Below are 139,270 nucleotides of genomic sequence, written 5' to 3' on the forward strand. Positions count from 1 at the left end.
ACCCACCGCCAAACCAGCAAAAAAATGACAAAAAACAAGCATCTAAATAGGTCAATAAACAATCTCAAGTATAGCTCAATCAATCAATAAAACTTATTAAAGTTAGAGGGCAACAAGGTATAAACAACTTGGCCTTGGCATTAACAAATCATTTATTAAGTAAACAAAATCACAATAACATACTTAATGAGTTGTATAATATCTCCCACGACTTGTTTTGGTATCAGAGCCCTCCTAAAACTCACACTAGTTCAATCCATCCTCTCAAATGGTCGAATCCCCAAACCACTTCCATCTTCAAAAATTTGTCTTGTGTTTCCTCGAATCTAAGACCGTCCCACCGTTGTTAATCCATTTGATAACAACTCTTCTCTTATTTCCATCAACACGACTTTTCAAATCTTCATTAAGCTTGCCCCTCAAAGTATAATTCATGGCACATTTCATGTTGTTTTTGTAAGATATGACCTTATGAGATTCATCAACGGCTTCAAACCGTGCCCTTCTTGGTCCATCAATGGCAATGACCAGAATCATGGCTTGTCTTGGGAAGGACTACGGTGCTTTTTCATATCCAATCTCGTTTTTTTTCTGTCTCTTAATTTGTTGAGTTTTCTGAAACCTTTTATGGGTTTTGATTCTCGCCCGAAAATGTGTATGGGTTTTGATTTTCTTGAGAAATTAGGGGTGGTTCTGGTTGGGTTTGATGGGATCGGGTAGGGATGTGATCTGGGTTCAGTTGTTGGAGTATTGGTATTTTTTGTTTTGATGATTGTCAAGAATGTTTATAAAGGAGAGGAGAATTTGGGATCTGAAAATTCCTACGGGCCGGCCCGCTGGGCCGGGCCTAATTTGGGGCACATGGCCCGACCCATCCAGAAATGGGCTCGGGCCGGGTCGCAGGCTTTTTTGAGACCCTTAATGTTATTGCACGATAACATTCACTTATTTTATGTTATTCATCATTTGATAAAACATCGAACACACGATGGATAGAAATAGACTAAAAAAAAAAAAAAAGTGATACTTTTAACACACTTTTGTGGTACTTAAAAAAAAACCGTATTGTTTTCATAAAAGCGTAATGCCATTTTCATAAAAAAATTGTGTTTTTTTTTTTTTAATAAAAGAGTGGTGCCCTAGATTAACATGCAACTTTAGTGTGTAAAAATTTTAAAATTTTAATAAAATTAAAAGAAAACTAATATAAATGATTAAATACAGATTTTAAAATAAAAATACATTTTATTTTTTATTTTATATAAATAAAAATATATTAAATAGTGAAAAAACTAAAATTAAAATGATTTATGAAGGTGCTGCAATGAAAAAAACAAAATTATGGAGGCACGAGGCGTAGGAAAAAAAAGGATGAAATAGTGAAAAAAAAAAGAGGAAAGAAATATGATTGACAAGTGGTTAGAAAATAGGTTATTAGAACGACAACAATGATATTATTTGATTTTGTAGTATCAAAATGTTTTTTTTTTTTAAAAAAAGAGAGAAGAAAAAAATAGTTTGTGTAGAAAGTGGGATGAGTACAAATAGATATAATAATGGGCAGGTTTTTCGGGCATCCGTCCCTATCATGTTCCTAATGGGATAAATTTAAAATTAAATAAACGGGTTTAAGATGAGTTTGAATTTATTTATTTATTTTTAATTTGAGACAGATTTGAGTATTGTTTTATATTTTTTTGGCCTTATTGATTATATATAAAATTAATTTAATTTAAATTTTATTTCTCTATTTTTATAATAATAATAATAATAAATTGTTTTTTTAATAAAATAAGTTATTATAATATTTTAACTATGTATAAAATATATTTATTTTAATACAATTAGAAAAATTAAATAATAAAAAAAATCATCCCATTTAATTGGTGGGACAGGATAAGTATGAGAAATTTGCATACCTAATCCCACCCATCCATATTGCTTAATTTTTTTTATTATAACCAATATCATAATTATTTTTAATAAATGAGGTGGGGTTAGGATGAGGGCAATCGTCTCAAACTTGCCTCATTGCCATTTTCAAGTAGAAATGGTAATTTTAGAACTTTGATATATTTCACTATTAAAGTCGATGTTTAAAGAATTTTTTTTTTTCAAAATACATGTAATTTAAAAAGCAAGAAATCAAACTTCAAAAAAATATTATATTATTTTTTCTTAACGGTGCTTGATTGCATGATTCCCCTAAATTTTATAGTAGTGCACTCTCTTGGTAGAATTTTAATAATATTTTCGAGAGTAGGGTGAATTTAATTCACAATTAGAATGGTGTGGTAAAAAAAAAAAAAAAATCATTTGTAAAATGAAATATAAAGAGGGGGAAACAAGAAAGAAGGAAAATAGGGTGGTTCGAGTAAACGGGGCGGGTCGGTCTGGACGTGGTGACCCATAGGGTCAATATAAGACTGAAAAGCCTATAGGCAGAAGCCGCAGAACACTTGCAGACCGAGAATGGCAGAAGAAATGCAAGACAGCGAGCCCATCACCAAGGGAACGGAGGAGGAGGCGCAAGAAATCGAGTCCCAGATAAAGGCCGCCATGAGCTCCCGCGTTGGCCATTTCAAAGAACAAGCAGAGTATGCCCATTTTTTCTTCTCTTCTTTTATCTCTCCAAAACCCCATCCCCACATCTAGTATGTGTGTTTATATGTTGATCGAGATATCTGGGTAATATGTAACTGCAAATTTGAGTTTTCCTCCCCAATTGTCTATTCTCTTGTCCTGTTTGCGAGGGAGCGTCTGTAAAGTGCGGAAATAAGTATTTTTCAAGAGCAAGGCGTTGAGGTGTGAAAAAAGAAAGTCGTGGGGTAGGTTTTTGTATCCTCAGTACCATAATGAGTCCATCAAGTATGGAAATTGAAGTTTAGGGGTGGTTGGACTTGATGAAGTTGCTTATTGATAATTTGGTGGTCGATTGATCTTCCAATTTCCTCGTTTCAACAACTCATTTTTTATATTTCTTCTAGCTGCTTGGCATGTAGTAGGTATCTGGTTTACTGCATTTACATGGATGCAAATGCTGCAAAATTGAGTTTTAACTATTGGGAATATCATGGGTTTTGTAGGAGAAATGCAGACCATGGATCTTGAGCTGTAAAATTACATGTTTAACTGGGATATGCTTGGTGATAAATTTGAAAAGATTAATAAATATTTAGATCAATAAAGGGAATTGGGTTACCAGTGCTTGAGGTGTTGACAATGCCCATGTCGTGGGAGGAGTATTTTTAACACGAGTTAGAAGAAGGGAGGAGGGTTGCTTTTCATAGATGGGCAGCTTCAAACGTTTGAACACAGTAAATGTTGAAAAGGGAAGCCCGTCTGAAATGATGGGAGGTTTTAACCCAAGGAAATTGTCAAGAATATCAGGAATGATTTTTTTTTGTCCTTTTTAAGGGTCGGGTTGGTTGATAGAAAAATTCCTTTCCCTGTTCACTTCCTTCTGGTGCTTTGTTTCCATAAAGCATGTGCAATATCATAATTAAAGCTCTTGCCGTTTTATCGTTGGTGCTGCTTCGTAGCCTCAGCCTGCTTACACCTTACTATAGTTAGCAGATTTTTTCACTTGTTGAAGTGGGTGGCTGGCTGGTTGACATGTACACCACACTCACGCGATGTATACAACAGGATTGCAGTGCATATTTATTAAATGATATATCACAGATGTTACAGGACACCCTCAATCCACCTTCGTGCAACAAATAATTCTATGGACATACACTACGTACACACAAAAGATTACCTTTTTTTTTTTATAATAATTTTATTTATTTATTTATTTTTTATGGGAAAATATTTTTTTATAGGCAAAATAAACAGGAGAAATAGAGGAATCTTGATCAATATGCTTCCCACGCATAACAAAATCCTTTTAACAATTCTAAATTTATATGTTTAGAGTCCTAACTAGTAGACGGTTATTGGGGCCAAAGTTTGGTGTAAGCTTATCTAGGCCAGTTATTGTAGTGAATGTTGACAAAATAGTAAGGTTCTTTTTCTGTGCTTACTAATGATTTGTTGTGGGAACATATGATTTCAATTAAATCTGGAAATGGGAAAAAATGGTCATCAGATTAGAATGTTTATTTTAAAGTTTTATGTTTATCACATACATATTATTTATTTTCACTCTTTACATTGGAAAAGGAAAGTGGTGATATTATTAATGGGATTTTTTTGGTTAAAAAAAAAATATCATTAATGGGATCTATGAATTATGTTGCTTGTCTATTAATTCTTCTCTCATTTATTGCATAAACTCAACATCAATTGATTAGTCCAAATTGTTTAGTTGAGAATTGAAAATAATGCATCTGAGTGATCGGCAAAGTTGAATGATTATGTTGGTTGTTTCTGGTTGCAGTTCTTTGACATTTGAGGGGGTTAGGAGATTATTAGAGAAGGACTTGGGGTTGGAGACATATGCATTGGATGTGCACAAGAGATTTGTCAAGCAATTTTTGCTGGAGGTACCTCTTTGGATTTGCAAACTTGTGGTCTGCATGAAGCATGAAAGAATTATTTTGTAATTGGTTGAACATCCTTAAATTATGCTTTCAATCTGGGTGAGTGATTTCTATAGTTGCTTTGTTTGTACCTTTAGTTTGTTTTAGCATTGGTGCTGTTTACAGACATACAAGTAGTTGCGAGAACCATTGTCAACTTCCTATTTAAAGGTTGTATTCTGCTAATCTCTGCACCTGCACCACTCTGGAGCATTACCCTAGATGGTTAGAAGCAAGAAAACAAAGAATATGACCATCCATAGCTCGTGGTTCACCATATCTGAAGAAAAAAATAATCAACATCCAGCACCTAGGTTTAGAGCACTGACGTAGTACCAACCTAACATACCTTAACAACTGATGGTGTTACTCATAACCAGCATTAATAACTTTAGACCAAATTGACCTATTGTAATTTCACAATTTCACAGTTGGTCAGGTTGATTAAACTGAGAAGTTCCCCAAAAAATCAATCATTGTATGTACATAAATAAAATCCCCTTTGCTATTTTCCTGAAATCTAGGGAAGATTTTATTTATAGTTATTACAAACTTGTGATTACCACATAATGATGTGTTACATTTTCTTTAAAGCAACATTACATCTTAATTATTACTTGCAATACTAATCCAATACAGCACACAACACGTATTTTGGTCGCTCTAGACTTTTTTTTATAGCTTTTGAGAAAAATCTAAATTTAATTTAATTTCTTGAAAATGTGATCATATTATATTCTAAAAGGTGCTTTAACATTAAAATTGAACAGTAAAAAGGATAGGACAAGAGAAAAATCTAATGTGGAAACATTTGTTCACTTATTGTCAAAGGCATATGTGGAAGATAGAAGCTTAAATGTAATTATGGTTCCAAAATTTATTGGTGAGATGTTTAAAGTATGAAAGATATTAAGGTTTGATGTTGATTTAATGATGATGACTAATGAAGAATAAAAACTTTGTTTATTTCGTCTCTAACTTTTTTTTCCCTTTTATGGAGTAATGAGAATGAACCGGATAAGTTAGGACTTTGAACACTTGTAAACTCATCTATGTCAATAATCCATAGAAGTTGGGGACTTGTTAGAGCTCGTGAATTTTGATATATTTGTTACTTGTATCCTTTTTGGAATTTGGAAATCAAAATCATAGTTAAAATTTAGAAAGTTTATTTTGTAGATCTTATTAGGAAATTGTGCATTACCTTGTTATATTTTTCTGAGTTTTGATTTCTTAAAACTTTGGTGTTTAATGTGTAGGTATATAAGGTCTTAGAAAATGCTTGTATTTTCCTATTTTATCCTACTCTCTTTTTTGGAAATTAGTTATATATTTTTCTACTTCATCACCGCAATATACATGTGTTTTATACATGCATGTACTTATATTATTTTTATGTATTTTACTTTACCCCTCTTCCTTCTTTATGTTTTTTCTTTGTCATTTCTATTTTTTTATTTGTGTCGTACTCCAACAAGAGGAAGGGAATATAATTGACAATTGTAATAAGCAGCAAAGCTGTGCCATGGAATTCTTGTTACCTAGATTTAGTAGAGCTCATATCTGTGCACCCACATGTTAAAGAAGTTATGATATTCAAAGCAATGTGATATATAGTACAAAAAATGATACATGATACTTTATGGGTTGTAAATATCGATAATGCCTGTGGGAAATCTTAATGAACTGTTGAAGGCAACTTCTGGTTAGTTTGACAACGCTTCTTTTAAATTTAGCTAACATAAGTGAGGCTGCACTTTGCAATTGTTGCTGCTTCTTGAATGCTCTAAAAGTTTGGTAGAGAAAAATGTACATCACTCATTGTTGATGATTTCTAAATGATGAAAAGAACCTAGCCTAAATCGGCATTTTCAACACCCTTGTGTACTTTGGTGGGCCCTCCTTTGATTAGGGGCTGTTAAGAATATTATTTTTTGCCTATCAAAAAAAAAAAAAAAAAAAACAATAAAAGAACAGAAAAAAAGATGCCTAAATCAAGAGAGGTCCTTTTGAGTTGGCATGGGTCCTTTGTTGGTAAAAAGAGGAAAAAGGCTTGGAAGGTTGCTTCTTTGTGTCTGTTTTGGACTTTATGGTAGGAAAGGAATAGGAGGGCTTTTGACAACCATGAAAGCATGGACAAACAGTTAAAAATTCTTTCTTGTATCTTTTTTGGGATTGAGTTAGATTGTATATTGGGGATGGTTCTTTATCGTTGTTAGACTTTGTGGATTGGGTAGGCTCTTGGTTGGGTGCGGTAGTGGGTTTTTGTGTCTTCGCACCTTTTTTGTCTTTTGTCTATTTTGTATACGACATGTGTACTTTCTTTTAATACAAATTTTATTTTGACCTAGCAAAAAAAGAAAAAAAAAAAAGATGCCTAAATCAGTCAATGTAATCATTGATCAGAAACGAAGAAAAATACATTAATAGAAGAAAAGATACAGGAGAAAGAAAAGATACAAAAAAAAGAGAAGAAACCAAGGGAAGAATGAGAGGTCTTTCCTACACAAACTGAACAAAAGAGAAAACTCTCAACAATAGAAATCTAAAAACAAAGAGAAACCTAACATTCTTCAAACTTTTGAAGCGCAAACCGCAATCCAGTTGAGTTGTAAAACACTTAGAGAAACTCCTCTAAAAGCTTCAGTACAAGAAGCTCATAGAGAAGAATAGAACCAAATCAAATCCCATAACATCTCTTCCGTTCTCCCCTTATCCTCAAAGATCCTATTGTTTCTCTCTTGCCACACCAACCAAATCAAAGTAAGGCAAGCGATTTGCCAAAGTGTCTTGCCTCTTAATGAGTTCCCCAAGCCTTTAAAAGCAATAACCAACATGTTCTCAAAACTCCTTGGAGGGACCCAAACCAACCCTGTTAGATTGAACAACTTGTGCCAGAGTCCAATGGTAACAGGACAATGAAGAAAAAGGTGGTCAATCGACTCTCCATTTTGTTTGCAAAGAATGCACCATTGAGGACAGAGGGATTTGTAGGGTCTTCTCAATTGCAACTTATCATTGGTGTTTACCTTCTGATGTACTACTAACCAAGCGAGGGCCTTAACCTTTGAAGGGGCTTTTGAACTCCACAAAAACTTGGCCGGAAGGAACAAGATAGGATTTGAGACTTTTGACAAGGCCAAGAAAAAAGATTTCATTGAAAACAAGCCTGACGATGACAAAGACCACGCTCTTGAATATGCCAAAGAATGAGAGAAAAACACAGAACTAAGGGAGGATATTAATCTCTGAAGGAGATCAATTTCTGAATCAGTAAGATTGCGGCAAAAATTAAAATTCCAAGACAGTGGAAAGGAATTGCCAAGGACATTTGAGACGGTGAGGTTTTTCACAGAAATAACTCTATAAAGATCAGCAAATTGAGAGCACAAAGTTTGGTTAGCCCACCAAAGATCTTCCAAAAAACGAATTCTCTCCCCATTGCCCACCACTAGGCAGACAAAAGGGGAAAAAACCTGGAAAACTTGAGCAATAGCCTTCCAAGGACATTTGTGTGACCATCTAACCACCATGTTGGCGTCCCATCCATTAGGATGTGTCTCATATATACTCACAATAACCTTATGCCAAAGACCACTCCTTTCTCTAGGGAACCTCCAAAGCCATTTCCCTAAGAGAGCAATATTTCTCAGAGAAGTCTTCCCAAAACCCAAACCTCCCAACTCCTTTGGTCCACTAACAACATCCCATCTGATAAGATGATCTTTCTTTCCTTCCTCCGCCCCAGACCAAAGAAAATCCCTTTGCATCTTCTCAATCTTTGAAGCTATTGATGCTGGGATTTTAAAGAGGGAGAGGAAGTAGCTAGGGATGTGAGACAAACAAGACTGAATTAAAGTAATCCTCCCTCCCAAAGACAAAAAGACCTTTTTCCAACCATCCAGCCTTCTCGAAATTCTCTCAACCATCGGATCCCAAAAGCCTATTGTCTTTGGGTTCCCTCCCACTGGAAGGCCTAAATAAGACAAAGGCCACTCTGACACTTTGCAATCCAAAACCGAGGCCAAACTAGACAACAACTCTTGCCTAGTGTTAATATCTGAAATGATGTTTTTTTCTAAGTTGATTTTTAAACCAGATATTTCTCATCTGTAATCATGGGTAGTTATCTTTAATTAGCAGTTGTGAGATGTCAAATAAAAATAGGGGTATGTGGGGAAAGATAAGTGAAATCACTAAACACCTCTTCATTTAATGTAATGGCATATAAATATGGCATTCCCTACTTTTTTAGCTGCGTGTTATTTACCTAGTCTATATATGTCTATGTGTTTGTGAAACTGCCTTGTTATTTTTTCCTTTTTATAATTTTCTGTGTTTGGAAAGTAGTGCTGTTTGAAAATTACTCTTGAATTTGAAAAGATTTATAGAATTTCATTTTTAGAAATTGTTAAGTGTTTTTTGGCCAGAAAAAGATCTGCTTTAGAGATGACTGTTAGTGTTTTTGGTTTGTCTTATGTTGAATTTGTGATGGTTAATCATGTTTTAATATCAAAATGTAATGTGGATGTTAGCAGTTAGGTTGTGCACACTGCTTATGCAATTTAGCACTCGCAATTTTTGGGGGTGGTGATGGAATTGTATGGTGGTGGTGAATGGTGATAATACTAGACTGGTGATGATGTTGGTAGTCATACTGATTGTGCAGTTATGTCATGGCAGCAGTATGATCAGTGGTACTGGTAATTGTGCTGGGATGGTGGTGATTCTTTTCCTTGCATGGGAACTGGGTGGATGGGGAGAGTGGTGTTCTATTACTCAAAATTAATATATATATTTTTTTAAATTACCATTGGAATAATTAATGACATGTACCATTTTGGTTAATGACTAAATATTAGGAAACAAGGTTGTTTTCTGGAATTTGGAGGAGTGTTATTAGGACCAAATTAGAGTCAGTTTCAACAGCCTCTCACTTAGTAAGGACCAGTTTAGACAACTTAATAATGGGCTGTCTGAATTTTCTCTTAGTCCTGCCTTCAACTGTGCAACGAACAGCAAGTCTTTGTCAGTTTGGGCAAAACACTGTTTGTGTGCCTGTTTTTCTATGCGAACTGAACCTTCATGTATGGTTTTGATGATGGTCAGACACCATAGATTGGGTTTATATTTATCTATCAATTTCTATCATTACCAACTTATAGTTCTGATGCTTATGAGTCATGACCCATAACATTTTTTTTGATAGTTGAGCTCTTCTTCTTCTTCTTATCTTTTTTAAATCAGAAACAAAAAATTTGTGGTTAAAAATTAAAAGTCCATGTGAAGGATGAGGAATCCTTCCTAAATATACAAAATCTGATCAAAAGAAAAAATGAATAAACTCTTTCCAATATAAAGTGTCAATACGTCTCATACCAAAAAAGATCCCTCTTCTTCTTTATCTTCTTCTTCTTCCTTTTTATCCCCAGTTTATGTAGCTAGGAATCAAACATAAAACCTCCCTTTTCTCCCTTCAACCTTTTGCCACCTGAACCTACCCCGTAGGCCAAGTTGCACTGTGAACACAAAAGCTTAAGTTTGAGATCATTGGATAGGGTTGGTGAAATGATCAATTCCTTGACAATTATTTCTAGTGGCTTAGTTCTTCTTGACATATTTTATCTAAGTTCATTGACATCCATTAAGATCATGCCCTCCAAATAATTGATATTAGCCAATGAACAACTGGTTTTTACTTTATGGTTCATCTGTTTTGGAGGTTGCCTTTAGTTTTTTGGACTTCTGTATTTTGATGTTAGGGTTGAAGAAAATATTCTTCTTTTTTCTGTGTCAAAACTGAATACAAAGTGACCTATATATATACAAGTGGGATTCCTAATCTAAGCCATATAATATGCACAATCACTATCTCTAAGGAAACAATAACTAATTAGGAGAGATTCTCTCATCCATAAAAATAGAAAGTATCCTAACACAATCCTTCTAATCTTGACACTTAATTACAAATCATAATCCCATATTTCCACACTCCCCCTCAAGTTGGGTAGTAGATGTCTAGCATTCCCAACTTGCTTTTCATGTTTTCGTAGGTGGCCTTTGGAAGTGCCTTAGTCAGAATGTCTGCTGTTTGACGACTTGAAGGAATATACATAAGTCTGATTGTTCCCCCTTCAAGTTTCTCCTTGATGAAGTGACGGTCTATCTCCACGTGCTTGGTTCTGTCGTGTTGAACTGGATTCTTTGCAATACTTATGGTAGCGTTGTTATCACACATAACTGTCATAGTGGAGTTTGATATAATTCCAAGTTCCTTGAGTATTCTTTGGAGCCACATTCCTTCACATATCCCATTAGCCATTGCCCTGAATTTTGCCTCTGCACTGCTTCTCGCCACTACGGACTGCTTCTTGCTTCTCCAAGTCACCAAGTTTCCCCACACATAGGAACAATACCTAGTAGTTGACCTCCGATTTGTCAAGGATCCTGCCCAATCAGCATCTGTGAATACCTCAACTTCCCTACTTGAGGTTTTCTTGAAGTAGAGTCCTCTACCCGGGCTCTTTTTAAGGTACTGTAAAATTCTATATACGGCTTTCATGTGTCTTTCAGTGGGATTGTTCATGTAGCGGCTTACCATGCTCACAGCGAAACCAATATCGGGCCTTGTGTGAGTTAAGTAGATCAACTTTCCTACTAACCTCTGGTACCTGTCTTTGTCAGTTGGATGACTGTCATTATCTTTATCAATCTTACCAATAGGATCCATAGGCGTGTCCACTGGCTTACAACCTAGCATTCCAGTCTCCTGAAGTAGATCAAGGACATACTTCCTTTGCGTGACCACAATTCCCTCCTTAGTTCTGCCAATTTCCATGCCAAGAAAGTATCTGAGTTGTCCAAGATCTTTGATTTCAAATTCTCTTGCTAACAGCTTCTTGAGATTCCCTATCCCTTCTTCATCGTCTCCGGTAATTATAATATCATCAACATAGACAATGAACAAAGTCATTTCACCTTCCTTAGAGTGCTTCATAAACAGTGTGTGATCTGCTTGACATTGGATGAACCCATGTTTTTTCACAACTCTAGTCAGTCGATCAAACCAGGCCCTAGGTGACTGTTTTAGACCGTATAGGGACTTTCTCAGTTTACACACTTTTCCTGAATTTTCTGGAGTTTCCATACTAGGTGGAATCTTCATGTAGACTTCCTCTTCTAGTTCTCCGTTGAGAAATGCATTTTTGACATCAAGTTGGTGCAGATTCCAGTCCGAATTTACTGCAACTGACAATAACACTCTGATGGAGTTGAGCTTTGCTACTGGTGCAAATGTCTCTTCATAATCAATGCCATAGGATTGAGTAAATCCTTTAGCTACTAGTCGAGCCTTGAACCTGTTTATACTTCCATCTGGATTGTGCTTCACGGTAAATATCCACTTGCATCCAACAGGCCTCTTACCCTCTGGTAATTCTGAGATTTCCCATGTCCCATTTTTCTCCAATGCTTGTATTTCTTCCTGAACAACAGTCTTCCATTCAGGTTGTTGAAGTGCTTCTTGGATGTTGGATGGGATACGATCATCTTCAAGAGAAGTGATGAACGCTTGGAAATTCTGTGAAAGCTTTCCATAGGACACATGATTACTGATTGGATGCTGAGTGCAGGATCTTACACCTTTCCTTAAAGCAATGGGTTGATCAAGATCATCAAGGTCATTATTGGAATTTAGATCATAAATTGTGTTACCTGGTTGTGAGTTTGGGTTGCTTGGATCCTGGTCCAATTCTTGGTTCTGCTCAGGTGGAGTGCTGTCCTCGGGCTCCTTTTGAGGAGGTTTCTCGGGCTTTTCCTTTAAATTTTTTCTAGAATAAACTATTACCTCTTTACTGCCTATGTAGTTGACTCAGGTATGACAGAAGGGACATCCAAGGAATTGTTTTCGGGGACAGAAAGAGTAGTATCTGTTTGAGGAGGTAGTGATGAACTCAAAGGAGAAGTAGTGCTGATTTCGGTTTCCCGGAATTGGAATTCATCTGTGGACCAGTTCTCCCCCTGAATTGCAATTTTGGGGTAGAAGGGTTGATTTTCGAAGAAAGTGACATCCATGGAAGTGTAGAATTTCTTGGTTGTTGGAGAGTAGCACTTCTATCCTTTTTGGTTTGGTGAGTACCCGAGAAAGATGCATTTAGTGGCTGTTGGATCAAGTTTACTACGTAGGGACTTATGGATGTGAACGAAAGCAGTACAACCAAAGACTTTGATTGGGATAGACGAGATTATTCGAGCGGATGGATATGCAGCGAGGAGGATTTGACTCGGGGTTTTAAATTGAAGAATCCTAGAAGGCATTCGGTTGATCAAGTAGGTTGCTGTGAGTATAGCTTCACCCCATAATTGTTTAGGCACGTTTGAAGCTATCATGAGGGATCGTGCAACCTCCATCAAATGTCTATTTTTCCTTTCTGCAACTCCATTTTGCTGTGGAGTATCAATGCACGAGCTTTGATGTACAATGCCATTCTCCAGAAGATATGACCCAAGAGTGTTGTGATAGTATTCTCGAGCATTATCTGTCCAAAGGACTTGAATTTTTGCCTGAAACTACGTCTGAACCATGTTGTTGAAGTTTTCAAATATTCCCCTCACTTTTGATTTCTTCTTCATAAGGAATACCCAAGTCACTCGAGTGTGGTCATCAACAAAGGTGACAAACTATCTAGAACTTGTAATGTTGTTGATTCTAGAGGCCCCCCAAACATCACTGTGAATCAAGGAAAAAGGATGAGATGGTTTGTATGGTTGAATGGAATAGGAGTTGCGAGTGTGTTTGGACAATTGACATATTTCGCATTGAAAATTTTTGGAATTTTTATTGAATAATGATGGATATAGTTTTTCAAGATAGGAAAAATTTGGGTGACCTAATCGGTAGTGCCATAACATAACAACACTATCCGTCTTGGTACTAGGGTTGGAAACTACACAAGCAGTCTTCATTGGTAGCCTTCGAATTTCCTCAGCTCTTAGAAGGTAAAGTCCAGCACGCACCTCAGCATTGCCAATCCTCTTCCCAGAGTTCAAGGCCTGAAATTCACACATGTGAGGAAGAAATTTAGTAACACAATTAAGATCCCGTGTTAGTCTACTTATAGACAATAGGTTGCAATCCAATTTTGGAACATAGAGCACGGAGTGAAGAGTAATATCCTTGGAAATAATAACTGAACTTGTGCCGAATACCCTAGAAAGGGTTCCATCGGCAATTCGAACAGAGGAATTGTTATGGCAAGGAGTATATTCATGAAAAACCATGAGATTCCCAGTCATGTGATCTGAAGCTCCTGAGTCCACTATCCATGTAGTGTGATTTTCCTGTCTAACATTTAGGGCATGGGAAAAAATACCTTTCTGGGCTACAGATGCGGTACCAATAGTTGTTCCAGTTGATTGAAGAGTCTGTTGGAACATTTTCTGTAGTGCCTCCAATTGCTCTTTGCTAAACGGTCCAGGATTTGAGCTAGTGCCAAATGTGTCTTCTTCGGCTGTAGCGGTGTAACCCCGGCCTTCTCTGTTTTGCTGTGGCCGAGAAGGTTTCCAATCAGCAGGTTTACCGTGTAGATGCCAGCAAGTCTCTTTCGTGTGTCCAGGTTTTCTACAATGGTCGCACCATGGACGATTCTTCTTCGTTTGGTGGTTGTTGTTGTTGGATTGGGTTCCTCGTGCAACTAGGGCTGAGTTCTCAAGATTTTTGGAGGAATTTTGGGTTCCCAACATCACTTTTTGTCTGCTTTCCTCTCTGCGAATTTCAGAAAAAACTTCCCTAACACTAGGTAATGGCTTAATACTTAGAACTCTTCCACGTACCTCATCTAAATTCTTATTAAGGCCAAGTAAAAATTTGTAGATGCGTTCCTTTTCAATGACCTTCTTGTATAGGAGTCCATCTTCGGGACACTTCCAAACCAATTCTTCATAAATATCGAGTTGTTGCCAATACCGTGTAAGGATATTAAAATATTCGGTAACAGTTGAATCTCCTTGTCGAAGATCCTAGAGAATACTCTTGATTTCGAAAATCGCCGAGGTATTATCGATGTTGGAGTAGGTCTCTCTAGCTGCATCCCATATCTCATTTGCTGTGCCATAATACATGAAGTTTTCTCCTATGTCATTGGTCATAGAGTTAATTAACCAAGACATCACCATACTATTTTCCAACTTCCAGGTTCGGTATCCTGGATCATCTTCCTTCGGCTGAACAATAGCTCCCGTAAGGTATTCTTCCTTACCTTTCCCGCAGATGAAGATCAGAACAGACTGAGCCCATTGAATAAAATTTTGCCCATTGAGTTTATGACCTGTTATGGGAAGAATGATGCCGTCTGTGGTGCTGGCACTGCCGGGAGTGAACTGCTTCAGGTCTGGACGTCACCTCCGAGTTTGATCCTTCCGTTCTGCTCTCCATGGAAAAAGATGATTTTTTTTTTATACGTGGTTCAGATCTGAATGCTCTGATACCATGAAGAAAATATTCTTCTTTTTTCTGTGTCAAAACTGAATACAAAGTGACCTATATATATACAAGTGGGATTCCTAATCTAAGCCATATAATATGCACAATCACTATCTCTAAGGAAACAATAACTAATTAGGAGAGATTCTCTCATCCATAAAAATAGAAAGTATCCTAACACAAGGAGAGATTCTCTCATCCATAAAAATAGAAAGTATCCTAACACAATCCTTCTAATCTTGGCACTTAATTACAAATCATAATCCCATATTTCCATAGTTATTGTTTTCCAACCTGCATGTAAATGATTCCTTGTTATCTCTCAGTTGTAATTTAAAATTGGTTAAACTTGTAGGGAATTTTTTTCTCCTCCTTTTTATTGCAGGCAGAATTTGTATTGCTATATATCATTTATGAGATGTAAGACTTTCTTTACTTTTATTTATCAGAAACAGAAACATATTCGTTAAAAATAAGAGATTACAAGAGGAGGATGAAAAATCCTTCCCTAAGATACAAAATGTGATAAAAAATAAAGGAAAAAAGGTATGCTCCAAAATACATCATAACACTCAACATTGCTATTCTAACCCTTGTGATCTACATATCAAAATCTAATCAAGTTAAATAATGTTAAGAGGAATGCCCTTGAAAGCTTTAGTGGTAGAAGCACAACAAGATGAATAGAAATAGATTTCATGCCGTATATTCTCTGAAGTCCTCTACTTTTTCTCAAAGATCCGACATTTCTTTCCTTCCATACTATCCAAATCAAAGTAAGACAAGTGATTTGTCATAAAACTTTGCCTTTACTAGTGCTCCCTAAAGCCCTAAAAGAAATGGTCAACATGTTGTTGATGCTTCTAGGAGGAAGCCAATCCGATTTGTTTAGTTTAACATGAGACAATGTGACCGTCTAATTAAAATGTTGCCTCCTAATACTTTGGGTGTGTCTTGTAGATGCTCAAGATAACCTTATGCCAAAGAAGAGAACTATCCCTAGGATGCCTACAACACCACTTTCTTAAGAGGGTCCTATTCATTAAAGATATTCTCTTGAACGCTAAGCCTCCTTGCGCTTTTGTCTTCCTCACTTAGATCTAGCTAAAAGATGATCTCTCTCTCTCCCCAAACCATGACCAAAGAAAATCCCATTTCTAGAACTCCATCTTCCTTTGCTTTTATCAACATCCTACTTAAAGCGTTTGCTGTAATGGTGAATAAGAAATGAGAAAGAGGATCACCTTGCCTTAATCCTTTGGTTGCATTAAACCATCCCTTGACATTTCCATTCACTAAGATTGTGAAACATTTTTAAGGCAAGCATCCTTTCACCCATGAGCTCCATCTTGTACTAAATCCCTTCTTATCTCACGCATAGTCCAAAAATCTACAATCCATGTGGGCATAGGACTTTTCAAAATCAAATTTGAAGACCACTACTTCCTTCCCTAGTCTCATTTTCTCTTGCTCCATTTCATTGGCTATCAAAACCGCGTCTAAAACTTTTGTTTGATAAACAACAAGAACATGCAATAAAAAGCGCCAAAAAATGAAGGGGTGCACCCTACATATACAGGTTGTATACACAGAAACAACCCAATCACACCTCAAACAAAGAAAACCACACAAACAAAACAAAGCAAAGTTAACCACAAAAAAGAGTATCTAGGAAAATTAACATAGAAGGGAAATCTAGCTCCAAAGAAACCCTAGACCACTAAAAAAGAGTCCGAAAGAAGAGATCCTTTAAACCTTGGTCGGAGAGTTCTTCATCTTTGAAGGTTCTTCGATTACGCTCTTTCCAAACACACCAAAATAAGCAAATGGGAGTCAAATGTCAAACTGCTCAATCTTCTTTTGAAACCCCTTAACTTTCCATTGAAGGAGGGGATTTCTTATCGAATCTAGAAATACCCAAGTCACTCCAAAGAGGGCTAATAAAAAGATCCAAAGCTCTCTTGTCTTGGTGCAATGAATCAGAATGTGATTGGCTGATTCTTCACTCTCTTTACAAAGATTACATCTATTGACCATTTGCCATCCCTGCTTTATTAAGGTGTCTATAGTTAGGATCTTTCCCCAAACAACTTCCTAAGCAAAAAAGCAAGTTTTGAGAGGAGCACGGGATCCCCAAACCTCCTTCCCCGGAAAAACAAAATTATTCTCCCCACTTAGAGAACAATAATAAGACTTGACACTAAAAAATCCTCTACTATCTTCTTTCCAACATAAAGTGTCCTCACCTTCTTGCACTTTTAATGGGTTAAGAAAACCCAAAAAACGGGTTACCTCCTCTACCTCCCAATCTTGGAAGGGTCTTCTAAGATGAACCTCTCAACACCCCTTTCATCCCCTTCTCTTTTCCAAGAATCTGCAATTGTAGCATTTTTATGGGATGCTATCCTAAAGATAGTAGGGTAAACATCTTTTAGCTTGAAGTCCCCCGCCCAAATGTCCCACCAAAAGCTTGTACGACTACCATATCCTATACAGATAAAAGTTCTAACATTAAACTCTTCCCACCCTTTTCTAATGTCTTTCCAAAGGCTCATCCTAAAGGACTTCCTCCACACTCTAGTAGTCCAACCCCCTTCCACCTCCTTGAACTTTCCACAAATGATCTTCCTCCACAAACTTTCACGCTCAACAGAGAATCTCTAAAGCCATTTGTCTAGCAAAGCTTGATTGAGATTGTGCAGTCTTCTTATCCCTAAGCCTAAAATTTTTTAGCCTTACACACATCTGACCAATTTACCAAGTGGATCTTGCTTCTATCTCCCAAACCTCCCCATAAAAAGTCTTTTTGAATTATCTCTAATCTAATTCTCACTTTTTTAGGAATAACAAAGAGGGACATAAAATAAATAGGGAGATTTGAAAGATTGCTCTTTAAAAGGACAAGTCTTTCTCCTTTGGAAAGGCGGTGTTTTTTCCAAACAACTAATTTCCTTTTAAACCTCTCCTCAATTGAGTCCCAAACACCATAATGCTTATTAGGGGCCCCAAGTAGATTAGACGCAGGAAGCTTTCTTACTTTGCACCCAAGAAGAGAAGCTGCTCTATTCACATCCACTGTCTCCCCAACTGGAATAACTTCACTTTTTTGTAGATTTATTTTCAAGCTTGACACCAATTCAAAACACATGATAATCCATTTCCAAAAATTCAGTTGCTCTACATCATCCTCACAAAAAAAAAGGGTATCATCGACAAACAAAAGGTGTGAAACTTGATTCTCAATTTCCCCTCTGCCCTCAATCTTGAAACCCTTAATAAATCCTCCATGTTTAGCCTTAGCAATTAAATTGCTGAGAGCCTCCATAACCAACACAAAGAGATAGGGTGAAAGAAGGTCCCCTTGCCGCAACCCTTAGAGGTTGGGAAAAAAAATTTGTGGGGCTGCTAAACTAGAATCGCCATTCTCACAGTGGGAATGCAGAAATGAATCCATTGCTCCACTTGGGGCCAAAACCCATTTTTTCTAAGACTGAAAGAAGAAACTTCCAGCTAACTTGATCGTAGGCCTTTTCTATATCCAATTTGCAAACTAAGCCCGCATTAGAGCTACGCTTCCTAGAATCAACTGCCTCATTTGCAATCAAAATAGCATCCAAAATCTGTTTACTCCCCACAAAAGCGTTCTGATTATTTGACACCACCTTGCCCATTACCCTTTTCAATCTGTTAGTTAGGACTTTTGCAAGAAGTTTATAAAGGCTCCCCAGTAGGCTGATTGGTCTAAAGTCCTTCATGTCACCTGCCCCTCTTTTCTTAGGGATGAAAACTAAGAATGTTGCATTAAGGCTACAAGTCATGGAATTTTGCATATGAAACTCCTCAAAAGATTGCATCACTTCTCTACCCATTGTAGGCTAATAGAATTTCCAAAAAGCTAGAGAAAACCCATTTGGCCCAGGGGGGTTTGTCACCCCCCAAATTTGCCAGAGCTGAGGTCACCTCTTTCTCTGAAAAAGGGCCCTCTAAGATCTCTCTGTCCATTGAGTCAATGCTCTTGAAGAGTTCAGTTGCCATATAAGATCTTCTCACTTGAGGTTCTTTAAACATTTCTCTAAAGTGGGAAAAAATGCTTTTTTTTAAGCTCTTCTTATTTTTCCAAGCGGATTCCACTAATGGTGAGGCTACTAATGAAATTTCCATTTCTCCTAGCATTAGCCATGCGGTGAAAAAATTTCGTGTTGTTATCTCCTTCCTTCAGCCAGAGTGCCCTTGACTTCTGCCTCCAAGAAGTTTCTTCTAAAATAGCTAGGTGACTGTACTCATCTTTAGCATTTCTTTGGCTTATCTTATCTTCTTCAAACAGGGGTTTTAATCTTTCTATACTATCCCAATAGTTTATCAACTCTAGAGCCAAATCCTTCCTAGCTGAGACATTCCCGAACACCTCTTTATTCCATTTCTTTAGATCACATTTCAAAGCCTGTAATTTCTAGAGTGCACAAAGCTAGGGCTACCCCTGAAATTATAAGACTGCCACCACTTTTTTTATTTTCTCCATGAAACCTTCCACCTTTAACCACATGTTTTCAAATCTAAAAGGCCTTTTATCTCTTCTCTCCCTTCCACAGTCTAACAAAATAGGAAAATGTTTCGATAGGGGTCTTGGCAACAGAACTTGCAAGGCCCCTGAGACATGATCCTCCCAATCTCCAGAAAACAAAAAACAGTCTAGACGAGCTTTGAAGGAACCACCCTGCCCTCCACTCCAAGTAAAGCCACCTCCACTAAGAGGTGGGTTTACAAGTCCAAACTCATCAATAAAATTGGAAAAATCTCTCATGGTAGCTAACAACCGATTGCAATTGCTCTTTTCAATAGGGAAACGAACCATGTTAAAGTCTCCTGCTATACACCAAGGCACATCCTAAAGCCCCTTAATCGAAGCTAACTCTTCCCACAACTCCCTCCTCTCTCTTCCCTTCAATGACCCATAGAGCCCTAAAAAAGCCCATAGAAACCCATCCTCATAGTTTCTAAAAAGACAAGAATTGGAGAATGACCCCACTTTAAAAGCCACCCTCTCCAAAACTCGTGTCCCAAAAAAGCAACATCCCTCCTGTTGTGCCCCTTGCATCCAAAGACTCCCACCCCAAATGCCTACCCACACCTAGGCTTCTCACAATTGCGCCTAAAACTTTTCTCCCCTCTTCAAAAGTGCCCTAGAAAATGTGGGTTGTTTCATGGACTCTTTTGATGCGACTTGAAAAAAATAAATTTATCTGGGATAAGAAGAAATAAATTTATCTTTTAGTATTTTATGTTTAATACCAGTTTCCTTTTATTTATTTTTATTAAAGCTCAGTATGAAGAACCTTGCAAATGATTGGTTTTAGTATAATGATTTGTTCACCAATCATTGCATAACAAGAATTAAGTGTTCTAGACTTTGTTCATCAATATTATTTGTTTGTATTGTTATAGACGCAATATGCAATAACTTTATTTTTAATGTCATGTGAAGGTTAATAAGTTAAAGCTTTGAATTGATTTGGAATTTTGGCAGAGAGATGCATGATATTCTCTTTTATGAGTAAGAAGGAGATTTTAGAAGTACCCTTTGGGTTGAGTTGGATGACCCTTAGTACAAGAAGGGTTATAAATGGGAAACCTAAAGAGGGCCAAAAGGAAACATGGAAAAGGGACAAAGGAAGGGGAAAAGCTTTGAATTGACTTGGAATTTTAGCAGAGAGATGCATGATATTCTCTTTTATGAGTAAGAAGATTTTAGAAGCACCCTCTGGATTGAGTTGGATGATCCATATTACAAGGGGGTTATAAATGGGAAACCTAAAGATGCCCAAAAGGAACACAAAAGAAGGACAAAGGAAGAGGAAACCCTAGGAAAACCTGCTGTACTAAACCCTACGAACAAGCCTCCAGCAAAATTGACAAAAGGCATGCCTTTGGACTAGCCTTTGGATTATCACTAAGTGGAAGTCCAGAGGAATTGGGATTTAACCAGGATCCTTTTAGCTTCAGGAGTGTGTATTCTTCTGCTAGACAATCGTACTTTTGCATCTTGTGTGAACACCCATAAAATAAGCATAAAAAGGGTGCTCTATATTTCTTGTTTGTTTGTGCAGACTTCTATGCTAGCTAGCAAAGATTTCCTTAACCAAAGTAAGAGATGATTAAAGATTAGATCTCATTAGTTATTAAATATCAGAGAAGAATGTGATTGACTTATTCTCATTCTTTTCACTCAAAGTTGCCTTCCTACTAACCATCATCTGAGAAACGATCTAATGGAGAATCTCTATAAAGCGTCAATCTAATGGAGTCTTCATCCTTATCACAACCTCCTTTTAAGGAATGCCCAAAAACATATCCTCCTCCCATCACCTACTGAAAGGGAATGAAACTGAGGAAATCTTCCACCTCCTCCTCCTATGGTCTTCCATAAGCATCTTCTGTGAAAGCTTCTCATTTGCCCAGAGATCCAACCACCATTTCTATGCTGTACTTGCCTGCTGTAACCCTAATCTGTAAACTATTTCCCACAAAAATCTCCATATCCATTTTCTGAGCAAGGTCCTATTGAATATTCCAAACTCCTTACTCCCATAATCCCTAACTCCATGTTTAGGGCTTAGCGTAACAGATCATCTCACATTGGACTGCTAACTGCGTGTATTTTCTTGACCTCTCAGAGCTTGCATTTTTTTTTTGGTTGAAAATAGACCTTACTCTTTGTTGCCTATTCTTTGCACATCTAGCATATCTTTTTTTGTTTCTATATGCTCTTTTGTTACATTTTCTCTTGACACTATGATGCACTATAATTTGAGTGCAGATTAATTCTCCTTTAAGAGGTTTGGTTGGGGTCCTATTATTTATTCATTTATCATTTTTCATTGAAATTATAAGGAATTTAATTAGCCTTTATGTTCTGATCTAAACTAGTGCATAAATGCTGCTGCTGATGACAATCCTTCCAAGAAATCTGGGGAAACCAGGGGAAAAAATGTCTGTTCAACTAAAGGTGAAGCTGCAGAGCCACCTGAAACAGTTAAGTCAAAGAAAGAAGTGAAGGAACCTAGCTCTGGAGATGAGGAGAAAATAGAAGGTTCTCCAGTACTAGGTCTAATGACAGGCCAGAAAATAGCCAAATCTGAAACCGAGGAAACTCAAGGCAAGGAAAATAAAGAAGTTCCCAGTGAAAGCACAATAAAGAAGGCCATTAGAAAAAGAGCATCTTACTTCAAAGCTAAGTCTGAGTATGTCACATCGTAATTCTTTGAATTGGTGATCGCTCTACAGTTGATATTATTATTGTTTCTGCAGTTTATTTTTGAACTAATAAGTTATCCTTTCATCTTTATATGTTATGTAATTTTTAGTTCCTGCGCTTATGAAATAGACATACATTTGAAATGCTCCCTTGCTGTTCATCCCTTCTGGCTAAGGTGATTTAATTAAGAAGTCTTTTTTTTTTTTTTTTTTTTTCTTTTCTAGGAACATTACTATGGCTGGAGTTCGTCGAGTTTTGGAGGAAGACCTTAAACTAGATAAAAAGACTCTTGATCCATATAAGAAATTTATAAGTGAGCAATTAGATGAGGTGAGTAAAAACTAGTTCAGGAGACATCCTGTAAGTTCCGGAAGTTCCACATGTAATCTACCTTTGGTTTCATTTACGTTATTGTTTATCAGGTATTAAAATCTCTTCAAGTTTCTAAACCTACTACTGGGGTTAAGAAGGGCAGTCCTAAGAAAAATTCTCATAGCCGGGCATCAAGGAAGACAAGCAGTGAAGGAAGTTCTGAGTCTTTAGAGAGCGAGAGTGATGAGGAAGAAGTAAAACCTAAAACAAAAATGGCTCCAAAGGGAAAAGCCCAGAATTCTGAAGATCTAAGAAAACGCAAAAGACCTGTGAAGGAAACAAAGATGCCTAGCAAGAAGCGAAGCAAGACTGCAGAAACAGTATCAGAGGATAATGGTGATGCAGAAGACAGTGGAAATGTTTCTGATGATGGTCACTCACAATCATCCTCCGAAAAACCTGTCAAGGTCATACCTATTTTGTTCCCTAAACTCTGAAAACTTGTTCATATAAACTTCCCCTAGTTGAATATCTTATTGAAATGAAGTGCAGAGGAAAGAAGTTTCGGCTCCTGCATATGGAAAACGTGTTGAGAATCTGAAATCAATTATCAAATCGTGTGCAATGAGGTTTCGATTTTTTTTAACCCAGTATTTTTGAACCTTGTTAATGCTGATATTCTAAAGTTATCTATTTCCTTCTCAGTGTTCCCCCATCAGTTTACAAGAGAGTCAAGCAGGCACCTGAAAACAAACGCGAGGCCCACCTAATAAAGGAACTCGAAGAGATACTATCAAAAGAAGGATTATCTAAAAATCCTTCTGAAAAAGGTGAGCATTAATGCAGCCTATGTTTGTCAGTGAGTCCTGGTAGCTGAACTGTGGACAATTACAATTAGTAGATAGGTTTAAGGAGTTGAAATTTGATTTAAATTCAAAAAAGACAAATGGGAATTGAAATCGAGAATACTTGAATCATTTTGTGGGTTCTGGTTGTCTTTTCCAATCTCCATGCACCAAAGAAAAGTAGAAAATAAGAAAAATCTCTACAATCCCTTGGTGATTGGTTTTGTTTTCCTCACTTAATATAGCCTGAAACTTAGTTGGAATTCTAAAAGAACAACAAAATACTTAGCTAGCTATCTTTTAAAAGTTAGTTTCTATATTATATGTTTACAATTCTCCAACAAGTTGGTAGCTGTTGTATGTTTCCAGATTAGGATCCCTTGGGAAGATGATTAAGTTGGGCCTTGCTGATGCCTTGAGGAGCTATTTAAGCATAAGCTTTGAGCAAAATGCAGCACAAAATAGGGAAATCCGTGGATAAACCTGATATCTCTACCCGTAGGAGCTATGAGATTGTTTCGATAATGCTAGCACCCAGGAACCATAGATTGAGTTTAGAACCATGTTAAATTAGTGAAAAAGTAATATATATATATATATATATATATATATATATTTTTTTTTTTTTTATTAGATTGAAAAAGTATAATATTCCTAACGTTAAAAAAATAAAATAAAATAAAAGAAATAACGATTTCTTGAATAGAAGATGCCTAGAGAAATTAATTTATTGAATAGAAAAGAAAAAAGGAAGGATGAGATATCCTTCACAAAAGCAATTAACGCATACAGAAATTAGGAGAGGAACAAAACTACAAAACACTTCAGCATAAATCCCTCTTAAGAAAAAGTTGGTCACCCAATTGTTTTATTTGTGTTCTTTCTCTTTTGTTCTTACACCCTTTGTATACTTCCTATGTACTGGGATGTACCCTCTTTTTTATAGACATCATCTATAAATTTAAATTATAATTGATCTATCAAAAAGGAGGTTGCCACCTAGTTAGCCAATCTAGCTCTCCAAATAAAAGAAGAGACAATGTCTCTAGCAAGTGCTTGAATCCCCTTAATCGATACCTCTCTAAGAAAGGATTTCTTGTGCAGGGCTAACAGATCCTTTTGGTTTAACTTTTTCGAAATGGTGTTTGTGGGGGTGGGAGGGGGGTGAGGGGAAAGGGGATTTTAATGCCATAAGGAGAATTTAAGAGAAGATGGGTGGCTCTAGATTAACCCTTAGCATGAGAGACTTTGATGATTTGATTAGAGAAAGTAAGTTAGTCAACCCTCCTCTTAGGAACACTTTTTTTATGCGGTCCAATTTGCAAGAATCCTCTGTTTGTAAAAGATTGGATAAATTTTTACATTCGAATGAGTGGGAGCAAAGCTTCCCTTGATGTCTTTAAGAAGCCTTGCTCAAGTTGACGTATGACCATTGCCCCATTGTCCAAGAAACGAACCCTTTTAAGTGGGGTGCAACTCTATTAAGGTTTCAAAACATGTGGTTGCTTCACCCAAATTTCAAGGAAAGATTTAGCCTATGGTGGAAATAGTTTTAGGGTAAGGGGTGGGAAAGTCATAAATTCATGAAAAGACCGCAATATGTCGATACAAAATTGAAAGAATGGAATAAGATTTTTTTAGAGACTGGAAGAAGAGGAAAAAGAATATTCTCAAAGATATAGTTAGCATTGACGATTGTGAACAGCAGGGAAAACCATTGTCAAAGAGACTCTTTTAGGTTGACAGTTATTTTGTTGGAAGAGATCATAAGAAATTTTGGAGGGCCTCTTCTTTTATGTATTTTTTTGGACAATTTGGAAGGAAAAGAATCGAAGGTCGTTCAAAAATGAGGAGCAATTTGATCAAATGGTGAAATACACATTCCCAGACAATCTTGAAATGTGGGTCAGATTTTTTATACAAGAAGGATCATTTCCTTTAATTGATTTTATAGATGGGTTGGGGTTCTTGCTGAGGGAGAGAGTTGTTTTTTGTGTTCTCTTTTTGGCCTAGCCTTTTGTCACCCTTTTGATACATCCTATCTATATCAGTGTGTTGTTTCTTTGACATTGCCTATAAAATTATTTTGTTTTCCTATAAAAAGGAAAAAAAAAAAGGAAATGAAATTGATCTACTATAATAATTAGGTAGCAGAAGTATGGAGTGAGGACATATTAGCAGCATCAAGAGTAGGGATTGCATTCCAAATGACTGTGGGATTGAAAGTGGGTATAGTGTATATTTCTAAGGTCTCTATGTGTATGTATGTACTTGTGTGTGTGTGTGTGTGTGTATTTAACTAGCAGGAAATAGTAGTGGTTTAAAACTTTAGGTTTGACAACTTCGACATAAAAAAAGGCTGGAACTCAGTTTGACCCATTGAATTGCATAATAGATAGGCTATGAATGGTTCAATCTAACTTATTTGCTAATTGGTGGTGGATTTGCTCTCTAAGCACCATTCTAGAGATTGAGAACAAATAAACCACCCTACTTAAACTCAGCAATGGCTTTATGTGGGGGACTGGGGACATACTTGTTGAAGTGCTTCCATGAAAATGCAGGATTGGCTGTTTTAAATGCAAGCTAAAGTGGTATAATGCTTACAACTACATTTTTACTTGGGAAAAAATTCCCAATTTTAGGGCTATGATCATTGGCAAATATATCTAACAAAAGTGCCAAAAAAGGGAGTTACAACCAAAATGCATTTGAAATAATCCTTTGCAAGTATGTTCTGTCACAGTCATTTTATTGCAAATCAGAGCACCATATTAACCTCATACTTCATGAAAACGATAAAAAAAAAAAAAAGAACCCACATAATATGGTTTGCTGTGGTAGTTACAAGAATTGCATTATCCAGATGATATTTTCTCTTAAGACTAATTCCATTTGACTTTCTTTTAGGAAGTTGGGCAGAAATGCACCTATTAGGTTTTGAAGTGGGCCTCACACATGGTTGTGCCATATGTCCACGCAATTAATGCACATTGGCAGGTCTTCAAGCATATAGTGAATGACATTGTATATGTTTTTTTCTTTAAAAAGGAAAAATAAAATAAAATGAAACTAGGAGATATTGCATGACATTTTTGTTCTTATGCTCAGATATCAAGGAGGTCAGAAAGAAAAAGGAGAGAGCTAAAGAACTGGAGGGCATTGATACAAGCAACATTGTCTTAAGTTCGCGCAGAAGGTCCACAAGGAGTTTTGTAGCTCCTCCAAAGCCCAAAATACCAGATGAAAGTGAGAGTGAAGATGCTGAAGATACTGATGACGACGACGACGATGATGATGATGACGAGGAAGAGGAGGAGGTTGAGGATGAAGAAGATGATGGTGGAGAGGATGATGATGCCAGCCAGAGTGAAGAGCTTAATGAAGGTAAGTGTGTGTGTTACCTTGTACATCTGAAATTTGGTTATTTGTGAGCCATTGAATATATATGGCCCCAGGATTTTGAGTAAATGGATCCTATAATTGGGTTGCTTGAGCCATATCACTGTTTCAGTCATATTTGGATCTGGTTCAGGCATTGTGAATTGCAGTATCCATGTTAAACCAGGTTAAGGTAATTTACTTGCATTTTGGGTGCTATTTGACATTCTGTGAGACTGAATGATTTTGGTAACTTAATAATATTCATTCTATAACCAATGGTTTAGTGTACTCTCATGTCATATTTATAAAGGAGAAGTAATACATTAATTCTTAATGCTATGCCCTTTTACTCTGAAATCTTTGAGAGTGTGAGTCTGATATTTATACCATTCATTACACTGCTGGTACCTATGTAGAGTTCCTCCGATGGGTTGTGGCACCATTAAAAAAACCAAATGTTACAATTTTGATTTCATCACATTTCAACACAAATGGATAGTGTTAAATGTGACTCATATCGTACCCAAAATTTCCAGAATGGTAATTAAAGAAAAATGGGGTTTATGCTGTATTTCTTATTGAGGCAATTCTATGTCTGCATGGTATCTTTTGACCGACTTTAGATTGTGGACTATGTTTTTGAGGTGTGCATGGTAGAAGATAGTGCATTATACCGTTAATTTATTTTGATTGTTCTTTATATTGCTTGGTTTTGGCTACCTATTCAGCCACCTTATGAAATCCTTGCCATGTTTTTGCAGACAATGCTGGGGACAGCGATTGAATCCTGCATAAGCTGACTCGCAAAGGTGATTAATAGCCAGAGCTTCTATGGTTTAGATAGAAAGATGAATCATGTGCATTCCCTGTACTATTATTTCCTTTTGTTTTATATTAGATGTGGAGGTAGGTGGCCTTTGATGGATAATTTGTACTTGGCTATTCCTTAGGAGTTTTTAATCTTGCCGGTTTAAGGGTTATTTCTGCTCAAAGGAAAGAAATAGCATCAGTTATTCGTTGAGAGTACTGTACAATTTTCTCTATCATATTCAGTGACAAATTTATGGATTGATCTAGGTGAATATTTTGTTCTTTTATGATGAATACTAAGAATTGAATCCCTGGTTGGAAAACTCATTATCAAATGCTTAGGTGCAAGGCTAAATATGAGAGGAGGTTCTACTTTGACGATTGCCATGCCTGTGCGTGGATATTTGTAAGTTGGGATTTAGATATTTGGAGACAAGAGGATGTCCCGCTTGTATGTGTTGTGGATGATATATATATATATATATATATATACACATGTGGACTGATTTTGGTGTATGTTGTCAAATAGAGAATTTTGTTTTTACTTCAAAATTATACCTTCTGAATGTGATTGCAGTTGTTTGAACTATAACTGTATCTAAAATGAAATTATAATCTCATTTAAAATTACAAGGCAGGATAAGCAACAGCAGAATCTCCTCCAATTTCATTGTTATGTTGGATGCTAATTGGAGTTCATATAATAGATTTTGAGATTTTTGGTACCTAATTTTATTTTAAATCACTTTGGCTATGTTTGGTTCCTGGAAAAGATGAGGGAAAATGAAAGGGAAAGAAAAGAGAGGAAAAATAAAGTAAAATAAAAAATAAGTTTAAACTCGATAGATTATTTTTATATGTTTTTTTAAACTTATTTTACTTGTTTTTTACTATTCGATTTTCTTTTGTATTTTTCATAGTGAAATCAAATATAAAAAAATCATTTTCCTTCTTTAGTACTTTTTATTATTAAGAGTACTGTAATTCTAAGCTCTAATCAGAACAACATTTTTAGATATACCAAATTTGAATGGATTATTTGATTAAAATGGACAGAAGAGTAACCTATTTTTGACGTGAATGCCTTTAATCTTTTGATTATTTATATATATTTTAAAAGAAATAGTTATTTTTATAAGAAAAAAATAAGGACTTTCTTGTCCAAAATGAGTGTTTTTTAGGGTGAAAAAAAGTTGGGGGATTAGATTTACAAATAGGAATAATTTTATCCCTTTTAATCAAACAACCAATTTGAATGTAGTCTGTGTATAACAAAAGAGGCAACTGGCATAATATATGTTTGATGAGCGATATATCAGTGGTTTTCTAGGTTGAGTTTTCTTGATGGGCTAGAAGATTTTGGTCTCAATAGCCAAAAAATTATTGTTTAATTGTTTCTGTTAATGACAATGGTAGATTCTTATTTATTATTATTAGACTCGAATAAATAATTATCCCTGTTAAATTGGGATAATTATGGAATTTAATTTCAAATCCAAATCCACAAGTATAAGAAGCTACCAAACTCATGTAGCATTCATGAATTTATTAAGATATTATTATTCATATAAGCCTTTCAGGGTCTCACTTTCCAGAGCTTCAACAACGAGTCTCAACAATGTTTCTCTATCCAATAAATAATATTTTATCAACTCATAAAAGTTTGAGGACATTTTTGAGTTTCAATTCTAATCAGAATGCTCTTGTCCATTGTTACATGGGGTCATGAAACAGTCAGCTCCTTCTCTGAAAGGATGCGCCTCACTTCATTCGCGAGATCCATTACATGTTTGTCTTCACATCCTATGCAAAATATTGAAGAAAATAAATCTTCTTAAGATATAAATGGAGACAAAAAATGGTAATCCTCAGAGAAACCTTACCCATTTGAAGGAGTGCTTGTTCAAGTTGGAAAAGATATTCTCTGTTAGGACCTGAGGGGCCTTCAGCATGAATAATTTGTCTGCACAATGGATAAAAAACACAAGGAATGATCAGCAATTGAGTCTCAGATAGCAGGGTAAAGATGAGATGTTTCAAGAATCCTCTGACCATCCTACTTTTTACTGTATATATGTATGGTGGGGCTTGTATAATTTTGCATCTCAAGTTATAAACTGTGGGGCATATGCACAAAACTAAGGCAATTTCTTATAATGGAGAAGATGCTTCTACAGTAAAATATAAAATTAGAACGTGTAGAGAGAATACATACTTGGCAATCTCTTCAACTGATGCAGGGCCAAGGTAGTTATGATTAAGCTTCTTGTCTGGGGATGCTATGTATCTAAACAGTTAAAAAAGCATCAGTTTTGATCTGGTTGGCTTATGGTAATTGCCAGATATAATAGAAAGATAAAAAGTGCTAGGTGGTTTCACACACTTACACCATTACTCCAGAGATGACAGGAGTAGTAGCCATTGGCTCCTGAAACATATGTAAGCAAATTCCAGCTTAAATTATTGATAAACATAAAACAATATCAGTAATTAAAAAAAATATTAAAATGTGATGATTCCAAATGAGCAACACTTTTTAACTTACAGCACATTGAGCAACACTTTTTAACTTACAGCATAAACATCAAGATAAGCCTTCTTGTCATACTGTTTCTCCCTCACTTCTAGATACTATGAGCCACAACATCATAAAAGGAATTTCCATTAGAAATATTTAGTGAGGGGTGACAACAAAAAAAAAAAGGAAAATGAAGTTGTAAAATGTGCCCCAAAAGATCTTTACAAGCCCTTGGTCCATGACAAAAGCCAATCTGGAAATAATTGCAATGGTCTATAAGCATGAATTGCTATGAAAACTTATAATTATGAATGCATTCTTATATATCTATCAAAAAAAATTTATGAATGCATTCTTATCAGACTGTACAATGGAAACAAATCAAGATTTTGGAGTTGTTTCAGCCAGGATTTTGATTAATTGAGTCATCCATAAGTTATGGTGTCCCCTGGATGCAAACCACCATATAGGCAAAGCTACAGAGAGCTACGGTAAGAAATTAGCAGGAGCATGCAAAGGCTCTACTCCAGGAACAAGGTTTCAACAAACAGTAGGCAGGGAACATACTCAAAAGAGTTGGTTAAAGTGAAACATCCATCATGTATGCATCTTGGTAATCAGAACAGAGAACACCAGCTACTAGGAGAATAGATTAGGAACAAACACTTTTTACAAGAGACTGAATTTAGAGGGCAAGGACCAAGGGAATTGATGACTAAAAACTTGCTGCACAGACAATAAAGATGGGGCACTGAAGAAAGCAGATGTTAGAATTGAAAATGTTACAGATAGGAGAGTATCTGATGTGTCAAATGAAAACCACCACACAAGATAAACTTAAAACTTATAGTGCATAAAGCTCGAAAAACATATAAAAAAATGAATCACAAAGAAAAGCCCAAAAGAGCTTGGAGGAAGCCAGTGTATGTCATGATAGAGTGAATCAGACTTGGTTAGAGGGAGCAAGGAATGATCTTGCAGATATGAAATCCCACTTCTCCCTTCTTTTCTTTTTTTTTTTGTTTTTTTGTTCTATTGAAGCTAAATTTAAATGCTATTTTAAGAGACAGAGACATTCTAAAACTGACATGGACACTAGCAAATGGGAGGGATAATTCAGCACAAGGGCTCAGGCTGACTGGAAGACTCCTGCTTGATCAATTTCTTAGTGATGAAGGAAGACCTCTCATCAGATGTCAGTGGAAATTAAACTGGTATTTGGGAGTTTGTAGGCATGTAAATTAAACTATGGATGGTTGAATGAATGAACTTATGAGTATCATTTCTCTCTGAAAAACCTCAAATTTACCAGGATGTTTTTCCTATTCTTTCATATATGTAAAAGATATGGAGAAACATTTGTGATCATGGACAAGGTAATGGCTCAAAGCTCAGATGTCTAATCAAGTTTTACCTGGGACATGAGTTGCAGTGTGTATGGATCCAGTTATGTGCTATGCCACCTTGGAATAAGGGAAGGTTTATCTAAATTACAAGTTGGAATTTGATAAACTAGCATCATATGTCAGAATTTTTTTTTTCCTTTTAAGTGGAGTAGAACTATGAAATGTTCAATACAACTCTTTTTGGCACTTCATGTTTCCTATTTTGAGGCATGTTTTGGGTTCTTCCAGAGTTGTAAGAGAACTTTATGAGAATTGGTGGTGTATGCCCTTGCAGAGTGAGGAGGGTGGTCTGTTCATTAGTGATGAGGTGTTTAAAGACAGTGAAACTGGAAAGCTTTGAGATGCAGGTGCAGGGAGGATGCAAAGTGTTTCCTAATTTTTTCTTTGATCCTTTATGTTTTGCAAAGTTGTGCAGTATCCTTCTTTTTTTCTTTTTTCTTTTTTAATATATATATAAATTCATTTTGGCATACATGGGGTATGCCCTTCTCTGTGTTGTTATATATGTAAAATCAACTCTCTATCTTGTTGTCCTTATAAATGGAAAATTAAAAGAAAAATAACAAGAAATTGTCTGGACTAATAAATTTAGAGTTTTGAAACAGAAGTTAACAACTCTGCATCTTGCACTCTGTACTTCTTTTGCTCTTTCATCATATCATGGTGACCTAATGAACCAATGTGCTCCCTAGAGGTAGCTTAAGGCACTTAGTAGGAGTAGTAACTAGGAAATCCAAGAAACCACACTAGCTGATTGGGGAAGAGAAAAGATACCTACACTTTGTTGCTACATCATGCCTATCAATCAAATGAATCAATCGGGAAAATCAGAATAAAACAACAACAAATAGCACCCATTTGTTGGGTAGTACGAACCATCAAGCACTTGGAATGAGAGAGCTGATTCATGGCCATCAATACATCAAAATAACATAAAATATTTCAAAGGATTTTAGCAGCTTAGGGATCAGAAAAACTTCAAAGAAAACCACTTAAGAAACATACTGTTAATGCAATCTGTTCATCTTCCTCCTTGGAAACCTTGTAGGCAACTCCCCACTATAACCTTGCAAAATAAGAAAAAAATGTACTGTTTTATGCATTGCCATATTTGATAAGTTCAAAAACATAACTAAGTTAAGCATTTGTATCATATAGTATACTACTGATAAGCTAAAATAACAACTGGATGGTAAAGAGAAAATTAGGACAAACAACTGAGTCCTCGACAATGGAAGAGTCGATGCATCAACCAGGACCAGAAATCTCAAATTTGCATACTATATGATAAAAGAGATGAAAATTCGTCTTACAATTGAAACAGGAAGTTCTTCCCCGTATGCCTAAGGTGCAATTTTGTCACTCTGAATCTGACTAATTCATTAGGCCTATCTAGCAACAACAAACAGTCATGGTAATTTTTTTTTTTTTTTTCTACTGAACTTCCTTAATGGTCAAGAAAAACAATAATCACAGTAATACCAATTCTAGTTTATATCAAACATTTTTCATTAAAAAACAATTAAATGTTATTCTGCCAGAGAAATATTGTTCCCGAATGCAAGTGAAAAAGGCCCTTTTTTCCCTAAGTTTTAACAGATGTCGCAAAATAAAGGAGTATCCCAAATTTTCTCTGTGATACACCATTGCAATCAGGGAAGCAAATGGACTTCAAAAGAGGTGTTTTCCTAGACCAACCAATCATCTACTGTAAGGTTTAAGCCACAACGCACACATACCCATAAGACTATCGTTTAAACTTCCAATCGCACTTAAAGAGAAAGCAAATGATTGAGAATCCAATCAAATTTTCATACAGGTATACATTTGATGTAGTATGGGCGTTTGGATTGTAAAAGGAACTCACGCAGATCTCTCCTTCAGCAGGCTCCAATGTAACTGTTCTTCCTGGGTATTCTGGTGTCCCTCTGTGGTCTGTACTACCTGCAAGACACCCAAAACAAAACCATACAAATACAATGAATTCAAGGAGAGATACAGCGAGAGATAGTGAGGTGCAGACCTTGGTAGAAGACACGACGGTACCCTTTGATGAAACAAACTCGTCGATCATCATATTCAAACCCTGCTTTCCATATCAGTGACCCATACCCGAATACCCATAAAACCATTTCTCTCCCTCTACAGTCTCCACCAGATGGAAAATGCGAGAGGAAGAGCAAATCTAGTGTCACAACAGACGAAAGCGGATACAAGAGGCCCTTTTAACTTGTACGGATATTAAAAAAAAAATCTTAAAAAATGGTACTTTGAAAAAATTTTTCTTAAAATATAATAGTTACACAATAAATCTACTATACTTTTTGCCGCTTTGAAAAGTGTTTCTTAAATAAACATCTTTCATATTTTTCATATCAATGATACATATTAATTTTTTTTTTTGAATTTATGTTAAAGGTGTCTTTTCAAAAAACACTTTTCCATAATATTTTTATCAGTAATTCATATTAAAAAAAATGAATTTATACTCAAAAAATATCATTTCCACAATACCATAAAATCAAATTTATACTAAAGGCGTCTCTTAAATAAACATCTTTCACAATTTTTATATCAATCACATAGTGAAAAAAAATTGAATTTACATTGAAGGTTTTTCTACAATTTTACAAAATTGAATTTATATTAAATGTATATTTTGAAAAAACACTTTCTACAATTTTTATATTAGTCACATATCGAAAAAAAAAAATTTGTACTAAAAATGTCTCTTAAAGGAAAATCTTTCAATATAAATTTAATTTTATGAAATTGTTGAAGATGTTTTTTGAAAAAACACTTTTAGTATAAAATTCAATTATTTCAATGGACGATTGATACAAGAATAGTTGAAGGTGTCTTTTAAAGAGACACTTTTAATATAAATTTAATTTTGTGAAATTGTAAAAAGTATTTATTAGGGAGACATCTTTAATATAAATTCAATTTTTTCATTATGCAGTTAGTATAAAAATTGTGAAAAAGTGTCTTTTAAGAAGATATTTTTAATATAAATTCAATTTTGTAGAATTATAAATGGTGTTTCTTGAAGAGATACTTTTAATATAAATTCATATTTTTTTAATGTGTGTTATTAATATAAAAATTGTGAAAGGTGTCTTTTGAAGAGACATAATCAGGGAGTGAAATAGAACATGAAATTGTAAGTTCCCAAGCAATGGCAGGAGATGAGGGCTCTGACCGCGTGCTTGTTGAAGAATGAACCGATGACTCATAGGCAGTGACTTAGTTAAGGGAAACCATCGGAGCCGTAGCAAAAGCGAGTCTTTATAGGGCAATTGTCACCTTCAATGTAAATTTAATTTTTTTGAAAGTATATCATTGACATAAAATGATGGAAGATGTATTTTCAAGAGACACCTTTTAAAATGTTAAAAGTGTCGTAGATTTGGAAATATTTTTCAGTATACCGTATTTAAAAAAATTAATTTTAAATTCACCTACAATCATAAAAAATCCTAGATAAGATGCAGTTCAGCTCTCTCCAATTCGTACATGTCAAAAATTGCGCCACCTAATTATAAAAAAAACTGCCACGTAATTATTAAAAAATTCTTAATATGATAAATTAACTAATTAAATATCCAATCCTTTTGCCGGACAGTTTCCTTACGTCTGTAAACTCTTCGATCGCTATTATTGCATTATTAAATTACTTAATTTTATTTTATTATCCAAATTACTAATTGAATAATAAAAATAAACTAATAATTTATTTTAAAAATTCAGTGCAAATAAAATAAAAATTCAATTTTGTCAATCACGTCTCCTTTTTTAACCATCGCACAACGGTTTCAATAGTTGTATATAATAGTTTCTATTTTATTTATTAATTTTATAATTTCATATTAAAAATAAATTTAATAACAAGTTGATGTTTGTCTTTCTATCTCATGTGGGCCGGGCCGAATGGTGGGCTTGATTTGAAATTATGGGGACAATGTCGTTAGGGAGTGGACTTATGCCAGAGAATTTGATTCTTTGATGAGGGGCCCATTACCTTGAGGCACCCAATGCTCTTGCTAATTTGTCACCATATTTGGGGATGTGAAATAAAATTCTGGGCCAAAACCCACAAGGTAAAAGGTGGGATATACGAATGAGAAAAGGTCAATTCTTGCAATCAAGTGACACCAGGTTGTACGATTGGAAATGAAATGAGGATATATGGGGGGACTAATCAGAATAAAGTAGTTTCACTTCACCTGCCCATATGGGAAAGTTCAACTGGCATTAATTGCTTGCAAAACTAAAGTAGATAGATAGCTATACCCATAGAGAGAAAGAGAGAGAGACAGAGAAAGGGTTTATGGATGATAGTTGGGTGACCCTTTGGCAGAATATTGTACATTAAAATTGATGATCATTCAATCATTGATGATGCCTCTGACACGCGAATCTTCAACATTCCACCATCTTCTTCCATGTTGTTGTTATGGACAATGCTTGGTTTAGTGCTGCTTGCAACTGGCAATTCATGGCTCCCACCTGCTTTCTCATCTGTCGGCGCCTGTGATGCTGAGCTTCTGGCCTCCTTGCTTTTGCCCCACACCACCGAATAAAGGCCTACGACTATCACGGCCGCTCCAAGTATACTGAGGTCAACCACAACAAACATTAATACCATGTAAATAGATCGACAAAAGATACATGGAGGAGGCATATGCTGATTCACTATGAGTTCATTGTGATCAAATATATATGAAGTTGACTTGGAATTATTAATCAATGATGCTGTTTTGAGGGAAATGGTGGCATATATATATATATCATAATTATACCTTCCCAGGTGGAGTTTCTCGGCCAAAATGAAGGACCCCAGAGCTGCAGTGATAATCATGCACAGAGGGCTGAAAGCAGTTACAAACACGGGGCCTCGTTCTTTGATCACTAGACTTTGCACATAATATGCAATTCCAGAGCAAACTATCCCCTAAACATTTTGGTTAATATATAGTGTTAGTTACTTCTTAACATCATATAATTTCATTTAGTATAAATATATAGAAGGTGTACTCACAGAATAAGCTGCAGCCAAGATTCTGGAGTCGAAGCCTATTGCCCAAGCAGCTTTGTCGCGTTCCATCACAAGTGCCACGGCTGCTCCTTGCACCGTCCCCATAAAGCATATCAAGGCTGTGAGAGAGAGCTCCGCTGGGTATTGCTTCAGTGTAAATGACTGAATAACCAAAAATGCATAGCCATTCAGATTAGCTAGTCAGATGAAGGCATGGCGCTGTGGATTTAGCTAACCAAGTTATTTTCATGTAAAAGGCTGGTAATAATAAATTGAACAAAACTATGTGCTACATGGCTAAGTACTAATCAAACGCCATTCAACTTTATATGTGAGGCCCAATTTGGACCCAACAAGTACAGCACTTTAATAGTAAAAGCAGTAATATTAATAATGGCTGTGCATAGAAAAGTAAGGGCTATGATTAAATTAGACAACAATCCAAAATGTGGGCCATGAAGACCAACACTGTGATCTCAAATAGATTGATAGATTCAGATTCGACCTTTGCATTTCTGACCATATTATTTTGATTTTTGTCCATGATAATCTCTCATAAAATTGATGTTACCAGAATATGGTTCCCAATTTTTTTATTTTTTATTTTGTCATATTGCTATAAAAGAATTTATAAGATTTCCACTACATAATATAGGTAAACTTACTTGCAATATGAAGAAACCAGACCAACCAAAGCAGCCGCCTAGGAGCATTAGGGTTCCGGTGGCCCAATTTTGGCCTGCCGTGGGATCACTGGAGGATTCATGGTGGCTTATTCCCCGTGTGTGTATAAAGTCAATGATGGGACCTTTGTACAGTGTCATCACCATGGCTCCTGTGACTGTGATTAAGGTTCCGATCACCTTAGCTTGGCTGGGTATCTTCTTAATATTAATTTTCTCCAACCTATAACCAATGATATATATTAGCATGTTATACGTTGGTAGAAGCTATAACCGTCAAAATACAGATCAAGCAGCACAGCAGCTGGCTGTTGAAAGCAGAAACAGTCGAGACTTTCATATTGATCAATAAATCTGCTTATTTTTGTTGCCAAACTAATGCGGATTACGATAGAAATTTTATTTAAACAAAATACTTAATACTTAGCAAATGATACTTGATCATATGCGAAATGGCTTGACCTTCCATGTGAAATGAATACAAATACGTGGATATGTGGAGTATAAATGTCTTTTGGCAAGCTCTTCCCGTATATTCTTTGAGGAAAAATGAATTTTGGAATTGATGTTTGAGAACCCATCTGGATGTTTGTCTCTTCAAAGGTGGGAATAATGAATACTTGGTAATGGTGGGTGGTGGATAACAACTCAGAACTTCATGACGTTGAAAGTGGCTTCACTTCTGTTGTTATGATGACAAAACATTATTCCTTTCAGAGCTAAAGAGAAATCAGAAGGATCATTTACTTTAATGAATAAGAAAAGTAATAGCAATTTTCTTTAGGTGTAGGAATTTGTAAAAAATATTATTATTAATATTTTTGTAGCGTTCCACTTTTTGAAAAAATAAAGTATGGAATATACTATAATTAACGTTGATCATTCATCTAATACCAGTTACTTTTACCTACCAATCCCATTCAACTGTTCTCATCATCAGCTTTTATGAGGACATGCATGCAGTGTATATAACATATACTGGTGAAGTGATTTGAATTAATCTTTATATTACCTGAAGATAATTGCCATTATGAAAGTAATAGCAGGGAGGACATTGACAGTGGCAGAAGCAAAGGTTGCTGATGTATACTTCAACCCCACATAGTATAAGTTTTGATCAAACACTGGCCTGATCATCAATACCCAATCGGAGAAAAGATATTAACATATGATGCAACAGTACTCATATGAGAAGAATGAAAAGAGAAAGTGCAAGTAATGCTGGGTTTTGGAGCATTACTCTAGGAAGCCAAGCACCATTATTTTTAGGAAGGTTGAGAGTGTCATCTTTGGCCTTACTTTCCTATAAATTAGAAGAAAAACAATTAGCAAAGCAAATACTATATATATTTGGATGTGAGAGCAAGATTTGATAAGAAAAAGACCTTTCAAGAACAAGTGCGAAGGGTGCGATCACAAGAGTGGCAACTGCATGTCGGTACACTACAAGTACGTAGTGATTCATCCCATGCTTCAAAGAAACCATGGTGATGATGTACATGCCAGCATAGCCGAACTGCAGGGAGACAATGCCCAAGTACGCTTTCACCTTGGAGAACATCAGGCTCAGCTTGACAAAAAGGGTTTGGTCTCCCATCTCTCTCTCTCTCTTTCTGTTTGGGGAATTGAATGAGAAACTAAAATGAGGAACGGCCTTCTTATAGACAGAGGAAAGCAATAAAGGGGTGGTTGTTCGATTTTTCAACACCACCTATGCATCCTTTCTGCACTAACTCATGGCTTTAGCTCTTCTCTAGATTCCTTATCCATTAACAAAAAACACCCATTTTCGAAGCAAGGAGAATCCTTTCTTTGATGATAGAATTGAGGAAAAGAGAGAAGGGATGTGTGTGGACCTCTAATAAAATAAAAGAAAAAAAAATGTTCCCATTTTTGTTTTCATCTCTTACCCCTGTTTTTCTTAGAGGAAGTGGGGATTTGTGTTCATTGACCACCTAATGGAATTGGGGTTTAGTGGTGTAGGATGATGCGTGTGGGGTGCCTATGTTTTTTGAAGTGGGGTGGCATCAAGAGTGGGCAAATCAATTCAGTAATTGGAGGATTCACTCATGGTTAATTAATTAACTACTTTTTGACTCTAAGAAAAACAATTAACATAGTGAGGCTGATGTAATGATCCATAAATAATTGGCATACAAACCTCCCAGGTAAATTAGGTTGCTTTTTTGAGAGATTGCACAAATCCAGCATCAGCAAGTTCTCGAAATCTAAGTACACATGACCATTGACTCCCTTCTATTTTAAAATAACTACAACCACAATCCTTGCAGCATAACTTAAATCCAGGGGAGGACCGGAACTTTCTGCTCAAAGTTTTCTCCTACATTTTCATTCAATCAGAAGCTGAGAGTGGCCAAGTTGCTTGAGTTCTCACCCCACCTTCTTGCCATAACGTCAACACATAGTCAAATCCAAGTCATCAAAAGGGGTCATAACGCTGAAATTATTGCCGTACGTGGGTGGGGTGTAAGACTAGAGCTTTGCTTATGTGTGACACTGGAATAGATTGAGAGCAACAGCGTGATGGTTTGTGAGTATTACAACACTTGGGGTCACCAAATGCAAAGAAAGTGAAGTGGGTGGTTGCGTGTTTGGATTCCAATGTCTTGAATCAGAGTGGGGGAGTCCCACCCATTACAAAGCAAACAGTACTCCATCCAAAGAAATGCAGTCAAAAGGATAGTAGGTAGGCAAGCACAAAGAAACCATTTTTACTGTGAGGATAACGCTTGCAATATATTATATATTGTGGTAGATTTGTGGCTGAGAAATATTTAAAATACCAAAAATCAAAAGTAATGGGGCTTCCCTTTCCTGATATTCCATGCATACACATCGACACCAAATGCGTCATTGGCCATGATTTGAGGCTGTGTTATTGATTTGTTCTCCACACAGCTTCTTACTAATAAGACCCTTATATAAGACCCTTCCACCTACCACACAAAAAACAATGGTTTGGACAGTGGACAAGGACAACAAAGTCCAAATATTATATATGTAATTTTACATACATACACCAATATCCAAGTAAGGGTTAGAACCCTATTTCTGTCATAATTGTAATGAAACCTATGCAATTAATCAACCTCTAACTGAGATATTATACAAATATGAATATGGGTGCCAGATATTTTGATGCCAGATAGAGTTGAATGCAGGCGACAGGAAACGCTTTTGTAGGTACGTGTTAACTGTAGAGAAGGCCAGTTCTCAACAAAAAGGGCAAACAATGAAACATAATAATGTAGTTCAAGAACTTTATTAGCTCATAAAGGGGATAAGTTCATGAACGAGAGTTGAGATAATTATCAATAGTACATGTGTTTCACTAGTTCATGTATGAAAATAAGCTCATGATGATCAAGTCTTCAACTTCTTCTAGGTGTTCAAAGGCTGTCTTGTATAAAGTTCACTGCATTCATGCACTTGAATAGGTGCATCCATGGAAACCTCTAACTACCCAATCTGCAGATGGACCATTTAAAATCTGAGAAAGCTATAAACAACGTGTCTGTATAGTCCTCCCCACTTCTCTTCCAAAGTTTATTAAAAGCACTAACGGTCTTCTTCTCATGTGATGTCTTATCATTAACGTACAGACTTTGAGAGCATACGGGGTCCCTGAGTTCTTTTAGAGTTAGAATTCAATCAATACCTAGAAATTCAACATTGAAATCGAGTTCGGTAAGGAGTGGAAAGTCAGTGAACTTGCCGAAAGCTGATCATCATTTGCTTCACTCTCTTCACCATGTTGAAAAATTAATGTCGATATTTAGTATAGACTAATTATATGACCATGCTGCATGGTTATAAAATTAACGTGCATGGGAGATAATAAACCAGATTTTCATTTTCATTTCCGTTGTTTGCTTACAGTATCTCATCCACTGGCACATAATGCCCATGAACAGAAAAAGTTAAGTAGCCTTAATGTGGTAAAGTGAAAATCTCCGAAGCTTGTAACCAGGTGTCCATTTTTCTTTTTTGGATATGGATTAAGATATATTCTTCTGATCAGAAACCCGGCATGGAATGGAACATGTTGGTTTGACATTTGTGCCTATGAATATATACTTAAAAAAATTATTCTGATTGATTTCACTGGATAATTCTTGATGATAGACCTGCATATATGATTAATCATGAGTTTCTTCTCATTAAAGATGAGCCATGCTCGTTAACCTAACAATTGGTAAGTGTTGAGAGGGCCGGGAGCTGCTAGGCTTGTAAAGGTAAGAGAATGTGTCGAGAATACAAGGCATTCGATTCCTGATTAAAGTAAAGTCATTGAAGGTGGAAAGTAGAGGTACGTAAGATAGAATTGATGCAAATAATTTTAAGTCCAATCTCTCTTGCGTCGTCATCAAAAGCTATGATTAAATTGAAAAGATAGACAGATGTTGGTGGAGAGTTACACCCTGGTGATAAGAACACAACCATGGAATTTGAAATTTGATGTGCTTTGGCGATGACTTTAGCACCACCCCAAATTCAAAATTGATAGGACTGGACTCCTTTCGGAAGAGCTATACTTGCAACTTATAAAACATTCCTTGTTTAAAGGCCTCCATAACAGGAAATAGACGGGGGTTTACACTTAAAAACCCTTTGGGAGTGACCATATTCATGATTAATCCAAGCCCCAAAATTCAATCTGAAGTGACATTTGTCTACAAATTTTTTGAAAGAATGTACTTTATTGGATAGGAGAATGTCATCTTTGGGATGTTTTATACGTATCTATAAGAAAAGAAATCAAAATTTTCTTATCCGCAAGTTCTCATTGTGAATTGTCTGTCTCGTCAAGTCCACTTATATCATTTATTGGTGGTACCTAGCTACTGTCTAGCCTGTCTTACCCGCTCTAAAGGTTATATTCTCTCCCATGTCACTTCTCTAGAGCTTGCTTCAAAATCAGTAAGAATACATCTTCTACGGAGTACCATCACAGAAGATAATTAATTTTATATAAAATAAAAAAGGGGAATATTCACTTAAGATATAGTGTAAATTAAAAGGGTACGTAAGATAATGAGCTCAGTACCTGCTCTTGGAACATCGAGCTTTCGCAGGCAGGTTCATGTGTCACAGTTATTCCTGATGGTGATTGCACATGGCAGCATTTGGGCTTTACCATCCCTATCAGCAGGTGTGGTTAACTTGAGATCAATTTGCTCGTTTTTTTTTTTCAAGCTTTTCGGGTCAGCATCAATTAGTGCTCTTGGATTTGGATCGTTTTGGGTTGGATTAAGCCTATCCTTGATAAATATATAAATTAGGTTGGGTTGGGTTGCCCAAAGTCAAAGCTCAAAAGAAGTTATATTGAATCTAGCCAACCACGAGAAGGCAGGTGGAGTCCGGCTAATTGTCAAATTGGAGGCTTGTGTAACATTTGAAATACCAATGCTATTCAAAAATAAAAATATCGATAATTACGGATATATAGTATTTCGATTTTATGAATATATCGAAAATATATTAACAGATATTTTGATATAAAATATCAATTGACTTAGAATTAATTAAAACTTATTAAAAATATAAAACAAAACTCTTATAAATGAAATTAAAAGTATAATAGATATTTTAAAATTGTTTTATTGAAGAAATTAATATATACATATATATATATATATATATATATATATATATATATATATAAAAGTGTACATTGATTATTAAATTACATAAAATATAATTCAATAATAATATTGTGATATTTGATTATAATATGTTTAATTTTAAAATATATTTAATATTAAAATTATGATATATTTAATTTAATTGTATTAAATGATAATAAATGTATAATTTTTTAATATTTAATTAATATATTAATAATATTAAAAACTTTTTGCTACTTAATTAAATGAAATTTTTTTATTTACATATAAAATAATTATAATTAATTCATTATTTAAAGGATTTTTTTAATATTTTGTGTATAATATATATATATATATATATATATATATATATATATATATATATATGTGGTGGCATGGTAATTAACAAAGGACAAACTTGCCCTCATGGTAAGTGGATGTTGGCTCCAACCAAAAGGTTGCTCCACTAGCAATGCATAGTAATTAACAAAGGACAAACTTGCCTTCATGGTAAGTGGATGTTGGCCCCAACCAAAAGGTTGGTGCTCAACTCCACTAGCAACTCATTTTTAATTGCCTTGTCGGTCCTAATTAATTTGATTTTTATTTTCTTATTTTTAATAATGATAATAAATACTTTTCAACAAAATAAGTTATAAAAATTATAATATTTTAATTATTTATAAAATATATTTATTTAAATATAATTAAAAATTTTAAAAATTAAAAAAAAATTGAAATTAAACTAAATGGATGACTTATCCCATTTTATTTCTTTAATGAGACAAAAATGATAATCGTTTTGAATAAACGAGATAGGATTGGGATGGAAGTGATTCGTCTCAAACTTACTCTATTATTATCCCTAATTGAGCAACAAGGCCAAATGTATGAATGATCTAAAAAATAAAATGGATTGTAGCTATTCAACTAATTACTCCCAACATATCCAAATAATACTTATAACATGTTAAAATAATTTTTTAATAAAAAATAAATCTTTGAAAGTATTTATATTAAGCTTTTTATAAAGGTTTTAAATCCAATTGAATTAAAATGAATTGACTGTTCAAAAAAGACTTACGATGGATTGCTCAACCCCACATCTAACTAGACTTCCGTGGATTCACAATGTAAACACTTATTCAAACAGAAGCCACCACATTAACTCATATGTGTGGTACCAAGATTTCTAACCTTCATATCTAGTTATGACACTGAAGTCCAATTGTGTAATCTCGCATGTCAACCCCCCGTTACAAATTTTCCGGGCTTGGGCTTGGGCTTGGGCTTCAGTACAAAGGGTGTCCATCTTTCAGACTAACTACTCTAGAATGCATGTTATGCGATTATATATGTACACCAGATGGACAACTCAAGAAAAATTGTTGAATTTTCTATAAACATTATCCCAAATTTAGAATTCATTTGAAAGTAATTTTATTTAAAGTGTTCTTAGTTTATAATTTTCCTATTGATATTTGACAAATTTTTAAAAATTATTCTCAAAATTTTTAAAAATTATTAAATTTTTTTTAATAGAATTTGAATATAATTTTTTTAAAAAAAAATTTGATGACGGTGATTCTCTGTTTTTATGCCAAACGACGTCGTCTTAGTTACCGATCTCAAACGGTAAAGCCACGTGGTTGGGGCGATGACTCTCATGCAAGCCTCGGGAAGAGCGGAGATGTTTAAACGACATCGTTCCGTGCGCAAACCTCATTTTAATGAACAAAGCGTGGGGGAAAAGAAATAATGGAGGCCTTCCAGAAGTGGACAAAATTGATTCCCAGGGTACGTATATTCCTTCATCAGCTTTGGCTGCCACTCCCTCTGGAATCCATCAATATGAATTGCAACATCAATTTCTTATATATTCTCTGCGCAAAATTCCAATGCTTCCTCAGTGTATGCCTCCCAGATTTTGTTCCAAATTCAATACAGCAGATTAAGTTGATGACATACTGAGTAGGAAATATTCTAATTAACAGTTTATAGTGAAGGAAGTGATGGACGGATCTGTATATCAACCCGAGGAATATGAGTTGGGAATTAGCAATAACGTCATACAGAAGGGGTGGGACAAACTCAAGAGGAGATGATTCCTGGAGATCAGGCATCTACTAATAATCCCAATAATAGGATACCCAAAGTTGCAACTTGCGAGACATGAAATGACATGACACATGTGTCTTACTGTCCAATTGTATTATGAGATCTGGCAACTACAATATTTGTCATTTATACCAAATTTAGCAAGCTCAAACCAACACATATGGAGGAGGGGCTTGATTAATTAGGAGCTAGTTAGGACATGCAAGCCTGCTAAATAGCTTGACGCACATTAATTAGAAGGACCCCAGCTGGGGAGAAACCAGATGGTTATTTTGTTGCAACTTTGGATTTTGCAGCTTTTTCATCATCATCGTAATTACTTCCCTCAATCACCAACTTGGTGCTCTCAGTCGCCGAAATGGGCAGCTGGTAGGGATCGGTCTTTTCTCCTGTTGTTGATGGTGCTGGGCCGAAATGATCCTTGCTTTTGCCCCACGCCACCGAGTAAAGGCCTACCGCGATGATGATGGCTCCAATGATACTGATGCAATGTGATGAGATCATAAATTAATTTAAAGAACAAATTAACAATTTGAGTTCAAAGTGGGGGGGTGGGGGAGAAGTTCAGTGTTGGGTTGTGAGGCTGGACTTGAGAATACCTTCCTAGGTAGAGCTCCTCAGCTAGAATGAGAGACCCCAGAGCAGCAACGATGACCATGCAAAGAGGGTTGAATGCTGTTACAAACACTGGGCCCTTCGTCTTCATCACCAGGCCTTGCACATAGTATGTTATTCCAGAGCTGATTATACCCTGAAACATTTCAATCCAGGCTGGTTAACTTGGGATCTTATACAATTCCCTTGTATATATTTCTTTAGGGATTGGCTAATTTTGTGAAGGTGACGAAATTAATAAAAGAGAAGTTCATATAAGCTTACTGTATAAACAGGAGCAAGTAGCCTAGAGTCCCAGCCAATTGACCAGGTGCGTGGCTTCCGCTCTGCTATAAGCCCTACAGCCGCACTTTGGACCGTGCCCATCAAGCATATCAAGGTGGAAAGCGAGAGCTCAGCTGGGTATGCCTTAATTGTTATGGACTGACCATGATAAACATTTAAGGTCAACACAATGAATAAATGTTGCCACAAGAGAATAATCCTCTGTTCTTAGAGTTTTTGCTAGAAACCAAATGCAGCAGCTTACTTGTAATATGAAGAAGGCAGACCAAGCACAACAGCCAATAAGTATCAAAATTGTTCCGATGAGCCAATGTTTGGAGGACGAGTGGTTTGCTTGGTGACTTGCTTTGTGTGAGTGCATTATATCGATGATGGGGCCCTTGTACAAAGTCATGAGCAATGCTCCGGAAAAGGTCACCAGGGTTCCAATGATCTTGGCTTGAGTATGTGCCTCCTTAATTTTTATGTGCTCTAATCTGATCATGACATAATTCCATATGCATTAGAGTCTCCATGCAGAAGAGGAAGATGCATTGCAAAACGCATTAGCAAATGCTATATTTATATAGTTTTATGCATATAAGTACAAGGCAATACATGATCGCAGTGGTTCTTACCGAAAAATAATCGCCATAACAAAAGTAACAGCAGGAACAGCATTCATAATGGCGGATGTATATGAGGCTGATGTGTATTGCATTCCCAAGTAGGCTAAGTTCTGATCAGCAATCGGCCTGTTAACAATCAAGAATAATTAGTTCTTGTTTTGGTTCAGGTAATCTTCAACTTTGAGGACATTTTTGAACTAGTATTATGTATGTATTTGACACAGAGCATTACTCCAGAAAGCCTAGCGCCATAATCTTCAAGAAGATTGAGATTGTCAACTTTGGCCTTCCTTTCCTGGAGAAGGAAAGCATTTCCTCAGTCAAACATGGGTTAAACCACACTAGTTCAAACACATATTTCATTCAGAAATGTTAATGACAATAAGGTGCAGGAAATAGTTAATTGACCTTTCAAGAAGCAGAGCAAAGGGCGCGATAGCAAGCGTAGCAACCGCATTGCGGTACACAACGAGAACGTAACGGCTCATCCCATGGGTGAGGGTGGCCTTGCAGATTATGTACATCCCTGCAGAGCCGAATTGCAAGGCTACCATAAGCAAATAAGGTTTCATCTTATTGAGGTACACTATACATGAGTTCCCACTTTTGTTTGCCATCTCCCTCTCTCATAAATTTTTGGGAGACAAAACCTACTATATAAAGGAAGTTTATTGCTAACTAAATGTTCAGAATCATGAGCTGTTACCCTTGAGAACTTGGAAAGACAACAGAATGTGTACAAGAATATAAGGTCATTTGATTCCTAATAAAGTCATTAAAGATCAGAACAAACATGAACAAAATAAAAAAGGAATTGATGCAGTTAATTTTATTCCAGTCTCTGCTTGGATTGTTGCATGATCTTGAAAAGATTGCTGCTGATGAACACACCTAGAAGAAGAGCACAGTTAGGAGAACATCAAATTAGAGAAATGGAAGTCTCTTCACATCTTCTTATCACCTGATTGGCATAGAAAAGATTAAATTTATATTCAATATTCTCTTCTCACCTTTTGCTGTCTTGATCATCTATGATATCAGAAGATGTAAAGGAATTAGTCGTAACGGAGACAAAAAATAAAAAATAAAAAATAAAAAAAAGAAGGTATCTTAGCACCACATAAGATTGGTCTCCTTTATGCACAGGAGCACTTGCCACTTGCAAAACAACATTCCTGGTTCCAAAGTACTGTAGAGAGGGAAAGAGAATAAAAGTCAATAATAATTCTTGCTTACAATCACGAAAGTTAAACTTATGGGAAATCAGAATCCTCAGTATCTGCAATATCTCAACTTTTCTCCAATTTCACCAGACCATAGAACCAATGTGTCTGAACTTCTATATGGAAGAGAGGAACATGTAACTGTCAAAGATATATAGTTAAGTGCTTTCATAGTTGGACAGAATAAAATGTCTATCCAGATGGTAATGGCTCCAGCGATCCCCATGGCAAATCCCAAAGAGCAAATATTCCAGCCAAACAGAAGATAAACTGGATATGTTCTTAAGCTGATGGATTTGGCCACACTTAATTTCATGCTTGGTTTTTATATCCTTTAATGTATGCAAATTACCCTTTGTTTTAAGTTGCAGTACTAGTAGGAAAGCAAATCGGTTACTCAATTCATACTTCAGCTTTTTATGTATATATTGTTGGAAACTGTCTCAAATAGGAGACATTCTTAATTGGTATATATTCCTTTTTGTGAAGAATATAGTATAGAATATGATTTTCTCTGGAACCCCATATATGTTTGTGGGTCACTTAACAAAAAAGAAAATTCTCACTTAAGGTAGGCTTTTCAAATCATTTCAATTGCTTGATGTGTTTTGTCTTTTTATAAAAATTGAAATATTCTAAATTAATTCCCATGTGAAATAGGTCTGAAAGGATAAAGTGAGGGCAAAGAGAACTGAAAGTACTGAATTGGAGTTACCACTAGAGAGGAAGTTGTACTAATTTGATTCTCACAAATTGCTTTTGTGAGTAAACTTGTTGACAGAAACAGAGTAAGGGGATAGTAAACTCTCTGTTTTATTCACAAAAGCAATTTGTGTGATTGTTTAGTATGGATATCATTAAGTCATTTTCTCATGCAGTGTAGGATGAAACATCTAAAAGTTGTGTGTGGAGTAACAATTCAACTCAACTCTGGTGATTAATAATGTTTTTTTATTTATAATGGCATCTGTCTAGAATATTCCAAAGTGCCAATGGCTACATTCCTTTCAAGCTCAATGACACCATTTCCCATATATACAATCATATATCATCGCACAATTGTTGATGGCTAGAAAGTTACTGATGGAAGTAGATTAATTAAAGAGGGATAGGAGACATGGAGACTAGCTATTTCTTAACTGGAAAATTGGATTTTCCAGCATGGTCACCATAGTTATTTGCCTCAATCACCAACTTGCTACCCTCGGTTGCTGAAATGGGCAATTCGTAGGCATCACCCTTTTCTTCAGTTGTGGATGGTGTTGGCCCAAATTGGTCCTTGCTTTTACCCCATGCCACAGAGTAAAGGCCGATTGCGATGATAATGGCTCCAATGATACTGATGCATTTTAAGCACAAGTATTAAAGAAGGAATACGTGGAGAGAAAAATGAATTCATTGTTGTGCTGTGGGGTAGGGACTAGGGAGTTGGGAGACGAGTTTTTTATACCTTCCAAGATGGAGTTGCTCAGCTAGAATGAGAGTCCCAAGAGCAGCTACAATGATCATGCAAAGAGGGTTGAATGCTGTCACAAACACTGGGCCTCTTGTCTTCATCACCAGGCCTTGCACGTAGTATGTTAATCCAGAGCTGACAATCCCCTGAAACATTTCAAAGTCACCATTAAATTGAACTTGTGGAATTCCAAACTCTTCATGAATTTTCATTAAAAAAAGACTTGAGCACTTAGATTCCTTGACTTGCATTACTACAATTGGGCATTCTATCACTTAGTAATGGAAAATTGGTAGAATTTAAACCAAAAGAGCCTTAAATAATTCATCACAACTTACCGTATAAACAGGAGCAAGTAGCCTAGAGTCCCAGCCAATGGCCCAGGCGCTGGGGTGTCGCTCTGCTACAAGCCCTACTGCCGCACTTTGGATGGCACCCATCAAGCATATCAAGGTGGAAAGAGAGAGCTCGGCTGGGTACGTCTTTATTGTTATTGACTGACCATTATAAAAACAAAAGTTTCAATATCAGCTAGTGACTAGACATAATGCCTGCATGTACAAGTTTATTGCATCTTAAATTAAACTCCAGGCCACAGAAGAAACCACTTTTTCTTGCTGCTTTTCTGCCTAATATTAGTTAAGCAACAAGCAATTATTAGTTAAGCCAGGGCTTACTTGCAGTATGTAGAAGGCAGACCAGGCGCAACAACCAACAAGGATCAACAAAGTCCCAGTTATCCAGTGTGTGTCGGTGGAAGAGTTATTGGCATGGTGACTTGTTTTATGTGACCATATTAGATCAATGATGGGGCCTTTATACAGTGTCATAAGCAGTGCTCCTGAAAAAGTCAGTACCGTGCCCACGATCTTAGCTTGGCTCCGTCTCTCTTTAATTTTTATGTGCTCCAACCTGATCATCACATACAAATATTAATCCTCATTCATTATAGTAGCTTCCATGCAGGACGGGAAAATAAAACCTTTTCTTTCTGTATGTATATGAAAAGATCAAGAGTTAAAGGTAAACATGGAAAAGATTATTAAAACTCTAGCTGTGATGCATGTATACTGGCAGAGCTAATTTGGTTCTTACCGGAAAACAACTGCCATTACAAAGGTAACAGCCGGAACAGCATTCATAACGGCAGATGTGAATGATGCTGATGTGTATTGCATACCCAAGTAGGATAAGTTCTGATCAAGAATCGGCCTGAATATAAAGTATATCAAAATTAACAATCATCTTCCTAAATTAAAAAGGAAAGAAAAAAGGGCTGTTAGCTCGAGTGATGGTTTTGCAATGGTCTATCATCCTTTTGGACCCCATCAGGCATCACTGTTTGCCGTACATATTTAGTATTTATTTTTAAATCAGGTTTTGGTTTAGTTTAGGCTGAGAAAACCTGAACACATAATCGGGTTTAAGTTGAAAGTTTCATATATTGTGCTATCAGTAGGACTCTTATTAATAGGTAGCATGAATTCCAAACAGAGCATTACTCCAGAAATCCCAGGGCCATTATCTTTAAGAAGATAGCGATTGTGATCTTTGGCCTTATTTTCCTGGAAAAAGAAAATACAAAAGATTAATTCATCAGTTCTTGACCTTACCACCCAAGTTCCAGGCAAATTAATAAAGCTGAAAATTTATGGATCATACTTTTGAAGTATTTAAAGAAAAATGGTCGTTATTTAGAGCTAGCACATTCAAAGTATGTAATATATAAGTACACACTTTATGTGTATGTAAGAACAGGAGATGACCTTTCAAGAAGTAGAGCAAAAGGTGCCATGGCCAGTGCAGCAACAGCATTACGATAAACGATCAGCACGAAACGGCTCATACCATGGTTGAGAGTAGCCATGGAAATGATGTACATCCCTGCGGACCCAAACTGCAAGGCCACCATAAGCACGTAAGGTTTCATCCTACTGAAGACGACACAAATTTTGGCACATGATGTTTGGTCCTCCATAGCTCTATCTCTAGTACTACTACCACTGCAAGAAACTCTTTGGGAATGAGAGACGCAATGTGAGATGCCCCTCTTATATATACACAAAAACAAATAAATAAAAAGACAGAAAATTGCTATTTTCTCCCAAGAGAATTTGCTAAATAATGTTGAAAAAAAAAAGTAATATAGTGATTGAATATAACAATAATGTAGAATGAGTGCTGCATACAGAGTTTTCCCCTGATTAGTGTAAACTTATTCCAAAACAAGCACGTAATACGACTGTCCCCATAGGGCCCCTGCCCACCGTTTTCTTGACAGTAATGCTTGCTTTCATGATCATCAACCCGGATTATTTGTGCCAGGTGGACATTCACCTTTTTTTTTTCTTTGAATAAATGTTTTTCTTTTTCTTTTTATTTCTTTATAATATTCTGTGGGGAGTGGAAAACACAACCAGATGCAACTAAGGTTTGGTAATGTATGGGAAACTGGTGGGAGAAAACTGAAGATTATATTCCCTGGATTGCATGCGTACGTCACCATGCATCTTCCAAGACCAGACATGAAGTCTCCAGTGTGCTGGACTATTGTTTGCATAATCACAAATAGAATAATAATAGATCCTGAATGAAGACCCAGTACAAGCAAGGCTCACATATAAGCATATACCGCCTTGGCGATGATATGCAGAAAGATTTTCAGTTGAATTCATTCAAAGTGCTTCTCATATACAACAGGGAAGCATGGGAAAGTAGTATTTAATTTTGAGGTCCAAAGAGTTTTAATTCAGTAGTATAATAATAATAATAAGAGATGTGATTATTGGAAGAACGCAGAAAGATAAGCACAGAGCAGTTGTCAGCAAAGCTAAGTGGGTGCTTCTTTACCTGTGGCCGCAGTGGAAGTCATGTTGGACTCCAATCTTATCCTGAACTAAAAAGGCTTTTATGCATGCAAAATTGGGCTCTTAGTAACGTCCCATTTGTGTATTCATATGTGGTCATGTTTAAACCGATTAATCTTTGTATCATGAAGGAAATGTTTTTAATAAGTTAGTGCTGCCATGGACCAAGATGCATGCACGTTGTCTAGGCTAGAGAAAATGGCCATTAATTATTGACTGAGAGGTCCATTCATTTGATCGATCCCAAATCAAATTATATTATCAGGCCATACATAAGCTAGTTATATTAATCAAGAAAAGAACATGAATATATAACAAATTCGACTGGTCATGAAGGTCGCTGACAAGCTTAAACATCATGCAGAAAGATTATATCACGAATGGGGTGGGTGGGTGGGTGAGTGACGAGTCCCCCCATCAACTGGAGTTATCATTGGAAAAGAGCTAGGGTTACGTGCAGAACTGGAACAGGGAAGTAACAACGATTCATGCAGTGAGAGATGCGTCTTAGGCATGATTCTTTTTGTGAAGAATCAAACTGAAGTAACGTATTGAATATTCCAATAGGATCAGCAACCAAAGTGAATTAGCTGGGAGGAAGCCCAAATGATATTTGAAGTTGGTCTTGCGTGAGAGCTAGCTCATGATCATTTTTCCCTTCTGTTGCTCTTCTTAATTAGGCTTATTAATAATCAAATTGAAATTGTTTAGTTTCAAACGGTCAACTTGACACTTTGAAAAAGGGAATTTAAAAGCAATGTCTATGACATTAAAGGTCACACATACTTGAAAAAGTTTGAGACGCATGATGAGGAAAAAGAGACCCATTTATGGATTCTTTTCAAGTTGGCTGTCCTTAATTCTATTAACAATTTTTTCATATTGTTTGTCTCTGATACATGACCTTAAAAAACAATAATTAATTAAATAAAAATAGAATTTATGGGATTTTATTTATTTTTTAAATAATTATTTTAGACCCTTTAATAATTGGTTTTCCTAGAATGAAAAGAAAAATAAATAACTTCAACAAGAAGAGAAAATAATTTTGTATTTTACAATCTTTAAGTATTAAAATTGTTAGAGTTTATGACCCGAAATCCATTTTTCTCCAACCCAAAAAGTTTGTAGTATGACATATGTAAGATTTAGGGTTAAAAAGATTATCTAGACTTCGTTGGGGGTGTGAGGGATTGTCTTCATGGTATGGATTTGCTTTATTTATTATTTCATGAATAGGATTTAAGGCTATGATATTTATGTCTATGTAGTAGCTACTGTAATTTTTTTTTCTCTAATCATGGTTTTTCTCGTTTTACGTGTTCTTATTCTGTTTTTTTCTTATTGTCTATCATCGTTCTCTAGTAAAAAAAATAATAATATGTAAAAAGAATTTGGTATTTTATCATTTTTAGTTTATTAAATTTGGAGAAATTAATGTTGAATTAATATGATTTATGCTGCATTAAATTTTATTTGAATTTTTTTCAACTTTTTTTTTTCTCTTCTTATTTCCTTCATTTATATTTTTCAATAACTTTCTAAGATTCTTAAGAATAAAATAGGAAAATAGGAAAAGGGTGGATAACCCCAAGACACTGGGAGGGGCATGCATTCTTCCTTTGGTCGAACAAGCAACAAGTGAAAGCAGAAAAGCTAAAAAGTCTCCGATCAAAAGGAGGGCCCGTTGCATATATTGAATATAAGAAACTAAAGTGCAAAAATTGTTTGAATGATATGCGTACTAAAAGTGAAGAAAAAAGATACGAAATCCGTCATGTTACATTAGAATCCAAGAGAGCTCAACTGGAGGGTATACTTTATTTATTTTACTGATTGGACCGTTTCTTGGTTCATAAAATTTGAAGAAAAATATAAAAAAAATATATATATAAAAGAAAAGTAAAAGAAAAATAAAATAAAATAAAATAAAAGATTAAAAATTAATAAATTATTTTTTTATTACTTTAAACTCATTTTATTTATTTTAATTTATCAATATAAATATTAAATAATTTAAAAATACGTAAGTTTTAATTATATTTGTTTTTTTTATATTTTTTATACGATAATCAAACATAAAAAAATAATTTTTCTTAATAATTTTTTCTTTTTTTAATATTTTTGAAACCAAACATAACTTAAATAAATTCAGATAATTAATTAGAGAAGTAAAAATGGGACAGAAATCTTTGGAAGTGGGAGATGATCGAAGGTGACGAAAGTTCTGAAGAATTGATTGAAGAGTGAGAACGGATGCATGAATTATTAACAATGCTGTTCCAACCTCCACGTGTTGGCGTTATCAAGTCCATAGAGTAAAGACAATTAGATTCAGAATCTGTATTCCATCTAAAAGCAATATGATTTTTTTTATTCATTCTCTGATTGGAGAGTTAAAAGGTCTGTCTTTCCTTCAATCGGAAAAAAGAAAAAGAATGGTAAAGAGATCGTTGAGAGTAGAGTGCCATGCATTTGGTCCATTAGGATCTTTCAAGAGTCAAGATACCCAACCTAGTCGTTCATATTTCTTGTTGTGGGCTCCCACAAGGTGAAGTCACAAAATAAAATCGAGCCACTGCTCCATATTATTGGGATTGAATCGAATCTAACTTTTAATGTAAGGAATTATTTAAATGCTTTTTTGACATTAGAAAAGTTCTGAAAATTGGTATATTTTTAGTTTCTGAGTTTCCATAAATTCCAAAATTATTCAATTAAATATTAAATTATATATATTTTTTATAAACGAGGGACCCAAATTTCAAAGTGTTAATTGTTTCATAACAACCATCACGGAGCAAATTTAGGATATTATTAATCACGGGATTCAAATCAAGGATCATGTGTCATTTATTAGGACCACATTTTTTAATATTCGTCTTGATCAATTAGACTATCCAAACAGATAAATGTTAAATTATATGTATCATCTTGTATAAATAATAGATTATGTAATTCTCTTCCGTCAAAGATCCAATAAAATACTATCTAACAAGTATTTTTTTATTTATATTAAAAAAATAATATTTTAGTGTGCCAATTTAAAAGAAAGTTTTAAGGATTTGTATTAAATTTATCAAATGCATTTTATAAACAAACAATTCTTTTATTGATGGGATGCTTTTTAACTTTATTTGGGAAAGGGGGAAAATAAAAAATAGAAAGGAGGAAATTATCGAAAGGAAGAGGCCAATTGCCCATCAAAGAAAAAGTAAGGGTCAGTTCTCGGACTTTTGACCAATCCACTTATGGAATCGCTTACGACACTCTCTCTCTGCCTAAAAGGAGCAAGTGGCCCTTTCACCGTGGGCCCATGGTCCCAAATGTTCAAAATTAATGGGCCCTGATAGGATCCTCAGAAACAACTCGAGCTTGGTGATTGAGTGGGCCAAGGCCGCTAAAGTTATGGATGCTGTCTTATCTGAGTCTCATATGGCCTATCAATCCCACTGGGCCCGTTTTAGCAAAAAGATATACATTTATGGGTTTCCGATACAGGCTACCTGTATCCCCATGAAGTTACACCATGCCCCTTCAAAATTAAGCCCAATTTAGGTTACTCAAATACCCCACCGAGCTCAGGTCGGCCCAACTCACTATTAAGTCCAGCCCATACCTAAATACCCAATGGATCGCCCGTATCAGCTTCTGGGTCCCACCTGACGTGGCAAGGTCATGTTTGTTTAGGACATTAGAGACCTCTGATTGGAGGGTGACAGTGAGACGAGGAAAAATGGGGATTGTTGTGGTTGCAGCAGCGGGAGCATCATCATCAATGGCGTTTCTGAGAACGAGAGCACAAAGGGCTAGATGGGTTTTAACCCCTTTGGCCTCTTCTTCATTTTCAGCTAAGCCCATTTCTTCTTCTGCCTCCTCTTCAAGAAAACTGGTACTCTATTCCAAGCCCGGATGCTGTTTGTGCGATGGCCTCAAAGAAAAGCTTCATGCTGCTTTCACGCTCTCCGGTCCTGATTCGCTCCACGACGTTGAATTACAGGTCGCGTCTTCTCTATCATTCATTCTCTCTTTCATTTTCCCTATTTGAACAGTTTTTGAGTGATTGGGTTTGTTTCTTAGATAAGGGATATTACCAGCAATCCTGAGTGGGAGAAGGCTTACCAGTATGAGATACCAGTGTTGGCCAAAGTACTTTCCGATGGCACCGAGGTTGGTTTTCTCCATTCCCCATTTTGGGTTCTGTACATTTATAATAAGAAATCATAGCGAGATAAAGAATCAATAGAAAACACGAGGATGTTTCATCTTGGTAGAGTTATGATCTTGTTCATTTTTATATCAGTGTTTCATGGACTTTTCAGATGTCGATGAAATAACCAAAGTCCCTTCTCTTTGGTAGTATCAGAGTAGACCCTCTTTTACCTATAGTTGGAAGAAGAAAAACGAAAAAGAAAAGAGTAGACCTTCGCAGCATAGATCCAAACAGATTTACTTTTGGATGTGTTTGTATATATGTCATTTTTTGAAGGTTGTTTCTCAAATGAATGTTACCATCTTTCGCAGGAAACTCTACCTAGATTATCCCCTCGCCTCGGAGTGGAGCTTGTTCAAAAGAAAATAGCAGCAGCATTGAAACAATAAGGGAGTCTATGGGGCTCTGAGTGATGAACATTCACTGCAAGAATCATTTCATCTTGGATAGAGATCTTGTGTGAGGAGCGATTATATACTAGCTTCCTGCTTGTCTCCGAGTTTATGTTGAAGCCACTTTTTTCAATGTTAATTTGAAGGGCATATTTTCATTGTGGATGTAGCTGTACTACAATTATTTTCAGCAAGAAAACTAAGCTGTGACTCATTGTGAATTAAATTTTCTTGCTTTGGCTGAATAACTATTTCTCGACTCTTGTAACAACTTTAAAACCATCCCATTCTGGGTTTCCTGTCTTTCTTTCAACTGCTTTTCTTCATATTTTTCATCTCAACACTGTTGCGCAGTTTATTGGACTGAACCATTGGTTATGTTAGGACCCTATTCTCTCTTCAACTCAAGTCAAAGATGGGAGAAGCAAAAGCCAGAAAAAATTTATAAGCAGCAAGCTCAATGAGCTCCCCCAATCCTATCACCATGATCAAAAGAAAAAATAAATTGTGTTTAGGGGTTCTAAAACAGTCTGGATCTCATCGGTTCAAAATTCAAATAATTTGAATTCTCAAAAACTCAATGCAGGTATCTCATATAGCCTATACGTAAAGTCAAACTTAAAGAGGCATATATCAGAAGCTTTGTTGTTTGTAGACATGTTACAAAGCTTTTATGTTTGAACTTTCAAATGAGATACTCAGTTGCAGCTGATGAAAATCTTCTTTTGTATCTTCTCCCTGGGCATTCATAATGGAATTGGAGCCTAGAGGAGCGTACACACGAACTGCTTTCTATACATTCTGTAATCGGGAATCAGACCCCTTGTGTCATTGAATAATTCAAAATAGGTCTTACAGCAGATGCTCCAGCAATGAAGTAAATGATAATGGTTCTCCCCAACTCCAAAGATGTGTAGGAAATCTGAAATTTTGTCCATCTATGATAGAAGAAATCATCTCTCCCTACTTCCAAATGTGTTGGAAATCTGAAATTTTGTCCATCTATTACGGAAGATATCATCAACCTCCAAAGCCCCAAGAAAAATAAAATACAAACTATTACCTTACAAAGACAAAAAGAGGATTCTACTTTTCTCCGGAACTTCCAAAACCTAAATAAGCTTCTTCTTTCTGAAGAAGTGCTGCAAGTGCCATAACTGCAAAGCTGCAACCACAATGCAGACACCAAGAGACATGAGACTGAACCATGCTACTCTGGAGTTCGTTGTTTCGCTGACTTCCCTCATCTTTGCTTCCCTGTGGTGAACATCAAGCAAAAGGAATTAATAAACAAACTTAGCTTCATTGGAAACTATTTGGCTGCTTTTAAGGTTTCCCTTTGTAGGTTTTTCAACTGATCTGCTTATGTTTTGGATTACTTCTATACATCCCTATGCTGCAAACATTATTTACAGCCCACTCTTACAAAAACTGAACTGCTGGCTACTTTAGGAGCCTGAAGCACTATCCCCTCAATTTTTCTCTTCACTAATATTTTTATGCATTCTGGAAAGTCAAATGATTACCGATCAAAAAAACCTTGAAATCTCTTCATTTCAATAATTTAATCCTTTAAGATTGGAATAGATAAAATCTTCCTTTAATTGTTAATTTGGTTAATACCTGCCATTGAAGAAACAGAGTCTTGCCATTTTTTAACACCAAATGCCAGGTAAAGAAAAAGGACAGAGAATGTGAAGGCTGAATGGAAAATAAAAGAGGATGAAGGGGAAAGCAAAGTTGCACCACTAACAAAGCCTACTTCAATAGATAAAAAACAGACCAAAAAGAATCACCTCTCCTTGAGAAAGATTATATTCTCATGGATGGCATTCACTATTCCTTCAAGTTTCCTCAGCTCAAATTCAACACCCTACAAGTATGCATGTCAAATATGTGTTATCAGATTAAGAAGGAAAAGGGAAAAAAATAAACTCAAGTCCCATTTAAGAACAGACAAGAGAAACAGATTGCTAAAGCTACTTACCTCAATTTTCTCTTTTTTAGCAACTGAGTCCCAATCCTTTGCAGTAATTCCAATTTTCCAGTCAATGTCAATAGTTCTACCTGCCCCTTCCTCATGATTTCCATCCAGCCAAAAACAGGCTACATGGGCGCCGCTCTCACTAGTTGTAAATGCAGATTGACCTTTGGTCACTTTCTCTTGATAGTAAAGATTTTGCCCATATGGGGATGATACCTAAACCCGGAATGAGAGACTAAGAAAAGAACCCATGCAAAATCTTCTAGATAGCACAAATTGAAGATAAAAAGAAAAAAAAAAAAAAAAGTCATCTAAATGGTTTAATTAAGAGCAACAAAAACTAATTCATGTTCTTCTTCATTTATGCCATTTGCAATTAAAGCGATGAAAGAAAATCCAAACCTATGAAATCAGACCCCTAAGAGATGAAGCAGAATTGTGAATCACATCTGTCAATGACAAAGAGGAACCAAATAAAAGCTGATTGTCGACCAACATTGCAGCTTCTCTTTTATTTATAAATAGAAGTCTCAATTCTAAAGACTTAGAAGTTGAATTTGGGCAAAGGAAGCCCCAAATCATACATTTTCCATTCCCCAAACTACTAAGATATGTGGATTTTTCTTGATTAACTCAGTAAGTTGGGGCTTAATAAATAACAGAGACAATCATGGACAAGAAGCATCAACAAACTCCGGGAATTGAACATAACAAGAAGCACAACTCTCTATAATTCTGGTGCATGTCAAAAAGGATTTAATGAAGCTAGAAAATGAAAAATTACTAGTGATAGATTGGGTATGATCTCAACAACTCGGAAACTTGAGTTCTCTTTCTGATCAACGATTAACCCCTGAATTTTAAGAATTGAATCGCAATATATAGAACTAGATCAGAATAGAATTTCAGGATTAACACTGTAGCTTTTAGAAAGCCAAAATGGCCGCCATTCCACTTCCAAAACCAAGAACAATAGCAAATAATCTTACTGGAAAAAGAAAAAAGAGAGACAAAGCAATCCAGTTCATGTATGGAACATGAAAAAGTGAATGAAATATTGGTAATACCCTAACGGAGATGGTGGTGGGATGGCTGGGGTCGTCGTCTCCGCCTAGGACAAGAGAGTAATCGAGCAAAACGACGACGTTGTTGTGGATTTCTTCAGAGACGCACTTGGTTCCAGAGCTTGGAAGGCTCAACCATATGGCTTGTGATGGCGTCGCCCACCATATCATGATCATGGTGGCCGCCAACAGCATTATCGCACTCTCCGCCATCGTTGAGCTCTCACACGCTCACACCAACACTACAATCTGTGTCATCTACTTCGAAAACATACAACTACCACCCGCGGGCTCGCTCACTGCGAGTGGAGTAAATACTGGAGCGCTATGTGTCCCGCTGTCTGCGACGCTGGTCTTTTGAGGAGCCAATGGCCTTCGTGCAAATCGTCCAATTTTGGACATGGCAGCTTAATTCTTGTGGTTTCCCCACGCGCTTTCAATCACGGTGCAATGCACTCAACAGCACGGTAGAACGGGGAGAAAAAGGGCAGTACAATATTTCCTATAGAAAATAAAAAATACATTTAATCATAAAAATTTTGAAAATATTAAACAACTAGTTGGTTCTTGAAAGAACGAGACCAGACACCAGAGAGAAAAAATAAAATTAAAACAATGTTAATAAATTAATTTTACATGTTTTTAAAACTTATTTTATTTTTAAATAAAATTAAATCATTTAAAAATAAATAAGTTTTTAATAAATTTTAGTTGTATTTAATTTTTTTTCATTTTTATGATAAGTCAAATAGGAAAAAAAATTAAATGGATCTTTTTAAAGATTTTTTTTAAAACAAAATATGGTATAAAATATTATTACTTTCCACCAAAAATAAATTTAATTCAACTTTCAATTTTTAAAAATCTATATTCTTGAAAACTTATACTTTGAAATTCAAATAAACAAAGATAAATCATGGTCGAAATTATAGAAATTATATACATTGTGGCTGAGGGGATTCATCCACCTGGTTCTTTCTATAAAAAAAAATTAATTCTCATGTTAAAAATTTCCAGGAAAAAGAAGAGTCGATATCTTTACTCCCAAAATTTCCTACTTCTGTTATCATTGTTATTGTTTCTTGTAATCACATAATAAATTTTGGAAGCCATTTACGTATACCTATGCCTTTACCATTTGCAAGTAGGAGGAAGACTCACTTGATTAGATATAAATTATTATAGCATTTGTACTAAGAAGGCCAGGGTGTCTCCATTAAGATGCTTTTCAGACGTGTTATGTGGCAATGCAGCTATTTTGTTCACAATCAAATAGATCTGGGACTCAAGGATGCCTCCCAAGGTGACTGTCGTTGCTTGATAGAAATAATGAGAGAATTCAAACAACATAGCAACTTTTTAGTAGGCAAATACAAATTCATTAATAATCTCCTAGCAGAAAAGAGGTGTGACACTGGTTAATAGGAAGCACACAAAGGGCACCCAAAGGCGTACAGGACAAAGGAGGTTTGATTGCTTGAACCATCTTCCAAATATCTACAAATTCTCTCCTGCCAAACAGTCGGAAAGAAGCAGGGGAAGCACACCGTCCTCTGCCTTCTGCCCACTAAAGTCCCATTACAACCCAATAAGGTCTTACTGAAGAAGGATCTACCCAAGCAGGCAAGCACTGCCCCAAAGAAAGAAACGAAAATTCTATATGTTCTTTGTTGTTTCACCATGTAAGAGAATAGAATCAGTTTATTTTCGTCCTCTGTACAAAGGATGTGCCATTTACCAAAGACCAAAGACCGGCCTCTTCTTTTAAGCTGATCTAAAATATAAATCTTACCCCAAACCACTGCTCGCAAGCAAAGAAACCATTTTATGGGTCCAACAAACCACCCCAAACCTCTTTTGCAGGAAAGTCAACGACCTTCTCTGGCTCCAGAGATGAATAAAAGGGTTTAACTGAGAACTTACGTCCTTGGCACCCCTCCCTCTAGAAGCCTTTAGAAAGAGAGACTATATGTTCTACAACTCCCAATTATGCAATTGTCTCAAAAAACAAGAGTTCCAATGACCTTTCCCACCCACTTCTTCTGAAATGACAGCAGCCAAAGCATCCTTGGATGTGGCTTGGAATACAATGTGAAGAACAGTACACACGATGATTATTCACCGTACTAATCATCTTACCAAAACTTAACTCTTGCCATGTCAACCTAACCTAAAGCTTGATGCTTTAACATCTCCCATCCTCTCTTAAGAGCTCATCACAAACCAACCCCAACATCTTCCCTTTCGATACAAAAGAACTAATCTCCCGCTTCTTGCAAACTCCAACACTACTTGACAAAAAAGCCTTATTGAGATAATAAAAGGCTTTAACTCCTCTTTTTCCTTGCAGACCAGATGCAGCTTTTTTATCAAGAGAATCACCTTCTCAAAGGAAATTCCTTTGAATCTTTTCACACTCAATTGAACCAGCCTTGGAATCGCAAGAAGAGACATTAAGTAAATTGGCCAGTTAGACAAGATACTTCTCAGTAAAGTAAGTCTTGCTCTTTGATAAGGCTTGATGTTCCAATAATGCCTGCCTCTTTTCAAACCTCTCCTCAATCACATCCCAAACCATTGTAGGCTTAAAACAGGATCCCAAGGGAAGATGTAAGCAAGGGGTAGAAGTAACCACCTTACCCATCCGTTTCTTTAGTCTATTGACCAACCCTTTTACTATAAGCTAGTAGGTTTTGCTATAAGCTTATACAATCCCCCCAACCCTGGACAAGTTAATAGGTTTAAAGCCCTTCAAGCTTTCGACACCTCCTTCTTAGTGACTAAAAACAAAAATGTAGCATTTAGGCTCCTCTCAAAAGAACCATCCTTATGAAACTCCCTATAAAGACTCATCACCTCAGCCTTGACATACTTCCAAAAGCCAAGGAAAGCCCATCTGGGTCCAAAGCTTTTTCACCCTAAACCTAGAAAGAGAGCAACAAAAATTTCCTCATAAAAAGGCTCCTCCAAGCACAAAGAATCCCCTCCTTCCAAATGTTTTTAGAGCATGGAGGTTTGAATCCTCTTCAAGGCATAGTATTGATAATGCTTATAAAGTGAGCCATTCAATAAGAGATCTTGGACTGGTATAAAGATACAATCAAGCATTGCTTGAGCTTTCCCTAATGCAATTGATATTCAAATGTTGAGAGGAAGGCTCAATATGTTCAGTGAAGTGACATATTTGCCTACCTTTTGAGTTGGTTCAGTGAAGTGACAGACTGAACAAAGCAACTCATGTGCAATTAACACCTATCAAGCCTGATGAGCCCTCCACAGAGCTGCATCCTTACTCACCTGGTCCATGCACATTGCTGTCCCCAGGAGGATGGCAGCCTATCCTAGATCTTCCGCCACTGATCTACAACCATCCTGCTTCTCATTCCAGTCCTGCTGTTAAAAGACATCCCCATATATACTAGGCATTAGCAACCAAAACAGGAAAAGGTCCACTGTGCCTTGATCTTTGCATCCTCTATTAGCTAACCCTATTGACTATCTATTAATGTAGTTTCTTCTTCACTAAGCATTGGCCATTCTTTGGAAGAATGTAGCATTCGTATCCCCTCATTTAATATCCCCTCATTTAGCGACAACTCACTAGATTTCAGCCACCAAGAAGTTTCTTCCAACAACCAAAGATTAAACTCATCCAAAGCCAATTCTAAGGACAAAGATCCCTTCCTCTCCTTACAATCCCAAAAAACTATTTGATCCTTCTAACGACATCCCAAAAACCTCTTTATTCCAAACTTTACAGTTTTCTTTCAAGGCTTTCAACTTGGGAATGAGAGCATGCCCAAAAGAACCTCTAAAATAATAACTTACCCACCAGCTCTTAAACCAAGTCTCAAAACCCCTCAACCTTCAACCACATATTCTCAAATTTGAAAGGAGTTTATAGCAAGAGTAACCAATTCATCATCATAAAAGCACAAATATCATTTTCAGGGGGCAAGGGAAAAATGAAAGACAAGAAGGAGAAGAAATTCCCAATTATGCTTAAATTTAAAATCCAGGCTCTCAAGATCAGTGGCATTTTCCCGGAGCAGAATCTTGCACCAATTGCATAATCCCTATAAATTCGTACAGAAATGGATCACAAATTAACAAAAGATATATACATAAAGAACAAGAAAATTTGAAAAAGGAAAAACAAACAAACCAACCAACCTGATAAGGATTTTCTTTTAGATCACCACATAGGTCAATGCTTAATCTTCTTCTCCTTGTCGCCATCCCTACATCTTTCAGCAGCAGATTTCAACCAATCCTCTCATGGTTTAGGAAAAAAAAAGATCGATATTCAATATACAAAGGAAAAATGCGAGCCAAAAAAGAATGGACTAAGGTCAAAAACACAATTTGCCTTTAGGCTCTATTTGGAACATAGATTGTGAGGGAAAGTAGGAGGGAAAGAAAATAAGAAGGAAAATGAGAATCTAAGAAAAAGTAAATGAAAATAAAAATGATATCTAAACTCAATAAATTTTTCCTCCATACCCCTTCAAATTCTTAACACAATTTGCCTTTAGGCTCGCTCTATTAGGAACATAGATTATGAGGGAAAGTAGAACGAAAAGAAAATACGAAGGAAAATGGGAATCAAAGAAAATAAAAATGATATCTAAACTCAATCAATTTTTCTTCCACACCTCTTCAATTCTTTACTTTTCTATATAAAGTATAAATTTTAAATAATTTTTATCATATTTGATTTTATTTTGGACTTTTCCACAGTAAATCAAACAAGAAAATGCAGGTTTGAACCTTAGAACAAAAAAGGTGTCCTATGCAAAAACAACACCAAAAAATTGACCAAGCCTTCCAGACGAATCTCATGAATACTAAATTGAAAAAAAAAATGGAATACGCTTTGCTTTCAATGGGGTAATGTTGCTTTGAAGAGTAATGAAATCCTACTTTGATGGAGAACCCGAAACAATCCATAACAAACTCAATTTTTTTCCTGCCTAAAGTCCCCAGGAGTAAACAATTCTCGTTGTGAAATACTGTCAACAAGTAAAACACATCCTGACGGGACTCCACAAAAAAACTTCCAGGAATCTAATTGTCCAAAAAATTTTCTCCTCCAAATAACACTGATCAATCACACCCAAAAAATCTATATATCATAAGAACTCAATAGCAACCAACATCAAATTTACAATATAGAAAAGCAATACCAAATTAAAAACTTCATCCACAACACCATCAAATTGACAAAAGATAAGGAAAAATATAAAACCCAAATAATTGGGCAAATTAAAAGGAAGTTCACTATTATTGCATCAAATTCACCATCCATAGACCTTAATACATAAAACCAAAATAAGCATGCGTACGATTGAATATTACAAGCAATCCCAGAGGCCTCGGAGACTGCAATACCTGTATCCACCAATAACATGGAAGCAAACATCAAATATCAAGGAAAAAACTCGATATATAAACGCAGTTGGGCATATCGCAAGCCCTAGATATGCGTCTAGATTTTGTCGATATCCTCGTCCTCAAACTCGATGTAGTCATCGCCTGCACCTTCATCTTCCTCGTCAAGGCCGCCTGCAATACCCTCGTTGAGCCTAGTGTTCTCCGGAAGCTCGCCGTAGGCCTTCAGAAGGCGAGCCTCGTCGGGCATGTACTTGAGGATGACGTCAGCCTTGTCATCCTGGTAGTCACGGAGACCAACGAGGATGATATCACCGGCGGCGATCCAGACCTTCTTGTGCATCTTCCCGCGGATATGGCAAAGGCGTTTGGTTCCATCGATGCACATGGCTTCGCAACGGCCGTTGCCGAGCATGCGGAGGACCTGGGCGTATTCTTGGCCGTCTTCTTTGAAGACAAGCTCCCGCTTCTCATCATCTGCTTCGTTCTTCCCTCTCTTCCTGTTCTTACCTCCCTTACCCTTGTTCTTCGGCATCTCTCAAACCCTAATCGATCTCTCTCTCTCTCTCTCGAACCCTAACCCTAGACTTCTCGAGCCCTACCCGCCTCTTCGAAAATAATGAAAAGTCAAAAGTACTTCCTCTCCTACAGAGTCCCACTTCCTTTCAAATCTCCCAGAGTGAGTTTTAGACTTTTAGTTAAATAAGGTATGCTAATTATTTTTTTAACAATCTTAATTATGTCCGTTATAATATTTCTTATGCACTAAAATAAAATTAATTATGCTACAAATTGCGCTAAACGTTATCAATACTTCCACAATAAGTTTTTAAGATTAACCCATTTGATAAAATAAAATAAAAATTTCATAAATAATTAATTTTATATACTTTGATGATAATTTTGAAAAGTAACAATCAAATAGTTTTTTTAATCATATCTTTTATATTTTAATAAATATTAGGAAAGAGAAAATATAAACACAATATTTCTATAGTAGTTCGGAGTAACCCGACTTACGTCTACTCTTTATCTCAAATTTAGGGTTCTACTAATTCAAAACTTTCAAACTACACATTTAATCAATATAATTGGATTATAATTTCAATCAATCCTCTTAGACTTTTTGCTCAAAACATCATTTATAATCCTTAAAAAATACTCTACTCTTGAATAATCTTTTAAGTGATACCCATACTTAAAAAATCCCTTAGTAGAACTTCAAACTTAGATTTTTTTTCAAATATTTACAAATAAAGATAAGAAACATTCTCACAAAATTCTAGTATAAAATCTAGACTTACATGATACAAGATAAAACTAAGATTAAATTGTGCATTAATGATATATAAGTTTTAGAATAAGGTACATTAAAAAACACTTCCCCAAAACTTAAACATATTCAAGAAAAGTTTAGGAAGATTAAACTCTTAAAAACAATGAAGATTGAAGTCTTTAAACAAGGAAGGGAAACTCAAATTAGTTGTTAGCTACATTAAAGGTTTTTTTTCGATGGTTCAATCTATTGACTAACCATTGGGCATTTAATGCTTGGCATGTAATTGTTAGGGTTCGATTGGATCTCGACTAGGATACCTCAACCAAGAACACAACATTTCAGGAAGAGAGAGAAAATTTTGCACCCTTTGACCAGGAAATGATAATTTGCTAGTAATCCAACCAATTGAGTCGATTCAATTCACCATTATCTACTGAACAATTTTTTTAATCAACAATCATTTTTTTAAACTTAAAACCTTTTAAACAATTTTTAGATAATATTTAGCATAAAGTTTTAATTGATAATAAGAAATCATTCAATTATAAAATATTTTAAATAAAATAACTCATAAATGATTTTTAGTGCAAAACAAATAAAATAAAATACATGAAAAACCTAGTACACTAACAAGAGATTCTATGAAATGTGTTGAAAGCTCTTGAGGTTTCATCTTCTTTATTGATTTTTCTTCGGTTTAATTTGATCATTATTACAATACAAATCAAACAACATGGATGTATAAAGAAGGAGAACAAACATTATTCAAATATGATTTAAATCACCCAATTGTTTACGAAGGTATAGGTGCACATGTAGCGATGCCACTATCGTTACTGTTCGTGATGTTTTCCCTGGCCAAGCTCTCAGACGTTCACTTTCAATGCACTGAGATGCTTATTTGATGTTGAATTTTAGGATGCGGGAGTTTGACACAATAGATGGAGGCTTCCACAAGGGTTTTGTGCATGGATATAAGAGAGTAGTTACACTTGGCCTTCTTTGACATGTTTTCTCTTTTTGCCACATTATTTTCCACGTGGGCGTTTGGTTGAATTGATGATGAGGCAACAATTTGATTGGATGACAACTAAACAAGTCATCTTTGCATGGAGTTGTTGATCCTTTAAATGAGTGAAAGGGCATTATCAAGGTACCTATCTTTTAAGTTAGGCTTTGCCACAAGTTAGGCCATCAAAATTCAAAAGTTCATCACTATTAAAATCGTACTCTATTACATAATTTTCCCTAGAAAAGTTCCCTCCAGACTAAGAGAGAATGTGGCGTGAGGGGATCTTTAGATCCTAAATTTGGGACCACAGTACTATACTGAAGCGAAAAACAGTGCATCATTTTGGTCAGTTGACAAAAACAGTACTATTCCTATTATGGGACTAGATTCATTAGTCATCCAGTCTCTTAGAAGGATTGAAATTGGTGTTTCGAGTTCTGCCAATCTCCTACGGGAGAAACGGCTTTCCTGCTATCCAAAAAACACATGCAACCTTTACACTTGTCCACGTTTTGTTGGCCCCCTTGACTTGGCTCTACCGAATCATTGCTGATCGATAATTGCTGCAAAGTGTTAAGCTCCCTCACTCTTCCCACCATGGTCAACCACAGCCGCCGTCGCCGCCCACTGCTCCCAATCATCGGTCTCCTGCTCTTACTCTTACTCTCATCCATCTCCGCAACACCATCCCACCAGCATCACCTGGAAAAAGAAGAAGAAGACTCACCTATAACTCGGTTTCAAGGCTACCTCAGAATTAACACAGTACACCCGAACCCCGATTACGCCTCCGCCGTCTCCTTCCTCAAATCCCAAGCTCTCTCCATTGGCCTCCAAACTAAAACCCTGGAATTTGCCCGATCGAAACCACTTCTCCTCCTGACATGGCCAGGCTCCGACCCCTCTCTCCCCTCCATCCTCCTCAATTCCCACCTCGACTCTGTCCCTGTCGAGCCATCCAAGTGGCTCCACCCTCCTTTTTCGGCATACCGCTCTCCCGATGGAAAAATCTTCGCCCGCGGCGCCCAAGACGATAAATGCATAGCTATGCAGTACCTCGAAGCAATTCGGAACCTCAGAGCCCAGAACTTCCAACCCACTCGCACGATTCACATTTCCTACGTTCCCGATGAGGAGATTGGCGGGTTCGATGGTGCAGCGAAGTTTGTTGCGTCGAAAGAGTTTGCGGATTTGAATGTGGGGTTTATGTTAGATGAAGGGCAGGCATCGACGGGCGATGAATTTAGGGTTTTTTATGCGGATAGGTCGCCTTGGAATTTGATAATTAAGGCTTTTGGGATGCCTGGACACGGATCAAGGTTGTATGATAATAGCGCAATGGAGAATTTGATGAAGAGTGTTGAGCTTATCACTAAATTCAGGGAAAGTCTTTTTGATGTGGTTAAGGCTGGTAAGGCCGCAAATTCAGAAGTTATTTCAGTTAATCCAGTGTATTTGAAGGCTGGGATTCCATCCCCCACTGTGAGTTCATGCTTGGTTGATTTTTGGGTTTGATTTTATTAATTTGTAATTGTGGGTGGCTGTATTCTAGTTATAGCCATTAAAGAGTTATTTGTACAGGGATTTGTGATGAACATGCAACCTTCCGAGGCGGAGGCTGGGTTTGATCTTCGCATGCCACCAACAGCAGACCCGGATCTTGTGAAGATAAGAATTGCTGAAGAATGGGCACCAGCTATCAGAAATATGACGTACCAGGTGACTAATGATCTTTATCTTTACTTAAATAGTTGACCAATGATGATGATGATGATGATGATGATGATGATGGATATATATATTTAATCACCCCTCTGCATTTAAATAGGTTTTGAATTGGGTTTATCTGGTATTGAATGGAATTAAGACAAGTCCATTTATTTTTCTAGAGTTGGGTTCAAAATAAGGGTATTTTAAGATTTCAGGATGAAATTTAATCACCCTTTAGCTTCTTTCTTGGCAATTCTGGTGACGCTTCCATTTTACATTGCTCATATATAATTTGAAATCCTATGTCAAATACAATGGACTGTTCAATTTTCATAGGAAATCCATATCCTTGATTGAATCTCTTGGAGTTCTATCAACTGGGATTGCTATTTGGGTTGTACAACCTGAAACAGAAATTATTTTATGCTTTTATTATTGTAATATTAATAATTTACAAGTGGCAATCTACTAAATTTATCCAATTCAACTGATGTCAAATTTTGATTAGGTGACCATTATCCTAATGAAAAGAAGTGAGTTAACCACAATTCTCTAAGGATTGCATTTGACTGCATGATATGTTCTACATGCTACACATCAATCTTGTAAAAACAAAACATCCGTTGGGTTCCTACTTGTGAGAAAGAAGGCCAGCACAGGCTAAATCCCTTTTCATGATAACAAGGGACCCCAAAAGTGATACAACTGCTAATTGTTATTGTTTTACTCTATGCATAATGGTGTCTTATTTGATTTTTGAGCCTTCATATTTTTATCACTTTGTCATGTCTTTTTCTTAAAACCTCATTCCAAGTGGAGGTTTTGAAAATTTTTCTTTGTTGAGTACCGATATTTTGAAACAAAACGGTGTTCATGTGTGGAGGTAACAATGGAATGATTGTCTTGGAAACTAAGTTGATTCCACAAAATCAATTTTTATTTGTCTTATTCAAGAGTTATGATATGTGTTTGCTTCTCCATTTAGGTAATTGGCATACAGGAACTTGTTCACACATGACAGCCTGTGCATTAGTTTCCAAAAAGTGTTTGTACACTTCATAAAAGAATCCTTTATCTTTTGCTTCAAAATGTATAATGGAATCTATTATATAGCTGTTACTTTCTTCTTTGTTTTAGTTTGCAGTTCTTCCACATGCGATGACGCTGATTAACATATTTTTTTATGTATTACCTTTTTGGCTCATTCCTGCTGTGGTTTAACCGAGCAGGAGAACCGCATCTATGATCCATTCAACCAGGCTTATTAAACCATAATCCTATTCCCAAAACTTTGTTAACATATTAGAGTGCTGACGTTTATAAGACCCTGCATCACAACTATTGGCTGAAAGGGCTTTCCTAGTTTATTTCAGATTCCTGAGATTGTTATCTTGAGATATGGGATATGGAATGTTTTTCATTCTGTGAATGGTCCTTGTTGGATGGCTTGGAGGGAGCTAGAAAGAGCCATCCACTCTTTCTGATAAAATTGGCAAAAGTAGATCCGTAGTTGGCTAAAATTATAGGATTGTGTTGCAAATGTATAAGATCATATTTTGTGGTTAATCCATTTTGTTTAATTATCGAGTGTCATCTGTTGGAAAGCAAAAAGCTTCCACCCTGGAATAATCTATTTCTTTCTCAGATTTTAAAATTTTCATCTCTGCAAAGCTATCTTGCTTTGTTTTCATAATTGCATAGCTTGTCCAAGCAGTTTAGTCCTTTGTTGAGTTCTTTATTTGTTTCAAGTTACTGTAAATTGATGGAGGGAACTTCATCTTAGTACAAATTAATGGAGGTTTGGTCACTTTATAGATAGAAAGAATTCTTGGGAGCCTATGTCCTCCCTGATACCATTGAATGGTGTGAATGTATTCTTGTCCACTCTTTTTAACACTAGGGGCACATACACTATTCAGGCTTATCATTGAATGAGGCTGAAAGAAATTGCTTTGAGCTTTGTTTCATTTGAAGTTTGCATATATAGAAAGGAAACTAGCATCTTTCTGTTAACCTTTTTCCTCCCATCATCATTTGGCATAAGGAGAGTAGACAAACATCTATACTATTTCTAAGGGGATGTGTGATTTTACAGAATCTCTGGAACATTGTAACTTGTATTTTTTTCTAAGTTAGAATGAAGAAGGGGATGACTTTTGATCAGGATCCCAATGATAGAGATTGTTTTTTCCAATAGCCATGCTGCTTGACTTGTTTTGCAGTTTGAAGGCAGCAGATTGTTATTTTATTTTATTTTTTACTCTGACGGCCTGTATCATTTTGTGCTTTGGCTTTCATAATTGGGTTGTAAATTCAGGTTGGAAGTAATAACAAGTGTTGGGTTTGTTCATGCATATTAAATTAAACATGCACATAAATGAAAGAACAAAATTTAAATTTCATTGTAACTGACAGGAGGATATATTACTGTTCGTCTTAAGAAATATTCTTCATTCTTGCTTGGCTGACTGGCCATCAGGCCATCTGTACTGCCTACTGTCTTGCAAATGCATCCTATGGTTTTCCTTTGTCAGGGAAATACACAATATCTCACACATTACTCAACTCTACTCAACTAAGCCTTAAATCCCAACCACTAGGATATGATACACAAGTTAAAGGAGTCGAAGAGATTTTATTTATGGGTCTGAAATTTACCTGACCAATGGAGTATGTTAAGGTTCTTGGTACGGTGTTCCACATCTAATTGACTTTTTTGCTTTCTCTTTGTTACTGGAATAGACCATTTTGGTTTTTGTAGTTGGCTCCTGCTCCTTGATAATGGGCCTGAATAGTTGCAACTTGTGTACCAAAAATTACCAGTCACTTGATTCCAATAGAATCTTTGGATGCTGGAGAAGCATTGGAGAACCATGTTTAGCAAATAATATGCGAATTGAATCATGACATTCTCATCTTGTTGTGTTTGTCAATAGTACAATTTATCTATTTTCTTTGATGTCGACTTTGTGGATTTTTATCATCTTCAATATTCTTGACCAATGATCAAGGCTCAATAAACTGGAGGTGAATCCTTCTTTTTTATTTACTTTTTATGTTTTCTGACCACCAAAATAATTAGCATAGGAATTAAATTTTCTCTTACGAAATATTCAAAAGACCATAAGTGAAAGATAGCTCAGCACTTGTTTTATATGGCAGATAATTGAGAAAGGACCCATCAGAGACTACATGGGGCGCCCTTTAATGACACTGACCAATGACTCCAACCCGTGGTGGTCTATCTTCAAGCAAGCTATAACTGAAGCAGGAGGAAAACTCGCAAAGCCTGAAATCTTGTCTTCAACTACAGATGCACGATATATGAGACAGATGGGCATTCCCACTCTTGGTTTCTCCCCAATGACAAATACTCCTATCTTGCTTCATGACCATAATGAGGTTTGACAAGTTTGTGTATCAATCTTCAAATCACTTACAATCCGATATGCAATTAATCATCATTCTTATTCTGCTTTTTCTTTTTCTTGCAGTTCCTGAAAGATACCATTTATTTGCGGGGAATTAAGGTTTATGAATCTGTAATTAGTTCTTTAAGTTCCTCTGTGAGAGCTTCTGCCTAAACATTCTTCACCTCAGAAGTTTCATTTTGGTGATTCATGGAGAGGGGCAATAATGACACACACACTTGGCAGGGGGTAACATCACTTGCACTGGACTGTTTTCTGGTTGTTGTGATTTTGCAGTCTCATCCATCGACTTCTAATACCAATCGCAGTGGCACCCTTAACTGATACTTCACTGTACTCGCCAAATGCCTAGTTTCCCCTCCCCTTATCTTATACTTTGTGACATTTAATAGTTTATGTAAAAGTTATATTTGCATCATTAACGTTTAATATGTTTGCCATTAGAGGACCATAATTTGAAGGTCACGAGCCTGCCTACTGAACACATACACATAACTGAAAATTTGTAGTTTATTGTATGATTTTTTTTCTTCAAAATTTTTGAAATGGGTATGAAGTTGCACTGACAGGAGAAGTCCTTAACAAGGACACATTTGAAATAGGTTTAGAAGGCAATAAATGAGCATAGAGTGGACCTAGGAAAAAGGAAAAGGCTATATTGATTGATTTCAACAGATTATTTCTACTTAGAACTTTCTCGAGAAAATAAAATAAAATAAAATTTGGACACAAATAGATGCCTTTTTCCTCATGTAAAACAAGATATATGATAAGGTTTTTCAGACCTTTACTACAGAATGAATGTCATCGTTATTGTTGTGATGTTGTTTTCATGGGCCAGACTAGGATGGGATATGGTATTCCCTGGTTGTTCCTTTAAAGTTCATAAAATTATATTGTGGGTCTGGGTTCCTAACTGGATAAGGCACAAATCATGTAATTTGATAGATATGGATCAGGCAGTTCATTTGTTATCTTGTTTTCCCTTAGAATTAATGTTTTGAGTTTCTTTTTTTTTCTTTTTTTTCTTTTTTTTTTTGTTTTCCCTTCTCTGTTTTAAATTGTCTATTGCTGTAATTTAGGAACAACTAGATAACTTTTGGGTAGCTTCTCACCATCAAGTATATGCTTCCATAGGCTCTTGTCGTGGTATTATCTTGGACATGTTTTGGATAGTCTGCTTGCTTGCAAGACTCATTTGTAAAGTTTCAGCTGCAAATGTATTTACATTGTGGAATCCTTTAATTGAAGTCAGACGTGTAGCTAAACTCATTTGTATTTGGAGAAATACAAAATACGAACCACAGGCTTGTATAAAGAGCAATTGAAGTTCCAGTGCTCTTGGAGCATCATTATTCTTCCAATGGAATCCAAAAACTTATTTAAGTTTTTTCAGTTAATATAATGTCGGTTGACTGCCAATACATTTTTGTTTTGAACATTCTGAATAGGCTAAGTAGCTGGTCTCAATGTTTTTATTATTGATGTAGTCTGATCTGAACGCAAAATCTGGAGAAATTTAGAAAACTCCACAGCAATTATGAACTTTTTCTTTGCCACTTTTCTGAATTTCTGTGGCAGGATCATGTTGCTGTTGGACTCGCAGTAGCTGCAGGGTACTCAGAATTTTCCCCAAGAGTTGATGCCAAGGTTGCACCCTATATTGAAGAGAGGTATCCCAGTCAATTGGAGCATTTGAGTGTCATGGATAAAAATATTGAAGGTGTTTGTTAACTTTGTTTACACATACATATAATACAACATTAATTCATGAAACCCCTTTTTTAAGTCCTAAAATATTTGTAGCTTAGTTGTAATGCCTTTGAGTCAACAAGTTCGTCTCTCAGCATTTAAAAAAGGAAGAGAAAAAAACAATGACAACTAGAAGCATTACGGAAGCCATTACTATATGGATATGGTTATGATTGTTGATACCATGAACCTGAGACCCCATTCCTCTTCTGGGAACCTTCTCTCTTGATTCTTCTTAGGCCTACCTTACCCACACATGGATCTTGCCTCTTCATCTTCCAACATCCTTCAAACTTTAAAATCTTCATTGCATTTTTGCCCATCCCCCCAATCCAGACTAAACATATCACTTGTCACTTTCATTTATATGCTAGGTACGGAAGGTCGTGGACTGGCACCACCCACCACTTCATATATATAATTTGTCATCTTCCTCTGCAATCACACACAAATGAAAGAACATGGATAAGAGGAACATGCATAATGCATCTTCATTTATGCTTGATGTAGTTAAATATTGTGGCGGGGACATAGTACAAATCCATTTTCATTCATTTCTCGGCTTCCATTTGGCATATTTGTCACGAATATCCATTTTCATCTATTGATTTCATCTTTTACAAAATTGGTGATCCTTCTCATCGTATAAGAATGTGTGGAGCCTGGCGTGTCCGGAAGCACAGGAGATGAGCATTTGATAGAAAAGGCAGTGCAACTAGAATATCAGTGAGCTCTTTGGCTCTACTGCAACTTTTAGTATTTTTTTTGCCATTCACGCTATAGTTTTACTGCAATTACTTTAGATGAATTCAAGAGTATAGCAATAAAGTATCTTTTAGTTTTTTTTTCTATTAAAAAAAATGGGTACCCGGTTTCAAGTTTTCACGGTTCAACAACCCCCCATCTGGTGCTGATCACACAGCGCTGCCCCGAAACGTCTATGTCTATGAGTTGGCTTACAGATTCTCTTTGATATTCATTTTTGGTGTCATCTTTGTGGGCCACGGTGGAAAAGGTCAAGCATATCGAGCGACTGTCCTTAACCCATATGAATTCATGAAATTTCCTAACAAGTTCCCCCATGCTCAAGCCCTCTTTAAATTCCTGAAATTGGGACAAGTTGTATATAAACAAAGAAAGGGAGTGTGGCCTGGGCATGTGAGGAGCCTTTGAAAAATGTCTATTACTGATCGTGAATCGTACTGTCAGCCACCTGACGGAACATCATAATAATGTGTCATTAATTAAATTATAATACATTTTTCTTCATTTATTTGTGTTCACAACTGAAGGAAGGTGAGAGGAGGGAGGGGGCAAGTACGGATTGACGACACTATTCTCATTGCACATGTCTTACTGAAGAAAGCAATTCTAGGTTACATAAAGAAATAAAGTGTTTCAAAATAAATCAAAATGTGCGACCATAAAGGTAGCTAGCTAGCTAGCTAGCTATCTCATTTATTTTTCTTGCTGTTTCAAACTTGGAACTAGAGATGAAGGTGCGTGCAAGCAATTTTGGTTGGCACTCCTTGACATTACGGTTACTGGAGTATTAATGGCTCTTAGCCTATGAGCCTATGAGCCTATGAGCCTACGAGAGTTACTGACAAGCCCATTGGGTCCACCACGGTATGGTCTTATTGGTCACGTCATGGTGCACGTCATGGTGAATACCTATTTGGCTTGGTAGCCAACCATACAATACATTCTTTCTGTGACTTACGCATGGTTGAACCATTAGTGATTGTACAGCAATATTATTATTATTATACACATGAAGTTTAAGACCAAAGCTCTGGTTTTACACACATTTCAGGGGCTTCAAATTTGTCAAATATGTTGAAGATCCTCCTCTAATTTCATGCGGATGTAATTCCAAACAATCCGTGTGGGCAACCATGCAAATACTCTCCAGCCGAACCGGCGGCTAGACAAGCCTAGGGGCAACGCACCCTTTGACCCTCGGACAAAGTTCACAAAAATAAAGCCATATCCAATGGCATATAGTGCCTGAAATTGATATCAGAAAGAGCATTAAATTACCTTGCGAACCGCGAAGATTAATCTCCAATAGGCAATAATCCACCATGCCTTCAAAAGGAACATTGCGAAAGACTAAGAGAATCAATATTAGAGAAGCTTGAATTCAGTAGAAGCTTCTGTTACGACCAAGAACATGGAAAAATGTGGTTCATTGGGAGTGTGCCTCAATGTCAAAAGGCATATGCGGTAGATGTAATTAATAATGCAACTTCACTTTAACCATTTTAGTTGATTGGGTCAAGGGGATTAGCTAGGAATTACACTCTCGTTTCACCACCTTCCACTTCAATGCAGGGGGGCTCATGGGGTCCTTCTGACCTTGAAGGAGTCTTCACCTGGAAGAACCATCCATCCCCATCACCATCCATTTCTCTTTTGCTGCAAGCTTCTCATCTCCAGCCTGTTTGATAACGTATTAACCAGCCCCAAATTTCCAAACCCCTGGGGAAAAAAAGACTACAAACTTCCCTGGCTGCATTGAAAATTAATCTTGCAGTGGCTATAGAAAGTAAAAAAACCCCACTGTACTTCTAAGTTTTTCCTTCTTGGTTTTTTCTTTTTTCCTTTTTTTTTTTTTGTTTTTGTTTTTGTAATGGTTAAGGAAAGCAAAAATGAAATGGTGCTACGCAAAGTGGCCCACAGAAAGCCTACTACGTCTACCTTTAAAAGGCGGTTGCTTAGGGTGTGGTCGTACCTAAGAGAATCCCATCAAATACCTCAAAAAACATTGGAGGGAAAGGGATAGCGAGCTCAAAGTCAAGTCGTGCAGGCGTAAATGCTAGCTAGGAAATGGTTGAAGAGTGAATCTATAATTTAATCATCTGCTGTACGTAGCTTTCTATATAGAAAGAGAGAGAGAGAGACCTGGCCATCCCATGAGGCCCATGCATGACGCGGTTTTGGAGCTGCGAGCCAGGCAAGCAACAGCTGTTGTTTTTGCGTAGGCATTATATCGATACTATTGAGACTGCGCGTGTTGAGTATTGTGTTTTCTCTTTAATTTTTATGCATCCCACCCCACACCCCAACGCTGCTCAACCTTCTCTCTCCCCTGCAAATCCTGGAAGCTGCCTCTGAAGAATCCTATGTTTCTCTATTATTATATTCTATGATTATAAAAGCATATAAGATATGGTTAAATTACCAAAAAAATAAAAAAATAAAAAAACAAGAAACCCAGTTACCCATTCGCCTGGAATCATTTTTACCAAGTCCTGTTTCTTATTCAATCAATTTTTTTTTCTGGTGTCAACTGTGGTGACTTGCTGGGTAAGTCATAGGAGCTCTAGAATAAACACTTTTAATTTATTGGGGTTAGTTTAAATTTTAATGGTGGTCTTGTTTGGCGCAGATGGGATCCAGACTGCCATATTAATGAATTTCATTTTTCTAAATGTTTACCGTGGTGGCTTTCAAAATGTTGAACCTTTTATTTCTTTGGAGTCATGTGGGTGAGTGGCTTTGCCAAGAAAGTCTTGCAACTATGCATTCCATTATCAAGCTTTTTGCTTAAATCTTCTTACTTATATACATTTTTTAATTTTCCATACACCTTGATTATGATTGGTTATCAAAAATACTAAAAAAAAAGAAAAAAAATATAATGAATTTAAAATAATAAATACAAATAATTTATCAATTTTTAGTTTTTATTTTTACATTTTTCTTCAAAATTTTTGGGAATTTTATGATTATTTTTATTTTTTTAACTTGATATATAAATATCTACCGTGAGAGGACAAACAAGTCATTTGAATAAAAAAGAGGGATATTTAGTTCCTAGTAAATTAAAACTGGAAACCATCTGTTTCCCATATAAGTTACTGTGTAGCGACTAGCAACCTGTTTCTTTGACTGGAGGGATATGCCAACTCGAAAGCCCATGTCCCTTCTATAAGTATCCACTTCTTCTTCCTCGCTTTTAAGTTCACATTCCTTTCCTTTCCTCACATTTCAGCACAGAAAAAGAAAAGTTCACCCACAGGCTCATTGACATAGAGAGATCAGCCCTTCAAACACTTTGTTCATCATCAAAGCTTTCTGTATAAGCTCTCTTTATCAATGGTGAAGAGTGAGTCAAAGATCCAATCAGAGCCGTTGAAGCCAATGTCATCACCATCATCATCTTCGTCAACATCGTCATCGTCATCATGTAGGAAGAAGAAGTACAAGGGAGTGAGAATGAGGAGCTGGGGTTCATGGGTGTCCGAGATAAGAGCACCAAATCAGAAAACAAGGATATGGCTGGGTTCCTATTCCACGCCAGAAGCTGCCGCTAGAGCCTATGATGCTGCACTGCTGTGCCTCAAGGGCGCCTCCGCCAATCTCAACTTCCCTACCATCACTTCTTCTTACCATCTTCCTGATACTCTCTTGTCCCCTAAGTCCATCCAAAGAGTTGCTGCAGCAGCTGCCAATAGTTTTGCGGATAATGCCGCCGCCGCCACCACCACCACCACCATCCCAACCACCCCCACCACTCCACCCTCTCCTCCTCCTCCCTCCTCCTCCTCATCAATCTCTTCGGCATCGACTTCATCTTCACCATCAGATCAACTCGATGACGATGTTTCAGTACTAATGTCATCCATGGCCAATGAACCAATGTCCATGATGGCATCATGGTATGACAACTTCGACACCCTGCAATCCCCAAAATACATGGACCAAATGTTCAGTAATTGTGCCTTGTTCAATCCAGTACCAACGATTGAAGATGACTATGAAGAAGGTGATATCCATCTGTGGAACTTCTGCTGATCAAAAATTCAATCCAAATCAAGCAAACCCCATTTATTATTATCATTATTAATCCAGTTGTATTCATTGATGATCTTCAGCAGATTGCTTGAAGATATTACTGACAGTGACCGAAATTCATATATTAGTGTATGTGAGAGTTAATAATTAGGAGAAGAAAATCACATTGAGAGAGACATTTTTTGGACTCTCCCTTTCTATAATATTCAATTTATATATGAATTAATCATTTCTGCCAAGTGTGGTATATCATATATGTTGTGTAATTCATGGTCCTCCATCATAGTAAAATATGTCCAGGAAGAAATCTATTTCCTTAAATATGGTCCCCCTCCTTAAATGTTATGATTTCTTTGTACGTCATATTAAACTTGGATGATTATAATCTCCTACTTTTGTATCATTGAGAAAGGGGTTGTCAAAAATGTTTTTATGTTGACTTCCACTCCAAAACAAGGTGTAAAAGTGCCTCTTCTCCTTTTCCTTTTCCAACCAAGTATCATCATTTCTATTTTCACCATACCCACAGAACAACTTGAAGATAGAAAAGGACTCTTCCCTGAAAAGAGTGTCGTGTTGAAAGAGCTTAGACCATCCACACTAAAGGGGTATGAATCTAGAGTTTTTATGTTTCGAAATGATCATTTTGTACACGGAATTGGTGAATAGTGGAGATGATGGAATCAGAGTGTGATCTATGATCTATCTCGATCAATATGTTTTGGACAAATTTTGAGCCCAGCCAAAGCTTTGAACTACTGGGCTCAGGTCATATAGCACATGACATGTCCTCTTCTGCCATGGTTGATAGAAATGGGGTCCCATCCTTCGATGTCCTTTTACAATGTATTTGGTCTCTTCAAGTTCTTCTCCATGCCCATTTGGCCATTCCATTCAGTTTGGTAATAATTAACAATTATTAAAAAAAAGAAGAAGAAAAAGAAAAAAACCCAGAAAGAAAAAAGGGAAGGAAAGAGGAAAAAAGAAAGAACAGACCTCGTTGCCAAGGAACTGGGTTAAGAGATTTGAGCACATGGCTCCCCTAAATGTTTATAATGGACAGACACATCACATGATCTCAAGGCATTAATAAAACAAAACCACACTATTTTCCTAGTATATTATACCATAATTCTGTTGATATTAAGGGCGCATTGGCCTTCATATTCCAATGAATCATCTGGCAGTGTGCGCTGAATAGTAACCTTTTTGGAACTATGTGCTTAAATTTTGTAATGAAACATGGATATGTCATAGTATAAGCCGAAAACACATATGGTTTTGTGTTATGTCTTCTAAGTATTTCCACATATTGCATGCATCATATTGTTATTTGTATTCCAAGAACCGTCCAAAAACCATCCATAAATTGGATTTTGGAAGTATGCAAAGGGTATGGGCCTCAGATTCGTCAATTGGAAGTATGCAAAAAGCTGTGGGCATAGAATTCCAACTTGTATACGTGTAAGTTCCATGTGACATAAATTTTCATCGGATTTCCGAGAGCCGCTTTAGGAACATTCAAGAGCAATTTCAAGTACAAGAGTTTCACTCGGAACAAGAATGGGCCTCCCAAAATCAAAGCCCAATCCAGGACACAGTCCAAGCCCATAAAACCCAAAACCACCTCCCAAAACCCTAGCCCAATAACAGTTCCGGGTTTTAGCCCAAGATTAAGAAAAACGCATCTCTGCGAGTCTTCGCTGTTCCATTTCTACTTTCTTCTCTCCTGCAATTCGAACAATTCACATTGGCGAGAGACGCAGAGAGTAACCTGAATGGGGCATTCCAAGGACCAGTTGCTTGCGCGTTTACAGGTTAGAGTTATTCCAACCAATCAGCTCATGTTTTGCCTTTGATCTGGATCTCAAACTGAGATGATAATTGTTTGTAGTTCAATTAGTGTTGCCAGTTTCTGAATTTCTTGGAATAGTAAACTATATATATTTAAGACGAATTGTTTTGCATTCATTTTCTTGAAATACTGGAGTTGTTTTAATTTAGACTTCACTGTAAGGGCCGCAATCTGATTTTGCTTGTGGTGATGACCTCAACCCAATTTCATAAACCCTTTCCAGCTACTTCTTGTCAGATTTTTTTTTTTTTTTTTTGATAAGGTGTGACGGTATGTTTTATCACCACCCTGTTCCTTTTTTCTGGGCTTGGAGTTGAGATTGATTGTATGAAGATAAGGGTTTGTGTAGAACCACAATTTACAACTTATTGAAATATATTGTAAAGAACGTATTTGTATTTCTGTTTATAGTTTGATTTAGACTATTGATGACTGAGTTTTCCTTGGTGGGTGCGTTGGACTTCTCCTAGGAGCTTCAAATTGATTTCACCAAATATGAACATCCCGCGGTTTTGACAGTTGAAGCTCAGGTAAAAGGAGAATGCAGAAGTGAGTTATATCATTTCCTTTATCTACACTCTGTGGTATGAATGAATGATATTGTTTTTTTCATCAGGAGAAATATGTTGGCCATTTGGGAGGGGGATTGAGTAAAAATTTATTCTTGAAGGTATGACATTTTAAGAGACTTCAGGATGCATTTGGTCATGTTCACTCCAAGTGTAAATCTAGCATTCTTTCTTTAATTCCATGACTAGTATTCTACTTACTTATGCATGCAGGACAAGAAACATAGGTTTTATATTGTTTCTGCCCTGAAAGATACCAAAGTAGATCTGAAAGGTAAAATACTTTCCTAATACTGATCATATTTTTGCATTTTCAAGCTTAAATGTGGATGTGAAGGTAACACAGACTCATGCAGTTGTTAAACTGTATTTGTCATGTCCTGAATTTTTATGGGGGTTATTTATGGCTTTGAAGCTGTGCAGTTCTATCTCAGAGGCTTGGTTTGGGAAAAGGTGGCTTGAGAATGGCTCCTGAAGAAGCACTTGGAGAAATACTTCAGGTGGGTATATGCCTTTAATCCCACTTTATTATCTTATAGTTATATATATTCCCCACCCATCCACCAATTCTACAAACCTAACTAAAACTTTCAATATGTCAGCACTTTGTAACAAATCCTTTTGCCTACAGAAAAATCTAAACACATAATTAAGTGCCCCTTACATTAAATACTGCCTGTTATTTGAAATGGTCTTACAAGAAACTTGAGGAGAGCAATGTAAACAACCCTTATTTTAGATAGCTACAAGTATGTCATTGACACTTGAAGTGACTAATAGCATCGCAACATTTGGTGTCAGTTTGGAGGTTGTCCTTTGGGCTTGCGAGGGACCTTGCTGTTTACTATATTTGGCCTCTTTCAGTGATGCCCCTAGGTCCTCATTTTGCATGAGAAGTTTAAAGATGTAGAGAGCTTTTATGAAAGATTAGGAGCATGGAGGATATAGAGTTTTTTTTATTGAATGTGTTTGATGCTAGCATCTTAGAAAGTTGAGTTTATGGTTTTAAAGAAATCTTGAAATCTGTTTAGCGTCCTCAATAAACCATTATTGTCACTATTTCACTTTTCTGGTAACTTGCATAGCTTATAAGCATTCATTTGTGATGCCATAGCAAGGAGGAAGACATCACAATAAAGCTATGCACCTACGGTTCCATCTGACCTAAAGTTGATGCATAGGCTTTTCTTTTTCCCCTCTCTTTTATTTATTTTTTATTTCTAAATTTTTTGAGTTAGGTAACTTCATGTCCTTTCTTGGACTTGAACCTAGAACCTCCCACATCCCCAAACCAACCCTTCGCTACTAGAGGCAGGCCTCAAGGAACGCGTGTAATACTTCCATTATGAAGAAAATTAGTAAGGAGTGGCAGTAGATATTGTGTTATAAAATTTCAATGCTTATTGGGCAAAGTTCACTCATTCTTCAAGTCAAGGGGTCCAAAAAAGAATAGAATTCAAATATTCTTTTGCTACATTAGATATTTGAATGGCAGGTCATCTGAATTTTTCAGGGTGTGCTTAGTGCCCCCTTCCCAGTGCATGCAAAGTATTTCTTAAGGTTGATTTCACTGTTCAATGGGTTCCCAAGTGGGGAATCTCGACTCAACCTGTCGGATCACTGTACCATTTAAATACCAAAACTCTCCTTTTCATCTAATTTTCTCTTGGAAGTGGTCCTGTAAAAGTGACTACTAATGGCTCTCTATATATGCTTGACCTTTTTTAAATCACCATTCCTATATTTAACTAGAGTCCTCTATACTCAATATGCAATACTCATTGACAAACTACAACTTGTTTTGACACAAAGTTAGTACATGATATGCTTGCTCAATTGTTTACAAGCTGGTCAAGCTCCAGCTCTGCTTGATGATGGTTCTGAGGCACTGTGTGACTGAAGAGCCTATGGAGCATCTTAATTTTTATAAAGGACGCAGAACTGCTATTTCCTTTATTAGCATTGTTATAAAAAATAAGATGTTTCATAGGCTCTCTCCCATCATGTTATATCAGCACTCAGTCCTTGTATGAAGAGAGAGTTTCAATTCTCACAAGTAACTAGTATGTGTCCTTTAAAATTAACTTTGGGGAAAAAAGTTCATTATGCTTGATCATGGATTTGATTGTAATTTGTTCTCCAACATCGTCGCCTATTTTTCTATTTTTCAAGGTTTCACTGGGTTGTGTTACTCCGTTTGCACTAGTAAATGAATCAGCAAGGTATGCATTAATCTTCATTGTTTCAGTATACAATTGTGCGACTTTGTTCCTCTGCTTGATTTTTGCCATGCATCCATGTCTAAAGTTCTTTAGTCTTGGCTTTGAATTTTTAAGTGTTTTTTTTTCTCTTTCTTTATTTCTTTTAAGATGATGCAAATTCTATGCTAGTAATAAATCTTACATAACTAATTTACAATATATATATATATATATATATAAGTAAGAGAATGTATTAAAAGTGCAAAAAATGTATGAGAGTATACAAGAAGTATACAAAGAGCAAAAAAAGCTCAACACAAAAGAGTGGAAACAAAAAACCACTCCCTCTATCAACGAGAACCTAACCAATCTACTATATCCATCAAGGACAAAGGGGTACCATCTATGTACACCTGAATCCATATAGCAAGAGAGCTTAGGAAATAACTCTTTAGACATTGATCTAATTTCTCCTCTTCTTTGAACACTCTTCGATTTCTTTCCTTCCAAATAGTTCAGAAGATGTATAATGGAGCTGCTCTCCAAGCCTTCTTATGCTTTCTACCAACAAAATGACCATGCCACCCTAAGGGAGTGTCCCTTATTGAGGTAGAAAGAACCATAAGGTCCTTGCCTTGGCACAATGGAGAAGGATATGATCAATGAATTCTGCCTCATCTTTGCAAAGAGCACACTTGCTGACTAAAGACAAACTTCCCAAGCAAAAAAATTTACTTTAGACGGTATCCAAGAGTTCCAAATAATCCTGAAAAAGGATGCTACAATTCAGTTCCATCAAAGAGTAAAGAGCTCTTAACACAAAACCTTCATTTGCTATCACCCTTCCAAACTGCTTTATCCTCCTCCTCCCTATTCATCGACTAAGCTTGGTGAATAAGCAAAAAATGCTCCATTGAATCCAACTCTCAATCATTTAGATTCCTTACAAAATGGAAGTTCTAAGCTCCCCCTTCCCTCCCTTTGCTCCCATAAATATGCTACTGTTGCCTCTTTTGCCTCAATTAAGGCAAATAAATTGGGGAACATCTCGCTTAAAGGTTCCTCACTACACCAAATATCTTTCCAAAACTTCACTCTACTCTCATCTCCTATAACAAAGGAAATTGTAGAGTTAAAGAAAACCCACTCCTTGCTAATAGCCTTTTGTAAACTGACCCTATAAAGGTCTTTTACCTTACAAGACCGCCAACCCCTTTTTCTAAATCGTTTCCCCTTCACTCGAGTAACACCAACACCATTTGCATAGAAGAGTTTTATTTAGCTAAGGGAGAGAATGAACACCTAAACCTCCTTTCCCCTTTGCCTTACAGATGGATGCACACCCCCCCCCCCCCCCCACTAAGTGGCCCTTAAAGAAAGTCCCTTTGAATTTTTTCTAGTCTCAACCTCATTGCTATCGGGATTGTGAACAAAGACATGAAGTAAATTAGTAAGCTCAAAAGAGTATTGTGAATTAGCGTAAGCCTACCCCCTTTAGATAAGTATTATCTCTTCCACAAAGTATTGCTAAATATATTAATGAAGGAAAATGCTTGCATCCTTTTTCTTTATTATTTTTTTTTCAAATCGTGGTAACAATTTTTGTTTGTATTAATCATCAACCTTTTGTTCTACTTGGAAGACCTCATATATGTGTCTATGCAAGGGTGCATGTGCCTCAATCTATATGTGTGTGTTTTTATTTATTTATTTTTTAAATTTAATTTTGAGGAAAACTTTCATTTTCACCTAAAAGTTGTACAGGGTCTTGGAAGAATTTTCCATCATCATCTAATATCTTGTTAGAAACATTTACTTCGATGATGCGTTTTTCTTTAGCTGTTTATGATGATTATTTACCTCCATGCTTCTTTTTCTTTAGTTGAGGAAAATCTTAGGTTTGATGATATTTTATGTTTTTATTTTGTGAAGACATGTCTCATTGTTCTTGGATCAAGGATTTAAGACCAAGGACTTCTGCTTCTTCCACCCACTATCTAATGACATGTCTATCGGTAAGTTAGAAGAGTTTCTCTGGATGGGCCCCTCTCATTTAATAATTTTCTTTTGCATATCATTTCAACCTGTTTTCTTTTGAAATACTGTTGAGTCTTTGTGCGGTTTATATATTTCAGTGGTGGCTTCTTGTAATAGAGTGTTTATTTCATTGTTTGAAATAGTAGTTATGTGTGTTCAATCTTCTCTTTGAAGTCATTTCCACCTTTAGCATATGTATTTTCCTACTTGGAATGCAAGTTTACACAAACATTAAGGGTTGTGAACCATCAATAAGTTATGAGATTACTGTGTTAATTAAGTGATCACTCGATGAGATTATTTTGGAATGTAGTAGGAATTTTCTGGTTCAAAAGTTACCTTGTAGATAGTGGCAGAACTTTTAACTGTTTATCTTTTATTTATTATATATCTATATGGGTGAATCCAAAAAGATATATGGTGACAGATCCAATGGTGGTATTTGGTAGTATCTCAAGGTTAAATTAGAACTTTTGAGTTTACCATGAAAAATACAAAAACGAAAATAGAATATAATTAAAATTAGTTAGGAACTTATATATTTTCAAATTATTTAATCTTTATATAAGAGAGGAAAAATAGTGAAATGAGTTTTAAAAAGTATATAAAAATAATTTAAGAACTTTAAATTTATTTTTTTTATTTTCTTTTACTTTTTCTTTCCTTCTTCCACTTTATTTTTTTTCCTCATATTTTCCTTCAAATTTTCTGGGAACCAAATATAGCTTAATAGAAATAGCAAAAATAGATGTGTTGGTCCCTCTTCTGATAGTATTGGCAACTGTTACAATGACTGTTATAACAACCATGGATGTTGGAGATGTTTACTCTGGAAAAAGCTGTAAGCTAATGATAAAAACTATATTGTTGCACAGGCAAAGTCACTTTTCCTATATAGGAAAATGTCTACATGCTAATTTTCTTACCATAACGTAGACTTGGGAACAAAGTTAAATGTCCCAGCGTCCACTAAGTGTCCCTTAGTGTGTCTTATATGTACCTATATATTGTCTCCTTCTCCAGGAAGGAATTAATTTTTGGGTGCTTCCTTTTTTGCAATCTAATCAATTTTGTTACCCTGATATTGCCAACAAGTGCCTTTGGAATGGAAAGTATTCTGTTTTCTTGGCTACATGGTTACAATAGCTACACAAATAGATAATTTATTATTTATTTTTTATAAGTTATACAAGTAAATTGTTTATTTCAACATTTTTGTTGCATGATATTCATGATTGAAAATTCCATATGGTTACACCATCTTATTGATATCATAAGATTCATAGTCAGTTTTGATTATCAAGATTTTTTAAAGCCTAAACAAACATTTCGAAAATTATGTGATTGGTTAAATGTCATATATTGGAACAGTGCATTAGTTGATTGATCTTTTTTTTCCTATTTGCATGTTTATCCCTGATATAATATGTTGCATACCATTGCTGGTGCCAGCCATTAAGGCCTGTGATCTTGACAAGTTTCTGAAGTCAATTGGCAAAGACCCCTCATATGTCGATCTGGAGGTGAGTTTAAGTCGAGTTTATGAAGTGGATTCACCTAGTATTATTGATTATATTGTTTGATTTAATGTATTTGTACTGTGTAGGCTAACCCTACAGTAGGCAAGGATCAACCTCCTGATCTAGCTGGCCTTGTTCCATCTGATGCCATAGTCTTGCAAGATCCTCCAGAAAAATCTGTTTCCTCTGGTCCTACAGAAAAACATGCCTCCATGGATAATAAATCATCAGTAGCTGCAGGTAAAACTACTGAGCATGTCTTTGATACAGTTGTCTATCTTTAAAAAAGGTCAGCTATATATATATACACACACCATTCAAATGTCTTTTTCTGTTCTTATAATGTGTTTTGGGGAATGAATTGTGTTACTTTCACATGACATTTACTATTATAATTCATTGCTTTTTTCTAATTCTTCTTTGTCCTTCTAGATGGTGGCACACATGATGCACACGTTCTTTATTTCATTTTAGCCCTCCTTTTCCTTTGGCAGTAATGGAGAATGTAATGGGCTCTTATTCAGGAGAGTGGTTTATGATTTGGCGAAATTTAAATGGACTGAAATTGCCATTCGTGTTCCCTTCAAAAAAAAAAAAGAAAAAAAAAGTGATATTTTTGTGATCAAGGTTCTACATCCAATCCATTAGTAGTGTTCCCCTAATATAATGGCATGGATAAATGTCCAGTGTTTAAATAGCTGGAAAATGTGATTGGCTAGATAATTTCAATATAGTGTATTTGTTTATTATACATTATTTAGGCGCTTCTATTTAATTGTGATTCTCCTTCATCTGCTTATAATTCCCTGGGGTTAAAAAAACAACGCTGAATATTTCAAGTTTCTAAACTAGTTGACATAGTGAAAGAATAGTAGGATAATAGACCCTCCAAAGACTATTATTGTTATAAAATTTCTCAAGGATACTGTAATCATTCTATTTTAAGTTTGATATTATGACTATAACCATTGGAAAAGTTTTGCTGAAAAATCAGATTTTATTCTGATTTGGATGTCAATTAAAATTTAAAACCTACCCTGATAAAGCAAATGACTATTTTATCTCCATAACCAATTCAAATATAAAATGATTCAGCTCCTGAACCTGTGATGGATCATTGAGTGACCTATACTTTACCAAGATTGCTGGTAACATATTTTATTCTATCTCATTAATGTAGCAAAAACTGTTAAGCCATCCAATAATGCGCAAAAAGTCAAGGGGAAACCTGCTATTTCTGTGCATCAATTGAGCTCTTTTACTGATCCTGGGCACTTTGTGGAAGAAATCCTAGATAAAACGTCAGCCATAGTTCTTTCAGAGGTAGGCATAATATTACTGTTTAGTCTCTACTTGGGAACTATTTCTGGGTTAGGCTTGAGTTATCAATTCATACAGATAACGGAGGATGCAATTAAACAACATGGAGAACATCTTGGAGCTGTGTTATCAGACAGTATCAGAAAACGTCTTAGCTTGGATTTGAAGAACCTAGCTGTGAGTATATTTCTTTCTTCACCTCTTTTTTCATTTTTTTAAATCAGAATCTAATTGTGTATTTTGATAGAACAATCAGATTGTTTTTCTTTTCTTTTATTTTATTTTATAAAAAGTAACGATTCTTAGTGAAAGGCTGGTGTCTTACTAAAAGGGAACTGTTTGCATAAGTGAAGGCTGTTAAGCATTTGGTTGTTGCATTAGTACATGAAAGAAGTTGTCTTATAGGAGCTCTCAGAAACCCAAAACCATCATGAGCTTTGATTTTATGAAGTGGTTCCAAGTCATTGTGGCCCTTGTTCTTTCATTTATGATCCACACAGAACTGTGCCATGTCAAGTTCTGGATATGTATTGAAGATTTCTAGTGCTTGAATGGTGATATCCTGCCTTGCTTTTTTGAGAAGTTTTTTTTTTTGATAAGCAAATAAGAGTATGTATATTAATAACCATAATAAGGATGCCAAACTAAAGTGGCAAATACAATATACCGGAAGCATAGAAGTGAGAAACAAAAAACTAGCTATAATAGCTACAAACCCACTTTAAAATTATTGAGAGAGAAAATTATTGAGAAGGATGGCAATGCTAAGTACTCTAAAATTAAAGAACCACATTAAAGAAACCAGAAAAAAAATGGCACCATTGTCATAGCTGTGAATCCCTTCTCTTACCGACCTCGGTTTGTCTGAAGAACAGCCAATAGAGTTGATACTGAGAATATCCCTCCAGGGAGGTACCCAAGGTTTAAGAATCCTTAATATTATTTGTAACAGGATATTACTGTCTGCCAATCTCTGATGATGTCAGCTTAATTTAATTTCACTTTTCAAGAAGATGTTATTGTTTGAGTCATCAGGGTTTTCTTGTGGTCATACTTAGGGATCAAAACTTGAGCCTGAGAATGTGATAATATACTGCTCTTTTCAATCACGTGAGAATGGTGATGAACTGTATGCCTACTGCCCTTCCCTGAACTTGTTGAAAACCAGAGGACTGTCATTTGCCTATTCAGGAGCTCAAGATGATGAGATCTGTTATCTCCAAGGAGCATTCAAATTAGATTTCCAATTGTCTTTTGCAAGGTGATGAGGAATACAACATCTTGTGATTTCCAATAAAATCCATCAGGAAAACCAGGTCCCTTTTCTGATTATTTTGATCAGACGCCTCTAAATGGAAGTGTTGGCTGTCAATCAAAGTCCACCTTTACTTTCTTCACATTTTTGTTTTTCTGTGGTCAGTCTACAACCAAATGATCAAACCTTTGTTTGGCAGCTGACACAAACTCTGACAAAAACATCCATGCATTTTAAAATTCTCCTGTTGTAGTGACTGTAATTTTAGCTAGCAATTGTATAATCACCTGAAAATGTTATTAGTGTTCCTCTTTGTCATCATTAGAGTTAAATACAAATTCAGTTGTGGTAAATTACATGGGTGGTGGTTGGGGACATTTTGTGTTAACAAACTACTTCATCCTCTGGCTATGCTAATTATGTTGTCATTCATCAATTTCACATTTCATTGTTCTCTAATCCGACATTGACAAGGTATTGCAAGACATTGCCCCTGTTTCATAGAAACTTGTTCCATGTAAAGAAATGGATTTGGTTGAATGAACATAATATGATCGATTTACCATTTTTGTTTTCTTTCTATGTTGATAATACTTGGTTTTTTCTTAATGCTTAGTGACTGAATGGACATTTTTATTGCAGATAATATACAAGAACACTGCATATACAGAAGGTTTTCATGCTGCTACTCATCGCCAACACAAGCATATCTGAACAAATTGCTCCTGCTAGTGGGATAGTAAGAAAAGAAATCTGCTTGACATTCATTCCAATTTTCTTTTATGATAAAGTTTTCTCATTATGAAGTTATGCGACTCTGAAATTCTTTTCACAAACCACCTTAGTGATGATGGCTCAAGTTGTAACCCCTTCCTGGAAATCTAATACACTCATTTAATATTTAGAGTCAGCAGGTGGGTGTAGTTTATAAGTGGCTAATTGCTACTTCCTGATGTTTATATCAGTGTTGAGACATTAGGCCTACATTGCTGGTCCATATGTTAGGACTGGGGGATTGAATCAGGTTAGCTGTAGGCATTATTTTCAGGTTTTGTGCTCAATGATATTTATCAAATAGGGTATGTGTAGTCGAGCCCCAAGCAATAGTGGCAAGGCTTGTAGGAAGAGTGAAGAAGGTGGTAATACTATCAGGATAGGTTCAATCATTTGATTCATTAATGAGTGAAACAGGATAAATACTATCAGGATAGGGTATTTATCAAATTCTTTTTTTTTTTTGTGTCAGAGTTTGATCTTTTTGCATGACCTTCTTTCATTAGAAACAGTTTACTAATTGTCATGCAGTCTCGTTGGCCATAAAATTCACTCATATCCATCACATGTCTGACTAGTGGTATTAGGATGATGGATCCCTTTGTATCGTTTTGGCGAAGGCCTGGTTAGAATGGCATTTTATAAAACTGAACAGACGATCTTGAAAATTGGAGTTTGAGAGCCATCATTGAGCTACAAATGAAGTTGTTTGCAGCTTGGGAAACGTACTGTCACCTTTAAAACCACTCCTGTCATGTTTATTTGATCAGTTGGCCTTGTAGATATGGTCCACTTAGTACAAGCATAGAGCAGTTTTACAGACTAAAGGCCTCAGGGGCCACTTTTTGGATATGCATCAGCGCGAATTTGCCGCAGCATGGTATCCTCAGTTACTTGCTTGACCAATGTTTTGGCGATTCTCTTCAGCTTGATCTCCCCACGTGTGGCATGGCCGATGGTACAAGTCACGGATGGATCTCTGCCACATGTTTTTAAGGTTATGTTACATTTTTCCGGTATAATTGGGTTTTATGAAGACACTTACTAACCATGGCTTTAATGGCCATCCATGTTTATATATGGTCCTATTTTGGCAAATATCATATGTTCTACATAAAGACACCAGCACTATCCCAGTGGAAAGAAATGAAAATATATGAATCAATCCTTATAGATTTAATGACCAAGAGTAAATAATTAAGAGATACATGTCATGATAGAGCTGTAAAGAGGCGCACCGGGGTCATGATCATAATTAACAAATGTTTGAATCATAAGAGTCGATAAACTGCTTGTATCAGGAGCAGCAGCATTAATGGGCTAAAGAATAGAGCAAGAAGGCCACTGTATGTTAGCTGCTGTAAACATAAGACATTCATCGTCAACAGTGCTGCAGAGACTCTGGTAAACTAGGTAGTAAGAATAGTGAAAGCAACTGATATCATTAAGACCTGCTGATTGTTGATCTTGGTATGGAAGCATGCTGCTGTTAGAAATCTTTTGGTTCAGTCCTATTTTCATATGGTCTTGACTGTTAGGGCAAGCTAAACTAGAATGTTTTATTAAGCATAGAATTTTTGTAATTTCCATGTGATTGAAATCTTGAAATACATGGAATTATATGAAGTATATATGGCATGATTTTTTCATAAAATTAACTTCACTTGAAGGATAGGACAATTTCAAGACTCACCTCTGTGAGGAGTAACGTCACGATCCTGGGGATTAATTCGGCGGTACCTAGAACGGAAGGGCCACAAAGACGCCAACTGTCTCAACCTCATGCACCGCACCCGCCGATCCTCTCCCTCATGACTCTCATCAGACTCATCAGAAGGAACCGGAACCTCATGCCGGCAAACTGGACATGAATTGTGAAGCTGCAGCCATGGAACGATACAGTCTGAATGATAAACATGGTTGCAGGGCAACTCTCTCACTTCCTCACCAACCTTAAACTCCTCTTTGCAAACGGGGCAATGCGAATCGTTAATCAAATGCGTGGGCGTAATTTTCACGGTGGGCATTGCATTGATGGCGGAATCAGGAGCAGGAGGAGGACCCGGTCTGTCATTTTGGGTGAGTTCTTCGATCAATTCATTTAGCCCTGGTCCAGAGAAGAAATCCCTGAGCTCAAACCTTGGCGGTCTCATGTTTTCTGACTGGGGAAAGGGTCCATTTTGGCCAGGAGGACCGGTGGGCCTCAGGACAATCCAAGTCCTACCCTGAGCTCCCAACCCATTACCAAAGGGCCACCCCAGTCTCCCTCCCAATTCATTATTTCGCCGCCGTCCAGGGACTCCAGTATCAGCTTCCGCCTCCCAATGTTCTCTGGAGTGGCTTCGCCTCCTCAACCATCTCCTGCCTCTGTTTCTAGCCGCTTCTGTTTCAGCCTCATCACCCCTACCAACACCATTATTTAGGCCTCTGAGAGGTGGATCAAGCACCAGGGAAAGTGCTTCCAATAAACGGGCTTCTGGGAATGGATCCCAAGTGATAATCTCATTGAAAGCCCTAGGCCTGGTTGTATCAATTTCTTGTAGAAACTGACCCAGACAGCGAGGACAGATAATCTGTGACGGGTTGTCGGACGCAATCCTGACCGCCCTATTGCACTGATAACACCAGTAAAACTGGTAGGTTCTGTCGCCATTATTCCTTTCACGAGGAGGGCTCAAAGACATGGTTTTTAGAATCAAAGTTTTCCTCTAAAAGGGGTGTGTTTGTGTCCAGAGAAAACTAGTATGAAATCAAAGGAAAATTCAAACTGATGAAATATATACATCACTGTATCTGTATAGTGAGATTAGGGCAAAGGATGACTTTGTGAAGCTGCAGAACATGGTGGCCTCCACACAAAGAAAAGGATGAGTGGGGTGTGGGGTGGTTATTCAATGGCTTAGTTGAAGGATAGGTCTGGTTTTTTCCCTTCATAAAATTTGAATTGGGAGGCAATTATAACGGCTAACTTACCCGGGAAGAGACGTTAGCATCTTTTTTATGGACGAAAATGCCCCCTTGCCTACCTCACAAGACAGATTCTTGAGTTTTGAAAGAGGACTACGGTTTTTGCATGCCAAACTCTTTTTTTTTTTTTTTTAAATAATAATTTAATTCTGTATAAACATTATTTATTACCAAATTTCCAACATTTATTTGCTTAGATGGCAAGGTTTCCCTCATTATTTAATTAATAAAAAAATTATGCGAATTTTTTTTTTTTCGAAAAAATTTATGAGTTTCCACATATATGCTTATGTGGGTGATGATAGTTGCCAGTTGCCATCCACCTAACTCCAATATAAAAAGTTGTGTGAACACAGAATTGGGACAACCTACGAAGCTTCCAAAGAATATGAAGTCACAATTTTCAAGTTTGTTTCTTTCGGTTGAAGCAATGGAGGACTGGGAAAGTGGTCATCATTGTGAGTAATCTAAATCAAAGCATCGTCTTTGTCCTTTGGAGTTGCTTGTTTGAATAGTCAAAGCAGCTTGGGCCTTCCTCAAGCTTGGCACTGAAATGGGCCTTTCCTTTACCCATTTGGCCCAAACACCCACCGTTAGGCCTTGTTTGGGGCATCTTCTCGTTTTTAGCTTTATCTAGAAGCTAAAGTTAAAATCATAGTTTTTAAATGACAATATGAGTATTGTAAAAGTTTGATTAAATGTGAAAGGACTTTTTATATAAATCAAATAGGGTTTGTACAAAAACATTTTCTTGTTTTTGGCTTTATCTCGAAGCTAAAATCAAAATTATAATTTTTAAAAGATAATATGAGTATTGTAAAAGTTTTATTAAATATGAAATAACTTCTTACATAAATCAAAATAGAATTTCTATAAAAATATATTTTTGTTTTTGGCTTTATTTGGAAGTTGAAGCCAAAATTATAGTTTTTAAAAAGCAATATGAGTGATGTAAAATTTTTATTAAACATGAAATAACTTTTTACAAATAAAAAATGACTATTAGCACAAAGTTACCCATGTTTATTTCCCAGATGCTGTCATAACTTCTCTAAGGAAAGAAGTTCATGAGCCATGGGCCTTCAACCTCCACGCGGCAGTCATTACTGTCTCTTATAGGAGTCTTAATCCCAATGTGGTTGATCATCCTCATGGACTAGCTAATTAGATGTGAGCTCCTCCTCAAGTGAATTCCTCTTTTTGCTCCTCAACTTACAGGGCATTAGCAATCATTTATGATTGTAGTTCCCCTCCCAAGGGCAAGTTCTTATGTGTTAGTCACCCGCTCGCCACTAGAAACTCCACTTCCTATTCAACTTGTATGTGTTACGTATACTTTTTTTTGGTTTTTATAAGTATAAGAATTCTTATTAAGCTTAAAAAAGGACTTTTGATTTTTTAGAAGTAAGAAGCAAACAAGTCCTTAAACTTTATTATTACCAATACATCATCCTCAAAGATGTGAAGTTTCATCTTAAAATGTATATGCCTAAGATACATAAGCAAGGACAAGAAGCTTCCATCTCAACCAAGGCTATGAAACAAGTGGAGGTAGTTTTTCCACTAATGGGGTGCGGGTGCAGCAACACCAATTCTCTGACGCAAGGGTGAACATCATGAATGTGTTGAATCCATGGCAACTACGCGGCCTTTTCTGAATAAAAACAGTATGAAATGCCGATGCTTCAACGCATGAACTTGGACCCATAGCTAATATTTTGCTTACAATAGGTTAGTTGTGCAGAGCTAAATTTTGGAATGAGTCTCTATTAAGAGTCTACTGTTTTTGGTCCAAAACGTGAACAGAATTCCACCATAAGTTTTCAATGAACCCCAAATTTGAATTCTGCTGATAATTCACACTGGCATTAAAGACACCAGTCAAAAGCAAATTTTTAGGGCCACAAACCCTAGTTGATTTCAGCCTTTCAAAACCATATAGGTGGGAGGGGCGCTTGACTTGGGTGGGAGTCCATTTCAGCAGATCCTCATTAATTAATCTCACATTAATTGGACCTGTATTGGCGTACTAAGTCAAAAAAGGTGATGAGGATTAGGTGACTAACCGGTATTCTCACAAGGCAAAAGTTGAAAATATTAGTGAAACAGATAGAAGGCAAACAGGAAATCAACACACACGTCTCCATCAGTTTGAACTTGATTGGAAATAAAAATCTTTCTTTCATGTTCTGGCATCTGAAAGTCTATTTGGGACCGCTTCACAACTGGGCATTTTCCGATTAAATCAGGTCAGACTCCCTTGTATTTTGGTGCAACTTTTAGGAAGATGACTTCAATCATGTTTTAACTCCGGTTGATGTGAGGTATGGGCATGTCTCCTGTCCTCCAAAATGTAGGTCCACCTGTAAATGACAAGTTCTTAAATGGCTCCCAACTTGAATCTGCTCCCAGATATTCTGTCCCTCCAATACTGTCTTTTCACTTAGCATACATATGATATATCTTCTGTGACTTGTATCCGAATCCATCAACTACATCAATACATATATTCGGTAGCATTAGAAGATTGTAGATATTTTTACACAGACCCAGGCGAATTGATAATGGTTAATTTCTTCTGTGGTGTTTTGGCTTTGGGGTTTGTGGGTTAATCATAACGAAGAAAGACCCAGATGAACACATGATTCATAAGCCACCCCTTTGGCTTCATTTAGACCTGAATTGGCTCGAAAGTGCATATGTCAGGATAAGAGCCTTCAAACTCAAGCAATGCCTCAAGAAAAAAAAATATGCAACCAATGGACGCAGTTTTCTACTAATGCAGGCCAACTACAAATCGACTCTTTGACGCAAAAGCATGGCTCATAAATGGGGTTGAATCATTGCAAAAGCGCGGCCTTTTTTGAATAAAAACAAACCGTCAATGCTTCATCATATAAAGTTGGACTTGAAGCTAATATCTACTTGCTTTCAAGATATAGCTTAGCTTTATAAATTCATTTGGAAAATAAGCTTTCCTTAAGTTTGGAACCTTTAAATACCAAGTCAGAAAGCACATGTAAACAGGGCCATACATAGATGTTTCCATCAGTTGGGACTTGATTGGAAGTATCTCGCTTTGGCATCTGAAATTCACTTTTGGGTGTTCATTTGGGACCGCTCCACAACTTGGATGTCTGAAATTAGATCAGGTCAGCCACCGACCCTTCTGCTCTGGGGGCAACTGCTAGTCTACATTTAGATATACTCTGGTGTTTTGGGGCAACTTCTTGGACTCCCAAAGTCCACATTAGGCGTACCCATACGTTTTGATGCAAATTTTGGAGGACTTGTCGCATACATGTTACTCACAAAAGGGGGATACATTATAAACGTTCACCTCACCTGTTTGCCTAGTGTTTTAGCCTTCACATTTAAATGGTATTGGTACAAGTTATGGGCAATTTTCCTGCTCATCTAAACATAGGCCCACCTGGAGATGACTATTTCATAAATGTTTCCTAACTTATTATTTGCTTTGTCAACTAATAATGGCCGGGCCACTAACCATAATAACAACCGAAATTAATTTCTCCCAAAAGGGTGTGCCAAAAGAAAACTATGGGAAATGGTTGGATGCCCCAGCAGTTGGGTTGGAATGGGTCCATTGTGTTTTCATTTCTTCATTTACTGGCATATCCTATCTGAATCCAACAACTACATTAATTACTTACTGGATTCAAAAAATAAAGACAGAAGAGAATGCAAAAATAAAAAAGAATACTGACCTTGATTTTAGTATTTTCAAGTTGAGTAGCAGCTAAAGAAAACAACAAGGGTATTCTGTGAAGTGGAAATGCAAAGGAAACTGCCCAGGACCTTTTGTAAAGTGTACACTTGCAGTGGATCCAAAAATGATTCATTGATAAAGAGCTTTGCTTTTCCACAGAGCTTTTCAAAGCTAGCCTGCAATGGAGTGCCTCTAGAAAAGGCAAAAAGGAGATATGAAGAAGGTGTAATCCAAAAATGAGTCATTATTTCCTCCTATTCCACAGTATTAACATCTACTGATAATGTGACATGTATCTTAATTTTAGTTTTCAAAATTGTTAAAAAGGGAGAAGATGATGAAGTACTGTTAAGAACAGAAGGTGGCTTCCCATTATAGGTGAACCACATTCTAAAGGGGGTAACTTTATTTGAACAAAGCTAATGATCCCCTTTTCCACTCAAAATAATGTCAATACTTACCTTTTCTTTCTCCTTTGCCCAAACACTAAAATAGTAAGCTGGCTTTTCTTTCTTTTATGGGAAACCTTGAATGCTTCACTCAACCACAGACCACTTCTTTTTCTAAAAGAATTGGAGCATTCTTTTAAAAATTTGAACTTTTCTAATGAAACTACAAATTAGGTGATGTTTGGTATGCACATGAACTTAGGTCATCAATATGGGTTATTCTGAGAAAGAGTGTTTGTCAAAGCTATTTTGATTATTTCTATAGTTACTTCAAATGTCAATACAAGCAATCCAATTATTTTCCATGATCTCATTATACTTATTTTATGGCATTATTTAGAAAATTGTATGATAATGTTGAATCTAAACACATGTCTCTAAACAAATCTGATATAATTATTTGGCAAATTCAGAGAATCAAAACTCATTAAGAGGGTGTTTGTTTTTTAAACTTTTTGCTGAAAGCAATTTATTTTCAAACTTTAAATTATTTGTTTTTCTATTTTTTTATAACTTATTATGAACTGTTTATTGAACTAAAAAAAAGTCAAAATATTTTATTTTTTCTAAATAGAAAAAGCAACATGTCAATTTTTTTAACTTTTTAATATTTAATAAAAATAAAATATTACAAAAATAAACAACTTAATACTTAATACTATTAAACATTAAAGTTCTATTTAGAGTCAAGTAAAAAAACAAATATCACCTAAATTGTTTTGATTTGATTAATTAAAAATGGGTTACATGATTCAAAAAGCAAAAGCGAAAAACTTAGGTCATAAAAATGGTAGGATGAAGACATGGGGAGTGCTAAACGATGATGAATAATGAATGCATGAACCTCTTTTCTATCCTATATATTTAAATTTTGAAATTCAAGTAAGAAGTAAAGAAACCTTCAGTTTTCAAAATCTTTTGGGCAACCCCACAAACTTTTGGAAATTTCTTTAGCACAGTGCTCAAAGATTGGAACTAAAGATTGACTTAATGAAGTTTCAAAGATTTAAGCCAGGCAGAAAGCAACAGGAGAGATTCAAGAATTAAGAGAAATGAGGGAAACAAAATTAGAATAACCCAAAAAGGGGGAAATGTCCATAAGCACAAGGTTTGGGGTTTAGTGTTCCTTCAAAGGGACTAAAGAAAACTGTCTTTAGTTATTTGGAAGAATAGTGAGAGAACAATTTGCTTTCTTCTCTCATATTGGATCGTTATAACTTATAAGTGGTTTGTTTATTTATTTGGTAGAACTCTCACACTGCCATCTCAGTTTTCAACAAAAATTTTATGGGGATTAACCCAAGTAAATTGACCGGATCATAGATTCAAAGATTTAAAACAAGCCCCTGAGAATAATAAATTCAAGCATCTCTGGCTGCGGTCAGAGATTGATCCCTCCAAAGTAACCAAATGAAGGAGACGCCCCATTTGTTTAAAAACTATAAGTTGCTCAACAATAATAGCCAAGATGGTATTTAATTATGGTGGTGGGAGCCTGGTGGGGACATGCTCCAAAACAACACAAACAAAATCAAGAATAAATTTAATGCATCTCTCTCTCTCTCTCTCTCTCTCTCTCTCTCTCTCTCTCTCTCGTAATGACATTAGACTAGCATGTTGGAACAAGGCTTTAGTCATGGCTGAGGTGGTAGCTCCCATCTGTTTAGTTTTCAAATCCAAAACCATCTAGGATAAGTCAAAAGGGGTACCATCTCCCCACATACGGCATAAAAAAAATATCAGTAAAACATTTCTTTCTTTCCTTGATGGATTCACTTTTGTGAAACGCATGTGGGAGTGGTTGGAAGTTTAAAACTGAGAGAGGGAGATCTGAATCTAGGGGGTAAGTAGAGAAAGCTGAAGCATAAAATGAAGGGGGATTTGAAAATTCAAGCAGGGAAGTCCCTTTTTTCACCTTTTAAAAAGGATGGAACAGACTGTGGATCAAACATGCATGAAAGATGATAAGTTTTTTTCAACAAGAACCCCACCACCACCACCACAATACCACATCATGTGCTTGTACACAGGTAAAGACAATCCCTACATTATATACCACCTCAAGAAAGAAAGCACATGGCTTCCTATTATTAGTTTAATGCAATACTGGCGTGACATTAAACCAGGTTCATGTTTTAGGTCGATCTAGATGACGTGTGATTTGTCGCATATTGTTCTGAAGAACATTTGATCCATCTCCAATTTTTTTTTGAGTCTTAAGATAAGCTAGCAACTTTTGGCCATATGCTTTGAGGTGTTGGTGTTATGGCAAGTCTTATGGTATGAAGATCCTTCACACTCTCTCATGTGTCTGTGAGATGGGGCATGGGCAAGGATCAGTCAGGAAGTTCCTTGCATGGAAAGGATTCTGCAAACCCAACCTGTCTCTACTTCATTGTCTCAGTTTTTAGAAATGATTTTACTCCATGGAACATGAATCTTGACAGTCAAACCCAAGTGGATCTGAGCTGCAAGAAGCTGCATAACCGTTATCCCATGTGCAAGTTGGTCAGGTTAGTTTTACGTCTCCAGTGCAGAGTTGCTTTAAACGTATAGCCATTCTCAAATGCAACTTGAGATGGGGCAAAAAAATATTGAAGATAAGGCTCTGATATTGTCGTGTGTTGATGATGATGATGATGATGTGAGAGACAAGATGGGCACAGGCCTATGATCTCATTGTTGCAGTGCAAAACACAATAATGGAGCTTCATGAATCAACCCCACCAGACATAAGTGTAATGCAATTTGGTTAGAATGGAAAAGCCTGAACTCTTGAAAACTCATCTTGCATTGATATACATATGGATTTATATACAAGTTACAGTGTGATCAGCCAAACCTCAAACATTCTCTCAACCACCGATGAAGCTTTTGCTTACAGGGGTTTTACATCTTCCAGGTACATAAAAATCTAGTAAATTTACACTATCAAGCAAAGGTTGTTGGTTGTTAGTTAGACGTCTGTAGTCTCGCAAAACTTTCCGTCCATCCTGTTCTGAACAGCTTTGACAGCAGCAACTCTAGCGGCGGTTGCAGCTCTGTTTGCAGCCGTGACTGCCTTGTTCACTTGTTCATCCACCCGGGGAACATGAATTGCATTCTCTGCCGTTCTTCTGGCAGCCTGATATTCAGAGAGACAAAAAGGAAAACAGATGAGAATTAAAGTGAGATCAAAATTTCCAAGGATTTTTAAAGAAGGTAAAAAAATTGAATTGAGAAATCAATGTATACAGTATAATATACCTGAACCGCCCGAAGGACTGCATCAGTTAGTGGAGGTAGAGGGTTCTTAAGGGTGCCAGAGTCCCATTCCCCACATCTGGTGTCACCATTCCGGAAACTATACATACCATAGCCTTGCTTACGACGTTCATGCCATGACCCTTCGTAGCAGTGGCCATTAGCAAAGTGGTAGACACCAAATCCATGTATTTTGTCACCAAAATATTCCCCCGCGTACCTATCTCCATTTCTGCAATCACGATCAAATTTAAGACCATTCCAATTGGACCCCTTCAATAGAATAACTTATCTAAATTAAAAACTAGTACTAAATTCAACTCAAATAATTAAAAAAAAATTTTAAATTTTAAAAAAAAAAATTAAAAACCCCGCTCATATAAACATATAGAAATCAATCAATCAAATCTCTTCCGTTCCTTAGGTTTATTGGAGCCAAGGTCAGATTCAGAAGGTTCCATCAGACAAGAGTATTAATGAGTCCACCACCACATACAACAAACTTTTTGTTTGAGATTTAAATGCTTGAATAAATTACATAGCAAGAGAGTACGATCAATAGATATATTGAAAAGTCCTAATTCACAAAAGTTACTTGCCAAATATGAGGTATAAGAAGAAAGAGCTTAAGAAATGTCAAAACATTCATCTCCCGGAACCCCTACCAAACAATCAAGAACACTGTTATGGAATGTGAATCAAGTCCCCGGAACAAATACTACCACAGTTACATTCATCTGTATCAGCGGCATAGAAACAAGAATTCTTGCCACAAAATTCAACAAAAAGATAGTTCCAAGAAATCTTCAATGAAGAAAAAACCCACAAAGATTCAATCTTGCATCCAAGAAACTAATCATACAAAGAGAAGAAAAATAACTATACGCAATTCAAAAAGGCTAAACTGGTAAGATCAACCACATGAAATCAGTCACAAAAAAAAACAAAAAAAAAAAAAAAAATTCAACATGTGATTGAAAAATTCACCTAAAATGGTAGCACCCAAGGCCGTGCTTGACGCCACACTTGAACTCTCCAACATAACAGCTTCCATCCGAACAAGTCTGAACCCCAATACCATGACTCTGCCCATTTACCCACTCCCCGGCATACGAATCCCCTGTGTAGAACCTATAAACCCCATAACCATGCCTTAAACCCTGCCGATACTGCCCCCTGTATCGACTCCCTCGCGCCCAACTCTCAATCCCATACCCATCATACCTCCCATCAATCCAATCACCTTCATACCTCCCATTCACAATGTAATTGTAAACCCCACTTCCGTTGCACCTTCCTTTGTGAAACTCCCCTTCGTAGAAATCACCATTACTGTAAAACTCCACGCCTTCTCGCACAATTCTCTTTGCCTTTTGCACCTTGTTCGTCGTCGATTCACCGATAAACCACTGTACTGGCTTCGCATTACTCTTCGAGAACCCAAGCTTCCTAACATTACAGTCCCAGGAATGTTTGAGAATCAAGATTGTGTGGTGAAGAAAACCCTTGTTTTTTCCGGCGAAAAAAAGCGCGATTGCAACAAAAATCAGAGCTAATAGGAGGTTTTCCGAGGTGGGTATTTCTTCTCTTCTGAGATAGAAGAAGAAGAAAAAGAAAAGGAAGGAAAGGGTACAGAAGGTAAGGCTCGCCATCGCAAGAACCGAAGCAAACCGGTGGGAACCGGTTCGGGGTGTTGAACCGGATCTGTGGGGCTTCTTCTCTTCTTCCTGGGACGCGATCATCTCATCTTCATTGATGGAAGAGAGACTGTGTATCGAGGATCGAATCGTGGGCGATGAGCGGAGTAAAGAGGACTGAGTTCTCGTAAGCTTCGCCTGGCTTTTCTGACCGTCCATTTGGGATTGAAACACCTTCCCAGCCGTTTGATCTCCTCTCTCTAGTGGGCTCTCCTATACCGCGAAATTCTTATTACCAAGGTTGTTGAGACTGCCGGCGACATCACGGGCGACACACAATAACCAGTGTCCGCTGCGCAAGTTAGCCACAACTAGAAAGTAGAGAGAGAGAGAAAATACACACAGGATTTCGAGAAAGATAAATGGAGAAGCGAACCGGGTTTTTATTATTATAACTAAGGCGTTGTGTGGGAGAGCCACATAGTTTCAATCTGAGCCGCAGGATTTCCATCCAACGATGCAAGGCTGATGTTGATTCACAGCCGTTGGATGGTTTTGGAAGTTGCCGGTCTTGACGGGGAGATATGGTCGTCGGATCTGGATTCGACCTTTTACTTTACTGTTGCAGGCGGGCACGTGCCACTTCAAGTTTAAAATTTTGGTTCACAAGAACTTAAAAAAAAAAAAGGCCCCATGCTCCCTTGTCCTATAATATTAAACTACAGTCTAGAGGATGGTCCCCTCACCGTTGCTTTTGATATCTTCATATCATCAACGGAGGGTCAGGATTGTTTGGGCTGGGAGTCGTGGTGTAACTGGGCGGTTAAGGCCACAGATGGACGAAATTGTCGATTGAGAGTATCACGTGCCATGAGATTGTTGGGGTCGTAGGAGTAATGATCAGTAGACGGTGGATGTGAAAAGTTGAGGGGACAGAAAGAGGATTAAGGGGTGATTTTCGATGAATCAAATGCTAATTTCAAGGGACTTTCTTACCGTTCCAAGGCTTCACCTGAGACTCCACGTGACATTCATCAGATAGAAGTAAGCCGGGAAGCGACATACGGGGCAAAACAACAAACTCCATGCCACCATTTCTTTACAGATATCATGAATGGAGGATCTGGTTTTTTTTGCCTTTTTCCCTCATTTCTCTTCCACATTTTACATGTTTGTGTGTTTTTTTTTTCTTTTAAACCAAACACGTTCGTTCCATTAAATTTTCTTTCCAAGAATGATGATGAGAGAAAAAGCAAGAAAAACAAAAGTATCAATTAAGCCCTTCTAGTTTTAGAATTTAAAATTTTGACATATTTGAAAGAAAGAAAAGGGGGCGTGGATAATGGTTAGTTATATTTGTAGGGGAGTGGATGATCCAAATTGTGGTGAGGAAGAGGGTGAAAAAAATCCAGGAGAGAGCAGCAAAGTGGAGTGGGTGGTAGTAGGCCCAGGAATTCAGAGGAGGTGGGCGCACACAACACAATGATAAGAGTACAAAAAAGCCTAGGTTGTTATCCAAGAGCCCAGTAATCATAACTGATATGGAACTGTCACTCTGCAGACTGCAAACCATACCCAGCCTCTCCCCTTGTTTTGTATCGCCAATACTTCCATTTTTTCTTTCATGATTGCTTCAGAATAATATTAAAAACGAACTGGAGTCCCTCCAATCACACCCACACCCACTCTCTGTCTTTGTTAATTTCCCAAATCAACGCCCTCACTTTCTGCTTCCCATCTCATGTATGGTGGTTGAATTCCACATTCAATCAATCTCACTAGCCTGATTTGTACCCACTTTGTGTCAAAAATATGTACATATCAAGAAAGCTTCTTAATCTTCAGCATCAACCCATTTTGGCTCAATAAAATCAAAAGATAATCAAATTTCCAGATCACCCACCTTCCTTTGATTCTCCGTACTTAAATAGTTAAATATTTCACCTGGATTGCCGCTCCACCATATGCTTCACAAAATCATAATTTTATACAAGACAGGTTGTAGCTGGTGTTATTGCTTCCCTGGGCAGCCTATCTTGCTTATGATTTTTATAGTTAGGAGCTGGTGATATTAAATAAGACTTGTCCTGAAATTTATTTTTTTTTTTTTTAAATTCTAATTTAGGTTCCCTGTGTTCCAATCCAAGCAAAAAATATTTGACTAAACCTCTCCAGACTGGATGAATCAAATGGCCTCCATGTTCTAAAGCCCTGGCAATGATGCAGCCCACGCCCATTCCAAATCCATTGTTCCTGGCCCAAGTTTAATTAGGCCCAAGGCCCAGACAGGGTATATTACCTGGTGCTTTAGTTGTCAGAGCCGAGGCCTTATGATTGCATGTGGGCCTTTAGCCAACTATTGGGCTGGCTAAAGATTCATTAACATAGCCTAGAGGCCTAGGTATCAAGCCCCACCACGGTGGGGGTACAGAAACTGCAATGACAGTATGGCTTCTTATTTTTGTTTTAAACCGTCACAATTTTTAGAAAACAATATTGGTATTATAAAAATTTTATTAAACATGGAAAAAAAAATTAAATCAAAATATAAGTCATCTACAAAAAACCCTTTTTCCAATCATAAATTCTTTGAATAAAATTAATGAAATAGACATAAAAACTCTTATTGAGCATGAAAAAGAGTTTGCTTACTTTTTAAAAATCAGACAAACAAGCCCTAAGGCACATAAAAGCTCTTTTGCTTCTTACCACAACTCCTACTCAAATTGCTTACCAATTGATACCATTAATAAATAATAATACACATTTCCTTCAAACCTAAAGGAAGAAATATAGTCACCCCTAATGTCAGATGCTTGCAGCACCGCCGAGTCTTTATTGCTCATAACATCGCGTAGCTCAACATAATCTGCAAATAAAGAAAGGCATATGCTAGCTATCTATTGTTTAGGCTTCAGCTTCTCCTTCATCCTTTCAACTGCAGCTCTCAGAGTTCCCTCGTCTTTACAGAAGGTAAACCTCACAAGGTTCTTTCCATCTTCTGGGTGTAAGTAGAAAACGCTTGTCGGAATTGCTACCACCCCAACTTCCTTGATCAGATACTCACAAAACGCAATATCGTCTTTCAACCCAAATGGGGTGTGATCCACCACCACAAAATAGGTCCACTTGATGGGTATACCCTGAAACCGACAGCCTTCAATCCCTCCACTAGGATTGCCTTCTTTGCACTGTAATCTCTCTTTAGCTCTTCATAGTAAGAGTCTGGGGCCCGGAGGGCTGTTGCAGCTGCCCATTGCATTGGGGTGCAGGTAGCAAACGTGAGGAATGAGTGGGCTTGCCTCACTCCCCATGTCAGGTGTGGGGGAGCTACTGTCCAACCAATCTTCCATCCAGTCAGGGAGAAAGTTTTCCCTAAGGAATTCATAGTCACGGTCCTCTCGTACATCCCAGGAAGAGAAGCCATGGAAATGTGATCCATTTCGAAAGCCAACTTGTCGTAAACTTCATCAGTAAACACCAGCACATCATTCTCAATGCAGAGGGATGCAATCACATTCAGTTCCTCCCTTGTGAACATCTTTCCTGTGGGGTTATGGGGAGTGTTTATAAGGATTGCACGGGTATTCTTTGAGATTGCAGACTTGAGCTCATCAATGGGCACAGCAAAATCCGGAGGACGTAAAGTGATGGATTTTATTTGGGCACCAGCCATGGATAGAGTGGCTTCATAGGAATCATAAAATGGAGCAAAGAGGATCACCTCATCACCAGGATTTATCAAGCCTAGCATAGTCGCAGCAATTGCTTCTGTACATCCAGAAGTAACAGTAACTTCCTTCTCGGGGTCCACCACGAGTCCTGTATCCTTCTTGAATCTATCAGCAACAGCAGAGTTGAGATCAGGAACTCCATATCCACGAGCATATTGGTTTTTCCCATCCTTAATGGCTTGAATTGCTGCTTCTTTGACAAACTCAGGACCATCAAAGTTGGGAAACCCTTGGCCAAGGTTTATTGCTCCATGTTTGATGGCAAGCATGCTCATTTGAGTAAAGATTGTTGTTTTGAATTTCTCCAAGCGCTTTGCAACCTAACAATGAAAAGCCAGAATATTAGGGAAAGGGGAAATGAAAAACAGCAGATAAGTACATGGAGTGGCTTCTCTGAAATTATGTCCTTTACTCAGACACTCAATGATCGCAATCATCATAATATTGTATAATGAAGTCACTAAACAAAAGAAAGTGGTCGCATTTAGGTATTTTATTTTGTAGGTTTGAGACAGAAAAAAGAGCATAAAATTGCACAAACTAACACATGTAAACATACAATTACTTATGAACACAGAAAAAATACCATGTATTGTTCATTGACAAATAAGAATAATTCTAGGTACAAGCCTTTGGGCGAGGAGTGGTGTTGAGTGTCCATTTAAACCAAAGATCAGGACCAAGCCATTTAAAATGCACTCTGTCGCTTTCTATTTCCAAGCGCAACTTGATTTACTTTTGATAAGGCCAGAGGTCCAAGCCAGAATTAGAAATGGGCATTTACTTGTTCTCTGTTGCTTTTTTATTTCCAAGCGCAATGTGATTTACTTTTGAATTGCCGAATCTCTAACCCAAGATAAAGACACAGGAACATGCCTGATTCAGAAACCGGAAATTACACGCTCTCCGTTGCTTTTTATTTACAAGTGCAACTTGATTTGCTTATTGCTTTTCAGTTAGATGCACTAAATCTTTCATAGCCAACCAAAGTTGGTATTACCCAACACAAGCACAGATGAAGGACTGCTCATCAAATTTGCAGCATAAGTAAAATCCCAAGCTGAATCCAACCTCAAGTGACAAAAATAAACCAACCTACGTAACAAAAACATCAAAGCTAAACCAAGGTCCAGTTGGCTTGGCCAGATTTTAAGAACAACAAAACTAAAATATACAAATAAATAAACGTAGCTGTATTTAAAATGAACTGAACCAAAGATACATATTTTTAAGGTATCAGCAATGAATATTTCATGAAGCTCCATAGCCACGATGCTTCAAACAAGGAAGATGTCAAAATCAGACAATCATTTGATTCATTTCTATATGATTGTTGGGACTGACACCTATCCTGTTCAAATAAATTGATTTGCCTCAAGTAGCATGTCAAAAGCCTTCCAAAGCAATGCCAATGTAAATTCTAAACAATGATGCATAACGTCCATGTCATTCAATATGAAATTAGGCCTACAAAAGGAAAATGGGGACCACAAAACAAGAGGAATATTTTTTCTCGAAAACAAAAGATAAAAGCCATCAAAATTGTACATAAAAACATACTTAGGATGCATGGAACTCCTAAAGAAGTCCTCTAATACTAAGCCACCCCTCTACTTAGAAATTCATCCTGCCAATTGGACAATATTTTGTGTGATATGAGGAACAAAATGCAAGTAATATTTCAATATATTACACTAAATCTTGTGGAAGTTCAAAAGACAACCTGTAGAAGATGATGCTTCACATGTATACAAACTCAACTTTTTTATGTAAATCAAATGGAGTATGGGCACAAGTAATCAAAAGAATGCTTGACTCATTGCATATTTATATTGGATACACACCAAAATTCAAAAATATTTTCAGAACAATAAGCTACCACGACTGGAATAACAAAGCATTGTAAGTGGTAACCAATGCTGTTCACAATGCACAACCAAGCAAGAAATTATACGGTACACTGGCAACCAGTACAAGTGAACTAATACAGCATGGTAACCAATGCTGTCAACAATGCATTATCAGATTAGCAATAACACAGAATCCTGACAATGCTCTGCTTGTGCAGAAGGCACCAGCACAGTTAGAAGCTTCTGAAACCATGGACAAATATGTCCAAGTTGGAGTTAAAAGAGTGATGGGCAATGTTGACATGACCATCCACCATAAGAGGATGTAGATGATGGTCGTAAGGGATGTGTATTGAAGAGTCACATTCAAGTAAAACTTAAAGCACAGTAAGAAATGTGATCCTACTCAACCTGCAACCAACAGCCATGAACTTTAACCAAATCTCTATTACAAGAACATCAAAAGAAAAAGGAGGTCTGTCCTCATATCCAAAACGTGGGTTAATCAACCACCAGAGGGGTTGTAGAGCCAATAGCTGTTAAACTAATTGGATTGATATACATTGTTAGGTAAAGTAGGTTAAAGCTTTTGGGTCAATTGATGCGCTTGGTACCAAAGCCTTGGTTTTGAACCTTACCGCTTGTTTGTTCCTCTAGACCATTTTCTTGAAAGAACTTCAACAATGGATGCTAGACAGACCATGTGGAAAACAGAAAAAACCCATAGATTTACATGAAATGGCCAAACATGATCGGAAATTAAAGCACACCCACCCAAACATTTTAAGAAACGGAAGCAGCCACAAATGGATTACCTGTAGAGGTTGAGGGGGATTATGGGTCTGCTCAGCCTCCGTATTTGGAGCGGAGACTGTCGATGCGGACGCCATGAAAGATGGATACTTGGAGCTGGACCTACTTCTACTCGAAATACTATCAATACTCCTCCTTAAAAAGGCTGGTCTTTTAAGCAACTCTGGGAATGTCCAGGTACATTGAGAGAGCTGCATCATCACGCCACTCCTTTCTTTTTAGGGTTTTTGATTCGATTGATCGGAGACGGTTATCCGAGTCGACTGATCGGCCACCAGAGTCTTTGACTTGGATTCCACCGCGGGCCCAAAACCCACTTCTAGTTTTAGAGCCACAGGGAGCCCACTACACTAGTCCAAAATCAAATAACCTGGGCCTCAAACCAGCCATAATAACGCAAAAGCTTAATGGATCAGCCCAAATCACATTGAAAAAGCAAGACGCATTCATGGCCCACTGTAATTTCGACCACCTCAATCATAGGTGATGGAACCAAACAGCAATATAAAATGTAACGAGCAAACGGAAAATTACAGAAACGAGGTGCTGACGTGGACCTCAGAATGACAATACCCCAAACAATTAGTTTTTAATTCTTCCATTGGCCCGTCTTCCAAATCAAAATGAATTAATGACGTAATTAAGGAATAAATAAAGAAGATGCACAGGGTATGTCCCTTCATGTGAAGAGTGTGGGCTACTCGTAAACACCACCATCGTGACGACACATTGTATATAAAATTAATCATATATTATAAGCTATGTATAAGGAGGGTATTTGTTTATGTGGGACTAATTAAAAATGGAAATAGGATTCGTATAGGGAGGCATATTTGGAGGAATCTTCCAGTATCGTACTATGATATCTCCTGATTAAATGTGGAACCACGCATGGAAGAGAGGGATATGCCACTATGCCTCCCACCAGCAATATTTTTTTTTTCTTTTTTGGAAGAAATGAATGGGTAATTGAATCATTTAAAACAAATAATTTTATTTGATTAATTTTCCTATTTTGTATGGGTTAATATCTCAATAAAAAATTTAGATAATTATTAAATTTTGATATTTTGCTTGGGACCTTTTTAGGAAGTATGGGCATGGAGGACTTCGTCTTACTTGCCTGGAAGCAAGACCATGAACCCATGCAGTAAGTCAAATATGAAATATTGTGAGTCTCTGTACTTGAGAACCAAATTCGATGGTGTCCCAAGTGTAGTACAGAGGTGTACTTGCGTTGCCTCAGCATCTCACCCTTGACCACATAAATGTTGCGTTAGTGGCTTTCTAATCATTCTACCCTTCTTTTCCCCTGTCCTTGTGATTTCAGTGCATTGTGAAAGCATTTCTTCTGTACCATGCCCTAAACTAAAATTAAGAATGAGATTCAGATATTTGTTAACACAACTTTTTAGAAAAAACTGAAATGTTTTTCACTCTACATCCAAGAACATCTCACCTGGATTTATTAGACAGTTGAAAAGAATATTAGAAGGCCAAAGAAATAGTTTAAAACTTGAAGAAGAGAGCAGGGGGTACAGACTACAGAGTAGGAGCGGGGACTGTGCTTCCCAGATGTAAAGTTTGATAAATCAAAATCAAATAACACAAGATGTTTTAAACTATTTTGAGGAACATAAAATGAGAAAATTATGGAAGAAGAAAAAGGGGGCTAATTTAATAAATCAGAATCAGAGGCGGACCAAACAGAAGCAGAGAGCAAACGGCGGGATTTCCAGCCTAAAACCATCCTATTGTTTGCCAACTCCTCCACCCTATACCCATCGTTGAATAGTCCTAACAACAACTTTGCTTGACAGTGATTCGCGAAGCTTATGCCCACACCTCTGAACCCTGCCCCTTCCAACCATTCCCCCCAACTCCCACCCTCCTGCCCCCCACGCCCACAGTAGATTCGCCCCAGTGTCCCTGCTATCCTTGGCCCCAGGAATACCCTCTCCACCAACGCCCTCGCCCGTCCCTGCATTGGGAACCCGGCCTCCAGCGAGTCGTACACCGCGGAGTAGTGGTGCAGCGAGTCCATGAACCGCCCCACGAACCCACCGTCTCCTGTGGGCCCCACCTCCTCCTCCACCAACGTCACCAGTTTCGGTTTCAGAGTCTTGCCTCCTGATAGAAAGGAAGCCACGGAATCCGGCGCACGATAGCTGAAGTGCGGCAGGTGCAGCATGCAGTTGATGATCAAGGCCTCTCCCCTCACCAACTTCAACGCTGACGGTCGAAACGTCTCGTCCGAATCCAACCTGCACTGGTGAAACGAAAATGGTTGGCCGATCGACGCCGCGAACGCCGTCAGGCGTCGGCCCGTCTCTTGAATGGTTCCGATGGATCTGCGGCCTCCGCCGCCTCTGGATAATGCGGTGATCCTGAGGTGCGGCGCCGGTGGGCCGTCTTTCCTGGAGACAAGGGCTTGCATCAGCGACGCCCATTGAATCCCTTCCATGATGTCGTAATCCACTATGTGGATGCGCCGCTCTTTAGACACGGCTTCAAGGATGGCTTGATTGGCGGTGAAGTGACCAAATTTGACGTATGGTGACATGTCCTGTAACAGCTGGAACGCAGCGAGGACGTCCGACTGATGATGGTGGTGGTGGTGATCGTCTCGATGGTGTCCATTGCCGATCATGTGCTTGGCACCGGCGCCTTCTAGCAATCCCTGCAAGGCGTCTGTAAAATACGCCGCCAGCCTCTCCATGTTGGTTCCATCGGTGGGGGACACCAACTCCTTGAGCCGAACCAATATCACCCGAGCCAAATCACGGCTCTTGTTTACGCCCGTGAGAGCCTCCGCCGCAGCCATCAGCAGGTGGACCAGCCTTAACCCCTTCAAATCCGGACCATCGTTCTCTTCGTCCGTGATCATGGTGTCGGTGGATGCAGAGTTGCAACCTTCTTCAACAGCTCGAACTGGGTTTAGGCCGCTATCATCCATCATAGACTCAATCAGGTCCCGGAAATCGTCTTGTTCACCGGACAAAGCGCCCCAATCGACCACCGGAGACCAGTCGTCCCAGTTACAATAGTGGTCATCTCGATCAGTAGCGGTAGTAGCCGTAGTTGTGGTGGTGGTGCTATAACCAGAAAATTCGAGGTCGACAGTATTGTCGAGAGCCATGGCCATAGCTAAGCTAACGAAACAGTGAGATATGAGGAGAAGGGGTTAGCAAGGAAGTTGAGGATTTTAAGGGGCTTGTAATGGAAAAAGAGCTGAAACAAGAGACACTGGGGTTAGCTGGTAATTGAGATTCTAAGTGCTTAATTAAATGAGATATTTGAACTCCTAGCTTAGCTTAGTTAGCCTCTAGGTTGCTTTGGTTTTATACAGTCCCAAGGTGTTCCTCAGTCCACATCATTCACTTCTTCTATACTTTTACCATAATACCCTTAGGGGTTTCTTCTTTTCTTCACAATAATAATAAATTGACAAATAATCTAATATATTGTTTTTTTTTATTTTAAATCTGAAATTAGAACTCATATAAATAAAATTAAACTAGTAGGAACCATTCATCCAGAGCCAACATAGAACACGGAAGGATGAGTGGGGGCATGGCACAAAAATAAACCAAAAACAGAGGTGCAGGTGGTGGAATAAAAAAAAAGGTGGGGGGGAGAGTGTGACAGCGACTAAGCCGTAAAAGGGGCGTAGAAAACAATCAAGAGTGAAAGCTCAGTTGCAAATGCTTTTGTACATACTACAAAGTTTTAACCTCATCCTCCAACTCCCACTCCTATGGCGGTTACGATTCAGTTACTTGAAGCGTTCAAAGGGCCAATCTTGTTGATGCCCGCGTCACCCCCCCACCTCTTTCACATCACCATTGCCGGCTCATCCCTCTCAACCGCGTCTTCACCTCACCACTAGCTTCGCTTTCACCTTCTCCCCACTTTGAATCACTTCAAATTTTCAAAATATCTTATTAGCTACTCAAATCTTGTATCCTCATTTCTTGTTGGATCACTGTCCGCACGTTCATCCATCGTCAGTTCGGATTATATACTTGCACGTTCATCTTTATCTTTAGTGCCAGAATTTCAATCCGGGCTTATTATTTCAGCCAAGACCAAAGAGGGATGGTGAACAGGTCGGCAGAGCAGAAGCCATATGAACTCAGTCAAAGGTGGATGAATGAGCAGAGCAAATCTATGACAAGGACAGTGAAAGTCTAATACAGAGAAGTTTTCAGTAAAAATAAAAGGAAGGGCCGGCACCTGAAACTAATGATACCGACATGTTTATGGAAATCAAGCACCCATTCACCCTCCCTCCTATTGGGGACGGCCATCAACCTACCAACACGCTCTAGTGCTCTGCTACCAATTTCATAATGTCAACTCTTATGATATTAGAATTTACGGAATGACTAAAAGAGCTATAAAATAAAAATTAAAAAAAAATGCCCATTTGAAAAGTCAAATTAAACATTATGTAACGTTTATTTAAGCCCTTAGATGACTCAAGTACAGATAAAGTATAACAATTTATTAGGTCAAATGGCACGGATGGTGTATTTGATTGAATGTTTCCTGTAGCGTAGTCACCTCAGCCAATCTGGGCTTTATTTTAAACCATAGGTTGCTAAATGAGGAATTTAATGTAAATTAGGGCTAGTATTTGAAATATATTTAAAGTATGGCTAGTGGGCAATGCTGTCGTAACTTTTCCGTTGAATGTTGCCAGTCCTTGTTAGCGATCAACATCATGCACTTTTTGGTAGGTTTCCATTGCAAATAAAAAAATGAATGGAAAAACTACGCTATACATTTGGCATATGCCATTCAAATTGGATTTGTCACAGAAACCTAAGAGTGTTAATTTCCAGAAAATAATCTTGGTATTCCATTAAATTATTTCCTTTTACAACATGTTAATGCTTCCATTAGTAGTCTTTCCCAACCCATAACTCTAAAATCAAGGCTTTATTTATGGCCAAGCGGTGGGTGTATAATTCTTCCAAACCCGGGGTGTAATCATATTAGCAAAACTTTAAAAATTAATAAATCGAATCCAAACCCACCAAAACCAATCATATTGGTTTGGTTTTCAAAAATAAAAAAGTAGTTCGATTTGAGAATTTTGAAAACCAATTTTGTCTATTCGGTTTTTGAGATTTTCTTGTCTCATAACCAATAAAATTCGAATTAAACCATATTCTAAAACCTATATCTAATTGTTTGATATTTAATAATTTTTTATATTAAATTCTATTAAAATAATTCATTATTTTTATATTATAGTCAAAATAATTCTAAATGTATTTAATATATTTTTAACATCAAATCCAAGTTAGTTTCAATTAATTTTGAAAATAAATTAAACTTAACATCTAATATAAATTCAAATTAATAAGATTTGGGTTCAAAACAAATACAAATCTCTAATTAGGTTTAGAACTAAAAAAAAATTATTAAACTAGACCAAAACCATTCACAAAAACCAAACCAAACTGACCTCAAATTTAATTCAGTTTTTTCTCTCCAAATATGGTCAATTCGATTTTTATCAAGTATAAAACCGATTATATTGATTGGATTCATTTTTTATTCAAAAACCAATCGAATTAATCTTATTTACAGAACTACTTATGGCTTGCAAAACTAAAATAAGAAAAATTCTTTTTTTTTTTTAGAGGAATGTGTACTTAGGGCAAAAACTTCAAGATGGTGTCCTTTTTTTTTTTTTCACAAAAACCAAACTAAATTGACCTCAAAATATTTGGTTTGATTTAGTTTTTTTTACTCCAAATATGGACAATTCGGTTTTTATCATATATAAAATCGATTATATCAATTTGATTCATTTTTATTTAAAAATCTATCAAATCAATCTTATTTACATCGCTACGTATTACTTGTAAAAATAGAATAAATAAAAAATCTAATTTTTTTTAGAGGAAGGTGTACTTGGGGTTGAAACTTCAAGATGGGGTTTTTTTTTTTTGGGGGGGAGGGAGGGTGTGGGGGGTCCTTCCTTCTATGATTCTTGAAGCCCATCAGTGTCTTACCATGAACATGAATGGATGGTGATGAAAGCACCAAATTAAACTTTGATAACTCAAGTCAAAGTATGCCATAATTGGCCTACTTTTATTAAACAGATATTTCTAAAAATAAAAATCATTATTAAACACGTTGATTGTCAACCCACTGCAATTAAAAATTCATTGGATTAAAATATTCTCTCGTATATACCAAGAAAAAATATTAGATTCCTTGTCCTATGCATAGCTCATGAGATTCTCTTCTCAAAAACAAATTTAAAATCATTTTGAAACGTTTAGTACTCTTTCATATTTTACTTCCAAAAGGGTCATTTTATGTAGTACAGAGCTGACGAGATGCAACCCTACCTGAAGAATCCACCCCTTTCAGATTCGAGTCGGGCACCAAACACCGATGAACTTGAATACAATTCGACTAAAACGTTTCATACCATTTTTAAAGAGGCATCCGCCGGAAAACAAACAGTGAAGTTCAGTACAATTGAATTAAAATATTAAGAAACATATGGTTAGATTCTCAAAGACATATTGGATTTAGAGTTTGGTTTATATTTGAGTGATTCAGATTTGACTGTTGAGTTAACCCACCTTTTGTTTACGTGTAATTGTGAGTGTAATGATAAGGGTTAATATTAATTAGGATGGGTTAGATCAGATCACGGGTTGTGATTTAGGAGCTTGGAATGAATGATAACGAGGGGGGCTGCTGATGGAACAACCGGCAAAGGAGGGGAACACTCTGTGGAGCATGTTAGACACCTGTAAATGCCATATTCCTGGAACTCGAGCTGGTTTGTTTTTCGCATTGGATGCCTTTTAGAATTAAGGTCACTAATAAACTAGTGGGTTTTAGTAATCAAAGGGGATCAAACTCATAAACAAGTGGGTTTTGTTGCGTAATCATCATTATTTTATGTAACAACTAAGGTATGTGGGCCTTCACATCTTAATACAAAATCATTGCTATGAGAAGAATTGAAAATAATTGAACTTTCTCCCCCTTGTGAGTTGTAGATTTAAACATTAAGCAAAGCCCACTTGCCTGGAGGCAATCCAATCCATGAGTTTAGGATGAAGGAAGGAAGAGGTGGAGTAATTCAATGACATTTACTGATAATGTTGAATAAGTAAAGATTATTTAGTAATGGGGGTCGGGAATAAGCCCAGCAAAGGTCGTACCAAGCCATGGAATGGAACAAATTAGCTAATTATCCTCCACGTGGAGCGATAACTTCGATTGGCAATGTCCCCTTACCATCAAGCTTTTTAAACATTGTTCGAAGAAATCACGTCACGGCCGCTTAAGTGGAAATAAATATGGGGAAGGAGGCTAGTGATGTCACTGCTTCAGATCCATCACTCAAAATTTGAGTGAAAGAGAGGTTAAATTAAGAAGAGAGGCAAAGAGGGGCTGTGATGGGGACTTAATTGTCTTTGTTTATAGAGAATAAAGTGTTATTATATATAGAGGGGGAAAAAATAAGTGGTTTTTGTGGGTCTTAGAAAGCATCATAGGGGGGAGTTCTCTAGGAGAGGAGGACAATGACGTTATTATTAAGAAAAGATGCAATCGGAGAGTATGAGAGAGTAGAGACCAAATGGAGGGTTGTTGATATAATTGTCATTTTTCTTTTCTGCTGATGGTACTTTGGCTGCTTGTTTTTGGATGTTTTGTGGTACATCGACCCAATAATTTGGGTAAGTTGTTAATGTCATAGGTGCAAACTTAGTAGTAGGAGGAGGAGTGTGATGACTGTGGATGATTGAGCTAATTATTGCTCGTGACCACATATTTAAGGCTTTGTAGTAGGAGGAGTTTGTGATGACTGTGGATGATTGAGCTAATTATTGGTGGTGACCGCATATTTAAGGTTTTGTAGAAGGAAGGAAAAACATCGGGTGTGCCGCAGCTACCCTTGCTACATGTTAGATTTGCCAAATGCCACAGTGCTGCAACTTGTATTGTGAAGCTCCTGGTGTGAGATGCAGGCTGTGCATGGAACTTGAAGGATGGATTTGCCTATATCTTACAGTTTTAGGGAAAAGTGGCAGCAGATTTTAGTGGGAGTTTTCTAGAGTTTATATATATATATATATGGAAAGCCTCAGATAACCTTGGGACTTGAACCACGATTGGTGGGGACTGCTAGGGTTGGGTAAGGCAGGCATATTACTTGGAACTCATTTGGTGGTGATTCAAAGTGCTTCTAATATTTCCACCATTTTAAAATTTTTATCAAAAGAATTATTTTCAAGTGCTTCAAATACTAAAAAAGTTTTCTAGAATTGCTACCAAATAAACTCATGATTTCATCAACAGGCAACCAACATTTGTGCATTTGTTCTGTTCTAAAATCACAAATCTCTTGCATTCCTGAATCAGGGAAAATGGTTGGTGTTGCTAGTTGAGCTCAGTTCTGCAGCCAATGGCATTCCTCTCTTTTCAACATGTTTTCATCGTGTTAGGCAGGCTACATCAGCTCAAAATCATAAAAATATTCATGAACTAACCTAGTTCAACAAACTCAAGTGCATGCATATCCTATATATTAAGAGTTGGCATCTTGACTCTATTATTAATTCATTCAATATTAAATCAACATGCTAACTACCTAAAGAATTGTCCACAGTAAGTTTAAAAATTCAATAGGGACACGCAACAAATTTCTTTTGAAGATTAAGGCTTCCCTTTTTGCAAACGTATTTCCAAACTTTCTCTCAACAAAGGAGTAAGTCAACACCTTTGGCTCCCCAATGAACTATGAAGGAAGATTCCACGAATCTACCTTATGCCTGGTGAGTTCTGGATTTTTTGATGTGCTGAAAGCCAACTAATGGTCCTTCTGATTTAGAGAGATATGAATGGCTTTGGCTGCTGCCACGGCAGAATCTCCCCTCTTGACTACTCTCTCAAGCTCTCCAACCTTCTCTGACAGCAATTCAACATTTGTATTGGTGGACTGAACCAACGTGTTTGCAGTTTGCAAAGCAGTGCAGAGCTGAAATTATGAAAAGAGAAAGAGCAGTTGACTCATCAGAATGACTTGAAAGTGCCCCTATTTTAAGCATACTGCCCAGCAGAAAATGGGTTCAGGGTGCAGAAGACAAATCCCAAAATCAATATGCTCATAAAAGGCATGTTTTTGTTTGTTGAATGACAGAACTGCAGGAGTTAACTCCAACATTTCAAAAAAAAACAAAAATAATGCCCATTAAATAAAAATGTAGCAAATCTCCCTGGGTACCTCTATGTAATAGATCACAAATACTAAGAGAAGTCATACATTCCAGGATAAAAATTCATTAAACTGCAGTCAGAAGCAAATCAAGTTATATTTAATTGGTTCTAGAATATCTAACATGTTAATCCCCAATAGACATAAGCATTATGTATATAATTGATGTCCTTACAGAAAATCCATCACCTTGAGAGTTAGAGCGGTCCATGAGTGGTCTGTACCAGCAAATGCTTTGTTCAACTGGTCATAGTTTTCCTAATGCAAGAAGCGTTGGCATTAGATTCAGAGTAGAAGACAAAAAGGGAAGATAAAAACTGCAAAGGAATTACATGGATTAAATGAAAACAGGGAGGAAAAACTCTTTTCAAGATAAGCCTTAAAACCCTCCTGTTCTAGGAAAAAGTTACAACAGGTAAAATATGCCAGTAAAATTTCCATATAAGGCAATGAACTTCTACCAGATTACCAACTGGAATCACGAGGCATTCTACAAAATACACTGCAACCTAGACATTTTTTCTCCAGAAAGAATTGAGAGGTTTCAGACTAAAAGTTGTGGTAGTGTATCATATGTTTTAACTTAAGGTATTAATAACCAAAAGGATTGACCAGATTAGTAGTACAATCATCACCCAATTGTTATTCCATTTGCTTGTTTGATCTTGATGATCTGGAAATAAATAGAAAGGACATTAAGGTTCAATATACTAATCCAATTACATCATACATCATCAAATGGAACATATCAAGGAAAAACCAAAAGGATCCTAAGAATTTTAAAAGGAAAAACATAGGCATCCAAGACACAAATTACGTTAAGTATGTTTTAATGAATCATTTGAAACCATCAATATATACATATCAGTGTGTGTGTGTGTGCATGTATACACACATACTGAGAATAGAAAGAAAAAAGAAACAATAGAACTTTACATTAGCACTTCTCTCTCATTTGTTACACATGTGGGTATTGGTGTGAGGTTCTCTGTTGGAAGGAGGGATGCCATACAGATGTTGAAGTGCAAAGGTTATAGGGGAAAATGGAGCTTTGGAGTTTTTGAATCCTTCCAAATAAGCCCCCCTAGGCCTCTATATATATTTGACCAAGCGTTCGTGCGAATGGGTGTTTGCCTGCCCAAGGGAGGGTTTTTAAGACAGTGTGTCCTAGGGAGGCCAAGACCAACTGAGAGGTAGGTTGGCTTATGGCACAGCTCACCCCCAACAACCAGAGCCCTATCATCGGCCTCTTAGGTAGATAGGGTGAAAGTGTTTTCCTAAAGAAACACCCTAGGGTGAAGAGGGAGAACCTGCCCCAGCAGCCAACAGAGAAGGGGACCTGTGTCATCTGGATATTTGAGGTATTTGGGCATTTAGGGTGCCACATTGCATCAGCATGCGATGAAGATCTAGAGATGAGGGCACATGTGAAACAAAAGAGCACATGACCCCATGTTGATAGAAAGGAACCCGCTCCATATGGCACCTCTTTTTTTAATAGGCAAAGAATAAAAAATATATTGATGTCTAATAAAAAGGCACAACCTAGGTATACTGGAAGCATAGATGAGCACCAAAAGGGAAAGGAAAACAAACACAACAGCAAAGCACTCAGCATCCTAACAGCCCTAACCTTAACCCAATCCCTCTATAGAATCCACAAGAAAGAGCATAGTGTCACAGCCAAGGAGCTTCCCTAAATATCCGTGTGGTACCTGGGCACCTTGAAACTCTGACCACACAAGTCAATTTAACTCAAGCAGCTGCAGAACTAAGAGTCAATAGGAAGAAATATTCGAAAAAAAGTATAATAACATTATGAAGCTCTACAATACAAGGCATTCTCAACTCATTGAGATGGTTACAATTAGTTACTGGGTCCATTGTTTATAAGTAGCTAGGGAGGATACCATTCTCATCAGTCTCAGGTACAGAATTTGAACAAGCTAATCTAGCTTGTCAATCACGCCAAGCACCTTCATCACCTTCAAGTTGTTTCAAGCACCTCTAGGCACCTTAAAAGTTGTCACACACTCTTCTAAGCACCTCAAGGTTCTAAAATGTCTTGGGATTGCCTAAAATCTATAGAAAATGGAAAATTTGCTAATTGGCACAAAATTGCAGCGGGGTGTCCTAGCTCAATCCAAAAATGATTTACAAAGCTTTTCATTTGAGCACTCCTCTTGTTCCAACATTCTATCATCAGGCTCCCTTCAAATGAACCAAAACAAATAAAGTGGGATCATCCCCCAAATCATGAATACATAAAGCCTATTTTCACATATGAACATATCTTTGTTGATAAATCCACATAGTGTGCATAAAAATGGGACTTCAGCATATCCTATGGGCAAGGGTTTGAAGATCAAAGGAAAATACAAGCATAGATATTATCTTCGTTAGAGAATTTTCAAAAGTATTTGGCAATCTTTTACAATGGGAGGAGCTTGAGAAGAGCTTCAATCCTAATCAAGATATTGACTAAAATTCTCCAATCCAAGCTGCCATCCCCAATGGTGAGATCAAGAAAAATATATTGGTCATTCTGCTTTAGCATGACATGTTTTCAATGGAACTGGAGGCATATAGAGGTTAAGAAGAAGATGCGGGTTAGTTTATCTTGATATCACATTTTTTCAAATACCATTGGAGGCATATGGAGGTCAAGAAGAAGATGTGGATTAGTTTACTTTGATATAATATTTTTTCAAATAATATTGGAGGCATATTGATGTGTAACTTGGATGAGGGCCAGCATTCCCGCCCATAAGATGGATAAAGCTACATTTTGAGGAACTATGCCAATGGAAAGCAGATGGAAGGTTGCAAAATCAATGCCAAATATCCAACCAAGAAGAAGAAATCCTGGAAAATATAACTAGATGATTGATTCTTGCTAAATACCTAGATTGGTTAACCAAGAGGTAAATTTGTAGGTTAAGAGGAGAATTTGATTTCTTGACTCTTTTATAAGGAATTCTATGCCCTAGAATACAAGTGAAATGACACTTGTAACCATTGCAAGAATTCTTGCCGTTTTGCGTCTTTTTTTTTATTATTTTTGCTCTTGTGACATATCTCTTTTGATACTCTGGGTATCACCCTACTTGGTCCTTTTTAGTAAATAATATCTTGTATCTTTTTCCAACAAATGGGACCTCTATAAAACCTTGTATTAAAGTTTTCCATCATCCTTGCCTGATGCAAGTAATAAGTATGATACCATGAAACATCACCAACTCTTCTAGAAGCTTCCAGGTCATGTCCCAAACTCTGAGACTAGCAACAATAACAAAGATATCCAATCTCCATGTTTGGTTTTCCATCATCCAGATACACATAACTTCCATGAGCTGAGCTGCCAGCCCCGTATCACTTATTGAGTTCAAGTTGAAAAGCACTCACAACCATAAAATGAAATGAGTAAACAATCATGTCCTGATTCAATTACAAAACAAAACCCTAAACTAACTACAATTACACCAAAAGTTAACAACAACATTCAACATGTTCAACCTCTCACTCCCTATTCCCCTGGAGCAGCAATTTAGGGCTAACAAACTTTAAGGACTTTGAACATTGCTATCCTGGGGTTATTTGGTATGCAGAGTAAAACATATGTGCTTTAGCTGAGATGTGAGGGTAACAGACATTCAGGGGGTTTCATTGGTTATGGGAATCAATGTTCATATAACATTCAAGCTTCCCTTATGTTTGTGGCTGACCTGCATAAATGGCTAGCCCATCTTGAGAATGTTTGACCAGCTTCCTTATTTTCCTTTTTTTTTTTTCTTGGCACAAAATCGTTGCACTTTCTGTCAGTTTCCAGAAACCCAATTCAAAAGACGCTTTAACAAAACATAAGATATTACTGGGATCTGGATTTGATAGTCAAGCAATTAGTACGTATACAGATGCATAATCGGGATAGTTATGTGCGGATTCATAGATTGAATCTTGATTTCGTTATATGTGGAAAATTTGGTACGCAGTTCTACACATCACAAAAATAATTATAATAACCCACAAAAATAAAATTCGACAAAAGAAAAGGATAAAATTCACAAATTAGGGAAGCAACAGACATGAGGAAAATGAAAAAAATTGAAAAACCTGGAAGAGTCGATTGAGATGAGAGGGTTGAAGGGTATGAGGGGAAAAGGGAATTGAGGAAGATGACGATGATGAGAGAGGTGATGGTTGATCGGAGTGAGGATCAGCTTCCCCAACGTCGGTCAGTAGATCTCCTATGCACAGCAAGGGCCCTCCGATTCCTCTCATTTTTTTCCTTGTCTTTTCCCGCTCCCCACTCCAATCTTCTCTCAGTTATCCTACTAATATTCGTCTTCTGCCATGGTTTTGCTATTTTCCAAAGAATGTTTACTCCAAACTCAGACATTATTAAAAAATTCAATTTACATATGTTATTACTATTAAAAAACACAATATAAATAAATAAATAAATAAATATATATATATATATATATATATATGAAAAGGTTTGTAATTATAATATTTCACAAGATTTTCCTATTCACTCTCTGTGGGCCCAGCATGCACATTTTAGGGGTTCTTATAAAAACTAAAAAGTGATTTTAACTTTTCTAATAATTAAACTGCAATTCATAATAATTTTAAAAAATATTTCTAATATTTTTAATACTTAAAAAATAAAAATTTTCAATATTATAAAAGTTAAAAACACTTTTGAAAATCATTATCAAACGCACTGTTATATCATTGAAAATGATCATTTATTTATATCATTTGTGGACCTGCATTGAAAAAATATATAGAGGTTATTTGATTAAAATAGTCATTGAAAATTCAATTTTGAAAATATAACTCATCATCCTTTTTTTGGTATCATTACAAAAATATTCTCATTTTTTCTTGTAAAAATAATCATTTCTTTCCAAACATATATATAAATACTAGAAGTAATGAAGGATATTAATATCAAAAATGGGTTACTATTAAAAAAATACAAAACATGGAATAATGAAAAACATGAAAGGATTAAATTCATAAATATGAAGATTATTTCATCGTTTTTAACCGAATAATTCAATATATAAGGACTAGAAAGCATTTCCACTATAGGGATAAAATGATCCTAATTAATTTACAAATCTAACCTTTCACCTTTCTTTCTAAACCTAAAATCTATTCGTCACATATATATATATATTAAAAGTTTTCATATGTACAAAATACTTTAAACAACAAATTAATTATAATTATTTAATAATTAAATAAAAATTTTCATTTAATTGATTAGCAAAAGGTTTTTAATATCATTAATATATTAATTAAATATTAAAAAATTATGTATTTATCATCATTTATTTTATATCATTTAATACAATTAAATTAAATATATTATAATTATAATATTAAATATATTTTAAAATTAGATATATTATAATCAAATATTATAATATTATTATCGAATAACATTTGATATAATTTAATAATCAATGTACATTTATAAAATTTATATTTTTTATTGATACATAAAATACATATTTACATATATTCAACAAAAAAACTTTAAAATATGTATTATTCTTTTAATTTCATTCATAAGAGTTTTATTTTACATTTTCATAAGTTTTTTTTATTAATTTTAGATCAATTGATATTTTATGTCAAAATATCTATCAATATATTTCTAATATATCCATAAAATCAAACTATCGATACATCTGTGATTATTAATATTTTTTATGCTTATTGACATGTAAATAAATCCAAATGTCAAAGTTAAAAAGACGGGAGAGATAGTATTTACAAATGTGGGGATCTTTTCATCTTTTAATCAATTAATTCTTTCCGGAAAGGCGAATGGGTGAAAATGCTCGACTACATGTCCATGTAAATGCTTCTCAATTAATTTGACGTCTTACACGAGGATTTCATAACCTGCAGAAAATTAGGCATGCCAAGAGTTGTCATATTTGTTACTGTAAAATCGAAGAAATGAAACTGCTGAATGACATTTGTACTTACACTGAGGACACTTCGGCTCTGAAGCATGGGATTGATACAGATTCCATTTCAAACCTCCCATTTTCCCTATCTAGCTCAACATCCACGGTTGCTTCAAATTTCAAAGGACTGTTTTTTCCTTGCTGCAGTAACATTTTCAGCAGAATCAACCAAATCAGATAGAAATCTGGGTTTTGTTCACACTGCTGTCTTTTCTTTGGTTCCATGCTCTTATCTGCATACGGAGAATCTGCAACTCTTTTCCCGGAAGCTTTCAGGTGAGCAGCAGCTCCTGCATCAGAATGATTGTACTTTTGTACATTTTTAGGAGCGGGGTTTCCTCCATGCTTTTGCATATAGCATAAGTAGACTTTCTCAGCTGTTATGTTTCCAAACAAGACTTCTGCAGTCTTGTTCTTGACAAGAAGCAAGATGCATCCGGTTTCATCCCAAACATATAACTGCAATTAAGAAAAGAGATCAGTGGTGGTTAACATGATTGAAACACATCTGAATTTGGAGAAGGAAAGCACAAAAGTTTGAATCGTGTGCAGAGGAAAATCAAAGAAATATTCCGACACTCAAGATAATAATCATCAGCCAGATGTTCCGTTCAGGGTGATGAAACAAGTGAAGAGGAATCTATTACAAGTTACTTACTTCTCCTTCAGAACTCGTTAATTAATAGGAAAAAATCCAAGGATCTAGACAGTGAGAATGAATCTTGGAAGGTTTTAGAAACCCTGATCCTTTAATTTCAGAAAGGAAAAATAAGTTCTATGCAAGGAAACAATGTTTATTTGCATGTGGAAGTCAAATGCATAAAACATTTGGTGACAGTGAGGTGCTGGCTTTGGGTGAATGAGTGGGTACTTCTACAAGTATACTAGGCACCATCAATTAGATATAATTCCAAAATGCTCTGGCTTTCCTAAGAGGAAGGATTATAAACCCCAAAAGATTGTTTTCCAAGATAGGCCTAGAAGCTACAATTTACATAACTTTGAACCTCACTGAAGTAATCATGGAAGTCTATAAAATGAAAATAGCAGCAGAATTTTCCACCAATGCTGCCAGTAGAATGTGTTAACAATGGGTAACTAGTTCCATCAGAATATTAATTTATGATGTTGATTGGCATGCTGCAGCCATCTGTGCATGAATTGCAACCACTGGCTTTTCATTATCTCTTGAAACAAATCACATCTGAGATAAAAAGCTTAGGAGTTCAAGAGTTTTCTCTCCAAGAATCTTGCAAAATACACCCCCAAGATGTCACCCAACTCCAACATGCTAAATCAACAGTATCATTCCAGAAGTAAAAGAAAATCAATAGATAAGATAATCAAGGATAATATTCACTGAAGAAAAAGTTTATTTCACCAATTCAATAGGAATTAGGTGCATTAATTTCATCACTCAGGGAGAAAACTCCAAAGAGAGAGAGAGAAGTTAAGAAGATACCCTTACCATAAAGGGTCGATATATCAAGCTCACTACATGAAGATGGTTAGAACTTTTCTTGCAATAGAGTGGAATGGCGGTTTGTTCAAATGTGGACCTGTTGCAGTGTAGGTGAGCATACCATTCGGTAAACATAATCACAACCCTTTCAGGAAACAATCACAGCAAAGAGGAAGTGCGATCTTCCATACCCACTCTCCATATCCAAAGGGGAACCACATAGCTGGCAGCCATTACAAATGAGATCTGCTGCTAAATTATTGTCTCGAGGTTTAGACACCCTCTGGCTGATGAACATCCTTTCTTTCTCAGATTCATCTAGAGTTCTCCAGGTAAATGGCAGAAAAATTTCACCTACACTTGCATAAAAGGTTACCTTACTTGAACTTGTCAGATGTGACACTCCTGAAAGTGAGAAACAGTTCCGAGATATTCTCTCTTCATGCGCTTTCCAGTTTTTTAATAGTGGCCTCTTCTGCTGTGCACAATATTCTCAGTGACAAAATTCTCAAGCACACAAGGCATTGCAGTCTAAAATGGAGATCCAAAAAAAATACAGGATAAAGATATTATTATATTTATAACATTTATATAAAACCAGATACCTGGAAAAAAAAAAAACTCCATACAACATCAAAGAAGGTTGAAACTAAGCATAGAAGTGGAGTAAGTTTCACATTGACAACTATCACAAGGTTAAAAGCACTAAGTAACATACATTCTTGTCATGATTGAATCCCTAAAAGCAAGACATGATATAACAAAATTAGACTTAACTATCCCTTTTATGCATTGACATTGATTTGAGCGTTCAACCCATATCTCTTACATTATACATGACTTGAGTGCATTAGGAGTTGCATAGAGGACACAAGTCATGGGTTCCTTGTAAGTAGATAAGTTGTTCATAGTTGGTTCATAGATTTAGACAATCTAGTAGAGACTATAGTGTACCACCTCCTAATTGGAGGGATGGCTCATTTGACTATCGGGATAGGTTTCCAATAGTGAGTGCACTAGCGTATGTGATGCACATTAGACAGAACCTATGGTGAATCATGACGTAAGACTATATATTGCCATGATTCACCAAGCTACTATATTGCATGAATTCTCAACCTTGAGAGGATATTAAGTCTGTGTCAAAATCAACAGAAGGCTTTGACCTATAGGTGAAACCCTAAAGTGGTTAGATATCCCTATGAATTGGGTCACGATTAATAGAGACTAGTGGCAACAGGTATTCTCAATAGAGGCACCATGATATCTCATGGGATTAAGATGACATATCCCCTTGGATGATCTAAATGACATGTGATCATGAAATCTGTGGTTTCAAGAATTCATTTAATGAAATTTGACAAATGCTCCCTAGACCTAGAATATGTCAAATGATCACATAATAAGTGGGATTTGTAACTCAAAGATTGGAGAGGTAATCTTGATAGGTGATAACATTATCTTATTAGATTACAAACACCAATTAATAAGTCTGCATGTAGTGGATAATAGGTCACGGACTCAAGCTTCGTCTTGTTGTTATTTACATAACGTATTAGATGTAATTAATTCTCTGTAGTGTGATGTTGAATCAACTTCAGAATTGGATTCTGAATAAGTCAGTACTCCTATTGGTCCCAATAGTCCCCACTTTAAACTAATATACCATGATGGCACGATTTATGAGAGTTGGAGTGGCTCTAGGTTTACTCTTGTGCATAAGAGCATTTTGGTAATTACACAAAATTACACAAAAGATGGTGAACAAGGTCTCTAAATTAGGTTAATTGATTAATTAAACAGCCCTGTTGGGTTAATTGATCAATTAAAACCCATTTCGGGCTAGATTAAGTGACACAAGCCTTGGTGGACTCAAGTCACTTAAATCACTTAGGAGTTAGGGTTAGGGTTTCCATGACTTTAGACAGTCGTCCTCCACCTCCAGAGAGAGAGAAAGAGAGAACCTAGGTTTTCACACTTCCAAAACCCACACTTTGAAGTGTCAAGATCATGGTTCAAGTCATTGGACGGAAGATCTTGGATGAATAAGGCATCCAAACTATTCAAACACGCTCTTCATCGGATGGATTTTGATCTAAGAATATCCAAACCATAGGTATAAATACTATGTCTCTAGATCTTTAGTAATATTGGTTTTTATTGTCATTTTATTTCGCTGTAATAGATTTAGAGATGTTTGGATAGATGCATGTACCCTACGAGATCCAAGGCTTAGAAATTGAGTAATCCAAGGTTCCCAACAGTTTTAACACACTACTATAAAATTTCATGTATACGGTTCAAGGAATGTTTATGATAACTTATTCAAGGATATTTTCTTAAACACAAGCAGACTAAGGTTCAGCTCCCAAAATCAATGCACGTGTCTTGCATACCGGAGGTGTCTGTTTCTTCCAAGCAAAAGGAAAACTGAAGTGTATTATAACAGGTGATTTGATCTAAGCAAAAATGTAAAAATCAAGTGATAGGTAGAGACTAAGAAAGAAGCTAAATTATACAAAAGGGACACAACCAAATGGAGAACAAAATTGTAAAGGAAAAACAAATTCAATGAATGCAAAATGGAACGCTTTAACACAATTGAAAGAATACACACATTCACCAAGAAAATATTTTATCCATAAAAATCATATGTTGAAACTTACATATTTCATGCTCTCTCTACAATAGAACATATAACTGTGATTCCCAGAAAATTCAAGGAATTTAATGATAGTAACAAAACAGAAGGTGAAGAAAATACTTGATGGCCGTGAAAATGCATATCATGAAGACTAGACCCAGCTTGTTGTACCCATTCTATTACCCTCCTAAGCTTTTCCTTCATTGATATCCCAAATTGAAAATCCCTAATCAAGTCATCCACACCTAAAATAACAAAGGTAATTGAGTTGAGCAGGCATAATTTATCTCAATAGAAAATAAAATCAAGGTAAACAAGGGTGTCCATGCTGTTAAATAATGTTTTATCGATAAAATTAAAATTTTATATACTAGCCATATGTTTGTGACCAACAAAGCAGAGAATTGGATTGAAAACTTAAGGAATATCCGTTTGAGTTCTTCATAATTTTCCAGACAGGTTTATTGGCTCTGAGATGACTATATACTGGCCATCCAGCCAAACAAGTTCAGGATCAATTGAAATATGAACAGATAAGATCATAAAAATCAATCTATTAATCAGTTTAAAAGCCACAAAGCGAAGGAGAATAAATCATTTAGATGGAATCATTCAAGCTTCACAAGGGAGACGAGAGTAAAGTGAAATACCCTTTGAGATAATTGATTCGTAAGGATGGATTAAACATAGTAAAGATGAGCATTGGATGGTTCGAGCCTCGACAAAATCTCCAAATCTTGTAATCCTGACATCTAAAACCAGAGAAAAAAAAAAGAACGAAAAAAAAAAAGTATTACCAACCAAAGTTAATCACTGAAATTCCACGAACACAAATGTGGGACTGGGAGAAATAGAATTAGATCCTTAAAACCTACCACTTAATAGAGAACTTAGAAATTTAAAACAGTGTATAAGTTCTAAATCATCTAAAACAGCATATAACTTACTGACTCGACCGTCCATTATCACTTAAGGCATGAGATTGAACTAAAAAAAGGGTACTCACTCTGTAACAAAATGACATTTCCAGAAATTGCCATCAATCCCATCTGCTTTTGCCATAGGGATACAGAGAAAAATGGCCGGGTATCATCACCAACCTGAATGTCTGTCCTAATTACAGCTCCACCTTTTGGCAGCTTATACTGCAGATAACATAAGTTTGATTGTTCAACTTGAATCATACTAAGAATGGAAAAATCTAATTCTAGGACAACTGACATTTCTTGGTGCAATAGACACAAGAGTTTATATGAATGAAAGAGCGAGACCACAAGATGGGAGAAACACTAAGTTTAGAAAATTATACATTTTCTGATTCTCCATTCTTCAGTAGAAAAAAAGGTCTGAAGAATCGCATGGAAAAATATACTAAGTTTAAACCTAATTTCTATTTTCTTTTCCTTCCAATTTTTTCCCATGTTTTCTTTTCCATTAAACTTTCCAATATCCAAAAGGTCTGGAGGCTTAAGGATTCTCTTCGTCTCCTTTACTATAAAATAAAATAATAAAAAATAAATAAATAAAAAACCGTATACAGTTATATTGTCGACTTTTTTTAAACTTGGAAACCCTAATTAGTCCATTTGCTTTTTAACATGCAAGCAAATTGGAAATAAATTGTTTGGGAACAAGGAGTAAGATCATGATTTACACGCTGCTGTATCATTCAATTCAATAGCTAGGTTTGATAGTTCAAAAACGGGAGGAAGAATGAATAGCGTAACCATAGAATCCTTACAAGAAGTAAAACAGAAGAATATCAGGGACTTAAAGAGGGGAGAGACCTGAATGGGAGTGGATTTATGAACAAAAACGAGGAGTTGAACGTAATCGCCAACGTGAGAAGAGGCTCTCGACAGATCGATTAAAGGTCCGTACCAACCCATTCCCGCCATTTGTTACAAAGAGCCAGACTACCACTCGCTCTTCCACTCTCCCCTCCTCCGTGTTTGTTCTTTCATACTCGTGAGTCCCAGAAGCGACGGAGCCTCAGCCAGCGAATCCAAGTACACCATTGGACCTTTTAAATTTTAAAATTTTTTAGAGTTGTTTGGTAAATAATTTAATTAATTATTTAGATGGTTCATGGATATATTTTTATTTTTTAGTTTTTGCTTTTAAATTAAGAATTTTTATTTTAAAAAATAAAAAATAACACGTGTATCAAGAGGCCATCTTTTATATATATATATTAATTTTTTGTATTTTATACTACAACTTAAAATTTGAAAATTAAAACTTAAATATTTGATAAATCTAGAATAGCTAATATTTGATTTTTACATAAATCATATTATATGATATTTCTTACTCCAATAGTATTTTTAGTATGAATATTTGATAACTAAATAATGATACAAATAAATATATTAATTTAATTTCGATTTGAGTATATCACCTATTTTTTGTTTTAAAAACAAATAATAATAATAATAATTTTTTTTTTAAGATACAAAAACTTATAAACTTATATTCAATTATTTTATTTTAAAAGTTAAAATACCATGAAAAAAGTATTACCTCAAATTTTCAAAATAATTTTTAATAAAAACTATTTTTTTGTAAAAGATATCCAAACAAATACTTAATAATTAAAAAAAAATACTTCATTCAAACAATAGAACTAAATAATAAACTTTTAAATCAACAATTAGAATGTAATTTAATTTTAAAATATTTTAAGCCATGAATCATTAAATACTCGATATTAACAAAAACAGGTTTAATATGTTTATTGCACTTTGGGGTAGCTTGCAGATGGAAGTTGAAACATAAAAAGTAATAATTTTAAGCAAGTGCTTAGAATCCATACGGTTCATCAAGTAGCAGTGCACAAACCCGAACCCAAAAGTATGTTAGGATGATATTTCTCGCCACATAATTGATATTGAGATAGGTTCCCAGCTGCTGACCGCCGACATTACCAGGGTACCACCAAGCGTATTCATTGTCAAATTGGCCTCCCATGGAAGCAGAGCAAAGATCCATGCAGCTATCACAAAACAGAGCAGACCCATATGGCAGTTGATTGCAATTGAAAGGATACAAACAAGCTTTATATCATATCAATCAACAGCTATAACAAGAGAGGATAACCATTTCCGTTCATATCAAGAGAGGGCCAACCTTGTTATTCAACACTCATGTAGAGTAGTAACGTCAAAAGTGTCAAAATATATGAAATAAAACTCAGACCAGGCCACTCAAAATGCCTGCTGTTAGAGGATAATTATAACTACCAATATAGCATGATTTTTCTGGTGTCTCTGGCACTATCAAAATTGAAGTGTACCAGATATTTGAACGGGAAGGAACTGGCCTATATAAAAAACAAGGGCATATTCCCCCGCAAGCAGCTTTGTTAAAAACAGCCACTACACATAGCCACAGAGAAATCTCCAGCCTTATCTACACCTCCCACCAGATGTTCACATTCAACACCCAAGCAGATTCATATTGCATCAGCCAATCTAATCCATTAAAAAAACTACTTAAAACTATACACCAACTACGTATCTACATCATCAGACCTTCCCTGTTCCAAAACATGCTCTGATTTCTTCAGCTTCCCAAGTCTGGAACTACTAGCAATGCTTTAGCCTCACAATCCAAAACCCTCCAAATCAACCATAATATGAGCTCATGTACAGCCTTGCCCCTATATCAAGAGGTCCATCATCACCGCCAACAGCATGAAGAACTACTGGAATTGTTGAAAGGGTGCGAACTGTGAGAGGAAAAAATAAAGGGTCAATTTCATTAGCATCTGAAACACCAGATTCAGATGTGCACCTTGGGCGCAAGGATGCAACACTAGCATCTCTTCCCACTGTTGTTGCACCCCACTCATTAACAGTGTCTCCAAACGCATCCACCTCCTGCTTCAAGTTGCATGGACGAATAACCCATGCAACATCTTCAAGTTGCCTGTACTTCCATTGATTCCCCCTCCAACGAGAACATTTATTTGTGGATAAATTGACTACCAATGTGGATGTAGCATCAAGCCATTCTACCGTCAAGCCTTCGACTTCATCATAGTAAATGCGTCGCTCAATCTAGAAATATGTATATATTAGCATAAGAAACTGATGCTCTACATTAAAAAAAATAAAAAATAGAGAGAGAGAGAGAGAGAGAAGGTGGGGGGGCGGCAGAGTGGGGAGGAGCCATATAAAAGGAGCAAGTAACAACTCACACCAAGCTTATGAATATAAATGGACATGAATCTTGGACCCAGACCCAAAACTCTAGCTTCCGACAATAAAACCTGGAAAAGCACAGAAGACAAGCTAGTCATGCAGATTGTTACCAGAGAGGCAAATGATCACTACACAAATCAAGCTGAAGATAAAGAGTGAAAAAGAAAGGAAAAAATACCTCTTTCTTCTTCAGCAGAACCCACATATAGAGTCTCTCACAGCCATCCTTAGCATGCCTACTAGCCAGCTTTCTCTCATTGCAATAAGCAACAACATCTGCAAGTATTTCTGTGCATGGAAGTTGGTGCTTTGATGCTGCAACTGATAGTGCCTTCTGACCTTCTACAGATTCTGCAGCATTCTTATCAAAGTGAATACCAGTGAAACATCTTCCCATTTCCTCCCCATTCTTCACCTTTTGCATTTTTGCCCCATGTTTCAGATATAATTCCTCAGCTTCTAAAGCTGCAGCCAATGTCCGGTGTACTATGATATCAGGATATCGACGCAGTGGGGATGTAAAATGGGTGTAAAGAGGAACAGCCAGGGCATAATGAGACCACTCGTTTTTGTTGTCTTTTAAGTCACCACTGCAAAAGTATGTTGCCAATTGCATTGGCCTCGAAGCATATGAAAGGAGAATATCAAACAACACAGAGTCATTTTTGAGCTTTTCCCTAATTTGCTCCAGCGAATGATGAAACTGACCAGAAGAAGAGGTGTCCAATTCTAAACCATGCTTACTACAAAATGCTTCAAACTCCCTAAGCTTTCGCAAATTAGGCTCAGGGTGCCTTCTCAATAATGCATTATCAGGAAAAGCTCTAGATATGACTTCTGCAGCTGTCCTGTTTGCCAAAAGCATAAACTCCTCAACAAGAGAATTGGAGTCCTTCCGTACAGAAAATGTGCTGTCATATGGAACTCCATGTTCATCAAACAAGAGAATAACTTTGGCGCCATCCAGCAATAGTGCGCCGTCATTAAACCTGTTGGCCCTCAAAGTTTTGGAAATTGCATAAAGATATTTAATAGATCTTATCACTTCAGGCAATTTAAAATGGCCATGCAATTGGGGACAGTCATTTCCCAGAATTTTGGAACCCTCCACATCAAACATTCCATCAATAATGCCCTGTGCATGTTCATATGAAAGCTTGCAACAAGATTGTATCACAGTACGGCCAATCCAACGATCTACAACATCCCCAGCAAGATTAATATCCCAGAAAATGGAAAAGGCAAGTCTATCCACTCCAGGAATAAGTGAACCCAAATTCTCAGAAAGCAATGGTGGCAACATTGGCAACTTATGCTGCAGCAAATAGACACTTGTAGATCGAGATTGTGCTTCTCTGTCTAAGACTCCGTCGGGTAGAACAAAATATGATGCATCAGCAATATGGACCCCCACTCTGAAATTGCCACCAGATAACTTTTCAACTGATAGAGCATCATCAAGATCAGTGGCAGTAGAAGGATCAATAGTAAATATGCACAAATTTCTAAGATCTCTTCTTCTCTCAATTTCCTCCTGTGGCACCTTCCAAGGAATACGTGGAAGGCAGGAAAGAGATTCAGGGGAAAATTCAGAAGGATGAATTGCATTTTCGAATAAAATTGCAGCAATTCTTGGTTCTATTTCCCCACCTCGCCCAAAAATATGCATGACATGAGCTAGGGGAAGAGAACTTTCCTCCCCCCAATCACTGATTTGTGCAGCTACAAGCTCCGTTTCCATTGATGCATCACCATCTTCCAATCGTTTCTTGATGCAGTCAGACAAGCCTTTCACAGGTACCACCATCTTTGGAAATTTAGGGTCAGTTGGTGTCAACTGGATATACTCACTATCAGACAGTGACAAATAAGTTTTGTTCGTTTTAGCGCCCTTTCTGTGAAGTACACGGCTAGAAAGCCACTGCTTAACACTAAGAAAACCAACAACAGCAACCCGACGAGGAGACCTCTCAATGATGGCTACAACACTGCCAGTTGGTCGTTTTGATGGGAATGAATTAATTGCAGCACAAATCTTCTCCAATGAGTCCATGTTGCTTCGCTCACCAAAACAACTTACATGTGAAGGACCAAAGACAGGGGGGTGATGTCCATTAACATGATTATGGCCCATTGGTTCTTGGGAAATATTCTCCGCTGAAAAAGCATTATCTTCGTAGGGAAACCCCTTTTCATGAAGAAGGAAGTGATTTCTTTCATGGCCAAAATCACAATTCACATCTACCTTGCCTTTTCCTTTCCAGCTATCACCAACAAAAGTAACATCAGGAAGCAAGTTATGATCTTCTGTTAGACCAGCATTGTTAGGAAACACAGTTGACCCTTTCATCCGGCTCCATAATGAGAAAGGATCAACTTTAACTGCTACAATGTCTCCTTCTACCTACATGAAAGAATTGATTCCATCAATACTCCTCCCATCCCTCAAAAGAAGTGGAAAAAAAACATCAAGATAAAAAATTTTGGTAGATCTGGAACCTAAAGAAAGTGCAGTGGGTGGGTGGGGGAACAGGAAACCTTTTTTTTGGGTGCCTGAAACCAAACCTGGAGCTTCCCCAACCCCCAACACCCCCACCCCAACAGCTAGGGTGGGCAACTGAGTCAGACCCAGGGGACAGGTATTACTGCATATTTTATCTGCTCAAGGATTCTTCTGAATAAGTGCAATTTCAGCATAATATTCAAAAACAATTTTAAAGAAAGTAATTTGAAGCATGCAACCAAGTCACAAAATTCAAAATTGAATGATCCCAAGGTTTAACAGTCAAGCACCATAAGATCACCATAAGAAGTGTGTGACCTGGAAAACTTTTTTTTTTTTTTTTTGATAGGTAAATGGAAATTGTATTAAAAAAGTATATACAATGTATACAAAGCAACAAAAACCATAAAGGGCGAATACACAAAAAAAAACCGCATCCTACGGGGAAAACTGCTCGTGACAAAACTCATCATGATCTCTCTGACGTAAAATATGAAGACTATATTGCCCAATAACCTCTTGACAAAACTCACCACGCTCCCTCTGATATAAAATTTTAAGACTATTGCTTAATAAATTTTCAACCATCTAATAATATGGTAAAATCAAATGTAAAAAATCATCTCCACATCCAAATTATTTTATCAATCAGGACTGGGACAGGAAACGCCATCTCCACACAATTATGGCACTGATACTAGTAACTTAAGTTTTTCTTCTTCTTTTTTCTTGGTTAACGAGAAGGCAATGATAGCAGCACATTTATATAATTGCAATTTTTAGGAAATATAGAAACAACTGGATCATCTTATAGAAATTTCAATATCAGGCCTTGAAATTGAAAAGGAAGAACTAAAGTTCTAAATAAACATAAGATTTGCATTATGTCAAGCTAAAAACCAGTAGACAGCAGAAGGGAAAAAATATTAAAGTTGTGGCATGACTTTGTCAACATGAGGCACGTATTAATGATTAAAGATTTTAGCAGTGTCCATTGAGGATCTAGGATACACAATAATTCATATTTACAAAACTAGTCTTAAACGGGGGGGAAAGCTCTACTCATCAAATCTTTATAGAACCAATACCTTTTTCTCCCCTTTTTCTTTCTTCTCACAATTTTGTACTTTGAAAAATGATTTACTTCTTTCAGCTGACCACATTGTATTCAATGCTAGATGGCTCGTAGCTTAAGGGCTCTGCCACCTCTATCTTTGATATCTTTTAAGCACAAGTCCAGTCAGTAAATGATAATTTTGTATGGAAGGCTGAAAGATGAGCATTGCAAACGGCGGTCTCAAGCTTGTATCGGTGTTTGTGGAGGGATTGAAGTCACAACATCTTTAAAGGCTAGACCATTTGGAGCTCCATTTGAAAGATGCATCTTCCTTAAATCTTTTCTTCTCTCATCAATGAAATCTATGAAGAAACAGAGCTTATCCTTTTAGATTTCATTGATAGGTTTTGGATGGCCTAAGGGTTGGGTATCCACAGATTCTTATTTTCCTTTTCCTTGTTCTATTTGGTGATTCTTGTACTTTTCCTGCTACTGCCTAAAACCCCCACTGTTGGTGTTCTTAATAAACTTAATACTTGCCTATTCAAAAGAGAAAAACTTCAAAAAAGAACACTGCAATAGTGGTCTACATCGTGCCATAAACCCAACCAGCTTGAGTAAATTGACCAAATGAAAAAATAAAAAAATAAAAAATAATGAAATAAAAACAAACTAATGTCCAACCACTGGAGTTCACTGACATCTCTCTATCTTCTTAACTAAATCAATTGTTCTTATTTCCATTTTTCCCCCTATTAAGTTTGCCTATTAAACATTAAAAACTAAAATGTAATGGAATTCACATACACCCATCCTCTTTTTTCATTTGTTTAATGCCAAAATATACAAACCAATAGTAGTCTCATCAATTCAGAGCCTTAGAAATGTCCCAAAGTATTGGCAATCTCACAACCCTCCATAAGGGTATCTGTACTGCTTCTCTCTCACTCTGCCTCACATTCCAGATAATCACCCCACCACCCACACACACACACAAACTCTCCCTCCTCCTCAAAAGACTACTAATAAAGAAAACTATGGCATTTTGACACTTTCTAACCATCACTTTCACTCCCTCCTTATAAAAAACTTGTCGCTACTCCTCAGTTTTTATTTCTAGTTTGGTAAATACCATATATTCTGTTTTAGTACTACTTATCCTAAACCCCTTCCCATTCTAAAGAATCAATCCATAATTCTAATTTACAATTATGCTATACTCCAACTTGATCAACTAGTCAACAACCAACATACAAACTACCAACTTTTTTCCGTATGCACCAATAACCTCATCTGTTAGAAGCACAAGATGAAAGTTAAAACCTTAATGTTGATACTCTTAGGTGTAAAACTTATGTCTCCTCTCCAATTGTGATGGTCAGCTAAACCAAATGGTAAGAAGTACCTTAAAAAAAATAGAGATTAAATTACATAACAGTATGTTGGTATCAGTAGAGTGTTAACTCGTTATTAGTGTCCATATCATTGGAAAAATAAATGCCACCAAAAAAGAAGCATTTTACAAATTTATCCACAAGAAAAAACTATTCCAAATTATATCTTCAAATATTCTAGGAGTCGACTATTAAGACTTGTGCAACAATAACAGAGCTCAAAAAACATAAATAAAATTGCTAAGAATAGAGAATACATGTACATATATATATAGACACCCAATGCTTGGCATGGATTTAAGAATTTGATAACCAATAAATGGTTCAAACACTTTTCATCCATAAAATCAGAAACAAATAAAAAATTAAGACAGATTAGAAAATAAATAAATAAATAAACTACAAACTTACAGCTCTATTCTGAGAAGCAAGTCCACTAATGAGAACATCTGTTTTCACTCCCTCTATTGTGCAGTAGGCCTAAAAAATCGAAGACGCGTTGCTAAAACGTGAATTTACATGAGGAGCAATTACAATCCTTACAATCATACTATTGAAAGAATGAAAAAAGAAAGAAAACTTATTGCCCACCTCGAGTCTATTGTATGCATTCACACGAAATGATGCTCTGAAGACATTGCCTTTCTGCAAAACGACAAAAACCACACACGCAAAGAGTTTATTTATTATCTGAGGATACATCCAAATACCTTTAAAATGAATTGAGTAAAGATACACATTTCAATTTTAGTTATCAAGAATCTAAACAGAAAACCATTCGTAGACTAACCTCTAAAGCCTCGTTAACAGCCTCAGTAGACCAGTGTGGAGCAAAATATTTTCTCTGAGCACAACCCTCATCCTGATAGGGAGAAAGGACATTTTTGTTTGTAAATGACTGAATTGACTGTTCACAATCGATGGGCACAGGACAAGATTTAGAACACATTCCTCCACTAGGATCAGAAGGAAATATATGCTGATTGTTCATGCTTCCAACCTCCGCATGGAGTGCTTGTTCATTCAAATGCATTGTTGGCAGAGAAGTGAAAGCCACATCAGATGCTTTGTGCAAGCCATGGTTGTCTAAAGGATCAGTCTCCAACCCACCCTGCTTTGATGAGGAATAACTCATTGATGTGGTATCATAATTTGATATGCTACCATTTGCCAAGCATTCTGACACTTCCCCACGCATTTCATTTGCTGAACTACATGTTGCTTCATAAAAATAAAAATGAAAGGGTGTGAGATTGGCAGTCAATAGACGGATCGCTCACATAAATGCACCTAGGAAAGAGGTAGAGGGCAGAACGAGAAGAGAGAGATACAGAGAGGAGTTTATCTTTGAACCAAATGGATTTTTTTAATAGGCAGCATTGATCAAAATGGAAGAAAAATAGTTTACAAGATACATAACAATTTAAAAAGGTAGAGACAGTGCATCATCCATAATCTGGAAAAGTTTCCATTTGGACTCTGGCATTAAGATAACACCTTCCTTCAAATTTTCTCCTTTTTTTTTTTTTCGGGAGATGATGCTTCATAGGCAACTAGGAGGTGAGATGTAACTTGAGGGTATTTTCGCTGAATTGAAATTTGAGCTAAAATCTTACTTAAGCAGTTTATCTCTTTAGTATAGCTTCTTCCCCAGTCTTATAGTGTATAAATACACCAATGGATATGAAAACCAAATAAAATAACACAGC

General features: G+C 36.5%; 18 protein-coding genes and 1 long non-coding RNA gene across 24 annotated transcripts in view; 5 read left to right on the forward strand and 14 right to left on the reverse strand.

Annotated features, from left to right (window-relative positions):
* Positions 1 to 2,433: 2,433 nt before the first annotated feature.
* On the forward strand, positions 2,434 to 27,936 carry LOC117906715 (glutamic acid-rich protein-like). Its single transcript, XM_034819876.1, has 9 exons — positions 2,434 to 2,597; positions 4,385 to 4,490; positions 21,931 to 22,244; positions 22,483 to 22,588; positions 22,681 to 23,037; positions 23,123 to 23,199; positions 23,276 to 23,400; positions 26,527 to 26,802; positions 27,561 to 27,936. The coding sequence occupies exons 1-9, from the start codon at positions 2,473 to 2,475 to the stop codon at positions 27,581 to 27,583; spliced, it is 1,509 nt and encodes a 502-aa protein (XP_034675767.1). The 5' UTR covers positions 2,434 to 2,472; the 3' UTR covers positions 27,584 to 27,936.
* Positions 27,937 to 29,145: 1,209 nt separating this feature from the next.
* LOC117906131 (gamma-glutamylcyclotransferase 2-3) lies at positions 29,146 to 33,722 on the reverse strand. Its single transcript, XM_034819089.1, has 8 exons — positions 33,557 to 33,722; positions 33,401 to 33,477; positions 32,539 to 32,592; positions 30,184 to 30,240; positions 29,997 to 30,037; positions 29,825 to 29,896; positions 29,493 to 29,572; positions 29,146 to 29,412 (listed from the first exon to the last, which is right to left on the reverse strand). Exons 1-8 carry the CDS (start codon positions 33,663 to 33,665, stop codon positions 29,333 to 29,335), a joined length of 570 nt encoding a protein of 189 aa, XP_034674980.1. The 5' UTR covers positions 33,666 to 33,722; the 3' UTR covers positions 29,146 to 29,332.
* Positions 33,723 to 35,722: 2,000 nt separating this feature from the next.
* Positions 35,723 to 39,008, reverse strand: LOC117906167 (WAT1-related protein At1g21890-like). Its single transcript, XM_034819128.1, has 7 exons — positions 38,640 to 39,008; positions 38,495 to 38,557; positions 38,267 to 38,383; positions 37,237 to 37,477; positions 36,575 to 36,733; positions 36,336 to 36,487; positions 35,723 to 36,149 (listed from the first exon to the last, which is right to left on the reverse strand). Exons 1-7 carry the CDS (start codon positions 38,849 to 38,851, stop codon positions 35,918 to 35,920), a joined length of 1,176 nt encoding a protein of 391 aa, XP_034675019.1. The 5' UTR covers positions 38,852 to 39,008; the 3' UTR covers positions 35,723 to 35,917.
* Positions 39,009 to 45,053: 6,045 nt separating this feature from the next.
* On the reverse strand, positions 45,054 to 47,426 carry LOC117906168 (WAT1-related protein At4g08290-like). The gene is made up of 7 exons (XM_034819129.1): positions 46,919 to 47,426; positions 46,743 to 46,805; positions 46,520 to 46,636; positions 46,147 to 46,378; positions 45,882 to 46,040; positions 45,602 to 45,753; positions 45,054 to 45,483 (listed from the first exon to the last, which is right to left on the reverse strand). The coding sequence occupies exons 1-7, from the start codon at positions 47,125 to 47,127 to the stop codon at positions 45,270 to 45,272; spliced, it is 1,146 nt and encodes a 381-aa protein (XP_034675020.1). The 5' UTR covers positions 47,128 to 47,426; the 3' UTR covers positions 45,054 to 45,269.
* A 1,238-nt stretch (positions 47,427 to 48,664) lies between these two features.
* On the reverse strand, positions 48,665 to 51,199 carry LOC117906367 (WAT1-related protein At4g08290-like). Its single transcript, XM_034819359.1, has 7 exons — positions 50,956 to 51,199; positions 50,692 to 50,754; positions 50,285 to 50,401; positions 49,867 to 50,101; positions 49,528 to 49,686; positions 49,184 to 49,335; positions 48,665 to 49,072 (listed from the first exon to the last, which is right to left on the reverse strand). The coding sequence occupies exons 1-7, from the start codon at positions 51,165 to 51,167 to the stop codon at positions 48,862 to 48,864; spliced, it is 1,149 nt and encodes a 382-aa protein (XP_034675250.1). The 5' UTR covers positions 51,168 to 51,199; the 3' UTR covers positions 48,665 to 48,861.
* A 4,565-nt stretch (positions 51,200 to 55,764) lies between these two features.
* On the forward strand, positions 55,765 to 56,974 carry LOC117906847. Its single transcript, XM_034820086.1, has 3 exons — positions 55,765 to 56,056; positions 56,137 to 56,226; positions 56,581 to 56,974. Exons 1-3 carry the CDS (start codon positions 55,793 to 55,795, stop codon positions 56,656 to 56,658), a joined length of 432 nt encoding a protein of 143 aa, XP_034675977.1. The 5' UTR covers positions 55,765 to 55,792; the 3' UTR covers positions 56,659 to 56,974.
* A 462-nt stretch (positions 56,975 to 57,436) lies between these two features.
* On the reverse strand, positions 57,437 to 60,194 carry LOC117906845 (transmembrane emp24 domain-containing protein p24delta5-like). Of its 2 annotated transcripts, XM_034820084.1 has the most exons (5): positions 59,713 to 60,181; positions 58,649 to 58,861; positions 58,458 to 58,534; positions 57,725 to 57,918; positions 57,437 to 57,647 (listed from the first exon to the last, which is right to left on the reverse strand). In XM_034820084.1, exons 1-4 carry the CDS (start codon positions 59,920 to 59,922, stop codon positions 57,774 to 57,776), a joined length of 645 nt encoding a protein of 214 aa, XP_034675975.1. In that variant the 5' UTR covers positions 59,923 to 60,181; the 3' UTR covers positions 57,437 to 57,647; positions 57,725 to 57,773. The 2 variants fall into 2 exon arrangements, with proteins under 2 accessions (XP_034675975.1, XP_034675974.1); XM_034820083.1 differs by having other exon boundaries at positions 57,437 to 57,918; positions 59,713 to 60,194.
* Positions 60,195 to 63,587: 3,393 nt separating this feature from the next.
* LOC117906848 lies at positions 63,588 to 64,441 on the reverse strand. The gene is made up of 2 exons (XR_004649908.1): positions 63,883 to 64,441; positions 63,588 to 63,785 (listed from the first exon to the last, which is right to left on the reverse strand). It is a non-coding gene; the product is annotated as an uncharacterized LOC117906848 (long non-coding RNA).
* Positions 64,442 to 64,943: 502 nt separating this feature from the next.
* Positions 64,944 to 65,747, reverse strand: LOC117906846 (eukaryotic translation initiation factor 1A). The gene has a single exon (XM_034820085.1). The coding sequence runs from the start codon at positions 65,633 to 65,635 to the stop codon at positions 65,198 to 65,200; it is 438 nt and encodes a 145-aa protein (XP_034675976.1). The 5' UTR covers positions 65,636 to 65,747; the 3' UTR covers positions 64,944 to 65,197.
* A 2,025-nt stretch (positions 65,748 to 67,772) lies between these two features.
* On the forward strand, positions 67,773 to 73,064 carry LOC117907410 (aminoacylase-1). Of its 2 annotated transcripts, XR_004649992.1 has the most exons (5): positions 67,774 to 68,873; positions 68,973 to 69,110; positions 72,264 to 72,503; positions 72,596 to 72,760; positions 72,809 to 73,064. XR_004649992.1 is itself a non-coding variant. In XM_034820945.1 (4 exons), the coding sequence occupies exons 1-4, from the start codon at positions 67,989 to 67,991 to the stop codon at positions 72,683 to 72,685; spliced, it is 1,353 nt and encodes a 450-aa protein (XP_034676836.1). In that variant the 5' UTR covers positions 67,773 to 67,988; the 3' UTR covers positions 72,686 to 73,064. The 2 variants fall into 2 exon arrangements, 1 of the variants encoding a protein (XP_034676836.1); XM_034820945.1 differs by having other exon boundaries at positions 67,773 to 68,873; positions 72,596 to 73,064.
* A 5,191-nt stretch (positions 73,065 to 78,255) lies between these two features.
* Positions 78,256 to 79,422, forward strand: LOC117907427 (ethylene-responsive transcription factor ERF014-like). The gene has a single exon (XM_034820962.1). It carries the CDS (start codon positions 78,389 to 78,391, stop codon positions 79,085 to 79,087), a length of 699 nt encoding a protein of 232 aa, XP_034676853.1. The 5' UTR covers positions 78,256 to 78,388; the 3' UTR covers positions 79,088 to 79,422.
* Positions 79,423 to 80,779: 1,357 nt separating this feature from the next.
* Positions 80,780 to 90,772, forward strand: LOC117906989 (prolyl-tRNA synthetase associated domain-containing protein 1). The gene is made up of 12 exons (XM_034820288.1): positions 80,780 to 80,904; positions 81,413 to 81,472; positions 81,559 to 81,612; positions 81,725 to 81,785; positions 81,935 to 82,011; positions 83,684 to 83,733; positions 85,645 to 85,727; positions 87,202 to 87,272; positions 87,356 to 87,509; positions 88,450 to 88,592; positions 88,668 to 88,766; positions 90,487 to 90,772. Exons 1-12 carry the CDS (start codon positions 80,866 to 80,868, stop codon positions 90,556 to 90,558), a joined length of 963 nt encoding a protein of 320 aa, XP_034676179.1. The 5' UTR covers positions 80,780 to 80,865; the 3' UTR covers positions 90,559 to 90,772.
* A 577-nt stretch (positions 90,773 to 91,349) lies between these two features.
* On the reverse strand, positions 91,350 to 93,450 carry LOC117906988 (E3 ubiquitin-protein ligase RZF1). 2 transcript variants are annotated; one of them, XR_004649932.1, is made up of 3 exons: positions 92,312 to 93,450; positions 91,857 to 91,976; positions 91,350 to 91,597 (listed from the first exon to the last, which is right to left on the reverse strand). XR_004649932.1 is itself a non-coding variant. In XM_034820287.1 (2 exons), the coding sequence occupies exons 1-2, from the start codon at positions 93,300 to 93,302 to the stop codon at positions 91,584 to 91,586; spliced, it is 1,005 nt and encodes a 334-aa protein (XP_034676178.1). In that variant the 5' UTR covers positions 93,303 to 93,450; the 3' UTR covers positions 91,350 to 91,583. The 2 variants fall into 2 exon arrangements, 1 of the variants encoding a protein (XP_034676178.1); XM_034820287.1 differs by lacking the exon at positions 91,857 to 91,976.
* Positions 93,451 to 100,532: 7,082 nt separating this feature from the next.
* LOC117907790 (phosphatidylinositol 4-phosphate 5-kinase 5-like) lies at positions 100,533 to 103,060 on the reverse strand. Its single transcript, XM_034821446.1, has 3 exons — positions 101,995 to 103,060; positions 101,011 to 101,239; positions 100,533 to 100,888 (listed from the first exon to the last, which is right to left on the reverse strand). The coding sequence occupies exons 1-3, from the start codon at positions 102,861 to 102,863 to the stop codon at positions 100,721 to 100,723; spliced, it is 1,266 nt and encodes a 421-aa protein (XP_034677337.1). The 5' UTR covers positions 102,864 to 103,060; the 3' UTR covers positions 100,533 to 100,720.
* Positions 103,061 to 105,359: 2,299 nt separating this feature from the next.
* On the reverse strand, positions 105,360 to 109,307 carry LOC117907608 (probable N-succinyldiaminopimelate aminotransferase DapC). Its single transcript, XM_034821205.1, is given in 3 exon segments — positions 105,360 to 105,768; positions 105,771 to 106,698; positions 109,044 to 109,307. Coding segments are annotated over 3 exon segments (1,350 nt in total). The 5' UTR covers positions 109,242 to 109,307; the 3' UTR covers positions 105,360 to 105,544.
* A 1,222-nt stretch (positions 109,308 to 110,529) lies between these two features.
* Positions 110,530 to 112,335, reverse strand: LOC117906474 (protein NODULATION SIGNALING PATHWAY 2). The gene has a single exon (XM_034819494.1). It carries the CDS (start codon positions 112,184 to 112,186, stop codon positions 110,714 to 110,716), a length of 1,473 nt encoding a protein of 490 aa, XP_034675385.1. The 5' UTR covers positions 112,187 to 112,335; the 3' UTR covers positions 110,530 to 110,713.
* A 5,247-nt stretch (positions 112,336 to 117,582) lies between these two features.
* On the reverse strand, positions 117,583 to 122,637 carry LOC117907924. Its single transcript, XM_034821603.1, has 3 exons — positions 122,417 to 122,637; positions 118,493 to 118,561; positions 117,583 to 118,066 (listed from the first exon to the last, which is right to left on the reverse strand). Exons 1-3 carry the CDS (start codon positions 122,582 to 122,584, stop codon positions 117,899 to 117,901), a joined length of 405 nt encoding a protein of 134 aa, XP_034677494.1. The 5' UTR covers positions 122,585 to 122,637; the 3' UTR covers positions 117,583 to 117,898.
* A 1,377-nt stretch (positions 122,638 to 124,014) lies between these two features.
* LOC117907957 lies at positions 124,015 to 130,425 on the reverse strand. 3 transcript variants are annotated; one of them, XR_004650095.1, is made up of 9 exons: positions 130,190 to 130,425; positions 129,409 to 129,547; positions 129,053 to 129,154; positions 128,523 to 128,647; positions 125,950 to 126,236; positions 125,765 to 125,855; positions 124,316 to 124,755; positions 124,156 to 124,228; positions 124,015 to 124,125 (listed from the first exon to the last, which is right to left on the reverse strand). XR_004650095.1 is itself a non-coding variant. In XM_034821645.1 (8 exons), the coding sequence occupies exons 1-8, from the start codon at positions 130,298 to 130,300 to the stop codon at positions 124,222 to 124,224; spliced, it is 1,299 nt and encodes a 432-aa protein (XP_034677536.1). In that variant the 5' UTR covers positions 130,301 to 130,425; the 3' UTR covers positions 124,015 to 124,221. The 3 variants fall into 3 exon arrangements, 2 of the variants coding, with proteins under 2 accessions (XP_034677536.1, XP_034677535.1); XM_034821645.1 differs by having other exon boundaries at positions 124,015 to 124,228; positions 125,950 to 126,233; XM_034821644.1 differs by having other exon boundaries at positions 124,015 to 124,228.
* Positions 130,426 to 131,433: 1,008 nt separating this feature from the next.
* LOC117907956 (DIS3-like exonuclease 2) overlaps positions 131,434 to 139,270 on the reverse strand; it is a 9,204-nt gene continuing 1,367 nt past the window's right edge. Inside the window, exons 2-7 of the mRNA XM_034821643.1 lie at positions 138,352 to 138,782; positions 138,153 to 138,206; positions 137,973 to 138,041; positions 132,786 to 135,011; positions 132,604 to 132,675; positions 131,434 to 132,463 (exon numbers count right to left, since the gene is read on the reverse strand). Of these exons, the coding sequence (XP_034677534.1) occupies positions 132,029 to 132,463; positions 132,604 to 132,675; positions 132,786 to 135,011; positions 137,973 to 138,041; positions 138,153 to 138,206; positions 138,352 to 138,782 (3,287 nt within the window). The 3' untranslated portion in view covers positions 131,434 to 132,028. The remainder of the gene's footprint in view (positions 132,464 to 132,603; positions 132,676 to 132,785; positions 135,012 to 137,972; positions 138,042 to 138,152; positions 138,207 to 138,351; positions 138,783 to 139,270) is intronic.

Source organism: Vitis riparia, chromosome 18, assembly GCF_004353265.1.
Source record: "Vitis riparia cultivar Riparia Gloire de Montpellier isolate 1030 chromosome 18, EGFV_Vit.rip_1.0, whole genome shotgun sequence".
Taxonomy (NCBI): domain Eukaryota; kingdom Viridiplantae; phylum Streptophyta; class Magnoliopsida; order Vitales; family Vitaceae; genus Vitis; species Vitis riparia.

Bases quoted from the DNA above. Each gene is read 5' to 3' on its own strand.
- LOC117906715 (XM_034819876.1), top strand. From the start codon at position 2,473: ATGGCAGAAGAAATGCAAGACAGCGAGCCCATCACCAAGGGAACGGAG. The intron at 2,598-4,384 runs GTATGCCCATTT...TTCTGGTTGCAG, and splicing joins CATTTCAAAGAACAAGCAGA to TTCTTTGACATTTGAGGGGG. The intron at 23,401-26,526 runs GTGAGCATTAAT...TCTTATGCTCAG, and splicing joins TAAAAATCCTTCTGAAAAAG to ATATCAAGGAGGTCAGAAAG.
- LOC117906131 (XM_034819089.1), bottom strand. From the start codon at position 33,665: ATGGTTTTATGGGTATTCGGGTATGGGTCACTGATATGGAAAGCAGGG. The intron at 32,593-33,400 runs GTGAGTTCCTTT...GCAAGGTTATAG, and splicing joins CTGCTGAAGGAGAGATCTGC to TGGGGAGTTGCCTACAAGGT. The intron at 29,413-29,492 runs GTAAGGTTTCTC...TATTTTGCATAG, and splicing joins ACAAGCACTCCTTCAAATGG to GATGTGAAGACAAACATGTA.
- LOC117906167 (XM_034819128.1), bottom strand. From the start codon at position 38,851: ATGGGAGACCAAACCCTTTTTGTCAAGCTGAGCCTGATGTTCTCCAAG. The intron at 37,478-38,266 runs GTAATATAAAGA...CATTGGTTATAG, and splicing joins ATAATGGCAATTATCTTCAG to GTTGGAGAAAATTAATATTA. The intron at 36,150-36,335 runs GTATAATTATGA...GGTTGACCTCAG, and splicing joins GAGAAACTCCACCTGGGAAG to TATACTTGGAGCGGCCGTGA.
- LOC117906168 (XM_034819129.1), bottom strand. From the start codon at position 47,127: ATGGCAAACAAAAGTGGGAACTCATGTATAGTGTACCTCAATAAGATG. The intron at 46,041-46,146 runs GTAAGCTGCTGC...TATCATGGTCAG, and splicing joins CTGCCTTCTTCATATTACAA to TCCATAACAATTAAGGCATA. The intron at 45,484-45,601 runs GTATTCTCAAGT...ACATTGCATCAG, and splicing joins GAGGAGCTCTACCTAGGAAG to TATCATTGGAGCCATCATCA.
- LOC117906367 (XM_034819359.1), bottom strand. From the start codon at position 51,167: ATGGAGGACCAAACATCATGTGCCAAAATTTGTGTCGTCTTCAGTAGG. The intron at 50,755-50,955 runs GTCATCTCCTGT...TTCTTTTTCCAG, and splicing joins TTTGCTCTACTTCTTGAAAG to GAAAATAAGGCCAAAGATCA. The intron at 50,402-50,691 runs GTAATGCTCTGT...CTTTATATTCAG, and splicing joins ATGGCCCTGGGATTTCTGGA to GCCGATTCTTGATCAGAACT.
- LOC117906847 (XM_034820086.1), top strand. From the start codon at position 55,793: ATGGGGATTGTTGTGGTTGCAGCAGCGGGAGCATCATCATCAATGGCG. The intron at 56,057-56,136 runs GTCGCGTCTTCT...TTTGTTTCTTAG, and splicing joins TCCACGACGTTGAATTACAG to ATAAGGGATATTACCAGCAA. The intron at 56,227-56,580 runs GTTGGTTTTCTC...CATCTTTCGCAG, and splicing joins TACTTTCCGATGGCACCGAG to GAAACTCTACCTAGATTATC.
- LOC117906845 (XM_034820083.1), bottom strand. From the start codon at position 59,922: ATGGCGGAGAGTGCGATAATGCTGTTGGCGGCCACCATGATCATGATA. The intron at 58,535-58,648 runs GTAAGTAGCTTT...GCATACTTGTAG, and splicing joins CTAAAAAAGAGAAAATTGAG to GGTGTTGAATTTGAGCTGAG. The intron at 57,919-58,457 runs GTGATTCTTTTT...TGTTCACCACAG, and splicing joins ATAATCTTTCTCAAGGAGAG to GGAAGCAAAGATGAGGGAAG.
- LOC117906846 (XM_034820085.1), bottom strand. From the start codon at position 65,635: ATGCCGAAGAACAAGGGTAAGGGAGGTAAGAACAGGAAGAGAGGGAAG.
- LOC117907410 (XM_034820945.1), top strand. From the start codon at position 67,989: ATGGTCAACCACAGCCGCCGTCGCCGCCCACTGCTCCCAATCATCGGT. The intron at 68,874-68,972 runs GTGAGTTCATGC...TTATTTGTACAG, and splicing joins CTGGGATTCCATCCCCCACT to GGATTTGTGATGAACATGCA. The intron at 69,111-72,263 runs GTGACTAATGAT...TTTATATGGCAG, and splicing joins TCAGAAATATGACGTACCAG to ATAATTGAGAAAGGACCCAT.
- LOC117907427 (XM_034820962.1), top strand. From the start codon at position 78,389: ATGGTGAAGAGTGAGTCAAAGATCCAATCAGAGCCGTTGAAGCCAATG.
- LOC117906989 (XM_034820288.1), top strand. From the start codon at position 80,866: ATGGGGCATTCCAAGGACCAGTTGCTTGCGCGTTTACAG. The intron at 81,613-81,724 runs GTATGACATTTT...TTATGCATGCAG, and splicing joins GTAAAAATTTATTCTTGAAG to GACAAGAAACATAGGTTTTA. The intron at 87,510-88,449 runs GTAAAACTACTG...TCATTAATGTAG, and splicing joins TAAATCATCAGTAGCTGCAG to CAAAAACTGTTAAGCCATCC.
- LOC117906988 (XM_034820287.1), bottom strand. From the start codon at position 93,302: ATGTCTTTGAGCCCTCCTCGTGAAAGGAATAATGGCGACAGAACCTAC.
- LOC117907790 (XM_034821446.1), bottom strand. From the start codon at position 102,863: ATGGACGGTCAGAAAAGCCAGGCGAAGCTTACGAGAACTCAGTCCTCT. The intron at 101,240-101,994 runs GTGAATTTTTCA...TCGTGATTGCAG, and splicing joins CTTGGGTGCTACCATTTTAG to AAATGGAGATAGGTACGCGG. The intron at 100,889-101,010 runs GTATATTATACT...TCTGAATATCAG, and splicing joins CAGTCCTTCGGGCGGTTCAG to GCTGCCAGAAGAACGGCAGA.
- LOC117906474 (XM_034819494.1), bottom strand. From the start codon at position 112,186: ATGGCCATGGCTCTCGACAATACTGTCGACCTCGAATTTTCTGGTTAT.
- LOC117907924 (XM_034821603.1), bottom strand. From the start codon at position 122,584: ATGAGAGGAATCGGAGGGCCCTTGCTGTGCATAGGAGATCTACTGACC. The intron at 118,562-122,416 runs GTTTTTCAATTT...TTCTTGCATTAG, and splicing joins ATCTCAATCGACTCTTCCAG to GAAAACTATGACCAGTTGAA. The intron at 118,067-118,492 runs GTGATGGATTTT...TCATAATTTCAG, and splicing joins GGACCGCTCTAACTCTCAAG to CTCTGCACTGCTTTGCAAAC.
- LOC117907957 (XM_034821644.1), bottom strand. From the start codon at position 130,300: ATGGCGGGAATGGGTTGGTACGGACCTTTAATCGATCTGTCGAGAGCC. The intron at 129,548-130,189 runs GTCTCTCCCCTC...TGTTATCTGCAG, and splicing joins ATAAATCCACTCCCATTCAG to TATAAGCTGCCAAAAGGTGG. The intron at 126,237-128,522 runs GTATTTTCTTCA...TATTGTGCACAG, and splicing joins TGCATTTTCACGGCCATCAA to CAGAAGAGGCCACTATTAAA.